Source organism: Scyliorhinus torazame, chromosome 12 (genome assembly GCF_047496885.1).
Source record: "Scyliorhinus torazame isolate Kashiwa2021f chromosome 12, sScyTor2.1, whole genome shotgun sequence".
Lineage (NCBI taxonomy): Eukaryota > Metazoa > Chordata > Chondrichthyes > Carcharhiniformes > Scyliorhinidae > Scyliorhinus > Scyliorhinus torazame.
The window spans coordinates 228,590,148-228,696,747 of record NC_092718.1 but is presented as its reverse complement, the minus strand read 5'-3'; the positions used below and the strand labels follow the sequence as shown (position 1 = coordinate 228,696,747).

Here is a 106,600-nt window from a genome sequence, read left to right as displayed (position 1 = left end):
GGATGGGGGGTTTCGGAGGTGGCAGAGAGCAGGGATTGAGAGGCTGGGGGATCTGTTTATCGATGGGAGCTTTCCCTGTTTGGAGGATCTGGAAGTGGAGTTTGAATTGCCGGGAGGGAATAGGTTTCGTTATCTGCAGGTGAGGGATTTTGTACAAAGGCAGATTTCGACCTGTTCGCTTCTACCGCCACAGGGGATACAGGACAAGGTAGTTTCTAGAACGTGGGTGGGGGAGGGGAAGGTATCAGAAATCTATAAAGAACTTATGGAGTGGGAGGAAAGGCAGATAGGTGAGCTAAAGCGTAAATGGGAAGATGAGCTGGGAGGTGAGGGAGAGGCGGGTATGCGGGACGATGCTCTGAGCAGAGTTAACGTGACCTCTTCATGTGCCAGGCTCAGCCTGATACAATCCAAGGTGGTTCACAGGGCACACATGACGGCACACATACAATTTATATTTGTATTTGTGGGTATCGGAAATGGGCTGGAATCTGCACTGATCGATGCCAGCAGCGAGAATCGCGACCGGACAGAGAATGTTGTGTGGATTGCTGCCGGTTCCAGTACCATCCTCTGGTCCCCCACTGGCCGTGATTTGCATCAATTTGCCTACGATTAACAGATTGGATGCTGGATGCTGCACCTCTCTGCGATGCTCCAGCCCTCTCAGACGGGACTCATGCGGACGTGAATTGGTGCAAGCAGGGCCCAGGCGACATGGTCATGGAGCAGGAGCAAGAAGGTAATAAAACTCCCCAAACCTCTCAGGCTTGCTGGGGGGTGTCTGCCTGGACCGCAGGAAATGACTTGCTGGCAAGTCTGTGCTCTCGGGGTGTCCCCCTGGGGATCGGGGGGCCTGGCTCAGACTGCTATTCAACTGTCAGAGAGCCTCTGTCCATGTGGAAATCCACCCAGTCAACACTCTGGAAACCCCCAGCCCCATCCAACAGGAATGGCGTGGCCATGCTCGCTTACTGGCCCACCAGGTGTTGGCACTGCCCAATAGCACAGGAAGCAGGGAAATAGCAGACCCCACATCAAAGGACATTTTCACTGTGCCCGCTGGAACGCTCCCTGGCACACAGCCCTCTCAGTAGAGGCCTCTATCTGCTAGCCCAAACCTCAAGGATGTCTCCAGGCCCTGTCTTTCCACTATGTCCCTCCTCCCATCCACCCTACCCCTAGCCAGGAACCTGACCAGCTCTCTGTCACAACCTGTGTTACACCCAGGTTCCACATCACACTGCGCTGAGCTCCCAGCACACGCATGCTTCCCTCGCTCACCCATCTGCTGCACATGCCTGCACACCAGCCTCTTAGCATGGAGGTGACTGGTGACACACGCTGACCGTCTCCACCACACAACCAGTTGCCGCCCTGCCCACCCAGTGAGGAGACCCACAATACACTTCACTGAGGAAATAGGACAGAGGCCACTGAGCTATCGTTGACACAGGAACTGGAGGTGAGGATAGAGGGTCCAAACATCACAGGCCAGGTGCCGGTCACTGATGGAGACACTGGTGTAGTGCGGAAGACATCATATTGAAGGGACCTGGTTTTGGGGGGGTCGGGGGGGGTTGGTGACGTGGAGGGCGATGCTGCAGTACAACCGGTGACCATGTGACCTGGTGGCTCTGGAATGCTGATCTTGCTAACATCTCTGTCACCCCCCCACCCGGCCCTGATTTCGCACTACAGCCAGCTATGCTTACCATCTACCTGGTCACTGCTGCCGTTATGGTGCACGGAGGCTAAATGGCCAGCCCACAGACGATCCTGCACGAGGAGCTTGCCCCAGGTGAACAGGAGACAGAAGGTGAGGTTTAAGTGTCAACCGTCCAACAGGCCACGGAGGAGGTGCGAAGGAGGCGCTGCATCAGGCCAGGTGTATATCGTCAGCACCTGCCCTTCGAGCAGCTTCCGGAACGCGTGTGCCACCAACAACTCCAGCTCACCAGGGAGACTGTGCGCCACCTGTGCCCGATGGTGGCGGACCTGGCACCGCGGGGGTATGGAGAAGGACACCCGCTCCCAGTGGCCATCAAGGTGACGGTCACCCTGAACCTTTCTGCCTTTAGCTCATTCCAGGGCTCGAGCGGGGACCTGTGTGGAATCTCGCAAACGTCCGCACACAGGTGCATCTGCGCTGTTTCTGCCATCCTATGTGCCGAGGCATCAGACTACATCACCATTAACCCAGACCAGGCCCAACAAGATGGCCATGCAGCAGGATTTTCACCAACGCTGGCATTCTCCAGGTCCGCGGGTGATCGACAGCATGCATGTCACCCTTTGAGCAATGACTCAACAGGGGGTTCCCTTCATCAATAGGATTGGCTGCACTCCATGATGTGCAGTTGGTGTGCGACCACCAGCTGCACAACATGCACGTCTGTGCCCCATACCCAGGCAGCGGCACAAAGGTCACTCTCTGGCACACTGGGGGGTTTCCGGCACCTTTGAGGCGCTCCCTCGGGTGAGGGGTTGACTATTGCACGACAAGGGTTACCTGTTGAGGTCAATGACTAATGATACCTGTGCAAGAGGCCCCAGACCGAGGTGGAAAACCGTTATGACGACGCCTATGCAACACCAGGAGCATCATCGAGCGGTGCACCGGCTTGCTGAAGATACATGTCCGATGTCTGGCCCGCTCTGGTGGAGTGCTCCAAATGAGCCCCCAGAGGGTCCTGAGCATTGTGGTACCCCTGCATCCTGCACAACATCACGCAGCAGAGGGGCGACATGCTGGAGGAGGAGGAAGAACGGCACACCTCATCTGACGAGGAGGATGAGGATACTGTCCAGGAGGCGGATGTGGCACGACAGGCCGCCCAGTGTGTGATCCAGGGCAACCGCACAAGAACAACCTAATCACCTCCAGATTTACCATTTAGGAGGCCTGGCCCCAGCAGCTCTGCCACATTCTCCCAACCCCCGCACCACACACACCCCTTTCCACAGAACCTCGCACTCCTTCCCTGTCCACCAGCCCTTCACTCCCCCCCCCCCCCCCCCACCCCCCCCCCCCCACCCCCCCCCCACTACCACGGCTTCCTCTCCCCCTCCAAGGTCAGATCAGCATCACCACAGTTGGCCCTAGGTTGGCGGGAGATGGTGTGCCCTAACCCCTAATTACCTTACCCCTAAAGTATGCTCTTCTGAGAATAGCTAAACAGCATTAATTAACTAATGCATCACATCTAAACTGTTGCTTCTCATTAAACAATCTTAAAATTACCTATAAGGAGCTTATTGCCTATCTTGTGTATCTGTGGCCCCAAACCCAAAATCTTACAAAAGTATTTGCCAGTTTGAGGCCACGATTAGCTGAATCGGACATTCTGTGCAGTTCCCCACAGGACTGTTTATTATTCAGATCAAAGGAATTAGATCAATTATCCAAAAAAAGTAAATCACAGTCACAGGACCCCAGCAGCTAAAACTCTCGCCATAATTTTAGTTTCTATCATGTTGGATTTGGATTTGATTGATTGTGATGTGTACTGGGGTCCAGTGAAAAGTATTGTTCTGCGGACAGTCCAGACAGATCGTTCCACATATGAAGAAACATAGGACATGCGATAAATACACAATGTAAACACATAGACACAGACATCGGGTGAAGCAGACGGAGTGTAGAATTATTCAGTAGCGAATAACCGTAGAGAGATCAGTTCAGTCCACAAGAGGGTCATTCAGGAGTCTGGTAAAAGCGGACAAGAAGCTGTTTTTGAATCTGTTAGTGCGTGTGCTCAGACTTTTGTATCTTCTGCCTGATGGAGAGGTTGGAAGAGAGAGTAACCCAGGTGGAGGGGTCTTTGATTATGCTGCCCGCTTTCCCAAGGCATAGGGAGGTGTAGACAGAGTCAGAAGGACTTGGACAAGCTAGGAAAGTGGGCAAAGAAGTGGCAGATGGAATATAATGTGGAAAAGTGTGAGGTTATGCACTTTGGAAGGAGGAATTTAGGCATAGACTATTTTCTAAATGGGGAAATGTTTAGGAGAACAGAAGCAGAAAGGGACTTGGGAGTTCTTGCTCACGATTCTCTTAAGGTTAATATGCAGGTTCAGTAGGCAATTAGGAAGGCAAATGCAATGTTAGCATTCATGTCGAGAGGGCTGGAATACAAGACCAGGGATGTACGTCTGAGGCTGTATAAGGCTCTGGTCAGACCCCATTTGGAGTATTGTGAGCAGTTTTGGGCCCCGGATCTAAGGAAGGATGTGCTGGCCTTGGAAAGGGTCCAGAGGAGGTTCACAAGAATGATCCCTGGAATGGAGAATGGTTGAGGACTCTGGGTCTGTACTCAGAGTTTAGAAGGATGACGGGGGATCTTACAGGATACTGCAAGGCCTGGATAGAGTGGAATTAGAGAGACTGTTTCCATTTGTCAGAAAAACGAGAACCAGAGGACACAATCTCAGTCGAAAGTGACGATCCATTAAAACTGAGATGAGGAGGAATTTCTTCAGCCAGAGGGTGGTGAATCTGTGGAATTCTTTGCCGCAGAAAACTGTGGAGGCCAAATCATGAGTGTCTTTAATAATAAGGGGATCAGGGGTTATGGGGAGAAGGCAGGAGAATGGGGATGAGAAAAATATCAGCCATGATTGAATGGTGGAGCAGACCTGATGGGCCTAATTCTGCTCCTATGTCTTATGGATGGGAGGCAGGTTTATGGGATGGACTGGGCGGTGTTCACGACTCTGTAGTTTCTTACGGTCTTGCGCCAAATTGCTATACCAAACTGTAGTGCAGCCAGATAGGATGCTTTCTATGGTGCACCTGTAAAAGTTGGTGAGACTCAATGTGGACATGCCAAACTTCCTTAGTACTTCCTGAGGAAGTATAGGCGCTGTTGTGCTTTCTTTGTGGTAGCTTCGATGTGGGTGGACCAGGACAGATTGTTGGTGATGTGTACCCCTAGGAATTTGAAGCTGTCAGCTATCTCCACCTCGGCCCCGTTGATGCAGACAGGGGTGTGTTTCGCTTCCTGAAGTCAATGACCAGCTCTTTAGTTTTGCTGGCATTGAGGGAGAGATTGTTATCGTTGCACCACTCCACTAGGTTCTCTATCTCACTCCTGTACTCTTGACTCATCGTTGTTCGAGATCCGGCCCACTATGGTTGTATCGTCAGCAAACCTGTAGATGGAGTTGGAGCCAAAATGTGCCACACACTCCTGTGTGTACAGGGAGTAGAGTAGGGGGCTAAGTACGCAGCCTTGCGGGGCCCCGGTATTGAGGACCATCGTGGAGGAGGTGTTGTTGTTAATCCTCACTGATCGTGGTCTTTGGGTCAAGAAATCGAGGATCCAGTTGCAGAGGGAAGAGCCAAGTCCTAGGTTTTGGAGCTTTGATATGAGCTTGGCTGGGATTATGGTGTTGAAGGCGGAGCTGGAGTCAATGAGTAGGAATCTGACGTAGGAGTCCTTGTTGTTGAGATGCTCTCGGGATGAGTGTAGGGCCAGGGAAATGAATATATTTTAACACAGTCTCTAATATGATTTTAAGGCAGCAACATCCTGAGAGCATATAACAGAAAGATAGTCATCATCCAATATTCATTGTGACATCAAATGGAAGGTGTTTATAAACATGTAACGGGAAAAGTACAGGTAGAGGTGACGGAACCACACCAGCTGGCTCTGGTGACAGTACATGGCTTCCTGTGAAAAGAAAAAAAACAACTATTATTCTGCACCCAAAGAGGTCCCGCAATCAGAATGGCCACATTGCTAACATTAAACTGTTCGCATTCCCAACAAGCATCATCATGGCAGCACCATCAATTCCCACCTTCAGAGTTTAGAAGAATGAGAGGTGACCTTATTGAGACATACAGGTTCTCTGGGGACTTGACAAGATAGAACATAGAAAATACAGCACAGAACAGGCCCTTCGGCCCACGATGTTGTGCCGAACCTTTGTCCTAGATTAATCATAGATTATCATTGAATTTACAGTGCAGAAGGAGGCCATTCGGCCCTTTGAGTCTGCACCAGCTCTTGGAAAGAGCACCCTACCCAAACTCAACACCTCCACCCAACACCAAGGGCAATTTGGACATTAAGGGCAATTTATCATTGGCCAATTCACCTAACCCGCACATCTTTGGACTGTGGGAGGAAACCGGAGCACCCGGAGGAAACCCACGCAGACACGGGGAGGACGTGCAGACTCCGCACAGACAATGACCCAAGCCGGAATCGAACCTGGGACCATGGAGCTGTGAAGCAATCGCGCTATCCACAATGCTACCGTGCTGCCCTTAAGAACAAATAAATCTACACTATATCATTTTACCGTCATCCATGTACCTATCCAATAGCTGCTTGAAGGTACCTAATGTTTCCGACTCAACTACTTCCACAGGCAGTGCATTCCATGCCCCCACTACTCTCTGGGTAAAGAACCTACCTCTGATATCCCTCCTATATCTTCCACCTTTCACCTTAAATTTATGTCCCCTTGTAATGGTGTGTTCCACCCGGGGAAAAAGTCTCTGACTGTCTACTCTATCTATTCCCCTGATCATCTTATAAACCTCTTATCAAGTCGCCCCTCATCCTTCTCCGCTCTAATGAGGCCTAGCACCCTCAACCTTTCCTCGTAAGACCTACTCTGCATTCCAGGCAACATCCTGGTAAATCTTCTTTGCACCTTTTCCAGAGCTTCCACATCCTTCCTAAAATGAGGCGACCAGAACTGTACACAGTACTCCAAATGTGGCCTTACCAAAGTTTTGTACAGCTGCATCATCACCTCACGGCTCTTAAATGCAATCCCTCTGTTAATGAACGCGAGCTCACCATAGGCCTTCTTCACAGCTCCATCCACTTGAGTGGCAACTTTCAAAGATGTATGAACATAGACCCCAAGATCTCTCTGCTCCTCCACATTGCCAAGAACTCTACCGTTAACCCTATATTCCGCATTCATATTTGTCCTTCCAAAATGGACAACCTCACACTGAGAGGTGCTGAGAGGCAGAATCTCAGAGTAAGGGGGTCGCCCATTTAAGACAGGGATGAGGAGGAATTTCTTCTCTTATGAGGGTAGCAAATCTGTGGAATTCTTTACTGCAGAGAGCTGTAGAGTCTGGGTCGTTAAGGCTGAGATGGGCAGATTTTTAATTGGTAAGGGTGGGAAGGCAGAGAAGTGGAGTTGAGAATTATATCAGATTAGTTATGATCTCATTGAATGGCAGAGAAGACACGAGGGGCCGAGTGGCCTACTTCTGCTCCCGGGTCTTATGGTCAGTAACATCTTCTCAGCTACAGCACAGGGTTAGATACAGAGTAAAGCTTCCTCTACACTGTCCCCATCAAACACTCCCAGGCCAGGTACAGCACAGGGTTAGATACAGAGTAAAGCTTCCTCTACACTGTCCCCATCAAACACTCCCAGGACAGGTACAGCACAGGGTTAGATACAGAGTAAAGCTTCCTCTACACTGTCCCCATCAAACACTCCCAGAACAGGTACAGCACAGGGTTAGATACAGAACAAACCTCCCTCTACACTGTCCCCATCAAACACTCCCAGGACATGTACAGCACAGGGTTAGATACAGAGTAAAGCTCCATCGACACTGTCCCCATGAAACACTCCCAGGACAGGTACAGCACGGGGTTAGATACAGAACAAACCTCCCTCTACACTGTCCCCATCAAACACTCCCAGGACAGGTACAGCACGGGGTTAGATACAGAGTAAAGCTCCCTCTACACTGTCCCCATCAAACTCTCTCACGACAGGTACAGCACGGAGTTAGATACAGAGTAAAGCTCCCTCCACACTGTCCCCATCAAACACTCCCAGGACAGGTACAGCATGGGGTTCGATACAGAGTAAAGCTCCCTCTACACTGTCCCCATCAAACACTCCCAGGACAGGTACAGCACGGGGTTAGATACAGAGTAAAGCTCCCTCTACACTGTTCGCAACACATTGCTGGGGCGGGTATAATTTATTGCCAGTCTGCAAGGCTACATAGGATTTAAAACATTGCATTGGAGGTTAAAGGAATATTGTTCCACTGAACTGTGCTATGTAGTTTGTGTTCAGACCATGATGCTTTTAATGGCTCCAGGTAATGTCCTAGGGGTTTTAGCCCAATCACAGCAAAACTGGGATTCCGAATTTCTCAGGAATTGCGGACACCGAACCACAACAATAATGGAAATTCCCACTGGTGGGCCGGCGGGGTGATGGTAACACTCGGACTTTGAGATTCAGGTGCACTATCAGAGTGCAGCCAATGCTTGAACCCAGTTCCCGACAACTAATATTTTGGACTTGTTTAGTTTGTGGAAAGGTGCTATCAGGCAAAACCCATCAAGAATCTGATGATGAATCAGTTCACATTGTTGCTTCCATTTACCTTGGCCTGTTGATATTCCCAACTGTGTAATATATACATCACATGGTGGGGCCTCAGCCAGCTGATTGGCAGGTCCAGGATGGAGATATACTTCCGGAGAACATTTGTGGATTGGAGAACAAGGGTTTGGCATCCTAGGAAGGAGCAGAAATGATCCAAATGAATGGTGAGTACATACAGGCAGAGGAGTTGTTCTGCTCATTTGTGGCCCTTGTCTCCACAGTTTTGGCTTCCGCATACTGGCTCTCATCCCCAGTTAGACAGCCAGTTGAACGCGCCTTGTTCAGCCGCTGTGGGGCACAGCTGAGTTCCAGTCTTCAGGGGGAGTAGAAACGAGCGAGAAAGTTCTATCTCACCAAAAACACACCTCTGTAAATAAATTCCATTCAAAAGTTTTGGTTTTATCGCTGCATAATGGTTGAAATCTATGTTTTTTTTTCTGATTGCTAAGGTATTATGGATTATGTAGTTATCAACAACAAATTATACTGGAAAACCAGAAACTCTCCTGGACAATTCTCATCTCACTTCACCTTTAGTTTAAAACAACTTGAAAAATGCAGTAATCGATTAGGAACAGTATTGTTCAGGGTCTAGAACATAGAACATTACAGCGCAGTACAGGCCCTTCGGCCCTCGATGTTGCACCGACCTGTGAAACCACTCTAAAGCCCATCTACACTATTCCCTTATCGTCATATATCTATCCAATGACCATTTGAATGCCCTTAGTGTTGGCGAGTCCACTACTGTTGCAGGCAGGGCATTCCACGCCCTTACTATCCGAGTAAAGAACCTACCTCTGACATCTGTCCTATATCTATCTCCCCTCAATTTAAAGCTATGTCCCCTCGTGCTAGACATCACCGTCCGAGGAATAAGACTCTCACTGTCCACCCTGTCTAATCCTCTGATCATCTTGTATGCCTCAATTAAGTCACCTCTTAACCTTCTTCTCTCTAACAAAAACAGCCTCAAGTCCCTCAGCCTTCCCTCATAAGATCTTCCCTCCATACCAGGCAACATTCTGGTAAATCTCCTCTGCACCCTTTCCAATGCTTCCACATCCTTCCTATAATGCGGCAGCCAGAATTGCACGCAATACTCCAAATGCAGCCACACCAGAGTTTTGTACAACTGCAACATGACCTCATGGCGTCACTGTGCCGAGGTCCCAGGTTCGATCCGGGCTCTGGGTCACTGTCCGTGTGGAGTTTGCACATTCTCCCTGTGTTTCCGTGGGTTTCACCCCTACAACCCAAAAGATGTGCAGGGTAGGTGGATTGGCCACGCTAAATTGCCCCTTAATTTGAAAAAATGAATTAGGTACTCTTTAAAAATACGAATATAAATAAAAATAAATGAAAAGATAATGGAATCTGGTTACCATCTCAGCAGGAACCATCTCCTGTGCGTTATATCCCACACGTTTGTGTTTTCCCCTTCCAGGAATGCACAAAAAATGGGGTTAAAAACCTACTGCAGCCTGGTTGTGTGTGTTAGTCTGGTGTTCTGGCTCCACTTGGGTGTGTGCTGTGTAGGCTACAGTTGAAAAATATTAACTAGGCATTCCTGCTGCTTGTAGGTAAAAGCCTCTCTCTGGTTGCTGGAAGCAAGTCAGCAAAGCCACAGTTGAAAAGGAAACAGGACAAATCCTGTCAGATAACCTGCAGCACAAAGAATCTCCAAAACAACTGCCAAAGTCAGTGCTTCTGGAAACCCCCAAACTAACGGCTACAACATTTCATCATCTGCTCCTCACAGACAAGCCAAAGACTGATTCATGCACTTTTTCTTAGCTCTTATTTTTGGATTTATCTCTCATTTCAAATCTGTCCATATGCATATTGAATTTTATTATCATCATCTCGCATTTCAGGAACTCACTCACTCTTTAACTCAAGAAAGGCTCCTTTGGACTGGGAAAAGGTACAATTCTTAAATTCTTAAATTTATCTTGCTGCGACCAACTGAAGAGGTTGAATAAAAAAGGGGAGCCAGTTCATCCCTCCTCACCTGGGAGCATACCAGTTGGCGGTATAGACATAGACATAAACCATACAGTGCAGAAGGAGGACATTCGGCCCATCGAGTCTGCACCGACCCACTTAAGCCCTCACTTCCACCCTATCCCCATAACCCCTCCTAACCACTAAGGGCAATTTATCACGGCCAATCCACCTAACCTGCACGTCTTTGGACTGTGGGTGGAAACCGGAGCACCCGGAGGAAACCCACGCAGACACGGGGAGGATGTGCAGACTCCGCACAGACAGTGACCCAGTGGGGAATCGAACCTGGGACCCTGGCGCTGTGAAGCCACAGTGATATCCACTTGTGCTACCGTGCTGGGTATCTCATAGAATCATAGAAGTTACAGTGCAGAAGGAGGCCATTCGGCCCATCGAGTCTGCACCGGCTCTTGGAAAGAGCACCCTACCCAAGGTCCACACGTCCACCCTTTCCCCATAACCCAGGAACCCCACCCACCACTAAGGGCAATTTTGGACACTATGGGCAATTTAGCATGGCCAATCCACCTAACCCACACATCTTTGGACTGTGGGAGGAAACCGGAGCACCCGGAGGAAACCCACGCACACACGGGGAGGATGTGCAGACTCCGCACAGACAGTGACCCAAGCCGGAATCGAACCTGGGACCCTGGAGCTGTGAAGCATTTGTGCTATCCACAATGCTACCGTGCTGCCCCAAATCATGGCCCAGAATCATAACAGATGACCTTGCTCGGGGACCAGTTGTAGCACTTCAGAGGTTGAATTCTCAGGAATTTGTCTTTGGAATATTCTAATGTTGCGTGAACATTTTAGAAATGAAGTAAAAATAATTCAGCAAAGTGTTCTTGGGAAGCTCGTGGGTCACTGATTACTCACTGAGACCAGTACCAATGACAAATGTACAACTGCCGATCTTTCATTAAAGTCTCACATTGATGGATGTCCTAGACAAACAATTCTCTTACCATTGGGCAGTTTCTTCTCTGAGTGCAGTTTCCTGTGAACATGGGACAGAAACATTGGAATCAGAATTTTACAGACCAGTAGATAACATTTGTGCTACTTCTGAAACAGGTGTCCATTTAGTCCCGTTCCCCATTCTCTTAGATACAGCAAAACACACCTGATAATGTCGGAGAGTAGTGGAAATCTGAAACGTGCTCCCCAAAATCACCCAGTGGATGTTGTTATGGGCCAGGGTTTAGAAAACTCCAAAGTACATCATGGAGTTCACCTGACCTACAACTGTTTATGGATTCTGGTTACGAGTAGCACAAGGGCCTACCTTTCAGGTGTTATTCAACAGAGGCCTGAAGCACTTTTCATCAAAAACAAAGTTTATTCTATGAATTCAGTTAACATTTCTATAAACACACACAGTAAGCATTTTTATCAACTATAAACATAAAGACCCCACACAGCTACAGTACTCTATGTATAACCCTTAATAAGTTTCCTCCTTTAACTGTTCCAATTTAATAACAAGATCCCATAAACCAGTTCCCCCTTTTCAAAGGTGTGGCCCAGAACACAAAACACCTGGTATGGATGCTCGTGTCCTTTCCAAAACAGCAGCTTTGAATTCCTTCCAGAAAGCAATTAATTCTTTTAAGTTATCAAGTAGTCTGGAAACAGCTTTTAAAATGCAGATAGAGAGACAGGACAAGACTTCTCATCTGAGTACAGCAGCCAAATGTGAAAACGAAAGCAAAAACTCAGCCACAAACAAGCCCAAACCAAAGCAAAAGTAAAACCAACTCCCAGAGCCACAGCCCAACTCCACACACACAATGACATCACAGAAGCCCCGTGATAAGACAAAAAGATTTCTTAAAGGGACACTCCCATGACAATGTTGGGGTTAATTGAAATTTTCAAGATTGAGATTGGTAGATTTTTATTGAGTAAGTGTTCAAAAGATATGAAGCAAAACAGGTAAATGGGGTTGAGATACAGACCAGCCACGATTTGAATAAAAGGTGGAACAGAATCAGAGGCTAAATAACCTCCTGCTATTCCTAGTCTCATTCAACTTTGCTGTCAACTGTTTTGACGTAATGGCAAACCTCACAACCTCCAAATGCATCTTATTGTCTCTTGTAGTTCACTGTCCTCCTATATCCTGCCTCAATTTCTCCTTCCAGGTAAGCTCCCTTTTCTATACCCCTGCCACCGGAAAGTTTCTTCTTATTGACTTCATCAAAACATTCATAATTCTGAACACATCTATCAAACCAACTTTCAAAGATTCTGTTCGAAGAACAACCCCAGTTGCTACACATAACTGAAGTCCCACATCCCTTGTACCATTTTAGTAAATCTCATCTGCACCTTCTCTCAGACCTTTCCTATAGTGGTGTCTACAGTCAAACACATACTCCAAATGTCAAACAAGTATTTTATAAACCTTTAGCACAACTTCCTTGCTTATTTACTCTGTGCCTCTGTTTAAAAGGCTGAGGAAGAGACTTCCGGGTGCGGCAATGCGGAGCTGAGCCACACGATTCGGCAGCTCCCGCTACCACGGACTTTCAGGCTCGCTAGAAGCGCCCCAACGGAATTTTTTCTGAAACTAACCCATGGGGAAGGTAAGAGGGAGGTCCCCCTCCAACCTGTATGAAACGGACTCGAAGCGCAACGGCCACAAAAGTGGCATTGAAGCAACGGGGAAAAAAGACAAAATGGCGGTGGCCAGAGACAAAGGTGAGCTGCAGGAGCTGGAGCAGCGGGAAGGACCGGGGAAGAAAGATAGAATGGCGGCGGCCAGTGACAAAGTGGAGCTGCAGGAGTTTATTAGGCACTGCTTCGAGGAGCATCGCGAGGAGATGCGTAAGGAAAGGCTGGCGCCTATGCTTTCGGCAATCAAAGGACTAGGGATCACCCAGAAGGGCCATGAGATTCAGATCCAGGAGGTACAAAAAAAGAGTTGGTCAGAACGAGGACGAGATCTCGGGCCTGGTGGTGAGAGTGGAGCAGAACGAGGCGCTACACAGGAGGTGGGCGGGAAGACTTGAAGACCTGGAGAACAGGTCGAGGAGAAAGAATCTGCGGATCCTGGATCTCCCTGAAGGGGCGGAGGGGGCCGATGCCGGGGCATACCCGAGCACGATGCTCGGGGCGATGATGGGCAAGGAGGCCCCTTCGAGGCCGCTGGAGTTGGTCGGGGCTCACCGGGTGCTGGCGAGGAGGCCCCGGGCAAATGAGCCGCCAAGAGCAATGGTGGCGAGGTTCCACCGGTTCACGGACAGAGAGTGGGTCCTGAAATGGGCCAAGAAGGAGTAGAGCAGTAAGTGGGACAATGCAGAGATCCGAATATACCCGGACTGGAGCACGGAGGTTGCAAAGCGGAGAGCGGGTTTCAACCGGGCCAAAGCGGCGTTGTACCGGAAAGAAGTGAAATTCGGAATGCTGCAGCGAGCGCGACTGTGGGTCACATACAAGGGCCAACACTACTACTTTGAAACGCCTGAAGAGGCGTGGACATTTATACAAACCGAAAAGTTGGACTCTAACTGAGGGTTTGTGAGGGTGGGGGGGATATTTGAGGTTTGATGTGTGATGGTTGTTGTATATAGGGGGTCAATCACAATCACGCGCAGGAAATGTTACATGGGTTGGGGGAGAGAAACAAGGCCGTGACAGGAGCTGCGCCAGAGGGGGCGGAGCGGGCTTTGGAAAGCGCGGAGTTTGGTTTTTCCCGCGTGCGGGAAGAAAGGTGGGAGGGGGAACTCCCACACGGGGAGGTCAATGGGATAGCGGGGGTCAGCAGGTGTCAGCTGACTTACGGGAGTGACATGGGGGGAGCAAAAAAGCTAGACAGGGGTCTAGCGGGGGGGGGGGGGGGGGGGGGGAGGGTTGCTGCTGCACTGGCCGAAAGGGAATGGGATATAGAAGAGGTGGTCGGGACGGGGGTCCCCCGTCTGGGGGACTGGAGAGTGAGGGAGGCGTGGACACGGGACTGTCCCAGAAAAGGAGATGGCTAGTCGGCAGGGGGGGGGGGGGAGCCCCTCCAATCCGGCTGATATCGTGGAACGTGAGGGGGCTGAATGGGCCGGTGAAGAGGGCTCGTGTGTTCGCGCACTTAAAGGGACTGAAGGCGGACGTGGTCATGCTCCAATAGACTCACCTGAAGGTGGCGGACCAGGTCAGATTAAGAAAGGGATGGGTAGGACAGGTATTCCACTCGGGACTGGACGCGAAGAATAGAGGGGCGGCAATATTAGTGGGAAAGCGGGTGTCATTTGAGGCCAAGACTATTGTAGCGGACAATGGAGGGCGATATGTAATGGTGAGCGGTAGGCTGCAGGGGACGTGGGTGGTGTTGGTAAACGTGTACGCCCCGAACTGGGATGATGCAGGATTCATGAAGCGCATGTTGGGGCGCATTCCGGACCTGGAGAAAGGAGGCCTGATAATGGGAGGGGACTTCAATACAGTGTTGGACCCAGCACTGGACCGCTCCAAATCAAGGACTGGAAAGAGGCCGGCGGCGGCCAAGGTACTTAGGGGGTTTATGGATCAGATGGGGGGAGTGGATCCATGGCAGTTTGCAAGGCCGCAGGCCAGGGAATTTTCTTTCTTTTCCCATGTACACAAAGCCTACTCCCGGATAGATTCTTTTGTTCTGGGCAGGGCGCTCATCCGGAGGGTGGAGGGGACGGAGTATTTGGCCATAGCCGTTTTGGACCATGCCCCGCACTGGGTGGAACTGGAGCTGGGAGAGGAGAGGGACCAACGCCCGCTGTGGCGGCTGGATGTGGGACTGCTGGCGGACGAGGTGGTGTGTGGGAAGGTGAGGGGGTGTATCGAAAGGTACTTGGAGGCCAACGACAATGGGGAGGTGCGGGTAGGGGTGGTATGGGAGGCGTTGAAGGCGGTGGTCAGGGGAGAGCTAATCTCCATTAGGGCTCACAGGGAGAAGACAGAGGGTATGGAAAGGGAGAGGTTAGTGGGGGAAATTTTGAGAGTGGATAGGAGATACGCAGAGGCCCCGGAGGAAAGATTACTTGGGGAAAGACGAAGGCTCCAGACGGAGTTTGACCTGTTGACCACAGGGAAGGCGGAGGCACAGCGGAGGAAAGCGCAGGGGGCGACCTACGAGTATGGGGAAAAGGCCAGTCGGATGCTGGCACACCAGCTCCGTAAGAGGATGTCAGCGAGGGAAATAGGGGGAGTCAAAGATGGAAGGGGAGCCACGGTTCGGAGTGCGACGAAAATAAACGAGGTATTTAAGGCCTTCTATGAAGAGCTGTACAGATCCCAGCCCCCAACGGGGGAAGAGGGTATGAAACGATTCCTAGACCAGCTGAGATTCCCGAGGGTGGAGGAGCAAGAAGTGGCTGGTCTGGGGGCACCAATCGGGTTGGAGGAGCTGAGCAACGGTTTGGGGAGCATGCAGGCGGGGAAGGCCCCAGGGCCGGACGGGTTCCCGGTGGAGTTCTACAGGAAGTACGCAGACCTGTTGGCCCCGCTACTAGTGAGGACCTTTAATGAGGCAAGAGAGGAGGGGTCCCTACCTCCGACAATGTCGGAAGCGACAATTTCTTTGATCCTAAAGTGGGACAAGGACCCACTGCAATGTGGATCGTACAGGCCGATCTCGCTCCTTAATGTGGATGCAAAGTTGCTGGCAAAAGTGCTGGCCACGAGGATCGAGGACTGTGACCCGGGGGTAATCCACGAGGACCAGACGGGATTTGTAAAGGGTAGGCAGCTAAACGCCAATGTGCGGCGGCTCTTAAACGTGATAATGATGCCATCGGTGGAGGGAGAAGCAGAGATAGCGGCAGTTATGGACGCGGAGAAGGCCTTTGACCGAGTAGAGTGGGAATACCTCTGGGAGGTGCTGCGTAGGTTTCGGTTCCGGGTAGGGTTTATCAATTGGGTTAAGCTCCTTTACAGAGCCCCGATGGCGAGTGTAGTGACGAACCGGCGGAGGTCGGAGTACTTTCGGCTGTACCGAGGGACGAGGCAGGGGTGCCCCCTGTTGTTCGCATTGGCGATCGAACCATTGGCCATGTCATTGAGGGAGTCTAATAAATGGAGGGGGGTGGTCCAAGGGGGAGAAGAACATCGGGTGTCGCTATATGCAGATGACCTGTTGCTGTATGTGGCGGATCCAATGGAGGGGATGGTGGAGGTCATGCAGACTCGAAGGGAGTTTGGGGAGTTTTCGGGCTATAAGCTCAATGTAGGGAAGAATGAGCTCTTTGTATTCCAGGCGGGGGACCAAGAAAGAGGGATAGGGGACCTACCGCTGAGGAGGGCGGAGGGGAGCTTTCGGTATCTGGATCCAGATAGCCAGGAGTTGGGGGGCCCTACATAAACTGAATCTGACGAGGTTGGTGGAGCAAATGGAGGAGGATTTTAAAAGATGGGACATGCTACCGCTCTCGCTGGCAGGTAAAGTGCAGTCGGTCAAAATGGTGGTCCTTCCGAGGTTTCTGTTTGTGTTTCAGTGCCTTCCCATCGTGATCACTAACGCCTTTTTTAAGAGAGTAGGCAGGAGTATTATGGGGTTTGTGTGGGCGAATAAGACCCCGAGGGTAAGGAGAGGGTTCTTGGAACACAGTAGGGACCGAGCGCTGCCAAACCTGGGGAGCTACTACTGGGCAGCAAATGTGGCGATGATCCGCAAGTGGGTTATGGAGGGAGAGGGGGCGGCATGGAAGAGGATGGAGATGGCGTCCTGCAAAGGAACGAGTCTGGGGGCGTTGGTGACGGCACCGCTGCCACTCTCGCCGACAAAGTATACCACGAGCCCGGTGGTGGCGGCAACGCTAAGGATCTGGGGCCAGTGGAGACGGCACAGGGGTGCAATGGGAGCATCAGTGTGGTTCCCGATCAGGGGTAACCATCGGTTTGTCCCGGGGAAGATGGACGGGGGGTTCCAGAGCTGGCATCGGGCGGGGATTGGAAGAATGGGGGACCTGTTCATTGACGGAACGTTTGCGAGCCTAGGGGCACTGGAGGAGAAGTTTGAGTTACCCCCGGGAAATGCCTTTAGATATATGCAGGTGATGGCTTTTGTAAGGCGACAGGTGAGGGAATTCCCGTTGCTCCCGGCACAAGAAATTCAAGACAGGGTGATCTCAGGTGTATGGGTCGGGGAGGGCAAGGTGTCGGAAATACACCAGGAGTTGAAAGAAGAGGGGGAAGCGCTGGTAGAAGAGTTGAAGGGTAAATGGGAGGAGGAGCTGGGGGAGATCGAGGAAGGTCTGTGGGCGGATGCCCTAGGTAGGGTTAATTCCTCCTCCTCGTGTGCCAGGCTCAGCCTGATACAATTTAAGGTGGTCCACAGAGCGCACTTGACAGGGGCGAGGCTGAGTAGGTTCTTTGGGGTAGAGGACAGATGTGGAAGGTGCTCAGGGAGCCCGGCAAACCATGTCCATATGTTTTGGTCATGCCCGGCACTGGAGGGGTTCTGGAGAGGAGTGGCGGGAGCAATATCTCAGGTGGTGAAAGTCCAGGTCAAGCCAAGCTGGGGGCTAGCAATATTTGGAGTAGTGGACGAACCGGGAGTGCAGGAGGCGAAAGAGGCCGGCATTCTGGCCTTTGCGTCCCTAGTAGCCCGGCGAAGGATCTTGCTAATGTGGAAGGAGGCGAAGCCCCCCAGCGTGGAGGCCTGGATAAACGATATGGCTGGGTTCATAAAGTTGGAGAGGGTAAAGTTTGCCCTGAGAGGGTCTGCGCAGGGGTTCTACAGGCGGTGGCAACCGTTCCTAGACTATCTCGCGGAGGGGGAGGGGGAGGGGGGTTATTGTTTGTAAGGGAGAAAATTTGTGTTAAAAACTTTAATAAATATATTTAAAAAATAAAAATAAAAGGCTGAGGAAAGTTTTTAAAAAAACAACTTTCTCAACATGTCACCGTAACAGCTTTGTGTACGTAACAGCTTTGTGTACGTAACAGCTTTGTGTACGTAACAGCTTTGTGTACGTAACAGCTTTGTGTACGTAACAGCTTTGTGTACATGCGCATCCCAGGTCCCTTTGTTCCTGGAGATATTTTAAAATTGTGCCATTTAGCTTATCTTGGGCTGGATTCTCAGCCCCGCGACATTGGATGGCAAATAGTAATCGGGCGGAGAATCGGGTGTTTGGTCGAAATGGAGGGTCGTGCCGGGCGCTGAACTGACCGTTATGCTCCGGCCCATCACTGGCGACGGGATCAGGGTTTACGCCCGCGCGCTAGCAGGAGGGTGGTAATGGATGCAGGTGTGTCCCAATGACCCATTTGCATCAACGTAGCGACCAGGCACCAGGGTCTATGGGCCCCCGTGATTCTCCGGCCCTCTGGGCCGCGATTACTGCAGGTACCACCAAAGAGGAGCCCGACATGGTGGACCTCCCGGTGGGCCAAAGGAATAACTCCTTAAGGGAGCTGTCCTCTCAGTCCATCTGAGCACCCCCTACAATGCATGACCTGGCCATCCCTCCCCTACCAGACCCCCACAATTAAAGGGACCAGCCTAAGGACCCCCTAACTAGAGGGACCTCACACAGGATCACCACCTCCTCCTCTCCCCCAGAAAAGAGACCCCTGTCTGAAAGATAGAGAGTAGTCCAGACAGGGGCAGTGAAAATAAAATACAGTTGTAACAGCTGTGACCTGTTTTCAAACCCCTCCGATCCAGTATATCTGGACACCCACTCAATCAGTGTCTTTACCATGCAGCACCCAATGACCTGTAACATTGGTAAACTGCAGCCGGCAGCTCTCAGGCACCTCACCCATTGTACAAGATTTTGATAAGTTAATGAAAGCTGCAAGTTCTTCAGAGTTCAGTTTGGGGCCAGAAAGTCCTGTGAAACAGCAAAGTGAAACATAGCAAATAAGAAATAGGAGATGGAGTTGTCCAGTCGGCCCTTCAAGTCTGCTCAGATTATCGCTGACCTTCTACCTCAACCTGAAGACTGTTACTGAAGGGCTATGTGACCTCTGACTTGTGTCCCAAAGTTCATGTTTGCTACAATGCACAGAGACACAACCCACAATTCCATGTGCAGGGCAAGTGTTCAGAATATTCTCGATCAGATAGGGATTTAATAGTAAAACAATGCCACAGACCCGTTGACAAGAATATCATATGGATTAAACATTGAAGCTGAGAGAACCAGGTTCTACGGCCAAACGAGAAACGGAAAGAAAACAGAGGGACAGGACTGGACTTTAATCTAAAAGTCTGGACTAATCCAACAGCAGCTGCAGGAATTCAAATTCAATTAATCGGGATTAAATTGCAAGTCTCATTAAATGATTATGAAACTACCAGATTGCCAATAAAAGGCCATCTGGTTCACTAATGCCGTTTCTGACAATCTGGATAGGGACCAGTAAACTTTTGTTTGAAGTCGATAAAGTTTGAAATCCCAAGTACTTACCAACAGAATAAAATTCCACGGCTTAAAAACAAACAACGTAAACTTTACTGGACAAATCAGAAAAACTTTACGATATCTATCTTACACCTAACATTCAAAATGAACCTGCGGTACATGTGAATCAACAGCAAACTATGGTTGAAGACACTACACTGCACAATAAATAGCAGATCGGCCAAGACAGATCCCAAAGAATTCTCAGCAACCCACCCAGATGTCATTGTCCACCAGCCACAGCTCCAGCGGTGGGGGCTGGCAGACCCTGGCCTCTGTCTCTCACAAGGCATTTGAAGATCTAGCCTCTGAATTACCACCAAAGGTCACTCTGACTCAGACTGCTCACCCCCTGATGGTTTCATCTCCTCTTGAGAATACGTTCCACTGGCTTCCACCTTCAGCACCAAGTAACTGGCACAACTCCAGCTCTCCAGCCACAATGAGCTGAACACCATTGCGCCAAAAGGCCACAGTCCAGAGTCACTGGCTTTTCACTCGCTGCCTTTCAGCTCCCCAGGGCTTCTCCCTAGGCTTCACTACCTGGAGCCAGCCAACAGCAGCAAATTTGTTGCCTGAAGCCTCTTCTTCATCCTCCCAACACTCCCAGCCCTGCCGGCAAGCAGTTAAAGGACCTTAACGAAAGGTCTCCTGCACTGGTAATAATTCAATAATTTTACAGGGAATTAAGAAAAAGGGGGCCCAAGTCACAGACATTGTGGCTCCAGCCTGTCTGTAAGAGATTCATTGTCCAGCCCAGTGCAAGGGGTAAAAACACATTAACATCCCATCCAGAAATTCAGAGTATAGGAACAGAATCCAGGAGATTGTAAAGGAGCATTGTATTAGATGATCGTTTTCCCATTAAAGAGACCAAAAAATATGCATACTGATCACCTTGTATTGTTTCGACTGAATTGATGACGTCAATGCCTATTTGTAAATCTGAAAGAACCTTAAATATTTCTGCGTGTAACTCTGACTATGATCAGAACAGATTTGTCGAGCTGGAAACAGCACCAGCTCCTGTTTCTCCTGTGTGCACACAGCAATTCAGAATAAATGCAACTTTTACAACTCCACGCGGTTGAGAACAGACTCTGAGCTTTACTTCCCTCCAACAGCCGCCCGCAAAGATCAATGGGAAATTTGGCCAAGCTTGAACACAGGCTGAATGCAGTCTGCAAATATACAAAATTGCAGCTCAGACTTATAGAACATAGAACATAGAACAATACAGCGCAGTACAGGCCCTTCGGCCCACGATGTTGCACCAAAACAAAAGCCATCTAACCTACACTATACCATTATCATCCATATGTTTATCCAATAAACTTTTAAATGCCCTTAATGTTGGCGAGTTCACTACTGTAGCAGGTAGGGCATTCCACGGCCTCACTACTCTTTGCGTAAAGAACCTACCCCTGACCTCTGTCCTATATCTATTACCCCTCAGTTTAAGGCTATGTCCCCTCGTGCTAGCCATTTCCATCCGCGGGAGAAGGCTCTCACTGTCCACCCTATCTAACCCTCTGATCATTTTGTATGCCTCTATTAAGTCTCCTCTTAACCTTCTTCTCTCTAACGAAAACAACCTCAAGTCCATCAGCCTTTCCTCATAAGATTTTCCCTCCATACCAGGCAACATCCTGGTAAATCTCCTCTGCACCCGTTCCAAAGCCTCCACGTCCTTCCTATAATGCGGTGACCAGAACTGTACGCAATACTCCAAATGCGGCCGTACCAGAGTTCTGTACAGCTGCAACATGACCTCCTGACTCCGGAACTCAATCCCTCTACCAATAAAGGCCAACACTCCATAGGCCTTCTTCACCACCCTATCAACCTGGGTGGCAACTTTCAGGGATCTATGTACATGGACACCTAGATCCCTCTGCTCATCCACACTTTCAAGAACTTTTCCATTAGCCACATATTCCACATTCCTGTTTTTCCTTCCAAAGTGAATCACCTCACACTTCTCTACATTAAACTCCATTTGCCACCTCTCAGCCCAGCACTGCAGCTTATCTATATCCCTCTGTAACCTGCTACTTCCTTCCTCACTATCGACAACACCACCGACTTTAGTATCGTCTGCAAATTTACTCACCCACCCTTCTGCGCCTTCCTCTAGGTCATTGATAAAAATGACAAACAGCAACGGCCCCAGAACAGATCCTTGTGGTACTCCACTTGTGACAGAACTCCATTCTGAACATTTCCCATCAACCACCACCCTCTGTCTTCTTTCAGCTAGCCAATTTCTGATCCACGTCTCTAAATCACCCTCAATCCCCAGCCTCCGTATTTTCTGCAATAGCCTACCGTGGGGAACCTTATCAAACGCTTTGCTGAAATCCATATACACCACATCAACTGCTCTACCCTCGTCTACCTGTTCAGTCACCTTCTCAAAGAACTCGATAAGGTTTGTGAGGCATGACCTACCCTTCACAAAGCCATGCTGACTATCCCTGATCATATTATTCCTATCTAGATGATTATAAATCTTGTCTCTTATAATGCCCTCCAAGACTTTACCCACTACAGACGTGAGGCTCACCGGTCTATAGTTGCCGGGGTTGTCTCTGCTCCCCTTTTTGAACAAAGGGACCACATTTGCTATCCTCCAGTCCTCTGGCACTATTCCTGTATCCAATGATGACATAAAAATCAAAGCCAATGGTCCAGCAATCTCTTCCCTGGCCTCCCAGAGAATCCTAGGATAAATCCCATCAGGCCCCGGGGACTTATCTATTTTCAGCCTGTCCAGAATTGCCAACACCTCTTCCCTACTTACCTCAATGCCATCTAATCTATTTACCTGGAGCTCAGCATTCTCCTCCACAACATTATCTTTTTCCTGAGTGAATACTGACGAAAAATATTCATTTAGTATCTCGCCTATCTCTTCAGACTCTACACACAACTTCCCATCCCTGTCCTTGACTGGTCCTACTCTGTCCCTAGTCATTCGCTTATTCCTGACATACCTATAGAAAGCTTTTGGGTTTTCCTTGATCCTTCCTGCCAAATACTTCTCATGTCCCCTCCTTGCTCGTCTTAGCTCTCTCTTTAGATCCTTCCTCGCTACCTTGTAACTATCCATCGCCCCAACTGAAACTTCACACCTCATCTTCACATAGGCCTCCTTCTTCCTCTTAACAAGAGATTCCACTTCTTTGGTAAACCACGGTTCCCTCGCTCGGCACCTTCCTCCCTGCCTGACCGGTACATACTTATCAAGAACACGCAATATCTGGTCCTTGAACAAGCTCCACTTATCCAGTGTGTCCAAAACTTGCAGCCTACTTATCCACCTTATCCCCCCCAAGTCACGTCTAATGGCATCATAATTTCCCTTCCCCCAGCTATAACTCTTGCCCTGCGGTGTATACTTATCCCTTTCCATCCTTAACGTAAACGTCACCGAATTGTGGTCACTGTCCCCAAAGTGCTCACCTACCTCCAAATCCAACACCTGGCCTGGTTCATTACCCAAAACCAAATCCAATGTGGCCTCACCTCTTGTTGGCCTGTCAACAAACTGTGTCAGGAAACCCTCCTGCACACACTGAACAAAAAACGACCCATCTAATGTACTCGAACTATATCTTTTCCAGTCAATATTTGGAAAGTTAAAGTCTCCCATAATAACTACCCTGTTACTTTCGCTCATATCCAGGATCATCTTCGCCATCCTTTCCTCTACATCCCTAGAACTATTTGGAGGCCTATAGAAAACTCCCAACAGGGTGACCTCTCCCTTCCTGTTTCTAACCTCAGCCCATACTACCTCGGAAGATGAGTCCCCATCTAGCATCCTCTCCGCCACCGTAATACTGCTCTTGACTAGCAGCGCCACACCTCCCCCTCTTTTGCCTCCTTCCCTGAGCTTACTAAAACACCTAAACCCCGGAACCTGCAACATCCATTCCTGTCCCTGCTCTATCCACGTCTCCGAAATGGCCACAACATCGAAGTCCCAGGTACCAACCCATGCTGCCAGTTCCCCTACCTTATTTCGTATACTCCTGGCATTGAAGTAGACACACTTCAAACCACCTACCTGAACACTGGCCCCCTCCTCCGACGTCAAATCTGAGCTCCTGACCTCTATACTCTCATTCTCCCTTACCCTAAAACTACAATCCAGGTTCCCATGCCCCTGCTGCATTAGTTTAAACCCCCCCAAAGAGCACTAACAAATCTCCCCCCCAGGATATTTGTGCCCCGCAGGTTCAGATGTAGACCATCCTGTCTGTAGAGGTCCCACCTTCCCCAGAAAGCGCCCCAGTTATCCAGAAATATTATGCAGAAACTAACACAGAAGAAAGGCAATTTGGAGGTCTTCCCGGGACAATAGGCTCCAGGTAGAAACTAACAATATGTGGCAGACTCAGCGGCGCCCGCTTTCCGTATTTGGGAGGCCTACGTGCCTCGGACACTAACGGCCATGGCCGACCGGGACCCGCTGTTGCTAACTTTTGCCTTAGTTTAATTGCTCTGTTTTATCACCTTTGCTCGAGTCGCCAGGAAATAGAGTTAAGAGGGAAATCAGGAGGGCAAAAAGGGGACATGAAATTGCTTTGGCAAATAATGCAAGGGAGAATCCAAAGAGATTCTACAAATACATAAAGGGGAAAAGAGTAACTAGGGACAGAGTAGGGCCTCTTAAGGATCAACAAGGGCATCTATGTGCAGAGCCACAAGAGTTGGGTGAGATCCTGAATGAATATTTCTCATCGGTATTCACGGTGGAGAAAGGCATGGATGTTAGGAAACTAAGGGAAATAAATAGTGATGTCTTGAGAAGTGTGCATATTACAGAGGAGGAGGTGCTGGAAGTCTTAAAGCGCATCAAGGTAGATAAATCCCCGGGACCTGATGAAATGTATCCCAGGATGTTGTGGGAGGCTAGGGAGGAAATTGCGGGTCCCCTAACAGAGATATTTGAATCATCGGCAGCCACAGGGGAGGTGCCTGAAGATTGGAGAGTGGCGAATGTTGTGCCCTTGTTTAAGAAGGGCAGCAGGGAAAAGCCTGGGAACTACAGACCGGTGAGCCTAACGTCTGTAGTAGGTAAGTTGCTAGAAGGTATTCTGAGAGACAGGATCTACAAGCATTTAGAGAGGCAAGGACTGATTCGGGGCAGTCAGCATGGCTTTGTGCGTGGAAAATCATGTCTCACAAATTTGATTGAGTTTTTTGAGGGGGTGACCAAGAAGGTAGATGAGGGCAGTGCAGTAGACGTTGTCTACATGGACTTTAGCAAAGCCTTTGACAAGGTACCGCATGGTAGGTTGTTGCAGAAGGTTAAAGCTCACGGGATCCAGGGTGAGGTTGCCAATTGGATTCAAAATTGGCTGGACGACAGAAGGCAGAGGGTGGTTGTAGAGGGTTGTTTTTCAAACTGGAGGCCTGTGACCAGTGGTGTGCCTCAGGGATCGGTGCTGGGTCCACTGTTATTTGTGATTTATATTAATGATTTGGATGAGAATTTAGGAGGCATGGTTAGTAAGTTTTCAGATGACACCAAGATTGGTGGCACAGTGGATAGTGAAGAAGGTTACCTAGGATTGCAACAGTTTCTTGATCAATTAGGCCAGTGGGCCGACGAATGGCAGATGGAGTTTAATTTAGATAAATGTGAAGTGATGCATTTTGGCAGATCGAATCAGGCCAGGACCTACTCAGTTAATGGTATGGCGTTGGGGAGAGTTATAGAACAAAGAGATCTAGGAGTACAGGTTCATAGCTCCTTGAAGGTGGAGTCGCAGGTAGACAGGGTGGTGAAGAAGGCATTCGGCATGCTTGGTTTCATTGGTCAGAACATTGAATACAGGAGTTGGGACGTCTTGTTGAAGTTGTACAAGACATTGGTATGGCCACACTTGGAATACTGTGTGCAGTTCTGGTCACCCTATTATAGAAAGGATATTATTAAACTGGAAAGAGTGCAGAAAAGATTTACTAGGATGTTGCCGGGACTTGATGGTTTGAGTTATAAGGAGAGGCTGGATAGACTGGGACTTTTTTCCTTGGAGCGTAGGAGGCTTAGGGGTGATCTTATAGAGGTCTATAAAATAATGAGGGGCATAGATAAGGTAGATAGTCAACATCTTTTCCCAAAGGTAGGGGAGTCAAAAACTAGAGGGCATAGGTTTAAGGTGAGAGGGGAGAGATTCAGAAGGGCCCAGAGGGGCAATTTCTTCACTCAGAGGGTAGTGAGTGTCTGGAATGGGCTGCCAGAGGTAGTAGTAGAGGCGGGTACAATTGTGTCTTTTAAAAAACATTTAGATAGTTACATGTGTAAGATGGGTATAGAGGGTTATGGGCCAAGTGCGGGCAACTGGGACTAGCTTAATGGTAAAAACTGGGCGGCATGGACTGGTTGGGCCGAAGGGCCTGTTTCCATGCTGTAAACGTCTATGATTCTATGATCTATGTATCCTTATGATACCGCCACGTGGTTCAAGTCCGAGTAATGATCAATAATCCAATACACCACTTAGTAAGATTTAAATCAAAGTACATTTATTATACACTGTAATCGCTACTCATGTACAAATTCTACGTCTAAACTACTTCTACGACTAACAGGCCAATACTTAACTTGGAACTGACCCACCAGGTCAGGGAAACGAATGGCCTTTCGTTCCGGTTCTGAGTCTGCGGGATTCGAAGTTGGTACAGATTGGTAGCTAGGAGCGCCTATCTCGTAGCGAGCGTTGAAGTAAGACTTACTGGATATCAGCGGCGGCTGGACCGGTCACTGTCAAGGGTTGGTTCGCGTTGCTGAGTGACCCGGTCAAGAAGAGAAGCGAAGCACGATTTGAACTTGGGGCTTGATTCTTATAGTCCCCAGGGGCTTCCCGCCTTTCGGGGCGGACCCTGTACCTGGTTCCAAGTGATTGGACTTTGTCCCAATCACTTGGTTTGATTTTCTCCAATGCTGGAGCGGTTCCCTGATCGATGGGCGGTCCTGAGGTGGTCGTTCACCTCCCATTGTGTAGGCTTCTGCTGGCGCCAAAGAGTCTGGTTTGGCTTCATGTGTCTAAATGTTGCTCATTGTTCCCGGGGATTGCTCATTAATATGCAGATGGCTGGTGTTTTGTTCTGCTGATGGTTGCTGGTATCGATCTTGTCTGGCCTTTCCAGAGGTAAATACACACTCAACCTGCAGCTGCTCGTTTGTGTCCTGTTGGCTGAATTTCCCATCAGCCTTTGCCGTTCGCCATTTTAAATCGGGAGTTGGCCATTTTAACTGGCTACACCACCCAGCCATCAAGGTATCCACCCCCAATGGGTCAGGATCGATCAGGGTGATCGATACCCTATCGATCCATTGGACCTTCACCTGGGACCGCCCAAAAGAGGGTGATAGCTAGAAGAATAAAAGGCACTACGCAGGCCACTGACTCTCACTGCAGCATCGACAGTCACCAACAATGGTGAATCCAGCACCAGCCAAGAAGAGCCCACGCCATCCACAGGCAAATTAGAACAGAGGACACGGACTGCCTGCAGAACGGCAGCACTGCCAAACTACCAGAAATCAGATAAGGCCGTATCTGCTCTGTGCTTGCCGGTCACCTGGAAGTTAAGTTAAGGTCGTTCAAGTGTATTATTTTATAGTCCAATGTACATGATCATATGATTGAAACTAAACAAGTTGTGTGATTATTTGTCCACCGTATACGGGTTAAAACACACACTGTGGTTTAGATAAAGAAAAGTGCAACATTGGGCACTGCTGAGGGGTCATGGATGCCTGGAACTGCTAGCAGTCTGAAGGTGCCGGCCGCGCCTTGGGCATTACTTCCCGCATTCGCGGCAACAGATGGCCCTGCAATCAGGAACGCCGCGACGCATGGCCACTCGATCAGGAACTCCGTGTCGCATGGCCCCGTGATCGGGAACATTGTGAGGCACGGCCCCGCGATCGGGAACGCCGTGACGCATGGCCCCGTCATCAGGAACTCCGTGACGCATGGCCCCGTCATCAGGAACGCCGTGACGCATGGCCCCGTGATCGGGAACATTGTGACGCACGGCCTCGTGATCGGGAACGCCGTGACGCATGGCCCCGTGATCGGGAACGCGCAACACATGGCCCCGTGATCGAGAACTCTGCAACGCATTGTCTAGTTGTCGGGAACTCCGCGACGCATGGCCCCGTGATCGGGAACGCCGTGACGAATGGCCCCGTGATTGGGAACGCCGCGACGCATGGCCCCGTGATCGGGAACGCCGTGACGAATGGCCCCGTGATTGGGAACGCCGCGACGCATGGCCCCGTGATCGGGAACGCCGCGACGCATGGCCCCGTGATCGGGAACATTGTGACGCACAGCCCCGTGATTGGGAACATTGTGACGCATGGCCCCATGATCGGGAATGCCGTGACACATGGCCCCATGATCGGGAACGCCGTGACACATGGCCCCATGATCGGGAACGCCGCGACGCATGGCCCCATGATCGGGAACGCGCAACACATGGCCCCCTGATTGGGAATGCCGCGACGCATGGCCCCGTGATCGGGAACGCTGCGACGCATGGCCCCGTAATTGGGAACTCTGCGACGCATGGCCTCGTGATCTGGAACGGCGCGACGCATGGCCCCGTGATCGGGAACTCCGTGACGCATGGCCCTGTGATTGGGAACATTGTGACGCACGGCCCGGCAATCGGGAATGCCGCGACGCATGGCCCCGTGATCGGGAACTCCGCGACGCATGGCCCTGTGATCGGGAACGCCGCGACGCATAGCCCCGTGATCGGGAACATTGTGACGCACGGCCCCGCGATCGGGAATGCCGCGACACATGGCCCCGTGATCGGGAACGCCGTGTGGCATGGCCCCGCGATCGGGAACGCCGTGACACATGGCCCCGTGATCGGGAACGCCGTGTGGCATGGCCCTGTGATCGGGAACGCCATGTGGCATGGCCCAGTGATTGGTAACGCTGTAACGCATGACCTCGCTACCCTCCTGATACCCAGCTGCGACCAACCCGCAGGTCGCGACTCTGTATTTGAAAATGACTGTACTATCTCTACAGTCACCGCGTTCAACACTCGAGTGCTCCGGTTTCCTCCCATAAGTCCCGAAAGACGTGCTGTTAGGTGAATTGGACATTCTGAATTCTCCGTCAGTGTACCCGTACTGGCATCGGAGTGTGGCGACTGGGGGCTTTTCACAGTAACTTCATTGCAGTGTTAATGTAAGCCTACTTGTGACAATAATAAAGATTATTATTATTACTGTGGTTATTGGGCAGCTTTGGGAATTTTTACCCTCATAGCGCCAAGGTCCCAGGTTCGATTCTCGGCTTGGGGCACTGTCTGTGCGGAGTCTGTGCGTTCTCCTTGTGTGCGGTTTCCTCCCACAGTCCAAAGATGTGCAAGTTAGGTGGATTGGTCATGATAAATTGCCCCTTAAGTTGGTGGTTTCAGGGCAGGGGATTGGGCCTAGGTAGGGTGGCCTTTCGAGGTGTCGGAACAGACTCGATTGGCCGAATGGCCTCTTTCTGCACTTAGGGATTCTATGATTCTATGAGTTTGATAAACCATGGACTGATTGGTCAGTCAGATCGTGCCCAGGTCTGACAAGCTGACCATATTGGTCTCATTAGCTACAGACATGTGGGAAAGAGTAGCTGCACAATTCTCGTTGCTCTTGCTTTCCAAAGCGATTTTCCTGTTCAGAATTTTTTGGTCTTGTGGTTCATAATTGGAATCCCTTTCTCTCCAAATTTAAATTCACAATATCATGTCACTGATTCACAGTAGACATCATCTACCCCGAAGGTTACAGTTACACAAGGACAGAGTCACAGGGCACAGAAAAGGCCCTTTAGCCGTCGCGTCTGCATCGGTCAATCACCTAATTTATTCTAATCCCATTTTCCAGCTCTTGGCCTTGTCTGCCCTGGCATCACAATTCCACATCTAAACCGTTCTGAGGGTCTCTGCCTCCACCATCCTTTCAGGCAGCAAGTTCCAGACTCCCACCACCCTCTGTGTAAAAAGGTTCACATCCCTCCTGCCCCTCACCTTAAATCTCTGCCCCGTGGTCATTGACCCCTCCACCATTGGGAAACATTTGTTTCTGTCAACTCTATCTATGCCCCTCATACTTTTATACCTCTCATGTCCCCCCTCAGTCTCCTCTGCTCCAAGGAAAACAACCCCAGTCTATCCAATCTCTCTCCAGCCCAGGCAACATCCTGGTAAATCCCCTCTGCACCCTTTCTAGTGGCTATCACATCCCTCCTATAATGTGGATTCCAGAACTGAACACAGCACTCTTAACTGTGGCCTAACCAACATTTTATACAGTTTCAGCATAACCTCCCTGCTCTTAAACTCTGTGCCTCAGCTAAAAGGGCAAGTATTCCATACGCCTTCTTAACCACTGTATCCACCTGCTCTGCTACCTTAAAGGACGGGTGTACATGCACACCAAACTCCCTCTGATCCTCGGTGCTTCCCAGGGTCCTGCCGTTTATCCTGTATTCCCTTGCTTTGTTTGTCCTGCCCAATATCACCTCACACTTATCCAGATTGAATTCCATTTGCCACTGATCAGCCCGTCTGACCAGCCCGTCTGTATCCTCCTGTAATCGAAGGCTATCCTTCTCACTATTTACCACCCCACCAATTTTCATATCATCCGCAAACTTACTGAGCAACCCTCCTACATTCATGTCTAAATCATTTATATAAACCACACACTAAAAGGGCTCCAACACTGATCCCTGCAGGACCCCTCTGGACACAGGCTTCCGGTCAGAAAAACTCCCCTCGACCACCACCCTCTGCTTGCTGCCACTCAGCCAATTCTGGACCCAATTTGCCAAATTTCCTTGGATCCCATGGGCTCTTACCTTTGCTGTCAGTCTCCCATGTGGGACTTTATCAAAAGTCTTGCTGAAGTCCAAGTAGATTATGTCAAATGCATTTCCCTCATCTACACACCTGGTCATCTCTTCGAAAAATTCAGTCAAGTTGGTCAGATTGTTGACTGTTCCGGATTAATCCCCGACTCTCCAAATGCAGATTAATTCAGTCTCTCAGAATTGCTTCAATAATTTCCCCACCATGGAGGTTAGACTGATTGGCCTGTAGTTTCCTGGTTTATCCCTTCCTCCCTTCTTGAATAATGGCACCACATTGACTATCCTCCAGTCCTCTGGCACCTCTCCTGTGGCCAGAGAGGATTTGAAAATTATTGCCAGCACCCCTGCTATTTCCCCCCTTAGTTATAAAGTGAACATTTGTAGGTCTTACCTGAGGGGGTAACTTTGAAAAGCCGAGTGATTTGATAGTTACCTGATTGCGTAGTAAACAGCAATATGGTTGGCATGTCCACTCACTCCATCTTCATCAAACGTCAGCACCTACAAGAGCAGAATGAAGGGTGAACATTGCATCACCAATGTCACAAAGAAAACTATCCATAAAGTGCTCCCTTCAAAATGAGTTATAATAATAATCTTTATTATTGTCACAGGTAGGCTTACATTAACACTGCAATGACGTTACTGTGAAAAGCCCCTAGTCGCCACACTCCGGCACCTGTTCGGGTACACAGAGGGAGAATTCAGAATGTCCAATTCACCTAACAGCACGTCGTTCAGGACTTGTGGGAGGAAACCGGAGCACCCGGAGGAAACCCACACAGTCTCCACACAGGCAGTGACCCAAGCCGGGAATCGAACCTGGCACCCCGGAGCTCTGAAGCAACAGTGCTAACCACTGTGCTACCGTGCCGCCCTGTCATACTTCAAGTGTATGTACTTCAAATGCATTGGGAAAGAATTTCATCCAGTTACCAATAAAATAAATATTCCCAGTTTCAACGCATAAGATCAATAAGAAATGGGCAGACTTGTTTTTCAACATAAAGCTAATTGCAGTAACACTGGTACAGCAGATGGTGGAGCTGTTGATGGCAACAGCAAGGCATTAGGGCGGATCTGCCTGATATGTGGCTGGTTGCCCATTGCCAATGTCCAATTCACCTAACAGCCCATCTTTCGGGACTTGTGGGAGGAAACCCACGCAGACACGAGGAGAATGTGAGCCTCCACACTGACAGTGACCCAGAGCCGGGATCGAACCTGGGACCTCAGCGCCGTGAGGCAGCAGTGCTAACCACTGTGCTACCCTGCCGCCCTTCCCTGGCACTGCTAACCACTGTGTTACCCTGCCGCCCTTCCCTGGCACTGCTAACCACTGTGCTACCCTGCCGCCCTTCCCTGGCACTGCTAACCACTGTGCTACCCTGCCGCCCTTCCCTGGCACTGCTAACCACTGTGCTACCCTGCCGCCCTTCCCTGGCACTGCTAACCACTGTGCTACCCTGCCGCCCTTCCCTGGCACTGCTAACCACTGTGCTACCCTGCCGCCCTTCCCTGGCAGTGCTAACCACTGTGCTACCCTGCCGCCCTTCCCTTGCACTGCTAACCACTGTGTTACCCTGCCGCCCTTCCCTGGCAGTGCTAACCACTGTGTTACCCTGCCGCCCTTCCCTGGCAGTGCCAACCACTGTGTTACCCTGCCGCCCTTCCCTGGCACTGCCAACCACTGTGTTACCCTGCCGCCCTTCCCTGGCACTGCCAACCACTGTGCTACCCTGCCGCCCTTCCCTGGCACTGCTAACCACTGTGTTACCCTGCCGCCCTTCCCTGGCACTGCTAACCACTGTGTTACCCTGCCGCCCTTCCCTGGCACTGCTAACCACTGTGCTACCCTGCCGCCCTTCCCTGGCACTGCTAACCACTGTGTTACCCTGCCGCCCTTCCCTGGCACTGCTAACCCACTGTGCTACCCTGCCGCCCTTCCCTGGCACTGCTAACCACTGTGCTACCCTGCCGCCCTTCCCTGGCACTGCTAACCCACTGTGCTACCCTGCCGCCCTTCCCTGGCACTGCTAACCACTGTGTTGCCCTGCCGCCCTTCCCTGGCACTGCTAACCACTGTGCTACCCTGCCGCCCTTCCCTGGCAGTGCTAACCACTGTGCTACCCTGCCGCCCTTCCCTGGCACTGCTAACCACTGTGCTACCCTGCCGCCCTTCCCTGGCACTGCTAACCACTGTGTTACCCTGCCGCCCTTCCCTGGCACTGCTAACCACTGTGCTACCCTGCCGCCCTTCCCTGGCACTGCTAACCACTGTGTTACCCTGCCTCCCTTCCCTGGCACTGCTAACCACTGTGTTACCCTGCCGCCCTTCCCTGGCACTGCTAACCACTGTGTTACCCTGCCGCCCTTCCCTGGCACTGCTAACCACTGTGTTACCCTGCCGCCCTTCCCTGGCACTGCTAACCACTGTGTTACCCTGCCGCCCTTCCCTGGCACTGCTAACCACTGTGCTACCCTGCCGCCCTTCCCTGGCACTGCCAACCACTGTGTTACCCTGCCGCCCTTCCCTGGCACTGCTAACCCACTGTGTTACCCTGCCGCCCTTCCCTGGCACTGCTAACCACTGTGTTACCCTGCCGCCCTTCCCTGGCACTGCTAACCACTGTGCTACCCTGCCGCCCTTCCCTGGCACTGCCAACCACTGTGTTACCCTGCCGCCCTTCCCTGGCACTGCTAACCACTGTGTTACCCTGCCGCCCTTCCCTGGCACTGCTAACCACTGTGTTACCCTGCCGCCCTTCCCTGGCAGTGCTAACCACTGTGTTACCCTGCCTCCCTTCCCTGGCACTGCTAACCACTGTGCTACCCTGCCGCCCTTCCCTGGCACTGCTAACCACTGTGCTACCCTGCCGCCCTTCCCTGGCACTGCTAACCACTGTGCTACCCTGCCGCCCTTCCCTGGCACTGCTAACCACTGTGCTACCCTGCCGCCCTTCCCTGGCACTGCTAACCACTGTGTTACCCTGCCGCCCTTCCCTGGCACTGCTAACCACTGTGTTACCCTGCCGCCCTTCCCTGGCACTGCTAACCACTGTGTTACCCTGCCGCCCTTCCCTGGCACTGCCAACCACTGTGTTACCCTGCCGCCCTTCCCTGGCACTGCTAACCCACTGTGCTACCCTGCCGCCCTTCCCTGGCACTGCTAACCACTGTGTTGCCCTGCCGCCCTTCCCTGGCAGTGCTAACCACTGTGTTACCCTGCCGCCCTTCCCTGGCACTGCTAACCACTGTGCTACCCTGCCGCCCTTCCCTGGCACTGCTAACCACTGTGCTACCCTGCCGCCCTTCCCTGGCACTGCTAACCACTGTGCTACCCTGCCGCCCTTCCCTGGCACTGCTAACCACTGTGCTACCCTGCCGCCCTTCCCTGGCACTGCTAACCACTGTGCTACCCTGCCGCCCTTCCCTGGCACTGCTAACCACTGTGCTACCCTGCCGCCCTTCCCTGGCAGTGCTAACCACTGTGCTACCCTGCCGCCCTTCCCTGGCAGTGCTAACCACTGTGTTACCCTGCCGCCCTTCCCTGGCAGTGCTAACCACTGTGCTACCCTGCCGCCCATACTCCTTTTCTCAGCTTTCCTTTCTCCAAGGAAAACAGTCCCAACCTCTCCACTCTATCATCATAGCTACAGTTCTTCATCCCTGGAATCCTTCTTGTGAATCTCCTCTGGAGTACATGGGCAGCACTGGAGCACAGTGGTTAGCATTGTTGCTTCACAGCACCAGGGTCCCAGGTTCAAATCCCGCTTGGGTCACTGTCTGTGTGGAGTCTATCCTCATCTGTGATAGAAAACTCTCATTTTAAAATGATCGCGGCCTAGTTTCGGGAGCCGTTCGGAGGAGGAGGAGCAGTCTCTGTCAGGGAGAGAACCTGAGAACATCTAAGACACTCAGAGGGTAAGAAGGTAAGTAAGTGATTTTTACTCATTTTTACTTTTATACCTTTTTCAAATTGTGTGTGTCGGGGGGAACCTGAGGTGACATCACAGAAAAGCTGTGGCCTGAGTGGCTGGTTGGGAATCTACACTAAATTAAAAAAATTAAGCATTGGTAACTAATTAAACATAATTACTTAATTATAATTTAGAGGGATATCGAAGCCAGAGATCGGAGAGTACTATATTTAGCTTTCGCATTTCTATTAGAAATCTAGTGCTAGGAAACAGATAGTTTTTTTAATAAATATTTTATTGAAAATTTTTGGCCAACCATCACAGTACATTGTGTATCCTTTACACAATATTATAACAATATAAATAACAATGGCCAGTTTTATAAACAAGAAATAAATAATATATAAACAAAAACAAAACTAAATGGCAACTGCCTTGTCCCAGATAAATATTCTCCAAAAATATGTTTTAACAGTCCAATATACAATTATCGAAAACAACAACCTATACATATTATACTTATATACTTATATATTAACATCCCTGAGAATCCCTCTGGTTCCTCCCCCCCCCCCCCCCCCGGGTTGCTGCTGCTGTCTTCTTCTTTTCCATTCCCTCTATCTTTCTGTGAGGTATTCGACGAACGGTTGCCACCGCCTGGTGAACCCTTGAGCCGATCCCCTTAGGACGAACTTAATCCGTTCCAGCTTTATAAACCCTGCCATGTCATTTATCCAGGTCTCCACCCCCGGGGGCTTGGCTTCCTTCCACATCAACAGTATCCTGCGCCGGGCTACTAGGGACGCAAAGGCCAAAACATCGGCCTCTTTCGCCTCCTGCACTCCCGGCTCTTCTGCAACCCCGAATATAGCCAACCCCCAGCTTGGTTCGACCTGGACCCCCACCACCTTCGAAAGCACCTTTGTCACCCCCACCCAAAACCCCTGTAGTGTCGGACATGACCAGAACATGTGGGTGCGATTCGCTGGGCTTCTCGAGCATCTCGCACACCTATCCCCACTCCAAAAAATTTACTGAGCCGTGCTCCAGTCATATGCGCCCTGTGTAACACCTTAATTTGTATCAGGCTTAGCCTAGCACACGAGGACGATGAGTTTACCCTACTTAGGGCATCAGCCCACAGCCCCTCCACAATCTCCTCCCCCAGCTCTTCTTCCCATTTCCCTTTCAGCTCATCTACCATAATCTCCCCCTCATCCCTCATTTCCCTATATATGTCTGATACCTTACCGTCCCCACCCATGTCTTTGAGATCACCCTGTCCTGCACCTCCTGCGTCGGGAGCTGCGGGAATTCCCTCACCTGTTGCCTCGCAAAAGCCCTCAGTTGCATATACTGGAATGCATTCCCTTGGGGCAACCCATATTTTTCGGTCAGCGCTCCCAGACTTGCAAACGTCCCATCTACAAACAGATCTCTCAATTGTGTTACTCCTGCTCTTTGCCATGTTCCAAATCCCCCATCCATTCTCCCTGGAGCAAACCTATGATTATTTCTTATCGGGGACCACACCGAGGCTCCAGTCTTTCCCCTATGCCGTCTCCATTGCCCCCAAATTTTCAGAGTAGCCACCACCACCGGGCTTGTGGAGTATTTCTTCGGTGAGAACGGCAACGGCGCCGTCACCATGGCTTGTAGGCAAGTCCCCCTACAGGACCCCTTCTCCAATCTCTTCCACGCCGCTCCCTCCTCTTCTCCCATCCACTTACATACCATTGAGATGTTGGCGGCCCAATAGTACTCACTCAGGCTCGGTAGCGCCAGCCCCCCCCCTGTCCCTACTACGCTGCAAAAATCCCTTCCTCACTTTCGGGGTCTTCCCGGCCCACACAAAACTCATGATACTCTTCTCAATCCTTTTGAAAAAAGCCTTCGTGCTCACCACCGGGAGGCACTGAAACACAAAGAGGAATCTCGGGAGGACCACCATTTTAACCGCTTGTACCCTCCCTGCCAGTGACAGGGGTACCATGTCCCATCTCTTGAAGTCCTCCTCCATCTGTTCCACCAACCGCGCTAAGTTTAACCTATGCAATGTACCCCAATTCTTGGCTATCTGGCTCCCCAAGTAGCGAAAGTCCCTTGTTACCTTTCTCAGCGGTAAGTCCTCTATTTCTCTACTCTGCTCCCCTGGATGCACCACAAACAACTCACTTTTCCCCATGTTCAGCTTATATCCTGAAAATTCTCCAAACTCCCCAAGTATCCGCATTATCTCTGGCATCCCCTCCACCGGGTCCGCCACATACACCAATAAATCGTCCGCGTAAAGAGATACCCGGTGTTCCTCTCCTCCCCTGAGTACTCCCCTCCACTTCCTGGAACCCCTCAATGCTATTGCCAGGGGCTCAATCGCCAGTGCATACAGTAACGGGGACAGAGGACATCCCTGCCTCGTCCCTCTATGGAGCCGAAAATACGCAGACCCCCGTCCATTCGTGACCACGCTCGCCATCGGGGCCCTATACAGCAGCTGTACCCATCTAATATACTCATCTCCAAAGCCAAATCTCCTCAACACCTCCCACAAATAATCCCACTCCACTCTATCAAATGCTTTCTCGGCATCCATCGCCACCACTATCTCCACTTCCCCCTCTGGTGGGGGCATCATCATTACCCCTAGCAGCCTCCATATATTTGTATTTAGCTGTCTCCCCTTCACAAACCCAGTTTGGTCCTCATGGACCACCCCCGGGACACAATCCTCTATCCTCATTGCCATTACCTTGGCCAGAATCTTAGCGTCTACATTTAGGAGGGAAATAGGTCTATAGGACCCGCATTGCAGCGGGTCTTTTTCCTTCTTTAGGAGAAGCGATATCGTTGCCTCCGACATAGTCGGGGGCAGCTGTCCCCTTTCCTTCGCCTCATTAAAGGTTCTCATCAGTATCGGGGCAAGCAAGTCCTCATATTTCCTATAAAATTCGACTGGAAATCCATCCGGTCCCGGTGCCTTCCCCGCCTGCATACTCCTAATTCCTTTCACTACTTCCTCTATCTCGATCTGTGCTCCCAGTCCCACCCTCTCCTGCTCCTCCACCTTAGGAAATTCCAGCCGGTCCAGGAAGCACATCATTCTCTCCTTCCCATCCGGGGGCCGAGCTTCGTATAATCTTTTATAGAATGCCTTGAACACTCCATTCACTCTCTCCGCTCCCCGCTCTATCTCTCCTTCCTCATCCCTCACTCCCCCTATTTCCCTCGCTGCTCCCCTTTTCCTCAATTGATGGGCCAGCAACCTGCTCGCCTTCTCCCCATACTCATACTGTACACCCTGTGCCTTCCTCCACTGTGCTTCTGCAGTACCCGTTGTCAGCAAGTCAAATTCTAGGTGTAACCTTTGCCTTTCCCTGTACAGTCCCTCCTCCGGTGCCTCCGCATATTGCCTGTCCACCCTCAGAAGTTCTTGCAGCAACCGCTCCCGTTCCCTACTCTCCTGCTTTCCTTTATGTGCCCTTATTGATATCAGCTCCCCTCTAACCACTGCCTTCAGCGCCTCCCAGACCACTCCCACCTGGACCACCCCGTTATCATTAAGTTCCAAGTATTTTTCAATGCACCCCCTCACCCTTAGACACACCCCTTCATCTGCCATTAGTCCCATGTCCATTCTCCAGGGTGGGCGCCCTCCTGTTTCCTCCCCTATCTCCAAGTCTACTCAATGTGGAGCGTGATCCGAAATGGCTATAGCCGTATACTCCGTCCCCCTCACCTTCGGGATCAACACCCTTCCCAAAACAAAAAAGTCTATTCGCGAATAAACTTTATGGACATAGGAGAAAAACGAAAACTCCTTACTCCTAGGTCTGCTAAATCTCCACGGGTCTACACCTCCCATCTGCTCCATAAAATCTTTAAGTACCTTGGCTGCTGCCGGCCTTCTTCCAGTCCTGGACTTCGACCTATCCAGCCCTGGTTCCAGCGCCGTATTAAAATCTCCCCCCATTACCAACTTTCCCACCTCTAGGTCCGGGATGCGTCCTAGCATGCGCCTCATAAAATTGGCATCATCCCATATTAAACTGCCACCTTCCGACGCCATCTTGGTTTTTGCTTGCCTTCCTTGCCGCTGCTCTAAAGGATCCACCGCAGTCCGGCCACTTGCCTCTCCTTTTTCCATCCGTATCCAGGGGGGATTCCTTTCTGGTTTACCGCACAGTGCTTTTAGCCGTTCGGGGCATATACGTTTACCAAGACCACCGCCTCCCCCTGTAATTTGCCACTCACCATCACATATCTGCCCCCGCTATCCGCCACTATGGTCTTTGCCTCAAACATAACCCGCTTCCCCACTAGTATAGCCACCCCCCTGTTTTTCGCATCTAGCCCCGAATGAAACATCTGCCCCACCCATCCTTTGCGTAGTCTAACCTGGTCTATAAGTTTCAAGTGCGTCTCTTGTAACATAACCACGTCTGCCTTAAGTTTCTTAAGGTGTGCGAGTACTCGTGCCCTCTTTATCGGCCCGTTCAGCTCTCTCACATTCCACGTGATCAACCAGGTTGGGGGGCTTTTTACCCCCCCCCCCCCCTTGTCGATTAGCCATCCCCTTTTTCCAGCTCCTCACCCGGTTCCCACGCAGCTGTGTCCCCCCCAGGCGGCGCCCCCCCCGCCCACCCCACCCCATTCCGGCTCCCCCTCTCCCCAGCAGCAGCAACCCAGTAACTCCTCCCTCCCACCCCCCCCGCTAGATCCCCACTAGCGTAGTTACACCCCCCATGTTGCTCCCAGAAGTCAGCAAACTCTGGCCGACCTCGGCTTCCCCCCGTGACCTCGGCTCGCACCGTGCGACGCCCCCTCCTTCCTGCTTCCCTATTCCCGCCATGATTATCATAGCGCGGGAGAAAAGCCCGCGCTTCCCTTTTGGCCCCGCCCCCCATGGCCAACGCCCCATCTCCTCCACCTCCCTTCCTCCCTCCACCACCACCTGTGGAAGAGAGAAAAGTTACCGCATCGCAGGATTAATAACATAAAACTCATCTTTCCCCCCCCTTTTTCCCCCTCTTCGCCCCCCATACTCGCCCCACCACTTTGTTTCAAACGTTCTTTTTTAGTAACCCGCTTATTCCAGTTTTTCTTCCACAATAAAAGTCCACGCCTCATCCGCCGTCTCAAAGTAGTGGTGCCTCCCTCGATATGTGACCCACAGTCTTGCCGGTTGCAGCATTCCAAATTTTATCTTCTTTTTGTGAAGCACCGCCTTGGCCCGATTAAAGCTCGCCCTCCTTCTCGCCACCTCCGCACTCCAGTCTTGATAAACGCGGATCACCGCGTTCTCCCACCTACTGCTCCGAGTTTTCTTTGCCCATCTAAGGACCATCTCTTTGTCCTTAAAACAGAGGAATCTCACCACTATGGCTCTGGGAATTTCTCCTGCTCTCGGTCCTCGCGCCATCACTCGGTATGCTCCCTCCACCTCCAGCGGACCCGCCGGGGCCTCCGCTCCCATTAACGAGTGCAGCATCGTGCTCACATATGCCCCGACGTCTGCTCCTTCAGGAAGACCAAGAATCCTTAAATTATTCCTCCTCGCGTTATTCTCCAGCACCTCCAGCCTTTCCACACATCGTTTCTGATGTGCCTCGTGCATCTCCGTCTTCACCACCAGGCCCTGTATATCGTCCTCGTTCTCGGCAGCCTTTGCCTTCACGACCCGAAGCTCCCGCTCCTGGGTCTTTAGTTCCTCCTTTAGCCCTTCGATCGCCTGTATTATCGGGGCCAACAGCTCTTTCTTCATTTCCTTTTTAAGCTCTTCCACGCAGCGTTTCAAAAACTCGTGTTGTTCAGGGCCCCATATTAAACTGCCACCTTCCGACGCCATCTTGGTTTTTGCTTGCCTTCCTTGCCGCTGTTCTAAAGGATCCACCGCAGTCCGGCCACTTTCCTCTCCTTTTTCCATCCGTATCCAGGGGGGATTCCTTTCTGGTTTACCGCACAGTGCTTTTAGCCGTTCGGGGCATATACGTTTACCAAGACCACCGCCTCCCCCTGTAATTTGCCACTCACCATCACATATCTGCCCCCGCTATCCGCCACTATGGTCTTTGCCTCAAACATAACCCGCTTCCCCACTAGTATAGCCACCCCCCTGTTTTTCGCATCTAGCCCCGAATGAAACATCTGCCCCACCCATCCTTTGCGTAGTCTAACCTGGTCTATAAGTTTCAAGTGCGTCTCTTGTAACATAACCACGTCTGCCTTAAGTTTCTTAAGGTGTGCGAGTACTCGTGCCCTCTTTATCGGCCCGTTCAGCTCTCTCACATTCCACGTGATCAACCAGGTTGGGGGGCTTTTTACCCCCCCCCCCCCTTGTCGATTAGCCATCCCCTTTTTCCAGCTCCTCACCCGGTTCCCACGCAGCTGTGTCCCCCCCAGGCGGCGCCCCCCCGCCCACCCCACCCCATTCCGGCTCCCCCTCTCCCCAGCAGCAGCAACCCAGTAACTCCTCCCTCCCACCCCCCCCGCTAGATCCCCACTAGCGTAGTTACACCCCCCATGTTGCTCCCAGAAGTCAGCAAACTCTGGCCGACCTCGGCTTCCCCCCGTGACCTCGGCTCGCACCGTGCGACGCCCCCTCCTTCCTGCTTCCCTATTCCCGCCATGATTATCATAGCGCGGGAGAAAAGCCCGCGCTTCCCTTTTGGCCCCGCCCCCCATGGCCAACGCCCCATCTCCTCCACCTCCCTTCCTCCCTCCACCACCACCTGTGGAAGAGAGAAAAGTTACCGCATCGCAGGATTAATAACATAAAACTCATCTTTCCCCCCCCTTTTTCCCCCTCTTCGCCCCCCATACTCGCCCCACCACTTTGTTTCAAACGTTCTTTTTTAGTAACCCGCTTATTCCAGTTTTTCTTCCACAATAAAAGTCCACGCCTCATCCGCCGTCTCAAAGTAGTGGTGCCTCCCTCGATATGTGACCCACAGTCTTGCCGGTTGCAGCATTCCAAATTTTATCTTCTTTTTGTGAAGCACCGCCTTGGCCCGATTAAAGCTCGCCCTCCTTCTCGCCACCTCCGCACTCCAGTCTTGATAAACGCGGATCACCGCGTTCTCCCACCTACTGCTCCGAGTTTTCTTTGCCCATCTAAGGACCATCTCTTTGTCCTTAAAACAGAGGAATCTCACCACTATGGCTCTGGGAATTTCTCCTGCTCTCGGTCCTCGCGCCATCACTCGGTATGCTCCCTCCACCTCCAGCGGACCCGCCGGGGCCTCCGCTCCCATTAACGAGTGCAGCATCGTGCTCACATATGCCCCGACGTCTGCTCCTTCAGGAAGACCAAGAATCCTTAAATTATTCCTCCTCGCGTTATTCTCCAGCACCTCCAGCCTTTCCACACATCGTTTCTGATGTGCCTCGTGCATCTCCGTCTTCACCACCAGGCCCTGTATATCGTCCTCGTTCTCGGCAGCCTTTGCCTTCACGACCCGAAGCTCCCGCTCCTGGGTCTTTAGTTCCTCCTTTAGCCCTTCGATCGCCTGTATTATCGGGGCCAACAGCTCTTTCTTCATTTCCTTTTTAAGCTCTTCCACGCAGCGTTTCAAAAACTCGTGTTGTTCAGGGCCCCATATTAAACTGCCACCTTCCGACGCCATCTTGGTTTTTGCTTGCCTTCCTTGCCGCTGTTCTAAAGGATCCACCGCAGTCCGGCCACTTTCCTCTCCTTTTTCCATCCGTATCCAGGGGGGATTCCTTTCTGGTTTACCGCACAGTGCTTTTAGCCGTTAAAATTGCCGTTGGGGCTCTTATTAAGAGCCCAAAAGTCCGTTCCACCGGGAGCTGCCGAAACGTGCGACTTAGCTGGTCATCGCCGCACCCGGAAGTCCAGGAAACAGATAGTTAACAGTAACTTTGAAATTTATTTTAAAAAAAAATATTTTTAAAAAATAAAAAAATGTAATTTTAATTTTAATTAATTGACACAATGTCAGTTAGAGGGGTACAGTGCTCTGACTGTGAGATGTGGCAGGTCCAGGAGGCTTCCAGCATCCCGGATGGCTTCATCTGCAGAAAGTGCACCCAACTGGAGCTCCTCACAGACCGCATGGTTCGGTTGGAGCAGCAATTGGATGCACTTAGGAGCATGCAGGTGGCGGAAAGCGTCATAGATCGCAGTTATGGAAATGTGGTCACACCCAAGGTGCAGGCAGAGAAATGGGTGACCACCAGAAAGGGCAGGCAGTCAGTGCAGGAATCCCCTGTGGTTGTCCCCCTCTCGAACAGGTATACCCCTTTGGATACATGTCGGGGGGGGATAGCCTATCAGGGGAAAACAGCAGCAGCCAGAGCAGTGGCACCACGGCTGGCTCTGATCTTCAGAAGGGAGGGTCAAAGCGCAGAAGAGTAATAGTAATAGGGGACTCTATAGTCAGGGGCACAGATAGGCGCTTCTGTGGACGTGAAAGAGACTCCAGGATGGTATGTTGCCTCCCTGGTGCCAGGGTCCAGGATGTCTTCGAATGGGTAGAGGGCATCCTGAAGGGGGAGGGCAAACAGGCAGAGGTCGTTGTACATATTGGTACTAACGACATAGGCAGGAAGTGGCATGAGGTCCTGCAGCAGGAGTTCAGGGAGCTAGGCAGAAAGTTAAAAGACAGGACCTCGAGGGTTGTAATCTCGGGATTACTCCCTGTGCCACGTGCCAGTGAGGCGAGAAATAGGAAGATAGAGCAGCTAAACACGTGGCTAAACAGCTGGTGTAGGAGGGAGGGTTTCCGTTATCTGGACCACTGGGAGCTCTTCCGGGGCAGGTGTGACCTATATAAGAAGGACGGGTTGCATCTAAACCGGAGAGGCATAAATATCCTGGCCGCGAGGTTTGCTAGTGTCACACGGGAGGGTTTAAACTAGTATGGCAGGGGGGTGGGCACGGGAGCAATAGGTCAGAAGGTGAGAGCATTGAGGGAGAACTAGGGAATAGGGACAGTGGGGCTCTGAGGCAGAGCAGACAGGGAGAAGTTGCAGAACACAGCGGGTCTGGTCGCCTGAAGTGCATATGTTTTAATGCAAGAAGTATTACGGGTAAGGCAGATGAACTTAGAGCTTGGATTAGTACTTGGAACTATGATGTTGTTGCCATTACAGAGACCTGGTTGAGGGAAGGGCAGGATTGGCAGCTAAACGGTCCAGGATTTAGATGTTTCAGGTGGGATAGAGGGGGATGTAAAAAGGGAGGCGGAGTTGCGCTACTGGTTCGGGAGAATATCACAGCTGTACTGCGGGAGGACACCTCATAGGGCAGTGAGGCTATATGGGTAGAGATCAGGAATAAGAAGGGTGCAGTCACAATGTTGGGGGTTTACTACAGGCCTCCCAACAGCCAGCGGGAGATAGAGGAGCAGCTAGGTAGACAGATTTTGGAAAAGAGTAAAAACAACAGGGTTGTGGTGATGGGAGACTTCAACTTCCCCAATATTGACTGGGACTCACTTAGTGCCAGGGGCTTAGACGGGGCGGAGTTTGTAAGGAGCATCCAGGAGGGCTTCTTAAAACAATATGTAGACAGTCCAACTAGGGAAGGGGCGGTACTGGACCTGGTATCGGGGAATGAGCCCGGCCAGGTGGTAGATGTTTCAGTAGGGGAGCATTTTGGTAACAGTGACCACAATTCAGTAAGTTTTAAAGTACTGGTGGACAAGGATAAGAGTGGTCCTAGGATGAATGTGCTAAATTGGGGGAAGGCTAATTATAACAATATTAGGCGGGATCTGAAGAACATAGATTGGGGGCGGATGTTTGAGGGCAAATCAACATCTGACATGTGGGAGGCTTTCAAGTGGCAGTTGAAAGGAATTCAGGACTGGCATGTTCCTGTGAGGAAGAAGGATAAATACGGCAATTTTCGGGAACCTTGGATAACGAGAGATATTGTAGGCCTCGTCAAAAAGAAAAAGGAGGCATTTGTCAGGGCTATAAGGCTGGGAACAGATGAAGCCTGCGTGGAATATAAGGAAAGTAGGAAGGAACTTAAGCAAGGAGTCAGGAGGGCTAGAAGGGGTCACGAAAAGTCATTGGCAAATAGGGTTAAGGAAAATCCCAAGGCTTTTTACACGTACATAAAAAGCAAGAGGGTAGCCAGGGAAAGGGTTGGCCCACTGAAGGATAGGCAAGGGAATCTATGTGTGGAGCCAGAGGAAATGGGCGAGGTACTAAATGAATACTTTGCATCAGTATTCACCAAAGAGAAGAAATTGGTAGATGTTGAGTCTGGAGAAGGGTGTGTAGATAGCCTGGGTCACATTGAGATCCAAAAAGACGAGGTGTTGGGTGTCTTAAAAAATATTAAGGTAGATAAGTCCCCAGGGCCTGATGGGATCTACCCCAGAATACTGAAGGAGGCTGGAGAGGAAATTGCTGAGGCCTTGACAGAAATCTTTGGATCCTCACTGTCTTCAGGGGATGTCCCGGAGGACTGGAGAATAGCCAATGTTGTTCCTCTGTTTAAGAAGGGTAGCAAGGATAATCCCGGGAACTACAGGCCGGTGAGCCTTACTTCAGTGGTAGGGAAATTACTGGAGAGAATTCTTCGAGACAGGATCTACTCCCATTTGGAAGCAAATGGACGTATTAGTGAGAGGCAGCATGGTTTTGTGAAGGGAAGGTCGTGTCTCACTAACTTGATAGAGTTTTTCGAGGAGGTCACTAAGATGATTGATGCAGGTAGGGCAGTGGATGTTGTCTATATGGACTTCAGTAAGGCCTTTGACAAGGTCCCTCATGGTAGACTAGTACAAAAGGTGAAGTCACACGGGATCAGGGGTGAGCTGGCAAGGTGGATACAGAACTGGCTAGGTCATAGAAGGCAGAGAGTAGCAATGGAAGGATGCTTTTCTAATTGGAGGGCTGTGACCAGTGGTGTTCCACAGGGATCAGTGCTGGGACCTTTGCTCTTTGTAGTATATATAAATGATTTGGAGGAAAATGTAACTGGTCTGATTAGTAAGTTTGCAGACGACACAAAGGTTGGTGGAATTGCGGATAGCGATGAGGACTGTCAGAGGATACAGCAGGATTTAGATTGTTTGGAGACTTGGGCGGAGAGATGGCAGATGGAGTTTAATCCGGACAAATGTGAGGTAATGCATTTTGGAAGGTCTAATGCAGGTAGGGAATATACAGTGAATGGTAGAACCCTTCAGAGTATTGATAGGCAGAGGGATCTGGGTGTACAGGTCCACAGGTCACTGAAAGTGGCAACGCAGGTGGAGAAGGTAGTCAAGATGGCATATGGTATGCTGGCCTTCATTGGCCGGGGCATTGAGTATAAAATTTGGCAAGTCATGCTGCAGCTGCACCTTAGTCAGGCCACACTTGGCAACCGCCAGAACTAAAAACATCGAGCTCTGGAAAGGACCGACAAAGTTGGCATGAAGGCGCACTCAAGGCTGACCAGCCCATTCCCGAGGGTGAAGAGACGGAGCGGGCGGGAGCCTCTGCTCCGCATTGCTGAGCCAGCCGCTCTCTGCATACAGGAGACCAGACGTAACTACGGGCCAGAATTTTAATTTTTGGATACACCTGGGTGCCTGTTATGCAGATCTCGCAGTATAAAGTCCTGACCCTTGTATGGGAACATGGCAACACCCACTGTCCTACCTTCATCTTTGTCACTTCCTCAAAAACCCATCAGGTTAGTGAGACACAACCGCCCCTTCACAAAACCATGCTGCCTCTCGCTAATACATCTATTTGCTTCCAAATGAGAGTAAATCCTGTCTCGAAGAAACCTTTCAAATAATTTCCCTACCACTAACGTAAGGCACCGGCCTGTAATTTCCTGGATCATCCTTTAGTGTAGATTTAGTGTAGTTTTGTCGGTGCAGACTTGATGGGCCAAATCTTCTGTACAGCATAACGTTAAGACTCTTAACCACAAAACTTTTATAATGGAAGTTGTAAAGTCACACTGAGGTATGTTGTCAAATCGGAAATACTTCTCCCTCTTCATCACTTTCAAACTCTACATACACATTGTTAGAACCCGCACCGGACCAGGGTCGGACTAATTAGTCTCCGTGAGTCTCATGGAGTACGAGCTTCCCGCTGAGCTATGGACAATATGTGTAAAAGCTCGGCCTGAGTGGGAGCCGTGTACATCGTGTAAATAATTACTTTAATAATAAATAACCAGTATCTTTATGTCACTCGTGTGAGCTCCTCTGTGGACACAATACGTACATATATACAACACGAGTCATTGGCCAGAATATTCCAGTCCCTCCTTCAGTGGCAAGCTCGGCAGGCACAGGAACTTTGGTGTGAGGCGAACCTTTGCTCTCAGGACTGTAAAGGCAGGTCGTGTTTCCCGACGAACAATGTTGGGATGTCCTTTTACAAGCAAGCTCATTGAAAGGCCAACTCACTAGAATTAAGTTTCCCACCAGTGGGGAAGAGTGCCGGGGTGGGGTGGTTGAAGGGATCGGACCAGTGGGGAAGGGTGAAAGAGGGGGGAGGTTGCAGGAGGTGGAGAGTGGTGGTGTGGACCAGCAGGTAAGGGTGGAGGGGGGGTGCTAGTTCTTGCGCGCTCACCAGCTGGAATGGCTTCCTGTACCATGGTGCCACCCTGCAGCCCCCACCCAACTCCCCTCACCCAAACAAGCTGAGAGAATCTCATACTGGTTGGACATGTTGGACTGAGTGGCCCCCCTTCTGTCCTGTAATCATTCTGATTTGAATCACAACATCAAATAGCCTCAGTAGAAAGGAGTTCAGTATAGGAAACCTAAGGTGAAAAGTCAAGAAACACCTGCATGGGTAGAAAAATATTGTTTCTTTATTCCTCCTCGAGCCAAATCAGCACACCGAGCAATTGAAGCAAAATGGCAGGAAAAAACACGGCAGTATTTGAACTCACTAGGCTGATGTGATGAATCTGTATGTGTTTGAGGATAAGCGTCGCAACGAGCTCTGGATCCCATTGCACTCCTGGATCGTCTGGAAGATCTCTAGAGAAAATAAACAAGGAAATAGAATAATTGGAGCAATGATAGAACGGTAAATTACAGAAACTTGTTCATTGCATCAATGTCATGCTAATGTGTCCCCCTACACGGTATTTGAATAACTCCACTCCTCTTCACTCACCTTTTATCCTTTAATATGCATCTTTTTCAAACCACTAGCATTTATGGACTCTTGCTTCAAGAATCATTTTCTACAGTAAACCTCCATTTAACCACATCTTGTAGGGATTTTTTTTCTAGCCAACAACTTGTATTTATTTTTTTCATTCGTTCATGGAATGTGGCTGTCGCTGGTTAGGCCAGCATTTATTGCCTATTCCTAATTGCCTGAGAAGGTGGTGGTGAGCTGCCTTCTTGAAACGCTGCAGTCCTTGTGGTGTAGGTACACCCACTGTGCTGCTCATGAGGGGGTTCCAGAATTTTGACAAGCGACAGTGAAGGAACGGTGACATATTTCAAAGTCAGGATGGTGAGTGACTTGGAGGGAACTGTCCAGGTGGTGGGGTTCCCAGGTATCTGCTGCCCTTGTCCTTCTAGATGGTAGTGGTCGTGGGTTTGGAAGGTGCTGTCTAAGGAACCTTGGTGAGTTGCTGCAGTGCATCTCGTAGATGGTACACACGGCTGTTCCTGTGTGTCGATGGTGGAGATTTGAATGTTTGTGGAAGGGGGACAATCAAGCGGGGCTGCTTTGTCCTGGATGGTATCAAACTTCTTGAGTGTTGTTGGAGCTGCACTCATCCAGGCAAGTGGAGAGTATTCGATTACACTTCTGATTTATGCCTTGTAGATGGTGGACAGGCTTTGGGGAGTCAGGAAGTGAGTTACTCACCACAGAATTCCTAGTTTCTGACCTGTTCTTGTAGCCACGGTATTTAAATGGCTAGTCCAGTTTAGTTTATGGTCAATGGAACCCCCAGAATATTAATGGTAGAGGATTCAGCAATGGTAATGCCATTGAATGTCAAGGGGGTGATGGTTAGATTCTCTCTTGTCGGAGATGGTCATTGCCTGGCACTTGTGTGGCACAAATGTAACTTGCCACTTGTCAGCCCAAGCCTGGATATTGTCCAGGTCTTGCAGCTTTGGGCAGGGATCTGAGGAGTTGTGAATGGTGCTAAATATTGTGCAATCATCTGCAAACATCCCACCTCCAACTCCAGAACCATCCTCCTTTGTGCCAGGAATGACTCCAACCAGTGGAGCGTTTTCCTCCTGATTCCAGTTTTAGCTAGGGCTTCTATTGCCAAACTTGGTCAAATGCTGCCTTGATGTCAAAAGCAGTCACTCTCACCTCACCCCTGTAGTTCAGCTCTTTTGTCCATGTTTGAACCAAAGCTGAAGCGAGTCGCCCTGACGAAATCCAAACTGACCGTCACTGAGCAGGTTATTCCTATGCAAGTGCCACTCGATAACACTGTTGATGTCCCCTGACATCAATTTACTAATGATTGAGCATAGATTCATGAGGCGGTAATTGGCCGGGTTGGATTCGTCCTGCTTTTTGTGGACAGGACATACCTGGGCAGTTTTCCACATTGCCAGTTAGTTGCCTGTGTTGTAACTGGGATGGCGTGGCTAAGGGTGCGGTAAATTCTGGAGAACAACAGTCCTTTTGAAGGAATATTATTCTGGCCTTGCAGTATCCAGTGTCTTCAGCCATTTCTTGATGTGATATGGAGTGAATTGAATTGACTGAAGACTGGCATCAGTAATGCTAGAAATCTCTAGAGGAAGCCAAGATGCATCACCCCCATAATACTTCTGGCTGAAGATTGTTGTAAAAGCTTCTCCTTGTCTTTTGCACTGATTTGCTGGACTCCCCCATCATTGGGGATGGGGATATTTGTGGAGCGTCCTCCTCCAGTGAGTTCTTCAATTGTCTGTCTTTAATGCAGTAAATCATTACAGGTAGCTTCATAGGAAAGATTATCGGACATAATTTGACACTTAGCCCCATAAGGAGATTTTAGGGCAGATGATTGAAAGCTTGGACAAAGGAGATTTTAAGGAATGCCTTAAAGGAGCTGAGGAGAGGTTAAGGGAGGAAATTGCAGAGGTTAGAGCTTCTGCAGGTAAACATAGAAAATAGGAGCAGGAGGAAGCCAACTGGCCCTTCAAGCCTGCTCCGCAGATCATCCAACTCAACAGCCTAATCCTGTTCCTCTCCATATCCTTTGATCCTCTAAGTGTTATATCTAACTGCTTCTTGAAACCATACAATGGTTTGGCCTCAACTACTTTCTGTGGTAACGAATTCCACAGGCCGACCACGCTCTGGGGAAGACATTTCTCCTCATCTCTGTCCTAAATGGTCTACCCCGTATCCTCAGACTGTGACCCCTGGTTCTTGACACTCCCACCATCGGGAACATCCTTCCTGCATCAACCCTGTCCAGTCCTGCTAGAATTTTATAAGTCTCTATGAGATCCCCCTCATTCTTCTGAACTCCAGTGAATATAATCCTAACCGCTTCAATTTCTCCTTGTACGTCATTCCCACCATCTCAAGAATCAGCCCGGTAAACCTTCGCTGCACTCCCTCCAGAGCAAAAAACATCCTTCCTCAGATAAGACCAAAACCAAAATATTCCAGGTGTGGCCTCGCCAAGGCCCTGTATACTTGCAGCAAGACATCCCTGTTCCTGCACTCGAATCCTCTCGCTCTGAAAGCCAGCATACCATTTGTCTTCTTTACTATCTGCATGCTTACCTTCAGTGATGACTGGTGTACGAGAACACCCAGGTCTCGTTGCACATTCACCTCTCCTAATTTATGGCCATTCAGATAATAGTCTGCCGTTTCATTTTTGCTACCAAAGTAGATAACCTCGCATTTCTCCAAATTATACCGCATCTGCCATTCATTTGCCCACTCACTCAACTTGTCCAAATCACACTGAAGGATCTCTGCATCCTCCTCACAGCTCACAGAGATACTGCATTATGTTCCCTCATCTAAATCATTAATATATATTATGAATAACTGGGGTCCCTGCACCGATCCCTTCGGTACTCCAGTAGCCTGCCAATTTGGAAAAAGACCAGTTAATTCCTACTCTTTGTTTCCTGTCTGCCAAACAGTTTTCTATCCATCTCAATACACTTCCCCCAATCCCATGCACTTTGATTTTACACACTAATCTTTTACAGGAACTTTGTCAAAAGCTTCTGAAAGTCCAAATAAACCACATTCACCGGCTCCCCCTCATCAACTCTACAGTTACATCCTCAAAGAATTCCAGTAGATTTGTCAAGTCTGATTTCCCATCATAAATCCATGCTGACTCTGTCCAATCCTGCCACTGTTTTCTAAGTGCTCTGCTATAAAATCTTTGATAATGGATTCTAGAATTTCCCCCACTCCTGACGTCAGGCTTACTGGTCTATAATTCCCTGTTTTCTCTCTTTTTACATAGTGGAGTTATATTAGCTACCCTCCAATCTGCAGGGACTGTTCCAGAGTCTGTAGAATCCTGGAAGGTGACCACCAATGCATTCACTATGTCTAGAGCCACTTCCTTAAATATTCTGGGATGTAGATTCTCAGGCCCTGTGGATTTATCAGCCTTCAATCCCATCATTTCCCCAAAACCACCTCGCTACTAATACTGAACTCCTTCAGTTCCTCCCTCTCACTAAACCCTGTGTTCCCCAACATTTTGGGTATCTGACAAAGCTGCTAACAGTGAAGCAATTAAAACAGAGGCCAGAATTGGAGGAGTGCGTAATAATAATGGCTTGGATGAGAGTTTCAGCAGCTGTTGAGAAGTGGCAGAGGCAAAGCCACAAAATTCATACAGTGCAGAAGGAGGCCATTCAGCCCATCGAGTCTTCACCGACACTCTGAAAGAGCATCATACCTAGTCCCACTTCCCGCCCTATCCCAATGTGGCATGGTAGCACAGTGGTTAGCACTGTTGCTACACAGTGCCAGTGTCCCAGGTTCGATTCCCGACTTGGGTCACTGTCTGTGCGGAGTCTGCACGTTCTCCCCGTGTCTACGTGGGTTACCACCGGGTGCACTGGTTTCCTCCCACTAGTCCCGAAAGACGTTAGGTCATTTGGACATTCTGAATTCTCCCTCTGTGTACCCGAACAGGTGCCGGAGTGTGGCGACTAGGGGATTTTCACAGTAACTTCATTGCAGTGTTAATGTAAGCCTACTGTGACAATGATGATTATTAAAATTAAAATAACCCCACCTAACCTGCACATCTTTGGATACTCAGGGGCAATTTTAGCATGGATAATCCACATAACCTGCACATCTTTGGATTGTCGTAGAGTCATAGATGTTTACAGCACGGAAACAGGCCCTTCGGCCCAGCTTGTCCTTGCCGCCCAGTTTCTGTCACTAAGCTAGTCCCACTTGCCCGCATTTGGCCCATATCCCTCTATACCCACCCTGCCCATGTAACTGTCTAACTGCTTTTTAAAGGAAGAAATTGTACCCACCTCTACCACTGCCTCTGGCAGCTCGTTCCAGACACTCACCACCCTCTGTGTGAAGAAATGTCCCCTCTGGTCTCTTTTGTATCTCTCCTCTCTCACCTTAAACCTGTGCCCTCTAGTTCTAGTCTCCTCTACCTTTGGGAAAAGATGTTGACTATCGACCTTATTGATGCTCCTCATTATTTTATAGACCTCTATAAGATCACCCCTAAGCCTCCTGCGCTCCAGGGAAAAAAGTTCCAGCCTATCCAGCCTCTCCTTATAGCTCAGACCATCAACTCCTGGTAGCATCCTCGTAAATCTCTGCTGTACTCTTTCTAATTTAACAATATCCTTCCTATAATAGGGTGACCAGAACTGAATACAGTGTTCCATGTGTGGTCTTACCAATGTCTTGTACAACTTCAACAAGACGTCCCAACTCCTGTATTCAATACTCTGACCAATAAAACCTAGCATGCTGAATGCCTTCTTCACCACCCTGTCGACCTGCGACTCCACCTTCAAGGAGCTATGGACCTGTACTCCGAGATCTCTTTCTTCTGTAACTCTCCCCAACTCAGGCTGAGGGGGAGTGATGATATTACACAGGCTGAGGGAGAGTGATGGTATTATGCAGACTGAGGGGGAGTGATGGTATTACGCAGGCTGAGGGGGAGTGATGGTATTACACAGGCTATGGGGTAGTGACTGGTATTACACAGGCTGAGGGGGAGTGATGGTATTACACAGGCTGAGGGGCAGTGTCTGGTATTACACAGGCTATGGGGCAGTGACTGGTATTACACAGGCTGAGGGGGAGTGATGGTATTACGCAGGCTATGGGGTAATGACTGGTATTACACAGGCTGAGGGGGAGTGATGGTATTACACAGGCTGAGGGGGAGTGATAGTATTACACAGGCTATGGGGTAGTGACTGGTATTACACAGGCTGAGGGGCAGTGACTGGTATTACACAGGCTCAGGAAGGGTGTCTGGTATTACACAAGCTATCGGGCAGTGACTGGTATTACACAGGCTGAGGGGCAGTGACTGGTATTACACAGGCTGAGGGGGACTGATAGTATTACACAGGCTGAGGGGCAGTGACTGGTATTACACAGGCTCAGGAACGGTGTCTGGTATTACACAGGCTGCGGGATGCTGTCTTGTATTACACAGACTCAGGGACGGTGTCTGGTAATACACAGACTCAGGGACGATGTCTGGTATTAGTGATCGGGGGCTATGGGGCAGTGACTGGTATTACACATGATGTGGAGATGCCGGCGTTGGACTGGGGTGAGCACAGTACGAAGTCTTACAACTGTGGTGGTATTACACAGGCTCAGGAACGGTGTCTGGTATTACACAAACTCGGGGATGGTGTCTGGTATTACACAGGCTCAGGAACGGTATCTGGTATTACACAGGCTCAGGGATGGTGTCTGGTGTTACACAAGCTCAAGGATGGTGTCTGGTATTACACAGACTCACGGATGGTGTCTGGTATTACACAGGATCAGGGATGGTGTCTGGTATTACACAGACTCAGGGACGGTGTCTGGTATTACACAGACTCAGAGACGGTGTCTGGTATTACACAGACTCAGGGATGGTGTCTGGTATTACACAGGCTCAGGGATGGTATCTGGTATTACACAGGCTCAGGGACGGTGTCTGGTATTACACAGGCTCAAGGATGGTGTCTGGTATTACACAGACTCAGGGACGGTGTCTGGTATTACACAGGCTCAGGGATGGTGTCTGGTATTACACAGACTCAGGGATGGTGTCTGGTATTACACAGACTCAGGGACGGTGTCTGGTATTACACAGGCTCAGGGACGGTGTCTGATATTACACAGGCTCAGGGATGGTGTCTGGTATTACACAGACTCAGGGATGGTGTCTGGTATTACACAGACTCAGGGACGGTGTCTGGTATTACACAGGCTCAGGGACGGTGTCTGGTATTACACAGGCTCAGGGACGGTGTCTGGTATTACACAGGCTCAGGGATGGTGTCTGTTATTACACAGACTCAGGGACGGTGTCTGGTATTACACAGGCTCAGGGATGGTGTCTGGTATTACACAGGCTCAGGGATGGTGTCTGGTATTACACAGACTCAGAGACGGATGGAAATGTTCTGAGCCAAGAAGCAACTAAGCTGATGAAGGGTCTGTAGTTGTCATCAGTATCAATAATGGGCAAGCTGCTGCTGTATTTGTGAACTGACAAGGCTGAGAAGGCAAACAGTGCAAACAGCAGGAACTAAAGAAGCAATCAAGCAGATACAGGTCATGTGAGTTCAAAGATAAATAGCTACAGGCAACAGTTTGAGGATCATCAAACTTCAACCAACCAAATATGATGCAACACGTAATCTATTCAAGACTGAAATGCTGATTAAAGAAGTAGCATTATGTGAACATTAAAAATCAGACTCTCCTGCTGGTTAATGCCTCAGGTGACCATCTGCTGCTGCAGTAAGGGTTTGGCAGTCAGAAATTAGACCAATAAATCAGATTATTAAGAGCTGCAGACTGCAGGAGGATTCTATCTGAAGTCTGGCCTCAGAACTGTGTATAGGTTCCCCTAGCACACTTGAATAGAGCCCTAAGTCCCGTAAGAGGTAAGAGTTCACAGGCAGAAAGGGAATAAGTCATTCTGCCTGTTGAGCTTTTCACTTCTAACTGATCAGGACTAAGCTGATTTATTTTAAAATCATTTATTCAATTCCACAAGGGAAACAAACAATTCAAAGAAAGTGAAGTGAAATCTTCCCCTAACCCTGAGAAATGTCAGAGCAATGAGCGGACATTATTTAACCCATCCAGCTTTCTCCCTCTATTGTGTCTGAACACCAGTGTCTGCTGAATACACGAGAATCCTTTCATCCCTGTTGGAACAGTTCAAATGAAGCTGGAATCATTAGAGCATTTCTCCAAGAGTCTGAAAAGAAATCAAACTTTGTGGAGGCAACAGACGTTTGGGAACCACACTCCCATTTATTTTTTCCTGGAAGGAGCAGTTTTTTAATATTATCAGATCACTGCACCCAAAATATGATCCAATTCATGCAAAAATACAGCAGTATATTAGCACAGGTGTGGAATCTGAAATAGTGCATTAATGTTTATTTGACTGAATGGCTGAGCTACGAATTTCACAAAAAGTCAATAGTTATCTGTGCACACCCAGATTAACACATTTATTACTTGGGTACAGTTAATGAGTAACTGCACACTGTAATTGACATGTCGTTGTTGGTTATTCAGGAATAAGGCAGTAACCACATACCCTGCCTGGTTATGTGTGTACAAAGTACAAGTTGTTTTTTTTAATAAATATATTTTATTAATGTTTTTCGATCAAACAAAAATTTCCCATTTTACAACTTTGTAATAATATATACATTGATCGTTTTTTAAATAAATAATATGCTAACTAACGGCAACTGCCAACAACAAAATAAGAAACAACAGAAATAGTAACTAAAATAGTAACTTTGTAACATCTAATATAAATAACTAATATAAAAACACACACATAAAACCAGAGGACCCAAATGAGCCCTCTCCCCCAGTCCCCCCTGGGTTGCTGCTGCTACCTTTCCTATTTTCCCTTATCGCTCTGCGAGATAGTCGCGGAACGGTTGCCACCGCCTGGTGAACCCTTGAGCCGAACCTCTTAGTGCGTACTTTATCCGCTCCAATTTTATGAACCCTGCCATGTCATTGATCCAGGCCTCCACACCCGGGGGCTTAGCTTCTTTCCACATAAGTAGAATCCTTCGCCGGGCTACTAGGGACGCAAAGGCCAAAACATCGGCCTCTCTCGCTGCCTGCACTCCCGGCTCATCTGCAACCCCAAGTATAGCCAACCCCCAGCCTGGTTCGACCCGGACCCCCACCACCTTTGAAATCACTTTCGCCCACCCAGAACCCACGCAATACCGGACATGACCAAAACATGTGGGTGTGGTTCGCCGGGCTTCCCGCACATCTCCCGCACCTATCCTCCACTCCAAAAAAATCTACTCAGCCTTGCTCCAGTCATATGCGCCCTGTGTAGAACCTTGAATTGTATCAGGCTGAGCCTGGCACACGAGGACGAAGAGTTTACAATATTTAGGGCATCTGCCCACAGCCCCGCCTCAATCTCTTCCCCCAGCTCCCCCTCCCATTTTCCCTTCAGCTCCTGTACCATCGTCTCCCCCTCGTCTCTCATTTCCCTATATATATCTGACACCCTACCATCACCCACCCATGCCCCCGAAATCACTCTGTCCTGGATCTCTTGCGCCGGGAGCTGCGGAAATTCCCTCACCTGTTGCCTCACAAATGCCCTCACTTGCATATAGCGAAATGCATTCCCAGGTGGCAACCCATATTTTTCTGTCAGTGCTCCCAGACTCGCGGACGTCCCGTCTAAGAACAAGTCCTTCAATTTCGCAATTCCTGCTCGCTGCCAAGATTTAAATCCCCCATCTATCCTTCCCGGGACGAACCTATGGTTGTTCCTTATCGGGGACCACACTGAGGCACCCGTCACTCCCTTATGTCGTCTCCACTGCCCCCAAATTTTCAGAGTTGCCACCATCGCTGGGTTTGTGGTGTATTTTTTCGGGGAGAACGGTAACGGCGCCGCCGCCAGTGTTTTTAGACTAGTTCCCCGACAGGACGCCATCTCCAGTCTTTTCCACGCCGCTCCTTCCCCTTCCCTCATCCACTTACATATCATTGACACGTTGGCGGCCCAATAATAATCACTTAGACTCGGCAGTGCCAGTCCCCCTGTGTCCCTACTGCGCTGCAGGAACCCCCTCTTTACTCTTGGGGTCTTTCCAGCCCACACAAAGCTCATAATACTCTTGTCCACCTTCTTAAAAAAGGCCTTTGTAATCAGTACAGGGAGGCACTGGAACACAAAAAGAAACCTCGGCAGGACCACCATTTAAAAAAATATATATATATTTTATTGAAAAATTTTGGTCAACCATCACAGTACATTGTGTATCCTTTACACAATATAACAATATAAATAACAATGACCTGTTTTATAAACAAAGAATAAATAATATATAACAAAAACGAAAATGAAAACTAAATGGCAACTGCCTCGTCTCAGATAAACACTCTCCAAAAATATGATTTAACAGTCCAATATACAATTATTTATAGCAACGACCTATACATATTATACATATATATTAACAACCCTGAGAGTCCTTCTGGTTCCCCCCCCCCCCCCCCCCCCCCGGGCTGCTGCTGCTGCCTTCTTCTTTTCCATTCCCCCTATCTTTCTGTGAGGTATTCGACGAACGGTTGCCACCGCCTGGTGAACCCTTGAGCCGATCCCCTTAGGACGAACTTAATCCGTTCCAGCTTTATAAACCCTGCCATGTCATTTATCCAGGTCTCCACCCCCGGGGGCTTGGCTTCCTTCCACATCAACAGTATCCTGCGCCGGGCTACTAGGGACGCAAAGGCCAAAACATCGGCCTCTCTCGCCTCCTGCACTCCCGGCTCTTGTGCAACCCCAAATATAGCCAACCCCCAGCTTGGTTCGACCTGGACCCCCACTTCTTTCGAAAGCACCTTTGTCACCCCCATCCAGAACCCCTGTAGTGCCGGACATGACCAGAACATGTGGGTGTGATTCGCTGGGCTTCTCGAGCATCTCGCACACCTATCCTCTACCCCAAAAAATTTACTGAGCCGTGCTCCAGTCATATGCGCCCTGTGTAATACCTTAAATTGAATCAGGCTTAGCCTGGCACACGAGGACGATGAGTTTACCCTACTTAGGGCATCCACCCACAGCCCCTCCTCGATCTCCTCCCCCAGCTCTTCTTCCCATTTCCCTTTCAGCTCATCTACCATAATCTCCCCCTCGTCCCTCATTTCCCTATATATATCTGACACCTTACTGTCCCCCACCCATGTCTTTGAGATCACTCTGTCCTGCACCTCTTGTGTCGGGAGCTGCGGGAATTCCCTCACCTGTTGCCTCGCAAAAGCCCTCAGTTGCATATACCTGAATGCATTCCCTTGGGGCAACCCATATTTCTCTATCAGCGCTCCCAGACTTGCGAACTTCCCATCCACAAACAGATCTTTCAGTTGCGTTACTCCTGCTCTTTGCCATATTCCAAATCCCCCATCCATTCTCCCCGGGGCAAACCTATGGTTATTTCTTATCGGGGACCCCACCAAGGCTCCCATCTTTCCCCGATGCCGTCTCCACTGTCCCCAAATTTTCAAAGTCGCCACCACCACCGGGCTTGTTGCAGGACCACCATTTTAACCGCCTGCACCCTGCCCGGCAATGACAGGGGCGCCATGTCCCACCTCCTAAAGTCCTCTTCCATCTGCTCTACCAGTCGTGCCAAGTTAAGCTTATGCAAGGTTCCCCAGTTCCTGGCCACCTGGATCCCTAAATACCGGAAATCTCTTGTTACCCTCCTCAACGGTAAATCGTCTATTTCCCTGCCCTGTTCCCCGGGGTGCATCACAAACAGTTCACTCTTCCCCATATTCAATTTATATCCTGAAAATTCTCCAAACTCAGAGTGTCTGCATTATCGCAGGCATCCCCTCCACTGGGTCCGCGACATACAACAACAAATCATCCGCGTATAATGACACCTGATGCTCTTAGAACGATACAGCGCAGTACAGGCCCTTCGGCCCACGATGTTGCACCGAAACAAAAGCCATCTAACCTACACTATGCCATTATCATCCATATGTTTATCCAATAAACTTTTAAATGCCCTCAATGTTGGCGAATTCACTACTGTTGCAGGTAGGGCATTCCACGGCCTCACTACTCTTTGCGTAAAGAACCTACCTTTGACCTCTGTCCAATATCTATTACCCCTCAGTTTAAAGTTATGTCCCCTCGTGCCAGCCATTTCCATCCGCGGGAGAAGGCTCTCACTGTCCACCCTATCTAACCCCCTGATCATTTTGTATGCCTCTATTAAGTCTCCTCTTAACCTTCTTCTCTCCAACGAAAACAACCTCAAGTCCATCAGCCTTTCCTCATAAGATTTTCCCTCCATACCAGGCAACATCCTGGTAAATCTCCTCTGCACCCGCTCCAAAGCTTCCACGTCCTTCCTATAATGCGGTGACCAGAACTGTACACAATACTCCAAATGCGGCCGAACCAGAGTTTTGTGCAGCTGCAACATGACCTCCTGACTCCGGAACTCAATCCCTCTACAAATAAAGGCCAACACTCCATAGGCCTTCTTCACAACCCTATCAACCTGGGTGGCAACTTTCAGGGACCTATGTACATGGACACCTAGATCCCTCTGTTCATCCACACTTCCAAGAACTTTACCATTAGCCAAATATTCCGCATTCCTGTTATTCCTTCCAAAGTGAATCACCTCACACTTCGCTACATTAAACTCCATTTGCCACCTCTCAGCCCAGCTCTGCAGCTTACCTATATCCCTCTGTAACCTGCTACATCCTTCTACACTGTCGACAACACCACCGACTTTAGTGTCGTCTGCAAATTTACTCATCCACCCTTCTGCGCCTTCCTCTAGGTCATTGATAAAAATGACAAACAGCAACGGCCCCAGAACAAATCCTTGTGGTACTCCACTTGTAACTGAACTCCATTCTGAACATTTCCCATCAACCACCACCCTCTGTCTTCTTTCAGCTAGCCAATTTCTGATCCACATCTCTAAATCACCCTCAATCCCCAGCCTCCGTATTTTCTGCAATAGCCTAGCGTGGGGAACCCCTCTCCAAATCCAAATCTCCTCAGTACTTCCCACAGGTAGTCCCACTCCACTCTATCAAATGCTTTCTCTGCATCCATCGCCACCACTATCTCCGCCTCCCCCTCCAGTGGGGGCATCATCATCACCCCCAGCAGCATCCGTATATTAGCATTCAATTGCCTCCCTTTAACAAACCCCGTTTGATCATCATGCACCACCCCAGGGACACAGTCCTCTATCCTCGTCGCCATCACCTTGGCCAAAAGCTTGGCATCTACATTCAAGAGAGAAATAGGCCTGTATGACCCGCACTGCAGCGGGTCTTTGTCTCTTTTCAGGATCAGCGATATCGTCGCCTCCGACATCGGCGGGGGTAGTGTCCCCCTTTCCCTAGCCTCATTAAAGGTTCTCGTCAGAAGTGGGGCCAGCAGGTCCACGTATTTCCTATAGAACTCCACCGGGAACCCATCCGGTCCCGGGGCCTTCCCTGCCTGCATGTTCCCAATTCCTTTTACCACCTCAATCTGCGCTCCCAGTCCTGTCATCTCCTGTTCCTCAACCTTCGGGAACTCCAGCTGGTCTAGGAAACGCATCATTCCCTCTTTCCCTTCCGGGGGTTGAGCCTTATATAGCCTCTCGTAAAATACCTTAAACACCCCGTTCACCCTCTCTGCTCCCCGTTCCATCTTTCCCTCCTCGTCTCTAACCCCTCCGATCTCTCTCGCCGCCCCCCTCTTCCTAAGTTGTTGGGCCAGCAGCCGGCTCGCCTTCCTCTATATTCATATTGCACTCCCTGTGCCTTCCTCCATTGTGCCTCCGCCTTACCCGTGGTCAACAAGTCAAAGTCCATGTGCAATCTCCGTCTTTCCCTGTATAGCCCTTCATCTGGAGCCTCCGCATATAGCCTATCCACCCTCAAAATCTCCCTCAACAATCTCTCCCTTTCTTTACCCTCTTGTTTCCTCTTATGTGCCCTTATGGAGATCAGCTCCCCTCGAAACCACCGCCTTCAGCGCCTCCCAGACCACTCCCACCTGGACCTCTCCGTCATCATTAATCTCTAGGTACCTTTCAATACATCCCCTCACCCGTACACATACCCCTCGTCCGCCAACAGTCCCATATCTAATCTCCAGAGTGGGCGCTGTTCCTTTTCCTCTCCTACTTCCAGATCTACCCAATGTGGGGCATGATCTGAAATGGCTATAGCCGAATACTCCGTTCCTGCCACCTTCGGGATCAGCGCCCTTCCCAGGACAAAGAAGTCTGTCCGGGAGTACACTTTGTGGACATGGGAGAAGAAGGAAAACTCTTTACTCCTTGGCCTAGTAAATCTCCAGGGATCCACTCCTCCCATCTGCTCCATAAAGCCCTTAAGCACCTTGGCCGCTGCCGGCCTCCTCCCGGTCCTAGATCTGGACCGGTCCAGCCCTGGGTCCAGCACCGTGTTGAAGTCCCCCCCCCATTACCAACTTTCCAATCGCCAGGTCCGGGATGCGCCCCAACATACGCTTCATAAAGTTCACGTCATCCCAGTTCGGGGCATATACATTCACCAGCACCACCGCCTCACCTTGCAATCTGCCACTCACCGTCACGTATCTACCTCCACTGTCCGCCACTATGGTCTTCGCCTCAAACAATACCCGTTTCCCCACCAGTATTGCCACCCCTCTATTTTTTGCATCCAAGCCAGAGTGGAATACCTGTCTCACCCATCCTTTTCTTAATCTGACCTGATCCGCCAGTTTCAGGTGCATCTCCTGAAGCATGACCACGTCTGCCTTTAGCTTCTTTAGGTGCGCAAGTACCCTTGCACTCCATTCAACCCTCTCACGTTCCACGTGATCAACCGGGTTGGGGGGCTCTTTACCCACTCCCCTCGTCGACTAGCCATCCCCTTTTTTAGACCAGCTACTCACCCGGTTCCCACGCACCCGCTTATCCCCCCGACGGCGCCCGACCATCCCATCCCGTAACAGCTCCCCCTTCCCCTTAGCAGCAGCAACCCAGTTAACCCCCCCCCCCCTCCTCTCCGCTAGATCCCTCTCTAAGCTTAGTTGCTCCCCCCATATTGCTTCCGGAAGTCAGCAAACTCTGGCTGACCTCGGCTTCCCCCGTTTATCCTTAGCCTCCCATTATGTGAGGCCCCCTCCTTCCTGTGCCCCCTTTTCCCGCCACAATTTCCATAGCACGGGAACAAAGCCCGCGCTTCCCTCTCGGCCCCGCCCCTGATGGCGCAGCTCCCTCTCTCCTTCCCCCTCCCCTTCCCCACCGGCGCCCACATTTCTTCGTGTCCCCCCCTTCGAGGGGAAAGAAAAATTTCCCCCATCTGATTCACAGTCCCTTACCACCACCTCACTACTTCATTTCAAACACTCTTTCTCCAATCTAGTCCAACTTCTCCTCTTCAATAAATGTCCACGCCTCTTCTGCCGTCTCGAAGTAGTGGTGTTTACCCTGGTGTGTAACCCACAGTCTTGCCGGCTGCAACATTCTGAACTTCACTTTCCTCTTGTGGAGCACCGCCTTGGCCCGATTGAAACTTGCCCTCCTTCTCGCCACCTCCGCACTCCAATCCTGATACACGCGGATCACCACGTTCTCCCACCTGCTGCTCCGTGTCTTTTTCGCCCATCTCAGGACCATCTCCCTGTCCTTGTAGCGGTGGAACCTCACCACTATTGCTCGAGGTATTTCTCCTGCCTTTGGTCTTCTCACGAGGACTCGATACGCTCCCTCCACTTCCAGGGGGCCCGTCGGGGCCTCAGCTCCCATTAAGGTATGAAGCATCGTGCTCACATACACCCCAACGTCGGCTCCCTCTGCCCCTTCGAGAAGACCCAAGATTCTTAAGTTCTTCCTCCTCGAGCTATTTTCCAGGGCTTCCAGTCTCTCCATACACCTCTTATGCAGTACCTCGTGCGTCTCCATCTTCACCACCAAGCCCTGTATCTCGTCCTCATTTTCGGCAGCGTTTGCCTTCACTCCACGGAGCTCCATCTCTTGGGTCTTCTGCGCCTCCTTTAACCCCTCAATCGCCTGCAGCATCGGCGCCAGCACCTCCTTCTTGAGCTCCTCCACACATCGCCGGAGGAACTCCTGCTGTTCCAGGCCCCATACCAACTGGCCTCCCTCCACCGCCATCTTGCTTCTCACTTCCCTTCTTTGCCGCTGCTCCAGAGGATCCTCCGCAATCTGGCCACTATTATCTCTTCTGTCCATTCACATCCGGGGGGACTCCCTTCTATGTCGCCTCACAGTGGGTTTAGCCTTCGAAAATTGCCGTTGGGGCTCCCTATAAGAGCCCAAAAGTCCGTTAAAATGGGAGGTGCCGAAACGTGCGACTTAGCTGGTCATCGCCGCACCCGGAAGTCTCCTACAAAGTACAAGTTAATGTTAGCATTGTCATATCTATGTTTCCATTTGTTCTTTTGAAATTTCTCATTTAGATACAAAATAAAAACTCCTGTACTTCACTCCATCTTACACTGCTGGATTTTTGACAGGAAAAGGAGGTCTTACAGATTCAAAAGTGATTTTAACTCAGCACAATGGATCGTACGAGACTCCTTTCGTCTTTGCAGGAGTGCCGTAAGTACTGAACTATATGGATCAGGTGGGTCCCAGGTTCCATTCCTTGTCTGGTAATGTTAGTTGGTCCTAGCTAAGTGTGACACTTGGCCTGAACATTTCTGAGTCAGAGAGGCGAGTGTGTGCTGACGGGCTAGCACCCTGATCCCAGCCTGGCTATGGAACGTGCACAGAGTCAGCAAAGATCTCCTCTATTGTACGATTCTGTGACCAATTAATACCACATTACTACGTTCAAATACTACTATGCTTTAAGATGGCACAAAGTGTGTTGGAAAGGATGGAATTTTTAAATTGAAAGATTAAAGTGTATGAAGTGAGTTGTGTGCGCAGCAAGTCTGCAGAAAGTCATCTTTTCTTTGCAGGCACCCCTTCAGACTGAGGGCGACTTGTTTCCACTACAGTTCGATGGCTGATAGGTCCGATGCATAATGTGCAGACTCAGTGACGTCCAGGACAGATGCTACTTGGAGGGTTTCGTCTCTGCATGTTGCTAACGAAGCCCCTTGATGTGTTTGGTACCTTCCTGAATGCACCTTCTCCATTTTGTTCAGTCACAATCCAGGGGTTCGTAGGAGTTCCCGGGATGTTTAATTCTTTGGGGACAGCGCTAAAGCATTTCCTCAGTCCTCCTGAACGTAATACTCAAACTGTTCCAGTTTGTGGTCTAATTGTGGTTTAAATAGAGTGTGAGTGAGAATCCCAGATGTATACTTCATTCTGACAACCAAGCATGAAATCCTAATGAGAAGGAGCTTAGACAGCCCGATGTATTCTCCACAAACTGACCCGACATGCTGCCCCTTCCCTGCACGTCAATCAATTGGCCATGAGAGCAAACAGGAGTGGGTCTGAGATCAGTGACAGGAGTGAGTCTGAGATCAGTGACAGGAGTGAGTCTGAGATCAGTGACAGGAGTGGGTCTGAGATCAGTGACAGGAGTGGGTCTGAGATCAGTGACAGGAGTGAGTCTGAGATCAGTGACAGGAGTGGGTCTGAGATCAGTGACAGGAGTGGGTCTGAGATCAGTGACAGGAGTGGGTCTGAGATCAGTGACAGGAGTGGGTCTGAGATCAGTGACAGGAGTGGGTCTGAGATCAGTGACAGGAGTGAGTCTGAGATCAGTGACAGGAGTGGGTCTGAGATCAGTGACAGGAGTGGGTCTGAGATCAGTGACAGGAGTGGGTCTGAGATCAGTGACAGGAGTGGGTCTGAGATCAGTGACAGGAGTGGGTCTGAGATCAGTGACAGGAGTGGGTCTGAGATCAGTGACAGGAGTGGGTCTGAGATCAGTGACAGGAGTGGGTCTGAGATCAGTGACAGGAGTGGGTCTGAGATCAGTGACAGGAGTGGGTCTGAGATCAGTGACAGGAGTGGGTCTGAGATCAGTGACAGGAGTGGGTCTGAGATCAGTGACAGGAGCGGGTCTGAGATCAGTGACAGGAGCGGGTCTGAGATCAGTGACAGGAGCGGGTCTGAGATCAGTGACAGGAGCGGGTCTGAGATCAGTGACAGGAGCGGGTCTGAGATCAGTGACAGGAGCGGGTCTGAGATCAGTGACAGGAGCGGGTCTGAGATCAGTGACAGGAGCGGGTCTGAGATCAGTGACAGGAGCGGGTCTGAGATCAGTGACAGGAGCGGGTCTGAGATCAGTGACAGGAGCGGGTCTGAGATCAGTGACAGGAGCGGGTCTGAGATCAGTGACAGGAGCGGGTCTGAGATCAGTGACAGGAGCGGGTCTGAGATCAGTGACAGGAGCGGGTCTGAGATCAGTGACAGGAGCGGGTCTGAGATCAGTGACAGGAGCGGGTCTGAGATCAGTGACAGGAGCGGGTCTGAGATCAGTGACAGGAGCGGGTCTGAGATCAGTGACAGGAGCGGGTCTGAGATCAGTGACAGGAGCGGGTCTGAGATCAGTGACAGGAGCGGGTCTGAGATCAGTGACAGGAGCGGGTCTGAGATCAGTGACAGGAGCGGGTCTGAGATCAGTGACAGGAGCGGGTCTGAGATCAGTGACAGGAGCGGGTCTGAGATCAGTGACAGGAGCGGGTCTGAGATCAGTGACAGGAGCGGGTCTGAGATCAGTGACAGGAGCGGGTCTGAGATCAGTGACAGGAGCGGGTCTGAGATCAGTGACAGGAGCGGGTCTGAGATCAGTGACAGGAGTGGGTCTGAGATCAGTGACAGTAGTGGGTCTGAGATCAGTGACAGGAGTGGGTCTGAGATCAGTGACAGGAGTGGGTCTGAGATCAGTGACAGGAGTGGGTCTGAGATCAGTGACAGGAGTGGGTCTGAGATCAGTGACAGGAGTGGGTCTGAGATCAGTGACAGTAGTGAGTCTGAGATCAGTGACAGGAGTGGGTCTGAGATCAGTGACAGGAGTGGGTCTGAGATCAGTGACAGGAGTGGGTCTGAGATCAGTGACAGGAGTGGGTCTGAGATCAGTGACAGGAGTGGGTCTGAGATCAGTGACAGGAGTGGGTCTGAGATCAGTGACAGTAGTGGGTCTGAGATCAGTGACAGGAGTGGGTCTGAGATCAGTGACAGGAGTGGGTCTGAGATCAGTGACAGGAGTGGGTCTGAGATCAGTGACAGGAGTGGGTCTGAGATCAGTGACAGTAGTGAGTCTGAGATCAGTGACAGGAGTGGGTCTGAGATCAGTGACAGGAGTGGGTCTGAGATCAGTGACAGGAGTGGGTCTGAGATCAGTGACAGGAGTGGGTCTGAGATCAGTGACAGGAGTGGGTCTGAGATCAGTGACAGGAGTGGGTCTGAGATCAGTGACAGGAGTGGGTCTGAGATCAGTGACAGGAGTGGGTCTGAGATCAGTGACAGGAGTGGGTCTGAGATCAGTGACAGGAGTGGGTCTGAGATCAGTGACAGGAGTGGGTCTGAGATCAGTGACAGGAGTGGGTCTGAGATCAGTGACAGTAGTGAGTCTGAGATCAGTGACAGGAGTGGGTCTGAGATCAGTGACAGGAGTGGGTCTGAGATCAGTGACAGGAGTGGGTCTGAGATCAGTGACAGGAGTGGGTCTGAGATCAGTGACAGGAGTGGGTCTGAGATCAGTGACAGGAGTGGGTCTGAGATCAGTGACAGGAGTGGGTCTGAGATCAGTGACAGGAGTGGGTCTGAGATCAGTGACAGGAGTGGGTCTGAGATCAGTGACAGGAGTGGGTCTGAGATCAGTGACAGGAGTGGGTCTGAGATCAGTGACAGGAGTGGGTCTGAGATCAGTGACAGTAGAACAATAACGATGTTAATAAGCTCCCCCCTTCCCCCTGTTCAGTTATAACAAGTATTTGTGCTGTGGTTTTAAACATTTGGTGAACCTTAAATTAATGAGTGTGCTTGCTTACACTAGCACAATCAGGCAAGACATATTGGCACTCGGCTCGCTTTTGTCTACACAAACACGAGGTCCTGCTGCTAACCCTGCTTGCCACTGCATATCAGAGCTTCCTATCAGCCAGTCCAACACCAGCCCTATTGCCAATTCAGGGTGCAGCATTAAGGTAGTTCCAGACACACTTGAGCAGTAAAGCTTGTTTACAATTTGCAAATTTCAGAACCTCAGTCTCTTCCCTTCCCTGTTTCACCCTGATCGATTTGGCACAGTTGGGAGTTTGGTGGTAAACACAAGGTCAGTGTGTACTTTCAAAACGGACTTAGTCACATTGTGAGAGGCCCTACTGCGTAGGTCACTCAGCCAGGCTGGGCAATGGATCAGTGCATCAATCACAGGCTACACATGTCTCTAAGTTGCAGTGTTTCATAGAATCATACAGTACAGAAAAGGCCCTAGGGCCCATCAAGCCTGCACTAACAAAAAAAACTACTCTAATGTACACTAATCCCACTTCCCAGCCTTTGGTCCAGAACCGTGAATGTTCTGCCATTTCAAGTGTTCATCCAAGTACAGTGGGCAACATGCTAGCACAAGTGGATAGCACTGTGGCTTCACAGAGCCAGGGTCCCAGGTTCGATTCCCCGCTGGGTCGCTGTCTGTGCGGAGTCTGCACGTTCTCCCCGTGTCTGCGTGGGTTTCCTCCAGGTGCTCCAGTTTCCTCCCACAGTCCAAAGACGTGCAGGTCAGGTGGATTGGCCATGATAAATTGCCCTTAGTGTCCAAAAAGGTTAGGAGGGGTTATTGGGTTACGGGGATTGGGTGGAAGTGAGGGCTTAAGTGGGTCGGTGCAGACTCGATGGGCCGAATGTCCTCCTGCTGCACTGTCTGTTCTATGTTCTACTTTTTGACGATTGTGAGGTTTCCTGTCTCAGCTCCCCTCCCAGTGCATTCCATATTCCCAAATTCTTTCCCCAAATCCTCACTAAACCACCTGCCTTTCAAACAACAGTACATCACAGGAACAGGCTCTTAGGCCCTCCAAGCCTGTGCCGATCATGCTGCCCATCTAACCTAAAACCTTCTACACTTCCGGGGTATCCCTCTATTCCCATCCTATTCAGGTATTTGTCAAGATGCCTCTTAAACATCGCTCTCATACCTGCTTCCACCACCTCCTCCGGCAGCGAGTTCCAGGTGGCCACTACCCTCTGTGTAAAAAAACTTCCCTCTAAACTCTGTCCCTTGCACCTGAAACCTATGCCCCCTAGTAATTGACTTTTCCACCCTAGGAAAAAGCTTCTGACTATCCACTCTGTCCATATCCTTCATAATTCTGTAGACCTCTATCAGGACGCCCCTCAACCTCCTTCGTTCCAGTGAAAACAATCTGAGTTTATCCAACCTCTGCTCATAGCTAATGCCCTCCATACCAGGCAAAATCCAGGTAAATATCTTCTGTACCCTCTCCAAAGCCTCCACATCCTTCTGCTAGTGTGGCGACCTGAATTGTACCTTAAAATTACGCCCCTTGTTACTGACCCTTGAACTAAGGGGAGAAGCTGCTTTCTCTCCACCCTGCCCGTGCCCCTCATATTTATACACCTCAATCAGGTTCCCTCACCCTTCTCTGCTCCAGAGAAAACAACCCAAGCTTATCTAGCCTCTCTGTACAGCTAAAATTCGCCATCCCAGGCAAATCTCCTCTGCACTCTCTCTCGTGCAATCACATCCTTCCTATTGTGCAGTGACCAGAACTGAACATAGACTCCAGCTGGGGCCTAACCATAATTTTGTGGAGCTCCAACATAACCTTCCTGCTCTTATAATCTATGCCACGACTCAGAAAGGCAAGTGTCCCAAATGCATTGTTAACGACCCTATTACTTGTCCTACTGCCTTCAGGGATCTGTGCACAAGCCCCCCAAGATCCTGCTGTTCCTCTGAGTTTCCTAGTGCCGGACCATTCAGTGAGTATTCCCTTGTTGTGTTACTCTTTCCAAAGTGCATCACTTCACGCTTTTCAGGGTTAAACTTCATTTGCCACAGATCTGCCCATCTTTCCAATCCGTCTGTATCCTCCTGTAACCCAAGGCCTTCTTCTTCACTGTCATCCACCTGGCCAATCTTTGTGTCATTTGCAAACTTACTTACCATCCCCATCATATTTTCTTCTATATTCTTTATATGTATCACAAACAATAAGGGACCCAGCACTGCTCCCTGTGGAACACCGGCCTCCAGTTTGTGCTGTGGGAGACTAGGGCCAAGAATAGAAATGAATCACAGTCCCATAAAGCAATTTAATGTTGGTTATTTATTGTGGATCACAGTACGTGTAAGGGCAGCTCCTCAGAGCCCAGCTCTGAAAGACAGGCTTTAAAAAATATATATTTTTATTCGAGGCATTTTCAATTTTATACAGAAAACAATAAGAGACATAACATCAAAAATTAACCCTGCCCCGGTAAGTAGCCTGCCCCGAACCCCCTCCCCCGCTGAGGTTTCACCACTCTTTTAAGAAGTCGATGAGCAACTTCATCCTCTAATCGCAAACTTTATCTTTTCCAGTTGCAGAAACTCCTCCAAGTCTCTCAGCCACACCATCGCTTTAGGCCGCTCTGGGCCCCATCACCCTAACAATATCCGCCTCTGGGCTATCAAGGCTGTATAGGAACATAGGAATTAGGTGAAGTCGGCAATTCAGCCCTTCGAGCCTGCTCCTCGATTCAATCAGATCCTGGCTGATCTCTTCCTGGTCTCAAATCCACCTCCCCACCTGTTCCCTTTAACCCATTTCATTATCAGAAATATATCTATCTCCTGGAAACCATTTAACGATTCAGACTCAGCCGCACTATGGGGCAGCGAGTTCCACAAATTCACCACCCTCTGCGAGAAGTAGTTCCTCCTCATCTCAGTTTTAAATCTACTGCCTCTCACCTATATCTGTGACCTCTTCTTCCAGATTGCCCCTCAAGGTGGAACATTTGGTCTACATTTACTTTATCAATCCCGTTTAGTATTTTAAATACCTCAATCAGATCCCCTCTCATCCTTCTAAACTCCAGCGAGTATAAACCAAAACTGTTTAATCGCTCCTCATACGCCAACCCTTTCAACCCCGGAATCAATCTGGTGACCCTCCTCTGAACTGCCTCCAATCCCACCACATCCTTCCTCAAATAAGGAGACCAAAACTGGACACAATACTCCAGATGTTGTCTCACCAACACCCTATACAATTGCAACAACACTTCTCGACTGTTATACTCCAGGTCTTTTGCAATAAACGCGAACATTCCATTTGCCTTTTTAATTACAGGCTGCCCCGCATACCGACTTTCTACGATTCATGAACAAAGACACCCAGATCCCTCTGCCCAGACGCATTTTGAATCTGCTTTCCATTAAGATAATAATTTGCCTCTCTGTGGATAACCTCATGCTTATCCACATTAAACTCCATCTACCTAATTTTGAATTTTCCTAGCCTATCCATATCAATCTGTAAACTCTTTATCTCCTCTTCACTGCCTGCTTTCCCACCTATATTAGTGTCATCCACAAATTTTGATATGATACACTCTGTCCCTGCTTTCAAAGAACAAAGAACAAAGAACAAATTTATCGAGATTGTGAACAGTTGGGGTCTGAGCACTGACCCCTGCGGCACCCACTAGTTACAGTTCACCAGCCAGAGAAGGACCCATTTATCCCAACCCTCTGCTTTCTGTCAGTCAGCCAATCCTCAACATACTCCCCATCTTAAGATGCAGCTGCCGTTGATTCCATACCCTTAGCGCTGATACCACCACCTGGCTCGTGGAGTACCTGCCAGCATGAGGAAGAGGTACCAATGACAGCCCCCTTAACCCCATTCCTCTGCACGAGGCTTCCTCCATCTGCCCCACACTGACCTCTTCCCCACTGCTCACTTCCTGACCTTCTCAATATTGGCCGCCCAGTAATAATTCAGCTGGTTCGGCAACGCCAACTCATCCTCCGTCTGTCCCTCTCCAAGAACACCCTCCTGATTCGGGGTGCTTTACCAGCCCATAAAAACTCTGAGATCATCCTACTGATCTTACCAAAAAAAGATTTGGGCACAAAAACTGGGTAATTTTGGAAGACAAAGAGAAACTTTGGCAGGACCGTCATTTCACCTGTCTGGAGGGATAAGAATTTACAACAGTTCTACCTTAACACAAACAACTAATTAACCCCCGTATATATTAATAAACAACGGCAAACATAATAACCTGGCACAAAGACAAACAGTTCCCCTCCCTCCCGGAGTACAGCACCTCCAATCCATTTCAAAGATGTATCCACCCAAGTTCCAACGTTCTCGCGTGTCCTCCAGTCTATGGCCCCTTAGGAACTTACTCGTCCCCTCCGCCATATTGAAATAATGCTCCTGTCCCTCATATGTGACCCACAAACGAGCAGGGTACAACACCCCGAACTGCACTTTGTTCGTGAATAGGGCCGCCTTGACCCTATTGAACCCAACCCTCCGCTTGGTCAGCTCTGCGTCCAAGTCCTGGTAAATGTGCACTACATGACCTTCCCAGGTACATTCCCTCGATGCATTCTCCTTGTCCAGGTAGTGGTGCAGCCACCCAATGTTCCCCCTCGGCAGCTGTCCCGCTTGCGACCAACCACCTTATGTTCTCTTCCTACCTCTCTTTGTGTCATCAGCAAATTCAACAGCCATCCCTTCATCCAAGTCATTTATTTAAATTGTAAATAGTTGAGATCCTAGCACAGATCTCTGTGGCATACCACTCGTTACATCTTGTCAACCTATAAACGACCCATTTATGCCTACTCTTTGCTTCTTGTTAGAAAGCCAATGTTCTTCCGAGCCAATTTCTTACCCCTTATATCATGAGATTTTCCACAATCTCCTTTATGTGGAACTTTATCAGATGTGTTCTGGAAATTGAAGTACAGTATATCTACCGTTTATCAACAGTGCATATTACTTCCTCAGTGAACTCCCAATAAATTGGTTAAACATGATTTCCCTCAATGCCAGCAAAACTAAAGAGCTGGTCATTGACTTCAGGATGCAAAGTACTGTACACACCTGCTTAGAGTACACACCTGCTTAGCGTACACCCCTGCTTAGCGTACACCCCTGCTTAGCGTACACCCCTGCTTAGCGTACACCCCTGTTTAGAGTACACCCCTGTTTAGAGTACACCCCTGTTTAGAGTACACCCCTGTTTAGAGTACACCCCTGTCAGAGTACACCCCTGTTTAGAGTACACCCCTGTTTAGAGTACACCCCTGTTTAGAGTACACCCCTGTCAGAGTACACCCCTGTCAGAGTACACCCCTGTCAGAGTACACCCCTGTCAGATACACCCGTACTCTAAATTTTCCTTCCTTATTAATCTTTTAACACCAGGTTAAAGTCCAACAGGTTTGTTTCGATGTCACTAGCTTTCGGAGCGCTGCTCCTTCCTCAGGTGAGGAAAGAGCAGCGCTCCGAAAGCTAGTGACATCGAAACAAACCTGTTGGACTTTAACCTGGTGTTGTAAGACTTTGTACTATTAATCTTTTCGTCATCCTTTGTTGTTCCTCATATTCTGTCCAATCTTCTGACCTGTCCCCTGTCTTTACACAATTATCTGCTTTTTGTTTAAGTTTGATTCTATCTTTAACCTTTCTGGTTAGCCATGGACAGTGGGTCCGTCCTTCAGAGAGAGCAGGGCAGTAGGATTAGTTTGGCAGTGATAGTGTGTTCTGGACAGAAACTGGAGCAGTAGGATTGGTTTGCGATTGACACAGGGCAATGGAGAGAGAGGGAGAGAAAGTAGGGCAGATTGGGATTGATACACCAAATCACCAACAGAAACTCAATAACTCAAATGGCCTCCTGTGAATCGGTACGTTTTGATGGTGCTAAATCAGTCACTGCAACTGCTCTTGAGCACCTCTTAGTGGACCACTGATAAATAACAACCATACATTTATACGACTATAGAACATACAGTGCAGAAGGAGGCTATTCGGCCTATCGAGTCTGCACCGATCCACTTAAGCCCTCACTTCCACCCTATCCCCGTAACCCAGGAACCCCTCCTAACCTATTTGGACTCTAAGAGCAATTTATCATGGCCAAGCCACCTAACCTGCACATCTTTGGACTGTGGGAGGAAACCGGAGCACCCGGAGGAAACCCACGCAGGTACGGGGAGAACGTGCAGGCTCCGCACAGAGTCTATCTGCCTTTGTAAGAAAATATAAATGATAGCTCACTACCATTACACAGACCAATACAGGCATTGGTGAAGTCGACTCACCTGCTCAGCAACGATGAACACAAGATTGGATGACTATTTGTTGATTAAGTATTTTGCATCTACTCCCTTCAAAGTCTTACAGGGAATAAGCTCTTTGTATACTGTCACCGTGTAGTACAGAGTGGGTACAATTGATTGCATTGAGCTCAAACTCATGAACAATGGCACAAGACCATAGAAATAAGAGCGGGAGAAGGCCATTCAGCCCATTGAGCCTGATACACCATTCAATATGATCATGGCGGATCTTCAGCTTCAGGTCCATTGACCTGCCCACTCCCATAACCCCCAATTCCCTGAGACACGAACAATCTATCGATCTCCGCCTTGAATACATATAACGCTGGAGCATACACAAACTTGTGGCATCGCGAATTCCAAAGATAGTCAACCATTGGAGTGAAGCAATTGTTCCTCAGCTCAGTCCTAAATCTCAGCCCCACATCTGCACTAACAGGGCTTCAAATTCAGTAATTTTGATGCAAAACTGGTTCAGCATCAGAGATACAATCCTGGCCCACATTGCAAATCTGTAAATGCTCCCAAAATAGTCCAGATTGAAAAAACCTTGCATTGTACTGTTAGCAAACAGTGTCCAGTTAGATCCCCACATACCATGTGTGTCATAAGAACATAAGAATTAGGAACAGGAGTAGGCCATCTGGCCCCTTGAGCCTGCTCCGCCATTTAATGAGATCATGGCTGATCTTTGTGGACTCAGCTCCACTCTCCGGCCCGTACACCATATCCCCGAATCCCTTTATTCTTTAGAAAGGCATCTATCTTTTTCTTAAAAATGTTTAAAGAAGGAGCCTCAACTGCTTCACTGGGCAAGGAATTCCAGAGATTCACAACCTTTGGGTGAAGAAGTTCCTCCTACACTCCGCCCTAAATCTATCTCCCCTTATTTTGAGGCTATGCCCCCTAGTTCTGCTTTCCCCGACCAGAGTTCTGCCCGCATCTATCCTATCTATTCCCTTCATAATTTTATATGTCTCAATAAGATCCCCCCGCATCCTTCTAAACTCCAATGAGTATAGTCCCAGTCTACTCAACCTCTCGTCATAATCTAATCCCCTCAACTCTGGGATCAACCGAGTGAATCTCCCCTGCACTCCCTCCAGTGCCACTATGTCCTTTCTCAGGTAAGGAGACCAAAACTGAACACAATACTCCAGATGCGGCCTCACCAACACCTTATACAATTGCAGCATAACCTCCCTAGTCTTGAACTCCATCCCTCTAGCAATGAAAGACAAAACTCGATTAGCCTTCTTAATCACCTGTTGCACCTGCACACCAACTTTTTGCGACTCATGCACCAGCACACCCAGGTCCCTCTGCACAGCAGCATGTTTTAACATCTTACCGTTTAAATAATAATCCATTCTGCTGTTATTCCTCCCAAAATGGATAGTCTCACACTTGGCAACATTGAATTCCATCTGCCAGACCGTAGCACATTAACCTAACCTATCCAAATCCTTCTGCAGACTTCCGGTATCCTCTGCACATTTTGCTTTACCACTCATCTTAGTGTCGTCTGCAAACTTGGACACATTGCACTTGGTCCCCCAACTCCAAATCATCTATGTAAATTGTGAACAACTGTGGGCCCAACACTGATCCTTGAGGGACCCCACTAGTTACAGGTTGCCAACCAGAGAAACACCCATTTATCCCCACTCTCTGCTTTCTGTTAGTTAACCAATCCTCTACCCATGCTACCACTTTACCCTTCATGCCATACATCTTTATCTTATGCAGCAACCTTTTGTGTGGCACACACACACACACACACACACACACACACACACACACACACACACACACACACACACACACACACACACACACACACACACACACACACACACACACACACACACACACACACACACACACACACACACACACACACACAGTGCCGAGTTGCAGGGACTCAGGACACTTAGAAAATATCAATGGGATTTGACAAAGCAACATGGGATAAAGGGAAATCATGTTCGACAAACATGCTAGAGCTTATGGAGGACGTAACGAGTAGAATAGAAAAGGGTGAACAAGTGGATCTTCAGGAAGCTTTGATGAAGTCCCACAGGCTAGTGTGCCAAATTAATCACGGCGCCGAGGACCCGGGTTCGATCCCGGCTCTGGGTCACTATCCGTGTGGAGTTTCCCCGTGTCTGCGTGGGTTTCACCCCCACAACCCAAAGATGTACAGGGTAGGCGGATTGGCCACGCTAAATTGCCCCCTAATTGGAAAAAAAAATAATTGGGTACTCTAAATTTATAAAAAGAAAAAAAAGGAAACAATGAGTAGGAATAAATGGGTCTTTTTTCAAGTGGCGGGTGGTGACTAGTGGGGTCCCGCAGGGATCAGTACCTGGGGCCCCAGATATTCACAATACACATCAATGATCTGGATGAGGGAACCAAATGTAATATTTCCAAGTCTGCGTATGACAGTACTTGGTGGGAATGGGAGTGTTGAGGAGGATGTTAAGAGGTTTCAAGGTGATTTACACAAGATGAGTGAGTGGGCAAATACATGGGGGATGCAGTATAAGGTGTCTGAATGTGAAGTGATCCATTTCGAATGGAGAAACTGAAAGGCAGAGTATTATCTAAATGGGGATGGATTGGGAAATGTTGATGTACAGAGGGACCTGGATGTCCAGGTACACCAGTCACTGAAAGCAAACATACAGGTGCAGCATGCAGTTAGGAAGGCATATTGTATGTTGGCCTTCATTGCAAGACAGTACAGGAGCGAGGATAACTTACTGCAACTGTACAGTCTTGGTGAGTCTGTGGGTGTGATTCAAGCACCACATTGCGCCTGGCGCGGATCCGGACACAGCGGGTGAACAGCGGGAAAGGCCAAAATGGAGATCTGCGCCGGGCGCCAAGCATTTTGCAATTCACTCAGCCCGCTCCCGATGGCAAGTTCCAGATCTCGCACAAAAATGGCGAGAATATCATTAACTCTCATTTGCATTCATTCTAATCTCATTAAGACGATTGAAGTCGAATGGAGCTGCCTCCCAGGAATTAGCCGACTCCCCAGTGGGAAATCACGTGGGCGGTGTTTAATACTGCTTTTCAAAAACGTGAAGCTGGCGCAATGGCCACTGAGGGGAAGCGAGGAGGTGAATAACCATTTCCTTTTTCCGGCACACAGCTCAAGGGCACTGGAGCTGCTACCACAGTGTTCGGGGGAGGGGGGACCCGAAACAGCATTGGGCTTGGTCAAGGGGCTGAAGCATTCTGGGTCAAGGGTTGCCCAGAGTCCTTCAAGCCACCTTTAAATATTGTGGAGACCCATGACAGGGGCAACTACAGCTGCAGCCTGTCTGTCCGACCAAACTCCCCCAGGACAGAGCCCCGCTGCGGCTTCTCTCCTGAAATTCAATTTCACCCCTTTGACAGTGAGCAGCCTCTAGCTTCACAGGGGAAGGCTATTTCGAATGAGGAATTAGCCTTGTTAGTCGTGACCAGCTGCAGGTTGGGTTTGCTACTCCTGCTGGTGGCTGCAGATGCCTGGAGGCTGTTGTAGCTGAGAGTCTGTTTGCTGCTGCCTCTTCCCTTTGGGCTTACTTGCTGCTTCCTGGATGGAGGGAAGGAAGAAAGAAGGCAGTTGCCTTTCGGTCTCTTTCACCTGGAGTGCGGCGAGGGGGGATTTTGGTGGCCTACTACCGGGCCGGAAGGCATTCTGAGAAGGCAGTACACATAAGGAGGTTTGGGGAATTTCAGGGTCCCGGGGTGGAAGCTCTAACTGATTGTCAGTCTCTCCCCAGCTCCAATTCCATACAGATATAACGATGTCTGGTGGAATCAATCCTGTGGAGGCTGCCTAGCGTTGCTGGTGGCTGCCAAGGTGGGCAGACACCACAGGTGGTAGCAAGGCCAACACAGGCTAGAGGCAGCACCACATGTGCTGGGGCCGCCACACACCTTGAAGACCCAACCACTCATCAGGCTGAGGAAGGACCCAGAAGGGGCGGCCATCAACGGCCCAAGGTATACAGGCGTCGTTGATCATTCAATGAACTGATGGACAGCATGTGCAGCAGAAGACTGCGTCTCAACAGGGAGACAGTGCAGAACCTGTGCTACGTCCTCGTGGACTTGACAACCCATGAAGGAGAACAACCTCCGCTCCCAGTGGAAATGAAGGTCAGCACAGCCCTCAACATTTGTGCCATTGGGTCATTCCAGGGCTCAAACGGGAACCTGGGTGGCATGCCACAATCGTCAAGGCTGCAGGATTTGCTGCCATCGCCGAGATGCCCCAGCTCCAGGAAGCCATTGATGGCACGTATGTCGCCCTGTGAGCACTGGGGCATCAGAGAATGCCCTATATTAACAGGAAGGGGTTCCACTCCCTGGATGTTCAGATCATGTGTGACCACCACCTCCAAATCATGCACGTGTGCCCGTTACCAAGGGAGCTTGCATGAGATCCCTGGTGTTTTTGAAGCCCAACCCAGGATGACGGGTAGGCTCAAGGGGGACAAGGAATATCCGCTGAGGTCATAGCTGATGACCCCGGTGTGGAGGCCCGAGACCGAGGTGGAGACCTGTTATAATGAGGCGCATGCTGCCACTGGGTGGTCCTTTGGACTGCTGAAAATGCGGTTCCAGTGCCTGGACTTCCCTGGTGGGACCCTGCAGTACACCCTCAGAGGGTTTTCCTGCTTATGATGGTCTGATGTGCCCTCCACAATCTGGAGCAGGAGGGACAGGCCGCCCCGTCTGAGGAGGCGGCGGTCCAGGAGGGGCTGGAGGACGAGCCCGAGGAGTAGCCAGAGGATAGAGGACAGGCGGTGCAAGGACCCGACATTCAAGGAAGACCAGGGAGGCCAGCATAGTCTCCAGGTTCTCCTAGGATGTGGCTACGTCCATCAGCTCAAGCGCCACCCCCTCCACCGCATTTCCCACCCTCCCCCCATTTCCTTCCCCCCCCAGTACCCCGTCGCCTCAATTCCCCCCCAATTTCCTTCTCTCCCAACAAAATAATAATCTAACCTTTATTGTCACAAGTAGGCTTACATTAACACCGCAATGAAGTTACTGTGAAAAGCCCCTCGGCGCCACACTCCGGCGCCTGTTCGGGTACACAGAGGGAGAATTCAGAATGTCCAATTCACCTAACAGCACATCTTTCGGGACTTGTGGGAGGAAACCGGAGCACCCGGAGGAAACCCACGCAGACACGGGGAGAACGTGCAGACTCTGCACAGACCGTGACCCAAGCCGGGAATCAAACCTGGGGCCCTGGCGCTGTGAAGCAACATTGTTAACCACTGGGCTACCCACTCCATATCACACCACCCCCTCTCCAACCACCCTGTACCCTGTTCCCCCCTCCAAGGGTCTGTGTTACATTACTCCAGGGTGATGGGCCTGTGTTAGCACTGTCAACAGGTCTATATACAAGGCAGGAGAGTGATGATAACTGGCTGTGAGGAAAGCTCTTGTGCTCCTCAGTTTCTGCAAAAGTCTGAATCCTGTTTTGCGGCTCACACCCATCCTCTGAACAGGGTCTGCATTGGGGGCTTTTAATCTTGGGACCACTGTGTCCGGGGATACGAGAGCAGGGAAGGGCAACAAGGGGTGGTTGTGCAGGCAGGCCCATTGTGAAGATTAATGTGACAAAGCCTTCACATGTATCAGATGTTACATGTCTTAATAGTGAACATTTTACTGTGACAGATTTCCATTCCCCCTAGCTACAGATAGTGAAACCCCCCCTCCAGTGCCCACTCCGTGCTCCTCACTCTTCTTAATCTTTAATGTCGCCCACCGAGGTGTGTGTCTCTGTGCTGATGGATAGCTGTGATGCCTCAATGGTGGTCTCCATTGAGGTGGTCTCTTGGGTGCCAGGGGGATGTACGTATGGTCCGGCCTCATCAGATGGTGATCCTGCGAGGCAATGGATGACTGGTCAGTGAGAGGGAAGGATCATTTTGTCTGACATGAACAATAAACTTGAGACAGGTCATCTGGGTGAAGGGGCAGTGGGGCCTCACCTCTCTAGCACAGGCCAACTTCACTGTCATTGACTGCTCTCTCCTTGGCTAACCATGAACATGTGCCCATTATATGGACCAGCAAAGTCAATGTGCAGACGATACCAAGTCATTTTAGGACACTCCCATGGAAGCAGTGGGAGCAACGGTGATGCATTCCTTATCTGTGCACATGACTGGTACAGCCCAACTTTTTCCTCTATCTGGGCATTGATTCCTCACCACCAGAACTAACTGAGCGAAGTACTGCATTCTAACTATACCTGAGTGTTCTTTGTGTAATTGCTCCAATATTCTTTGTTGCAAGTTTGAAGAAATTATTACCCTCATTCCCCACAACAGGCACCCACACTGTACTGTCAACTCCAGTTTCCTGGAAGCTGGAGGTATTTGACGCGATGCGGGTGGTTGGAAGCAGTACCACGAGTGGATGCAGTATTTTTTGCGTTTAATGCAATCATTGGGAACGAGAGGCAGATGATTACCTTCCTCACAGTTTACGGGCCCACCACGTACAACATCATAAAGAGCTTAACCTACCCAGATGCAGCTGATACGAGGTCATTCGTGACACGTTGGTGGGTGAACATTTTAATCCAAAGCCACCCATTATAATAAGGAGTTTTTGATTTAACACCGCCACTCAACGCCAAAGGGAATCGGTGACCCAAAATCTGGCCAGCCTGAAAAAATATTGGAACAGCACTGAGACACTAAAGGACAGGTTGGTTTGCAGCATCCCAGAGGAGGTAGTTGACCGAGAACCACCTAGATTTGCAAAACGCAGCCACAATAGCTTTGTCAAGGGAAAGTGCAGAGCTGTAGGAACTGCAAGGGATGCTCAGCCTAGGTCCTCAGCCAAGGGAGTCCAATGGAGTGTCAAACACTGCCTCCCCTGACCGAAGCTTCTGGCTCCCACCGCTGGGGGCACACTTCCGAGACCCTGTCCATCGTCGGCGGGCCCCAGAAGATCGGTGACCACGGTCCCTCAATTCGGAGGACCCAAATCAGAGGGGTCAACATGGCAGTGAGTGGAGGAACCGAACAGAGAGGCATCAGAAAGGAAGCCCACTTGCCTGCTGCCCTACCGGGTATGGCCACCCCTGGGATAGAACGCATTTCATAGATGATGATGTCATCGACCGGCAACACTTGCACTGCATCGTAACAGCGAGATGGCGCCAATTCGTGTCACTATACCGGGGGAATGTTTCCCAATTCTGACAGAACTAGATACTGGGGCTGCCGTTTCCATGTGAGCTGGTGCACGTTCGACCGCAACCGGTCCGGAGTCCAGTAGATGGAACTACGGAAGCACGTTTAGCAACTTAGATGGGGAACCGTTGGCAATTGCAGGGACCTTGGTGGTCCCTGAGAAAGTATGAGCAGCAGTCCATGAATTTTCCACTGGGAATAATCCAGGGGACTAGTCCTAGCTTTCTGGGGTGCGAATGGTTAAAGCACCTGTGTTTGGATTGGCAGCATGATTGCCAGATGTGCCCTGATAGCCCGGATGCAGTGCCGGCAAAGTTTCTAGAAGTATTTAGCAATGGCCTGGAGACTATCTTGGGAACTGCCACAAAGGTTTTCTAAGACAACCACGTTATTTCTGTGCCCGGCCCGTTATCTACCGACTGGAGCAGTTGGGCATCATCGGCCCGGTACAGTTTGCAGATTGGGCGGCACCAATAGTGCCAGTCTTGAAACCTGATGGCGCCATTGGATTATATGGGGATTATAAGATGCTGGTAATTTGGGGCAGCACGGTAGCCTTGTGGATAGCACAATTGCTTCACAGCTCCAGGGTCCCAGGTTCAATTCTGGCTTGGGTCACTGTCTGTGCGGAGTTTGCACATCCTCCCAGTGTGTGCGTGGGTTTCCTCCGGGTGCTCCGGTTTCCTCCCACAGTCCAAAAGATGTGCGGGTTAGGTAGATTGGCCATGATAAATTGCCCTTAGTGTCCAAAATTGCCCTTAGTGTTGGGTGGGATTACTGGGTTATGGGGATAGGGTGGCGGTGTTGACCTTGGGTCGCGTGCTCTTTCCAAGAGCCGGTGCAGACTCGATGGGCCGAATGGCCTCCTTCTGTACTGTAAATTCTATGACAAAAAAAATCGCACCTCCCGTTTAGACCATTACCTGGTACCCCGGGTAAAAGATCTCTACGCACGGCTCAGGACCGGCGCACCATCACAAAGCTCGACATGAGTCATGCATACTTGCAGTTAGTTTTGGACTGGGATTCACAGAGGTTCGTGACGGTTAACACGCACCATGGCCTGTACGAGTTTGTAGTGTTGCCCACCTGTGCCATTTTCCTTTTTTAAAATTTAAAGCGCCCAATTATTTTTTTCCAATTAAGGGGCAATTTAGCGTGGCCAATCCACCTACCCTGCACATCTTTGGGTTGTGGGGGTGAGACTTTGGGTCCCACCGCAATAGGTGTTTTTTCCCCGAGGTGAAGTGGCAGCTTTCGTCCTCATGGCATTTGACCCATCAAAACTATTTGTGCTAACTTGCAATGGGGCTGTTTTGGCCCATAGAACGGACGAGGGGACAGAAAAGCTCATCGCGTTCGCCTCCAGGACACTCGCAGCGGCGGAAAGGAATTATGCCCAAATTGAGGAGGAGGGGTTGGTAGTGGCTTTTGAGGTGAAACATTTACACCAGTATGTATACGCACACCCTTCTACAGTCTTTACGGATCAAGGAGGTTATTCAAGGAGGTCAGTGTAATTCCGCCCATGACATCGACGTGGATTCAGCGGTGGGCATTGGTGACATTGAGACACTGGCAAAGCAGTGCGTGCAGTGCCAGGAACACCAAACGCTGATGGCCGCGGCAACCCTCCAAGGATTGGATGGAGAATGGGCAAAGAAGTGGCAGATGGAATACAATGTGGAAAAGTGTGAGGTTATGCACTTTGGTAAGAAGAATAGAGGCATAAACTATTTTCTAAATGGGAAAAACATAGAACATTAGAGCGCACTACAGACCCTTCGGCCCTCGATGTTGCGCCGACCTGTGAAACCACTCTAAAGCCCATCTACACTATTCCCTTATCGTCCATATGTCTATCCAATGACCATTTGAATGCCCTTAGTGTTGGCGAGTCCACTACTGTTGCAGGCAGGGCATTCCACGCCCTTACTACTCTCTGAGTAAAGAACCTACCTCTGACATCTGTCCTATATCTATCTCCCCTCAATTTAAAGCTATGTCCCCTCGTGCTAGACATTACCATCCGGGTGATGTCAAAGGCTTTGGAAATCAGAAGCACAAAGGGACTTGGGAGTCCTTGTTTACGATTCTCTTAAGGTTAACGTACAGGCTCATTTGGCAGTTAGGAAGGCAAATGCAATGTTAGCATTCATGTCAAGAAGGCTAGAATACAAGAGCAGGGATGTACCTCTGAGGCTGTATAAGGCTCTGGTCAGACCCCATTTGGAGTATTGTGAGCAGTTTTGGGCCCTATATCTAAGGAAGGATATGCTGGCCTTGGAAAGGGTCCAGAGGAGGTTCACAAGAATAATCCCTGGAATGAAGAACTTGTCGTATGAGGGATGGTTGAGGACTCTGGGTCTGTACATGTTGGGAGTTTAGAAGGATGAGGGAGGGGGATCTGATTGAAACTTACAGGATACTGCGAGGCCTGGATAGAGTGGACATGGAGAGGGTTTTCAGGAGTAGGAAAAACTTGAACCCGAGGGATCAGCCTCAGTCTGAAGGGATGATCCTTTAAAACTGAGATGAGGAGGAATTTCTTCAGCCAGAGGTGGTGAATCTGTGGAACTCTTTGCCACAGAAGGCTGTGGAGCCCAGATCAGTGAGTGTCTTCAAGACAGAGATAGCTAGGTTCTTGATAAATGAGGAGATCAGGGATTATGGGGAGAAGGCAGGTGAATGGGGATGAGAAACATATCAGCCATGATTTAATGGCGGAGCAAACTCAATGGATGGACTGGCCTAATTCTGCTCCTATATCTTATGTTCTTATGGATTGTCGTATGAAGAGATTGGGTCAACTGGGCCTGTATTCACTGGGGTTTTGAAGACTGAGAGGGGATCTAATTGAACGTATGAAATTCTGAGAGGGCTGGACAGACTGGATTCAGAGATGTTGTTTCCTCTGCCTGTCTCAGGATATGGGGTAGACCAGTTAGGACTGAGATGAGGAGAACCTTCTTCACTTCGAAGATGGTGAATTGTGGAATTCTCTACCATAGAAAGCTGTGGAGGCCAAATCATGGAATATATTCAAGACAGAAATAGATTGATTTCTGGATTGTAAAGATGTTAAGGGGTATGGGGAGAGCCCTGGAGTACACTGTTCGATAGAGGGTCAGCCATGGTCACATTGAATGGCGGAACAGGTTTGAAGGGTCGAATGACCTCCTCCTGCTCCTATTTTCTATATTTCCATGATCTTGAATTCGTAATACTTGGTGTAATGAAGCTGTGCAAGCTAACCACACTATCTATGCTCGCTGCTGTCGCCAGTAGTGGAGCAAAACAGGACCCAGAATGAATAGTGGGCCGGATCTCAAATAACGACGAGTCAGAATACAAGAGGGAGATAGAGAACCTAGTCAAGTGGTGTAGCGACAACAATCTCTCCCTCAATGCAGGCAAAATTAAAGAGCTGGTCATTGACATCAGGAAGCAAAGTACTGTACACCCTGTCAGCATCAACGGGGCCGAGGTGGAGATGGTTAGCAGCTTCAAATTCCTAGGGGTGCACATCACCAAAAATCTGACCTGGTCCACCCACGTCGGCTCTACCACCAAGAAAGCACAACAGCACCTATACTTCCTCAGGAAACGAAGGAAATTCGGCATATCCATACAGGCTCTTACCAACTTTTACAGATGCGCCATAGAAAGCATCCTATCGGGCTGCATCACAGCCTGGTATGGCAACTGCTCGGCCCAAGACTGCAAGAAACTTCAAAGAATCGTGAACATAGCCCAGTCCATCACACAAACCTGCCTCCCATCCATTGACTCCATCTACACCTCCCGCTGGTTGGGGAAAGTGGGCAGCATAATCAAAGATCCCTCCCACCCGGCTTACTCACTCTTCTTCCTTCGGGCAGGAGATATAGAAGTCTGAGAATACGCACGAACAGACTCAAAAACAGCTTCTTCCCCACTGTCACCAGACTCCTAAACGACCCTCTTATGGACTGACCTCATTAATACTACGCCCCTGTATGCTTCACCCGATGCCGGTGTATCTGTAGTTACATTGTGGACCTTGTGTTGCCCTATTATGTATTTTCTTTCCTTTTCATGTACTTAATGATCTGTTGAGCTGCTCGCAGAAAAATACTTTGCACTGCACCTCGGTACACGTGACAATCAACAAATAAATACAAATGAACCCACATTTTAAAAATGTTCAGCTTGTAAAGTGTTAAGTATTCCTAGCTGCTGTGTTGAAACAATGCCAGCAAAATATACTGTTTCAGGAAACCCGAATCTTTAGCGACTGCTGCACCATAGCAACGCCACCAGTGACCTGCAGCGACCCCAGAACAGGCTGTCGTCTTATGCTAATTTTAATAACCTGTGGCAGCTGAACTCTGACCTACAAAATGGGGAGGATATTTATGATTGATATGTTTACTGTGGTAACTGAGCAAAGCTCACGTCAGATACACGGAGAGCGATTTGACGGCGGCGGGAACAACAATCGCTCTGAACTGTTTGAAACAGTAAGGTCACATAGGGAGGAGTTGATCCCATTGCTTTGAGGGAGCTTCTAAACAGTAATCCGCAGACAGGCAGCCCAGCCCAGCCCAGCCCAGCGCAGCCCAGCCCAGCCCAGCGCAGCCCAGCCCAGCGCAGCCCAGCCCAGCGCAGCCCAGCCCAGCGCAGCCCAGCCCAGCGCAGCCCAGCCCAGCGCAGCCCAGCCCAGCCCAGCGCAGCGCAGCCCAGCGCAGCGCAGCCCAGCCCAGCCCAGCGCAGCCCAGCCCAGCCCAGCGCAGCCCAGCCCAGCGCAGCCCAGCCCAGCGCAGCCCAGCCCAGCGCAGCCCAGCCCAGCCCAGCGCAGCCCAGCCCAGCGCAGCCCAGCCCAGCGCAGCCCAGCCCAGCGCAGCCCAGCCCAGCGCAGCCCAGCCCAGCGCAGCCCAGCCCAGCCCAGCCCAGCGCAGCCCAGCCCAGCGCAGCCCAGCCCAGCGCAGCCCAGCCCAGCGCAGCCCAGCCCAGCGCAGCAGGCTGAAAACAAGCTACGCCCAGGAAGGCAGCTTCAGCATCCTGACATGGTGAGTTTCTCAATTCAACGGCACAAATTCGGGGCTCTGAATGGAAACAACGGACAAATGTTCAAGCAAGATGGGGAACAATTGTCGCCCACTTTAATGAACTACAACTTGAGGCACCCCCAGTTGTCACAATATTTTAAATGAAATTAACCATACATCCAATCTTTTGGAACATGAATGTCAGCTTATTTCATGTCCAACATTACTCCGATTTTACTCACACCTGCACTTTCCAGGAGAAACAATGGGAGATTTTTCGTAGCCCAATTGGAATACACTCTGATCGGCCTCCTGCTTCCAACAGCCATCCATTTACCTCCCTGCTGGAAACTCATGTCGACCTTGTGTTACAGAATCAAGCTCAGTGGAGTCACAGCTGACCAGTCAGTATAATGGGTCTTTTCCTATTTTTGTAAAATCATTTATCTCACCTTACACTGGAAAAGTTGGAACTCAGTAAAGTACAGACAGGTACAGGGATAGCCCTAATAAACAGCAGCACTGAATGAAAGGACGCAGGCTGACACCCACCATTCGTTCCATGAGCAATTTCTCACCTTAGTTTGAGATGTCAAAACAACAATATATTCATTTTCTCAGCACCACAATAGCACGAGACTTTCCGCCTTCGGACTCTGCAGCGTAACCTGTACGCGAGCCTCCTCCACGATGGTGTGCCCTGGCGACGTATTTCTTCCGCCAGGTGCACGGCCTGAACTACGACATGCAGCTCCTGTTCGTTGACCAGCAGCATCTTCGGAACTCTTTTTTGGCGCTGCCCATCTTACACCAGGACCTCCTCAAAGTCTGGAACATGGTCGCAGCTCTCCCCGTCAGGAGTAGTGGCCCTCGTAAGGGAGCCGCTGCTCAGGAATCTGCACCTCGGCCAATTTAAATTCCGGTGGCTGTCGGAGCACAGGGCTGTGGATGCCGCGGTGACCAGGATCGGGGACGTGCCGGGTGGCAGAGAAGCGGGCTGGCTGACACCCCACGAGCTGGCCGAGTGCAGGGCGGTGTCGGTCCGGCTCGTGGCCAATGCCATCCAAGGCCTCAAAACGTCCTTGCTCAGCCCTGCGGGCACACTGGAGCTAGAGATGGCGTGGTTGTGCGGTGGCATCCCATCTGAGCGGACCACTGCTTGGGCGGAATTCCACATTGGTCCCAAACCCCGGCGCACCCGCCGGGTGCCGGCACCCCACAACTGCAGCCGCCACATGGAAACACCCTCCCTGCCTTTGCGCACCGCATGGTGGGGTTTCCTGTACGGCCTGCCATTGCACACCTTCCACCTCTTTTGCCTCGCCCGCCGTCCGGACACACCTTGGCGTGCCTTGTTGCCATCTGGCGGCGGAGGTACCTGCTGGGGGTCCCTCTACGGAGGTGTCCTCCCCATAAAACTGGGGGACCTGGGTGGAGGGTGTTGTACATGGCAGTGCTGTGCAACCGCAAGGTTCACTACTTGATGGCTCTGCCAGAGACCTGCCACTTTTGCGGCCTGGTGGAGACCGTGGAGCACGTTTATGTTGTTTGTCCTCGGCTGCTCTCCCTTTTTGCTTTCTTGATGATGTTGCTGTTGAGGTTTTCTTTGCACTTCAGCCCCACGCTCCTGATCTACGGGCATCCGGTGCGGAAGGGGGCGAGGAAGGCGGAGGGTCTCCTCGTGAACCTGTTCCTGGCCAGACTTGCCATGAATAGGTCCAGGCAGCTGGCGAACGAGGGAGTCATCCGGCCCGACTGTCTGCCCCTCTTCCGCGGCCTCGTTCACGGTTGGGTGTCCCTAGAGACGGAGCATGCGGTGTCCACAGGCACACTCGAGACCTTCCGTGCTCGGTGGGCACCGCAGGGGTTGGATTGCCTTATTGACCCCGATTTTCACACTTTAATTTGACGGGTATTTGATAAGTTTTTGTTCCTTTTCTCGTTCTTTTTGGGCTGTGCTCCACCCGCTGTTTTGGGGCACTCCCCACATTTGCTTTATCCATCAGTTACTTTGTGTTCTTTTTGCTTGGTTGTTCTCACACCCAACATCACGCCAATATCAGTGGCGGATGCTGGCCCAATCCTGCACGCGTCAATAAGCGTGCAGGTCATAAAATCCTCCCCAAAAAGTAACATCAAATAGCAGTGGTGCGACCTTATAAAAGGACAATAGCGCGAGAGTTAATACTGAGAAAACAGAACCATTAACGCAGAACATCTTCCAAGGAGTTTCACTGGAACACAATCAAACCAGAATTTAACAATGAGTTAGGTGACAGGTGACCATTGACTCAATCAAACAGGTGGGCTGTGTCTCCTAAAAACAGAGACAGGAAGAGAGTGAATTCCAGACCTTAAAGCCTAATTGGCTGAGGGCATGGCCACCAACGTTTTGGCAAAGTGGAGGATACACACGGGGCCAGAGTTGGAGAAACATTGAGATCGCAGAGGGTTGTTGGTGTGGAGGAGATTATAGAGACAGAAAGGGGCAAGATCATGGAGGGATTTGAACACAAGGATGAGAATTTTAAAAAAATTATTTCATGGGATGTGGGTGTTGCTGGCAAGGCCCATATTTGTTACCCATCCCTAATTTGGAAACTTGGGCAGAGAGATGGCAGATGGAGTTTAATCTGGACAAATGTGAGGTGATGCATTTTGGAAGGTCTAATGCAGGTAGGGAATATAGTGAATGGTAGAACCCTCAAGAGTATTGACAGTCAGAGAGATCTAGGTGTACAGGTCCACAGGTCACTGAAAGGCGCAACACAGGTGGAGAAGGTAGTCAAGAAGGCATTCGGCATGCTTGCCTTCATTGGCCGGGGCATTGAGTATAAAAATTGGCAAGTCATGTTGCAGCTGTATAGAACCTTAGTTCGGCCACACTTGGAGTATAGTGTTCAATTCTGGTCGCCACACTACCAGAAGGATGTGGAGACTTTAGAGAGGATGCAGAAGAGATTTACCAGGATGTTGCCTGGTATGGAGGGCGTTAGCTCTGAGGAGAGGTTGAATAAACTCGGTTTGTTCTCACTGGAACAACAGCGGTTGAGGGGCGACCTGATCGAGGTCTACAAAATTATGAGGGGCATTGACAGAGTGGATAGTCAGAGGCTTTTTCCCAGGGTAGAGGGGTCAAACACTCGGGGGCCTAGGTTTAAGGTGCGAGGGGCAAGGTTTAGAGGAGATGTACAAGGCAAGTTTTTTTTACACAGAAGGTAGTGGGTGCCTGGAACTCGCTGCAGGAGGAGGTGGTGGAAGCAGGGACGGTAGTGATATTTAAGGGGCATCTTGACAAATACATGAATAGGATGGGAACAGAGGGATACGGATCCAGGAAGTGTAGAAGATTGTAGTATAGTCGGGCAGCATGGTCGGCACGGGCTTGGAGGGCCGAAGGGCCTGTTCCTGTGCTGTACTTTTCTTTGTTCTTTGTTCTAATTGACCTTGAACTGAGTGGCTTGCTGGGCACTTCAGGTAGCTGTTAAAAGTCATCCACATTGATATGGGTCTGGAGTCACGTGTCGGCCAGACCAGGTAAGGATGACAGATTTCCTTCCCTAAAGGACATTAATGAACCAGATGAGTTTTTACGACAATTGACAATGGTTTCATGGTCATCTTTAGACTTTGAGTCCAAATATTTATTAAATTCTAATTCCATCGTCTGCCCTGGTGAGATTCGAACCCAGGTCCCCAGAGCATTTCCCTGGGTTTCTGGATTACGAGTCCGTCGACAATACCACTACCTCCCCTACTACTACAATACTTCTGAGGGGATAGGGTGGGGGTGTGGGCTTGGGTAGGGTGCTCTTTCCAAGAGCCGGTACAGACTCGATGGGCCGAATGGCCTCCTTCTGCACTGTAAATTGTATGAAATAAAACATCACCAAATTTCTCGACAGGTAGTCAGCAAGCACAGGGGTGATGGGTGAATGGAATTTGTTACAAGCTAGGATATGGGAGGAGACTTTTAGGTGTGCATAGAAGGGTAGAATGAATCTGAAATGACTAGCCAGGAAATAATTGGAATAGTTTTGTGTGGAGGTACCAAAGGCACGGCTGGGGATGAGAAACAATAATGGTTTACAACTGATAGTGAACCAACTCAAAGAACCCAAATGGCATGGAAACAAGTCATTTTAAGCAAGTAACAACACAAGGAAAATGACAGATGTACTTCAGAGCTGTAATTTCATGTTTGTAAAGTGATACCATTGCAACAATTCTGTAACCATGGCAATCCCAGGCTGCAGAATATCAGTCAGATTTATAACTACTGATGGGCCAATAGCGATACGGATCTGTCTTTTCACTTTCACATTGAACACTGCCAGCATCTTGTTTTTAATTTACAATTCCATTTGTGAAGTTATTAAATTAAGTCAGAAATAGCGATGGCATAGAGCAAGACTGAGCAATATCCAACCACCATTCATTGGACTAGTCCAATACCCCCACACATCGGACCAATATCACACGTTTGTTCATTAGATATCGCGTGATGGGAGTATTCTATCACACTCTTGACTTGTGCTTTATAGGTGGTTGAAAGACTTTGGGAAGTCACGAGGTGAGTGACTCTGTAGAATTCAAGCCTTCAAACTGCTCTTGTAGCTATATTATATATAGAACATACAATGCAGAAGGAGGTCATTCGGCCCATCGAGTCTGCACCAACCCACTTAAGCCCTCACTTCCACCCTATCCCCATAACCCAATAACCCCTCCTAATATGTGCTGGTCCAGTTATATTTCTGGTCAATGGTGGCCCCAGTTGATTCAGCGGTGGTAAACTGGGTTACTCATATTGCTAGGAAAAGGGGCTTGAGATTTTCACGCAGTGCCACAGGCCATTGCAGGACCAGCTGGTAATAAATTAAGCTCAGAGTGACTCCTGTGTGTCAATGGGTCAAGTGGTGAAAGACTTGCAATGTTGGCTTTTTATCTCTCTGCTGTCTGGTCTGCTGAGTATTTCCCCACTTACTGGTTTTATTTTTCCCTCCACATTCTTGCCTGATGTTGTCTATGAATGCATTTTAAGCTGAGTTATTCACGGTATTATAATTTATCGTCTTGTAGGGTGAAGGGTTAGTGAGTAATCAGAAGTACTTGGATGTAACCAAACCATTTGGGCAACACGGTAGCATTGTGGATAGCGCAATTGCTTCACAGCTCCAGGGTCCCAGGTTCGATTCCAGCTTGGGTCACTGTCTGTGCGGAGTCTGCACATCCTCCCCGTGTCTGCGTGGGTTTCCTCCGGGTGCTCTGGTTTCCTCCCACAGTCCAAAGATGTGCAGGTTAGGTGGATTGGCCATGATAAACTGCCCTTAGTGTCCAAAATTGCCCTTAGTGTTGGGTGGGGTTACTGGGTTATGGGGATAGGGTGGAAGTGTTGACCTTGGGTAGGGTGCTCTTTCCAAGAGCCGGTGCAGACTCGATGGGCCGAATGGCCTCCTTCTGCACTGTAAATTCTATGATAAAAAAATCTATGATTACTAAATGAAACAGTGTGGATACTTAATGCACAGCTCCTGTGGAACCTGCCACAATAGAGCCAAGTTCCATTGTATTTCAGGGCATGCACCCACTTACAGATGCCAGCTTGGTAGACGGCCATGGTGCTGTCAGTAAATATTAGCGAGCACTATTCGCACATTTGTTTGCTTAATGCAGGTGAATGTTCACAAGTAAAAAGCTCCGGGCATGGCTGGAGATAAATACTCTGCTGTCAAGTTGCGCAACATGTGCAGACTCTCCGTGCACCGAGGTGCAGGGTGCACAGTCCTGCTTGGCTGCTCACACGTCAATCACTCTGGACTCCAACCCGTTATCAATGAAATTGCTTGGGCTGCTTGTGAAACTGATGAACGTATTCGCTAAATATTTTAATTTCCCAAATTTACAGCTGATGTGTGTATTTGAGGGGAAGTGTGCTGAAAGAAGGTTCAGATTAATGTTGATTTACGTACATTACTTGCACATAACTGGCTTGAAGCCTCGGAGATGAAAAAAGCATGGGGTCAGTGGAGTACACACAGCAGTGCTACATAGTACTCAGCTGTCATGTCTGATAAGGCAAACACAGACTTAATGGGCTCACGTCCTAGTTTTCAGATATACTGCCCATCCCCCCCACAGAATGTGCAAACTCTTTGTAAACATGGAGCAAGTGAAACCTATGCCATAAATTGTCTTACTGGGTTATTGTTTAGTTTGACTTATTTCCCGCACCTCTGCCCTCACCCCTTCCGCGCCCCCACCCCCACCGTCAGCATTCCACAGGGACCACTGCCTTAGTGATACCCCGGTCCTCTCCCATCCCCTTCCCATGGCACTTTCCTTTGCAATAGCTGCCCTTTACCTTTTCCCTTCTCACCGTTCAAAGCCCCAAATACACCTTTTAGCTGAAGCACTTGCACCTCGTTTGCTACTCGCAATGCGGTCTTCTCTACATTGGGAAGACTAAATCCAGACTGGGTGATACTTGGTAGAACACCTTCCCTCAGCCCGCAAGCATGACCACAAACTTCCAGTTGCTTTCCATTTAAAAAAAACATTTTAAATTAGGTTTTCATTTAAAAAAAACATTTTAAATTAGGTTTTCCCCCATTTTTTAAAATAATAAATGCAACAAATAACAGAACATTTTGGTGCAAAACGGGTACAGGCAGAAGAAGAGTTACTGGCAGCATAAAAGTATAGAACAGATTTGGAACAGTACATTTGAGGAACCAGAGCCTCGAACTTAAATGCTGAATCAATCTAACAGCAAGTTAACACAGTGAGTGGGGAAAAGAGGGCAAGAACATATTAATACAGATGATTAACATTACAGATCGCACAACCCAAAGTATGGTGATTCAGACGAACAATATGAGACAAATTAAACTGAATTAAAATTCGGTGAATTTGCTCATGGAAAGCCCAATAGCAATAAGTCAGAATAAAGCTATATCGACATTTTTCTTCTTAAGAAAGGACAGGATCTTTTTCCTTTTACAGGATTCTGACAAGCCAACATAGAGTGGATATTTCCACTTGTAGGAAAAACTAGAATCCGAGGGCAAGGCCTCAGACTAAAGGGACGATCCTTTAAAACAGAGATGAGGAGGAATTTCTTCAGCCAGAGGGTGGTGAATCTGTGGAACTCTTTGCCGCAGAAGGCTGTGGGGGCCAAATCACTGAGTGTCTTTAAGACAGAGTTGGATAGGCTCTTGATTAATAAGGGGATCAGGGGTTATGGGGAGAAGGCAGGAGAATGGGGATGAGAAAATATCAGCCATGATTGAATGGCGGAGCAGACTCGATAGGAGCAGAATGAGGCCATTCTGCCCATGTTTTATGGTCTTTTTGATAGGTGATGGATGCCAATTCCATGAGAAAATTTTAAGAATAACTGCCACCGTTAATTAGGCCACAGAGAAGAATAAGGCTGGATGTTTGCGCCACAATCGGGATCCCAGACCAGTCCCCAGCAGTTACTAGGATACTGAATCAAAACCCAACATTTTATTAAATTTGAAAGACTGTGAGGAAAGAATACTTTGCTCCACGAGTGACTCCACACACAAATAGGGATAGGAATATTAAGATAAACTTTATTATTAACAGTCTTTTAACTACCTTCAACATCATAAAGAAAATAGCTTCTACTTACAAGTTAAACAATGCTTAACAATGAAATGAAACACAAATTCCTAACTGCTATCTTTCATCTCCACTCAAGCAACTTTTAAATACAGTTAGCAGACCCAGGACACTTGCTGTAAAGAGATATCTTGGATAAGCTGGTTCGAGAGAAACTGCTAATCTGTTCACAGACAGATCGAAACTGAACTCCAAAACTCAACAGCTGACTGCTTCGGCCTCTGGCTCTTCCCATTAACGACATCACCTAATGCCAAACACAATGTTCAGCTACACCCCAGGGAACCTTCTTCATATAAACAAAATTCCATTTGCCCAACTTTTACCGTGCTTTAATTATCCCACGGAGCCAAAGTTTTGGCTTGTCTTGTAAACCAGGATTTTAAGAAAAACATTTACTTACTTTACTAACCCAGACTTTTAACCCTTACTGCTCAAATACATATAATACAATATATCTGAAATTCCTACACTCATTACACACCAGAGGCACAAGGGTATCCCCAAACCATTCCTTTCATGCATTAAAGTCCTGTCTGAACCAAAGTAGGATAGAGTCAACAAAACAGAAACCCTCCCATAATAACAAAACACAACCACAATGTTTCTCGGGGGATATTCCTCATTAAGACCGAGGGCCCGTAGGATTAACCCCATGGCCACACTGCCATTACCATCTGGATACCTTCTCCAGAACAAGGAGGAAGAAAGAAGGGCCAACAAGGTAATGGGAATCGAATGCCCCTCCCGCATTTTAGACCCGTCCATGAAGACCTGTATCCATCACCACCCACCCTTTGGCAACGTGCCACTCGATTCTGCCATGATTAATGCTCGGACAATAGAAGAAAAATGACGGATAATAAGCACACGGCACATCTACCATGACTAAGATAAGATAATATGAGTCCCTGAAACATTTGAGAAGCAGAAGACATTCAATCAGTGCTCATATAACAGAAACTCCCTTGATAATTTTATAATAATAATCTTTATTAGTGTCACAAGTCGGCTTACATTAACACTGCAATGAAGTTACTGTGAAAAGCCCCTAGTCGCCACATTCCGGCGCCTTTTCGGGTACACTGAAGAAGAATTCAGAAAGTCCAAATTACCTAACAGCCGTCTTTCGGGACTTGTGGGAGGAAACCGGAGCACCCAGAGGAAACCCACACAGACTCAGGGAGAACATGCAGACTCCGCACGGACAGTGGCCCAAGCCGGGAATCGAACCTGGGACCCTGCCATCACAGTGAAAGAGTCCTGATTGGAGCTCGAGTTAGTCTGAGCTAAAAATCATTGCTCCTCATTCAATGCAGTCAAGGCAGTAGTTGGATTATCGAAAGACTTTGTTGGAGACAATTTTCAGGATTGCAGAATGAGGCATACAGAACTGGCTCGGTCACAGAAGGCAAAGGGTAGCAGTAGAAGGGTGTTTTTCTGAATGGAAGGTTGTGACTAGTGGTGTTCCACAGAAATCGGTGCTGAGACCTCTGTTGTTTGTAGTATACATAAACGATTTGGAGGAAAATGTAGCCGGTCTGATTAGTCAGTTCGCGGATGACACCAAGGTTGGTGGAGGGCAGATAGTGTTGAGAATTGTCAGGGGATACAGCAGGACATAGATAGGTTGGAGGCTTGGGCAGGGAAATGGCAAATGGAGTTTAATCCAGACAAATGTGAGGTAATGCATTTTGGTCGACCTAACATAGAGGGGAAATATACCGTAAATGGCAAAACTCTTAGGAATATAGAAAGTCGGAGAGATCTGAGCGTGCAGGTCCACAGATCTTTGAAGGTGGCAACACAAATGGAGAAGGTAGTCAAGAAAGCATACGGAATGCTTGCCTTCATTGGACGGGGCATCGAGTATAAAAACTGGCAAGTCATGCTGCAGTTGTATAGAACCTTGGTCAGGCCGCACATGGAATATTGCGCACAATTCTGGTCGCCACACTATCAGAAGGATGTGGAGGCTTTGGAGAGGGTGCAGAGGAGGTTTACCAGGATGTTGCCTGGTCTGGAGGGTGTTAGCTATGCGGAGAGGCTGAATAGACTCGGACTGTTTTCATTAGAACGACAGAGGTTGAGGTGTGGCCTGATAGAGGTCTACAAGATTTTGAGGGGCATGGATAGAGTGGATGGGCAGGCACTCTTTCCCAGGGTGGAGGGGTCAGTCACCAGGGGGCATAAATTTAAAGTCTGTGGGACAACGTTTAGAGGAGATGTGCGAGGCAGTTTTTTTATACGGAGGGTGGTGAGTGCCTGGAACGCGTTGCCAGGGGAGGTTGTGGAAGCAGATGCATTAACGGCGTTCAAAAGGCATTTTGACAAACACATGGATAGGATGGGAATAGAGGGATACGGCACAAGGAAGTGCTGAGGTTTTGGACAAGGTTGGTATCATGACCGGTACAGGTTTGGATGGCCGAAGGGCCTGTTCCTGTGCTGTATTGTTCTTTGTTCATAACATTATTCACTCCAGCAGACTTGAGCCGCCTTTAAAGTCCATCAAAGTCCTTACGCTTGGCCTGCGTTTCCACTGAAATGTTTTGGAAAAAGGAAATCCTCATTCCCTCATGAAGCCAGGTCCCATTCTCACCTTGCCATCTCCAGGACCTTCTGGCAATCCCCAAAGTTATCGAGGCAAATGATTAAGGGCCTGGAATGAAAATGATGTCTTGTCTTCAAAGATAGGATATGATGCACCCTTTCTAATTTGAAACACCCAGCTTTCACATCCAGTTGGAAAAAACTTGGCAGCCAGTCGTCAAATAACCTAACAGGAGCCTTACTCTCCACACCTTCCAGCAGACCAACGAATCGGACATTCTTTCTTCGACCTTGGTTCTCCAAGTCTTCCAGGATCTAAGCCACTCAGCTGATTTTCCAAGGATAGAATTCTTGTCTCCGCAGAGGAAGCATCATGTTCAATGTGCAGGATTCTCTCCTCCGAATCATCAAGTCTGTTAATGGTGTTTTGAAACTCGGCCTCATGACCACAGTTGCCAACACTCAATGATGGAAAGGGATAAGCATACACCGCAGGGCAAGAGTTATAGCTGGGGGAAGGGCAATTATGATGCCATTAGACGTGACTTGGGGGGGATAAGGTGGAGAAGTAGGCTGCAAGTGTTGGGCACACTGGATAAGTGGGGCTTGTTCAAGGATCAGCTACTGCGTGTTCTTGATAAGTATGTACCGGTCAGACAGGGAGGAAGGCGTCGAGCGAGGGAACCGTGGTTTACCAAGGAAGTGGAATCTCTTGTTAAGAGGAAGAAGGAGGCCTATGTGAAGATGAAGTGTGAAGTTTCGGTTGGGGCGATGGATAGTTACAAGGTAGCGAGGAAGGATCTAAAGAGAGAGCTAAGACGAGCAAGGAGGGGACATGAGAAGTATTTGGCAGGAAGGATCAAGGAAAACCCAAAAGCTTTCTATAGGTATGTCAGGAATAAGTGAATGACTAGGGAAAGAGTAGGACCAGTCAAGGACAGGGATGGGAAATTGTGTGTGGAGTCTGAAGAGATAGGCGAGATACTAAATGAATATTTTTCGTCAGTATTCACTCAGGAAAAAGATAATGTTGTGGAGGAGAATGCTGAGCCCCAGGCTAATAGAATAGATGGCATTGAGGTACGTAGGGAAGAGGTGTTGGCAATTCTGGACAGGCTGAAAATAGATAAGTCCCCGGGACCTGATGGGATTTATCCTAGGATTCTCTGGGAGGCCAGGGAAGAGATTGCTGGACCTTTGGCTTTGATTTTTATGTCATCATTGGCTACAGGAATAGTGCCAGAGGACTGGAGGACAGCAAATGTGGTCCCTTTGTTCAAAAAGGGGAGCAGAGACAACCCCGGCAACTATAGACCGGTGAGCCTCACGTCTGTAGTGGGTAAAGTCTTGGAGGGGATTATAAGAGACAAGATTTATAATCATCTAGATAGGAATAATATGATCAGGGATAGTCAGCATGGCTTTGTGAAGGGTAGGTCATGCCTCACAAACCTTATTGAGTTCTTTGAGAAGGTGACTGAACAGGTAGACGAGGGTAGAGCAGTTGATGTGCTGTATATGGATTTCAGCAAAGCGTTTGATAAGGTTCCCCACGGTAGGCTATTGCAAAAAATACGGAGGCTGGGGATTGAGGGTGATTTAGAGATGTGGATCAGAAATTGGCTAGCTGAAAGAAGACAGAGGGTGGTGGTTGATGGGAAATGTTCAGAATGGAGTACAGTCACAAGTGGAGTACCACAAGGATCTGTTCTGGGGCCGTTGCTGTTTGTCATTTTTATCAATGACCTAGAGGAAGGCGCAGAAGGGTGGGTGAGTAAATTTGCAGACGATACTAAAGTCGGTGGTGTTGTCGATAGTGTGGAAGGATGTAGCAGGTTACAGAGGGATATAGATAAGCTGCAGAGCTGGGCTGAGAGGTGGCAAATGGAGTTTAATGTAGAGAAGTGTGAGGTGATTCACTTTGGAAGGAATAACAGGAATGCGGAATATTTGGCTAATGGTAAAGTTCTTGAAAGTGTGGATGAGCAGAGGGATCTAGGTGTCCATGTACATAGATCCCTGAAAGTTGCCACCCAGGTTGATAGGGTTGTGAAGAAGGCCTATGGAGTGTTGGCCTTTATTGGTAGAGGGATTGAGTTCCGGAGTCGGGAGGTCATGTTGCAGCTGTACAGAACTCTGGTACGGCCACATTTGGAGTATTGCGTACAGTTCTGGTCACCGCATCATAGGAAGGACGTGGAGGCTTTGGAGCGGGTGCAGAGGAGATTTACCAGGATGTTGCCTGGTATGGAGGGAAAATCTTATGAGGAAAGGCTGATGGGCTTGAGGTTGTTTTCGTTGGAGAGAAGAAGGTTAAGAGGAGACTTAATAGAGGCATACAAAATGATCAGGGGGTTGGATAGGGTGGACAGTGAGAGCCTTCTCCCGCGGATGGATATGGCTGGCACGAGGGGACATAACTTTAAACTGAGGGGTAATAGATATAGGACAGAGGTCAGAGGTAGGTTCTTTACGCAAAGAGTAGTGAGGCCATGGAATGCCCTACCTGCTACAGTAGTGAACTCGCCAACATTGAGGGCATTTAAAAGTTTATTGGATAAACATATGGATGATAATGGCATAGTGTAGGTTAGATGGCTTTTGTTTCGGTGCAACATCGTGGGCCGAAGGGCCTGTACTGCGCTGTATTGTTCGATGTTCAACAGCATCTGAAATATCACCACGTGGGAGAGGGCCGAAAGGTGAAAAGTATCCCACCCAGACTGCAATGATTCAAGCAAGCAGCTCATCACCATCTTAGGGCAATTAGGGATGGGCAATAAATGTTAATCTTGTCAGTGATGCACACATCACATGAATGAATTAAAACAGTTATCGTGCTGTGCTTTCAGTGTGAAGCAGCATTTATAAGAGAGCTGTAAGGTGGGAAAGCTAATCTTGAAAGTACTTCTAAAAACATACATGGCAAATTATTATTAGACACACCAAAGATCTATCTCATGTCATTCGTACAGTTCAGAGCTACACTCTGCACTATTGCTGAAATATCTACCTGTGGTCCAGAATGGTTATATGCGAGGAAGGAAGGCCCAGGACAGCACAGCTCTGCAGAAGTTCCTTCTTACGAACCTCCCCCTGCTTGTGGAAGTTCCCTGAAAATATGAAACATCAGCAATTTATAACAGTAACGGAACAGTTCATAATGTAAAATGATCTTTTATCAGACAATCCTGTCCTGGCTCTCAATGTTTGTCTAAATTTTGATGGGATCCATGATGATCAAAGTGTTTGTCTGACACTTGTCAGGCTAAACAGCATGCTCAGCAAGCAAGAATTATCCTTTTTTAAAGATATTTTTCTTTACTGCATTTGAATACATAAAAAGAGTATACATATCCCTTAATTTATGGGACATATAATTTGCATTAACATAGAATCCACACAGTGCAGGAGGAGGCCATTTGGCCCATCAAGTCTTCAGCAACCTCTAAAAGTGTACCTCACCCAGATCCAATTCCCCTGTCCTATTATCATAATGTGGAGATGCCGGCGTTGGACTGGGGTGAGCACAGTACGAAGTCTTACAACACCAGGTTAAAGTCCAACAGGTTTGTTTCGATGTCACTAGCTTTCGAAAACTAGCTCCGAAAGCTAGTGACATCGAAACAAACCTGTTGGACTTTAACCTGGTGTTGTAAGACTTCGTACTATTATCATAACCCCAACTAACCTACATATCTTTGGACACCAAGGGGAATTTTATCATGGACAATTAGCCTACCCTGCACATCTTTGGACTGTGGGAGGAAACCGGAGCACCCGGAGAAAACCCACGCAGACACGGGGAGAAAGTGCAAACTCCACACAGGAACCCAAGGCCAGAATTGAACTCAGGTTTCTGATGCTGAGGCAGCACTGCTAACCACTGTGCTGCCCGTCTCTGACACTAAGGCAGCAGTGCTAACCACTGTGCCACCCGTGAAAAGGATTCCTCTAAATTTAAGTGTGTTATGAGCATTTCCGATTGAACCATTTTGTGTTCTGGATGTGAACTTGGGACCTGTTCAGCAAGACTTTATCTGTTATACCTTGTTAGTCCATCCCCTATATGTTCTGAGGTGTTGTACAAGGCACTCCCCCAGTTATATCAGCTACTGCTTATCAAAGGAAGCCCAAAAGCTCAGGGTTGTGTAAAATTGTAACCAGCAGAAAATGGAGTGTATTTTCCACCTTAATATTTTTATTTTCCTGTTTTTATTAATTGAATGCCATATTACCAATCTTAACTGTATAATGAAATGCTTAATAATCTTTATTATTATCACAAGTAGGCTTATATTAACACTGCAATGAAGTTACTGTGAAAATCCTCTAGTCGCCACATTCCGATTATCAGGCGGTAGGCTGGCACACATTTTGGGTTGGATTTGTTTATTGTCACGTGAACCAAGGTACAGTGAAAAGTATTGTTCTGCTTGCAGCTCAGACAGATCATTCCGTACATGAAAATAAAATAAATAATAGGACAAACACAAAATTGGGCGGCATGGTAGCACAGTGGTTAGCACTGTTGCATTACAGCGCCAGGGACCCGGGTTCGATTCCCGGCTTGGGTCACTGTCTGTGCAGAGTCTGCATGTACTCCCCATGCCTGCGTGGGTTTCCTCCGGGTGCTCCGGAGGAAACCTTGTTAGGTGAATTGAACATTCAGAATTCTCCCTCAGTGTACCCAAACAGACGACGGAGTGTGGCAACTAGGGGCTTTTAACAGTAACTTAATTGCAGTTTTAACATAAGCCTACTTATGACACTAATAAAGATTATATTATTATAAATACCACAATGTAAATACATAGACACAGGCACTGGGTGTAGTACTACGTGGGAGAGGAGATGTGTGAAGAGATCAGATCAGTCACACATTTCATACATACTAAATCAACAACTGTTGAATTATATTTTTTGAAAAATCACAACTACAACTATAATTTAAAAAAGGGGCACAGAGGACAAAGTAAGGGAGTTATTTTTTCCAATTAAGGGGCAATTTAGCGTGGCCAATCCACCTACCTGCACATCTTTGGGTTGTGGGGGGCAAAACCCACGCAAACACGGGAGAATGTGCAAACGCCACACGGACAGTGACCCAGAACCGGGATCGAACCTGGGACCTCGGCGCCGGGAGGCAGCAGTGCTAGCCACTGCGCTGCCCAGCTCCGCGGAATTATACAGGGAGCCCTGTGGTACGGTCGATGCTCAGTGTATGGAATCAGCTGCAAAGACACTTTAAGTTGGAGGGGATGTCGGTGCTGACACCATTCTGCGGGAATCATAGGTTTAAGTTGGGGGAGATGGATGGGATGTACAGGAAGTTGAGGGAGGCGGGCCTGATGAGGATGAGGGACTTGTACTTAAAAGGTTTGCAGGTCTGGAAGAGTTGCGGAGAGGTTTGAGTTGCCGAGGGGGGAGTGAATTTAGATATAGGCAGGTGAAGTACTTTGCACAAAAGGAGTGGAGGACGTTTCCCAGGTTGCCGGAGAACACCTTATTGGAGCAACTGCTGTTCCCAGATGAGTCAGGAGAGGGTAGGATTGGGGATGTATGCAGTTGGTTGGGGGAGCAGGTGGTGTGGATCAAGAAAAAATGGAAGGAGGATTTGGGGGGGGAAAAATAGGCTGGGGACTGTGGTGTGAGGCGATGCGTAGTGTGAATTCAACCTCCCCCTGCACGAGGATGAGCTTGATTCAGTTTAAGGTGATGCACAGAGTACTTGTGACCCAGGTGAGGATTCTTCCAGGGGGTGGCCGACGAGTGCAAGAAGTATGAGCGAGGGCCAGCGAATCATGCGCACGTGTTCTGGGTTGCGAGAAGCTGGAGAGATACTGGGAAGCAGTGTTTGGGACACTATCCGAGATAGTGGGGGTGGAGGTCAAGCTGGACCCTACGGTGGCGATCTTTGGGGTATCGGAAGTGCCGGAGCTGCTGGAGGTGAAGGGGGCCGATGTTGGGGTCTTCACCTCTCTAATTGCCCAGCGAAGGATCTTGTTGAATTGGAGGTTGGATACCCCACCAGGGACTTGCACAATTTTCTCCGGTTGGAAAAGATTAAGTTTGAGGGGCTCAGCAGAGGGATTCGAGACACAGTGGGGATTGTTATGACGATGTTTGAGGAACTGTTCGTCGCCGTTGTGGGGTGGGGGAGGAGATAAAAAGGGGGAAACATTGTACAAACTATGGGCTTTGAGTTTGTGGAGTGTTTTTGTATATGTTGCTTTTCTTTTAACACGTTTGGAATAAAGTACATTAAAAAAAAAAGTAAATAGAGGGGTGACACTAATTGGATAGTGCTTTCAAAAAGCTGGCATAGGAATGAATAATATCCTTCTGCACAGTGTGAGTCAATGATTCTAGTTTGGGCCATATTAATAAACAGTGGATGTTTCACAGTTACAATTATTGATGTGTACATCGATTGCTTAACTTTAGCAACATGGGGGAAGAGGAGCCAATATTCTGTCCACCCTGTGCCCACATTTTTTTTTATTTAAAATTGTTTTTTTTTCATTCTCCTCCTTTTTCACATTTTCTCCCACATTTTACATCCATCAACAATAAACAATAATCAGCAAGATATGTCAATCCCCATAATAACAACGATCCCATCCGCCCACCAAACCTCAGCCCACATGTTTACATAAACAAATGACAAAAAGGAATCAGGGATTACCCGTAGTCACCCTTAATCTTACACAGCTCCCCCCCCCCCCACCCCAGGTCTCCAGCTCCTCCCGTTCACTGCCTCTTGTAAAACTCCTCCTCCCAACCACAGTTCCTTTCCACCCCGGCTAGACCACTCGGACCCTGTTCTGCCAGGCTCCGATGGCTGCAGCCCCTCCCCCCACCTCACTCCCGTTCTCTGGCCGGCTTAAACCGGCCAGCGTGGAGGCCCCCGCCCGGGTCCCTTTCCCACTTGCCCGGCCCTAGGAAAGCCCAAAGATCCCCTTTTAGCACACAAACCCCGCATATCCACCTACATCCCAAAGAGCCCTCCTTTCGAGTGAAAGTCCCGTCCCTTGTCCAAATACATACCACATTGGCTCCTTTAGTCTCTACACCCGCGCGCAGTGATACAAAAAAGAAGAAAATACAGTCATGAGGTTACATCGGCCTCAATTTGTCAGTTCTGCCACAGTCCTTCTGCTTTCGCAAACTCCTCCGCTGCTTCCGCCGTTCCAAAATAAAAGTCCCTGAGCTTGTAAGTCACCCTCAGCTTCGCTGGATATACAATGCCGCGCCGCACCTTGCTAATGTACAGTGCCCTCTTCACCCAGTTGAAGGCAGCCCGCCTCCTTGCCAGCTCCACCGTAAAGTCCTGGTATACACGTATACCAGCTCCAGCCCACTGCACCACCCGCTTCTGCTTGGCCCAGCTCAGGACCTTCTCCTTCACCCTGTACCTACGGAAGCACAGAGTCACTACCCTTGGCGGCTCACTCGCCTTTGGTACAGGCCTCCATGACTGATGAGCCTGCCTGATCCAGTTCATAACGGGAGGGATCCTCCCCCTCCCCCAATAGTTTTGCCAGCATTGCGGCAAAATACTCAGTCGGCTTCGGTCCTTCAACTCCTTCGGGCAGCCCCACAATCCTCAAATTCTGTCGCCTGGATCTGTTTTCCAGGTCTTCCATTTTTCCTCGCAGATCCTCGTTAATATCCATCACCTTCCGCATCTCTTTCCCCATCGAGGCAAGTTGATCACCGTGCTACAATAACGTCTCCTCCACTTCCTTCAGCGCCTCCCCTTGCTCTCGCACCTCCGCCACTGCGCTCGCCAACTCCGTCCTCACCGGGGACATCCTGTGCCCACATTGAGACACAGATGACCAACCATGTTGAAGGCTGATAATGCAAGCCTTATTTCACCACAACCTGTGGTTGGCTGACAAAAACTAATACGTTTAAAAGGAAATCTACAAAACTCTGTGGCCGAGAGAATAGTCAACGATGATTTCCTCCCAAAGAAAAGTGAGGGGAAAACTCAGCAGGTCTGGCAGCATCTGTGGAGAGAGAAACAGTTAGCGTTTTGAGGTGAATATGATGCCTCTTCAGAACTAGTTCTCTCTCCACAGATGCTTTTTAAAATTATTCCACGGGATGTGGGCATCGCTGGCTGGGCCAGCATTTATTGCCCGTCCCTATTTACTCTGAGAGAGCATTTAAGAGTCAACCATGTGGATCTGGAGTCACAGGTAGGCCAGACCAGGTAAGGACGGCAGATTTCCTTCACTGAAGTGAACAAAGTAGATTTTTATGACAATTGCCAATGGTTTCATGATCATTAGGCTTTTAATTCCAGATTTTTATTCAATTCAAATTTCACCATCTGCCGTGGTGGGATTTAACCCTGGATTGCAGAGCGTTACCCATGGTCTCTGGAGCACGAGTCCAGTGACAATACCACTACGCCACCCACTCCCCAGCTTCCAGGCCTGTGCAGCTTTTCTGCCATTTTGTTTTTATTTCAGATCTCTAGCATCTACATCATTTTGCTTTTATATTTGATTTCCCCAACATGTCTCCACATTCACATGACATGAATCTGTGAATCTGGTTCAGTTTCTAAGAGGGTTTGGCTCAATATTCTAAAATGAATAATAGAACACACACACATACCTGGCGATGAGAGATAGCAGTGCTAACCACTGTGCCACCCTGGTCCCTGACGCTGAGGCAGCAGTGCTAACCACTGTACCACCTCGGGTCATTAGTGCTGTGAGGCAGCAGTGCTAACCACTGTGCCACCGTGCGACCGAATGAACTGTTACGACTCAAAAAGACAGCTCACCACCAAGGGCATTAGGGATGGGCAACAAATGCCGGCCTAGCCGGCGAAGCCCACATCTCGTAAAGATGAATTAACAAAACCATTTATCAATCAACATCACCAAAATATTTATCTTGAGAACCTGTTCCCACAAATTGGTTGTAACACTTCCCTATGTTACAACACTAACACAGCAAAGTATTAGCTATGAAGTGCGTTGGAACTTCCTGATGTTGTAGTGTAAAAGGCACCATTGAAACACAAGCTATTTATTTTCCAGTTTTAGGATCGGGTCTAAAATTAAATGTATCAAAAATAATTCCGAGGCAGCTAACATAAAAGGGAATCTAAAAGTCTTCTATAGGCACATAAACAGTCACAGGATGGCAAGAGGAGGAGTGGGGTTGTTTAATAATAATAATCGCTTATTGTCACAAGTAGGCTTCAATGAGGTTACTGTGAAAAGCCCCTAGACGCCACATTCCGGCGCCTGTTCGGGGAGGTCGGTACGGGAATTGAACCTGCGCTGCTGGCATTGTTCTGCATTACAAGCCAGCTGTTTATCTCACTGTGCTAAACCAGCCCCACTAGGCACTGAAAAGGGGATTTTAGCATGAAAGTGGAAGAGATATGAAATGAGTACTTCCTATCTGCATTTACCGAGGACGGAGATGCTGCTCAGGTTATAATGGGAAAAAAGGTGGTTGAGACATTGGATGGACCAAAATTAAAAACATTTAAAAAATTTTTTTTTTTTTTTTTTTTTTTAAAGAGAGTACCCAATTCTTTTTTAGCTCCAATAAGGGGTGATTTAGTGTGGTGAATCGACCTACCCTGCACATCTTTGGGTTGTGGGGGTTAGACCCACTCAGACACGGGGAGAATGTGCAAACTCCACACGGACAGTGACCCAGGGCTGGGGTCGAACCCGGGTCCTCAGCGCTGTGACGCAGCAGTGCTAACCACTGCGCCACCATGCCGCCCAGATGGACCAAAAAATGATAAAGAGGCATTAAATAGGTCGGCTGTACTTTAAAGTTCACCAAGACCAGATGAGATGCATCCAAAGATATTGAGGGAAGTAAGGATGCGAATTGCAGAGGTATAGGCCCCAATTTTCTCAAACTCCTTAGATGCAGGGGTGGTACCAGAGGATCTAAGAATTGTAAATATTAAACCTTATTCAAAAAAGTGTGCAAGCATAAACCCAGCAAGTACAGGCCAGACAGTTTAATCTCAGAGGTGGTTAAAAATCATCCAGGTTCTGTGACTTTATCAATAGGGATACAGAGTATAAAGGCAAGAGGTGATGATAAATCTGTATAACACATTGGATTGGCCTCAGTACGGTGTCCAAGTACAGGTACCACATTTCAGGAAGCATGTGAAGGCATTAGAGAGAGAGCAGAAAAGGATTCCTGAGAATTGTTCCAAGGTTGGTGAATGGAGGGAGACGAGGGCAGTGCTTCTTGGACAAGTAAAGATTCAACAGAGATCTGATTGAGGTGTTCACAATTATGAGTGATCCAGGCAATGTAGACAGGAAGATTAGCAGAAGGGTCAAGAACCAAAGGATACCAATTTAGGGTGACGAGCAAAAGAAACAACAGGGACATGAGGGAAACCATTTTTATGCAGTGAGAGGTTACGATTTTGAATGAGAATGTGGTGCAGACTGGTTCAATCAGGCTTTCAAAACAGAACGACACGAGTGTCCAATGGAAAAGAATGTGCAAGGCTTGGGGTTAAAGCAGGGAAGTGGATTTTAGTGAGTTATCCTTGCAGAAAGTAGGAATGAACACAGCTGGCCCCCTTCTGTGCTGCAACCAGTCCATGGTCCTATGTCTCATCAAGGACAGATACTGCAAATATTAGATACAGAGTAAAGCTCCCTCCACACTGCCCCCATCAAACACTCCCAGGACAGGTACAGCACGGGGTTAGATACAGAGTAAAGCTCCCTCTACACTGTCCCCATCAAACACTCCCAGGACAGGTACAGCACGGGGTTAGATACAGAGTAAAGCTCCCTCTACACTGTCCCCATCAAACACTCCCAGGACAGGTACAGCACGGAGTTAGATACAGAGTAAAGCTTCCTCTACACTGTCCCCATCAAACACTCCCAGGACAGGTGCAGCACGGGGTTAGATACAGAGTAAAGCTCTCTCTACACTGTCCCCATCAAACACTCCCAGGACAGGTACAGCGCGATATTAGATACAGAGTAAAGCTCCCTCTACACTGCCCCCATCAAACACTCCCAGGACAGGTAC

General features: G+C 49.3%; 1 protein-coding gene across 1 annotated transcript; it reads right to left on the bottom strand.

Annotated features, from left to right (window-relative positions):
* Nucleotides 1-3,345: 3,345 nt before the first annotated feature.
* Nucleotides 3,346-98,662, bottom strand: pigl (phosphatidylinositol glycan anchor biosynthesis, class L; the record flags this gene model as incomplete). Its single annotated transcript, XM_072470046.1, has 6 exons — nucleotides 3,346-5,675; nucleotides 8,393-8,526; nucleotides 11,376-11,407; nucleotides 31,131-31,198; nucleotides 47,498-47,588; nucleotides 98,553-98,662. Coding segments are annotated over 6 exons (540 nt in total), but the record flags the coding sequence as incomplete, so codon positions are not given.
* Between the last annotated feature and the right edge of the window lie 7,938 nt (nucleotides 98,663-106,600).